Source organism: Callithrix jacchus, chromosome X (genome assembly GCF_049354715.1).
Source record: "Callithrix jacchus isolate 240 chromosome X, calJac240_pri, whole genome shotgun sequence".
Taxonomy (NCBI): domain Eukaryota; kingdom Metazoa; phylum Chordata; class Mammalia; order Primates; family Cebidae; genus Callithrix; species Callithrix jacchus.
The window spans coordinates 103,269,257-103,377,064 of NC_133524.1; the positions used below are offsets into that span (position 1 = coordinate 103,269,257).

Consider the following 107,808-nt stretch of genomic DNA (forward strand, 5'->3'; position numbering starts at 1 on the left):
GCATCATATAAGATGATGGTTACCATAAAGTCATGTACTTCAGGGGGAAGCAGAACAAGATGGTTAAAAAGAAAACTCCAGCAATTACATGCAAAACGGGAACAAAAACAACTATACACACAAAAACACCTTTATAAGAACCAAAAATCAGGCGAGTGATCACAGTACCTGGTTTTAACATTATATTAAGGAAGGAGGCACTGAAGAAGGTAGAAAAGACAGTCTTGAATTGTCTATGCCAACAGTCTCCCAGCAGCAGCCACATGGTGTGGACAGAGAATCTGTATGCAAGGGGGAGGGAGAATGCAGTGATTGTGGGACTTTGCTTCAGAACTCGGTACTGCCTTGTCACAGAAGAAAGTAACACAGAGCATAATTCAGCCAGTGCCTGCAGAGGGAGCATTTAGAACACCCCTAGCCAAGGGGAATCCTCCATCCCAGTGATAGGAACCTGAGTTCTAGCAAGCCCCACCATCACAGGCTGAAGTGCTTGGGGTCCTAAATAAATGAAAGGCAGTCTACGCCACAAGGACTGCTATTCCTGGGCAAGCAACAGTGCTGTACAGGGGTCACAGACAGTGAGGCACCAACCAAGGCAGCCAAGGGAGTGCTTGCATCACCCCTCCCCCAACCTTAGGCAGTGCACCTCACAGCTCCAAGAGATACTCCTTCTGGTTGAGGAGAGGAGAGGGGAGAGTAAAGAGGAATTTGTCTTGCAACTTGGATAGTAGCTCAAAGTAGGATAAGGCATTGGGCAGAGTGCTGAGGCTTCCATTCCAGGCTTCAGCTCCCAAATAACATTTCTAGATACACCCTGGCCAGAAGGTAACCTGCTACCAAGAAAGGAAGGACACCGTGCTAGCAAGATTTATTGCCTGCTGAATAAAGAGGCCTTGGGTCCTGAATAATCAGCTGTGGTAGCCAGACAATACTCACTGTTGACCATGGGTGAGAGTCAGAGACATACAGGCTTCAGGTATGACCCAGCATATTCCCAGCTGTGATGGCTACAGGGAGAGACTCTTCCTGATTGAGGCAAGGAGAGGGAAGAGTAAAGGGACTTTGGCTTGCAGCTTGGGCACCAGCTCAGCCACATTGGGGTAGAGTACCAAGCAGGATCCTGGCGTTTCTGATACCTGGCCTTTGCTCCTGGATAGCATTTCTGGACCTTCCCTGGGCCAGAGGGTATCCAGGTGCCCATATGGAAAGACCCAGACCTGGAAGCATTCACCACAGGCTGACATAAGAGCCCTTGGCCACTGAGTAAACATCAGCGGTAGCCAGGCAGTACTTGCCACACCCTGGGGTGGTGATAGCCACGGGGAAAGACTCCTCTGTTTGAGAAAAGTGGAGGAAAGGGTAAAAAAGATTTGGCCTTGCAACTTGGGTACCACATCAGCTTCAGTAGAATAGAGCACCGGGTATATTCCCAAGGTCCCAACACTAGTCCCTGGCTCCTGGATAGCATCACTGGACCCACCCAAGATTGAGTGAGGAACTTGTCACCCAGAAGGGAAGAACACATACCTGGTTGCATTTACCACTTGTTAATTGTAAAGCTCTAGAGCCTTAAGTAAACATAGGCAGTCACCAGGCAGTGTTCACCATGGTCCTTGTGCAAAACCCAGTGCTGTGTTGGCTTCGTATCTGACCCAGCACAGTTCCAATAGTGGTGGGAACAGGAGCACTTGTATCAACCCTCACTTAGCTCCAGGAAGTTCAGCACAGAGAAAAAGAGAGATTCTGTTTATTTGGGGGAAAGTAAGGGACGAGAACAAGAGTCTCTGCCTGGTAATCCAGGGAATTCCTCCAGACTTACCCAAGACCACCAAGGAGATAACTGTGTGTCTACAAGAGACACAGAATTACTGAGTTTGGAGTGCCCCCTAATGAAGAAATGGCTGCAGTGACAAAAGACTTACAGCACAATGCCTAAGACCCTTCAAAGACTTAGAAAGCTTCCTCAAGCAGGTTGGGTACAAACAAGCCCAGACAGTGAAGACTACAATAAGTACCTATCCCTTCAATGTCCAAAGTCCACAAACATCTAGGCTATCCAAGAAAACATGACCTCATCAAATGAATTAAACCAGTGACGAATCCTGAAGAGACAGAGATATGCGATATTTCAGATAGAGAACTGAAATAAGTGAGCTGTTTTGAGGAAGCACAACAAAATTCCAGGTAACAAGGAGAAGACTTTCAGAATCCTATCAGATAAATTTAACAAAGAAATTGAAATAATTTTTAAAAAGCAGAAATTCTGGAGCTGAAAAATGCAGTTGACATACTGAAGAATGCATCAGAGTTTCTTAACAATAACAAAAAAAAAGATAAAGCACAAGAAAGAATTAGTGAGCTTGAAGAAAGCCTATTTGAAACTATAAAAAGCAGATAAGAAAAACAAAGAATAAAAAAGAGTGAAACACTCCTACAGGATCTAGAAAATAGCATCAAAAGGGCAAACCTAAGAGTTATGGGTCTTAAAAAGGAAGTAGAGAAATTAGGGTAGAATGTTTATCCAAAGGAATAAGAACAGAGAACTTCTCAAACCTAGACAAAGATATGAACACTCAAGTACAAGAAAGTTATAGAATACCAAGGAGATTTAACCCAACGAAGACTACATCAAGGCATTAAGCAATAAATTTTCAAAAGTTGAGGATAAAGAAAGGATCCTAAAAGCAGCAAGAGAAAATAAACAACTAACATACCAAGAAGCTCCAATATGCCTGGCAGCAGACTTTTCAGTGGAAACCTTATAGGCTAGGAGAGAGCAGCATGACATATTTGAAGTACTGAAGGAAAGAAACTTTTATCCTAGAGTAGACTATCCAGCAAAAATATTCTTAAAACATGAAGGAGAAATAAAGACTTTCCCAGACAAATGGAAGCTGAGGGACTTCATCAACACCAGGCGTATCTTATAAAAAATGCCAAAGGGAGTTCTTAAATCTGAAAGAAAAGGATGTTAATGAGTCATAAGAAATCATCTGAAGAGACAATACTCACGGGTAATAGTAAGTACACAGAAAAAAACAAAATAATATTACACTGCAATTGTATGTAAACTACATATATCTTGAGTAGAAAGACTAAGAGATGAACCTATCAAAAATAAAAAATACAACTTTTCAAGACATAGATAGTATAATAAAATATAAATAGAAAAAAAAACAAAAGTTAAAATATGGGGTGTGAAGTTTTTATTCGTTTTCTCTTTGCTTGTTTGCTGGTTTATTTATGCAATCAGTGTTAAGTAGTTACCAGTTTAAGATAGTTATAGAATAATATCTGCAAGCCTTGTGGCAACCTCAAATCAAAGAACCTACAACAAATAACACAAAATAAATAATCAAGAAATCATAATACCAGAGAAAATCACCTTTACTAAAAGAAAGACAGTAATGAACGATATAAGGAAGAAAAGACCACAAACAACCAGAAAACAAATAACTAAGTGTCAAGAGTAAGTTCTTACTTATCAATAAGAAGATTGAATAAATGAACTAAACTCTCCAATCAAAAGATAGACAATGGCTGAATGGATGAAACAAAAAACAAGATCCAACTATCTTCTATCTATGAAAAACACATTTTACCTATAAAGACACTTATAGACTGAAAATAAAGGAATAGAAAAAGATATTTCATATGAATGAAAACCAAAAAGTAGCAGGAGTAGCTGTCCCTACATTAGACAAAATATATTTCAAGACAAAAATGATAGTAAGAGACAGAGATCATTACATAATGATGAAGGGATCAATTCAGCCAGAGGATACAACAATTGTAAACATATATGTACCCAATACTAGAACACCCAGATATATAAAAAGTAAATATTATTAGAACTAAAGAGAGATAAGAGAGATTTATTAGGATAAAATAATAGCTGGAGGCTTCAATATCCTGCATCCCTGCATCCAGCATTAGACAGATCTTCCAGACAGAAAATCAACAATGTAACATTGAACTTAATCTGCACTATAGACCAAATGGACATAATAGATATTTGCAGGACTTTTCAATCAATGGCTGTAGAATACACATTATTCTCCTCATCACATGGGTTGTTCTCAAGGATAGACCATATGTTAGTCCACAAAACAAGTTTTTAAAATTCATAAAAATGATGAAATTATATCAAGTATCTTCTCTTCTCAGAATGGAGTAAAACTAGATCTCAGTAACAAGAGGAATTATGGAAACTATAAAATCATATAGAAATTAAACAATATGCTCCTTAGTGACTAGTGGGGGTCAATGAAGAAGCTAAGAACAAAACTAAAAAATTTATTGAAACAAATTATAATGGAAATGCAACATATTAAAATGTATTATATATAGCAAATGTAGTGCTAAGGGGAAAGTTCATAGCAATAAGCACCTACATTTTAAAAGTAGAAAAACTTCAAAGAACCTAACAATACATCATAAAGCAGAGCTAGAAAAGCAACAGCAAAAAAATCCAAAATTAGTACAAGAAAAGTAATAAAGATCAGAGCAGAAATAAATAAAATTGAAATTTAAAGAAATACAAAACATCAATGAAACAAAAACTTGTTTCTTAAAAAACATATATAAAATTGACAAACCTTTAGCCAATCTAGCTAAGAAAAAAAAAGAGAGACAATCCAAATAAATAAAATCAGAGATGAAAAGGAGACAATTCAACTGATACTACAGAAATTTGAAGGATCATTCAAGGCTGCTATGAGCAACTATATGTCAATAAATTGGAGAACATAGAAGAAATGGATAAATTCCTAGATTCATATAATCTGCCAAGATTGAACCATAAAGAAATCCAAAACCTGAACAGGCCAATAACAAGTAACGAGATCTAAGCCATAATAAAAAGTCTCCCAGTAAAGAAAAATCGGAGACCCAATGGTTTCACCACTGAATTCTACCAAATATTTAAGAAGAACTAATATCAATTCCTCTCAAACTATTCCATAAAACAGAGAAGGGGAGAATATTTCCAAACTCCTTCTATAAGGCCAGTATTACCTTGATAGCAAAACCAGAAAAAGATACATCAAAAAAAAAAAATAAGAAAACTACAAACCAATATCCCTGATGAACATCAATGCAAAAATCCTCAACAAAATATTAGAAAACAAAATTCGAGAAAATATTTAAAAGTTCATTCATCATGACTAAGTGGGATTTTTCCCAAGGATGCAAGGATGATTGAACATACAAAAGTCAATTAATGTGATACATTGTATCAACAGAACAAGGGACAAAAACCATATGATAATTTCAATTGATGCTGAAAAAGCATTATGATAAAGTTCGACATCCCTTCATGTTAAAAACCCTCAAAGAACTGAGTATAGAAAGAACATACTTCAACACAATAAAAGCTATATGTAACAGACCCATTGCAAGTATCATGTTGAATGGGGAAAAACTGAAAGTATTTTCTCTAAGATCTGGAACATGACAAGGATGCCCACTTTCATCACTGTTAGTCAACATTGAACTTGGAATCCTACCTAGAACAATTAGACAAGAGAAAGAAAGAAAGGGCATTTACATTGGCAAGGAAAAAGTCAAATTATCCTTCTTTGCTGATATGATCTTATGGTAGGAAAACCTAAAGATTCCACCTAAAACTATTAGAACACATCAACAAATTCTGTAAAGCTGCAGGATACAAAATCAACATTAAAAATTAGTAGCATTTCTAAGTGCTGACAGCAAACAATCTGAAAAAGAAATCAAAAAATTAATTCCACTTACCAAAAGTAAAAACAAAACAAAATACAGAGGAGTAAACTTAAAGAAATAAAATGCCTCTAAAATGAAAACTATAAACCATTGACTCAAAAAATTGAAGAGGCCACCAAAAAAAAAGGAAAGGTAGTCCATGTTTATGGATTGGAAGAATCAATATTGTTAAAATGTCCATAATACCCAAAGATATCTACAGATTCAACACAATCCCTACTAAAATACCAATGACGTTCTTCACAAAGAGAAAAAGAAATTTTCTAATATCTATATAAAACCCGAAAAGATTCAGAATAGCCAAAGTGATCCTGAACAAAAAGAACAAAACCAGTAGTATCACATTGCCTGACTTCAAACTGTACTACACAGCTATAGTAACCAGAACAGCATGGTACTGGTATAAAAACACAGAGGCCAATGGAACAGAATAGAGAAATGAGAAATAAATCCATATATCTAAAGTGAATTCGTTTTTAACAAATATGCCAAGAACATACATTGGGGAATGGACCGTCTCTTCAATAAATGGTGATGGGAAAACTGGATATATACATATGCAGAGGAATAAAACTAGACCCTATATCTCATCATATTCAAAAATCAAAACAAAATGGATTAAAGAATTAAATCTAAGACTTTAAACTCAAACTACTACAAGAAAACATTGGGGAAACTCTCCAGGTCATTGGACGGGGCAAAGATTTCTTGAGTAATACTCTACAAGCATAGGCAACCAAATCAAAAATGGACAAATAGATCATATCAAGTTAAAAAGCTTCTGCACAGCAAAGGAAACAATCAACAATGTGAAGAGACAGTTCACAGAATGGGAGAAAATATTTGCAAAATATTCATCTGACAAGGGATTAATAACCAAAATATGTAAAGAACTCAAGCAACTTATAGGACAAAATCTAATAATTCAGTAAAAGATCTGAAAAGAGATTTCTCAAAGGAAGGCATACAAATGTCAAACAGATTAATGAAAATGTACACAACATAATTGATCATCAGAGAAATGCAAACCAAAACTACAATGATATATCATCTTACCCCAGTTAAAATGGCTTTTATCCAAAAGACAGGCAATAATTAATACTGGTGAGGATGTGGAGAAAAGAGAACCCTCATATAATCTTGGTGAGAATGAAAATTAGTACCACTACTATAGAGAACAGTTTGGAGGTTCCTCAAAAAACTAAAATAGAACTGCCATATGATCCAATCCCACTGTTAGGTCTATATACAAAAGAAAGGAACGCAATATATTGAAGATATACCTATGCCCCTATGTCTATTACAGCAGTATTCACAATAACCACAATTTGGAAGCAACGTAAGGGTCCCATCAACAGACAAATAACTAAAGAAAATATGGTATATATAGATAATAGAGTACTATCTGGCCATAAAAAAAATAAGATTCTGTCATTTGCAACAACATGAGTAGAACTGGAGATCATCATGTTAAGTGAAATAAGCCGGGCACAGAAAGATAAACTTTGCATGTTCTCACTTATTTGTAGAAGCTAAAAATTAATACAATTGAATTCATGGATATAGATAGAAAAAGGATGGTTACAAGGCTTGGAAGAATAGTGTGGAGGGGGTTAGCAGGGATGGTTGTTGGATACAAAAATATAGTTAGATAGAATGAATAAGATCTAGTATTTGATAGCACAACAGGGTGAGTACAGTTAACAATTTGTTGTACATTTACAGATAACCAGAAGAGTATACTTGGGTTGTTTATAACACAAAGTGAAGATAAATGCTTGAGGTGATGGATATCCATTTGCCCTGAGGTGATTATTACACGTTGCATGCCTGTATCCAAATATCTCATGTTCCCCATAAATATATGCACCTTCTAGGTACCCACATACAAAATAAATCTAAGTTGTGTACTTTAACCTGAAGTGCAATTTAACATAACAATTTGGAAATGTTCTCTTATTACACCAACACTGGCACAAGATGTTATGGGAAAGTTGTCATTGTTTAACATTTATTTTATTTGTATTTTTTAAATATATAGAGAGACAGGGCTTTGCCACTTTGCTCAGGCTGGTCTCAAACTCCTGAGCTCAAGCAATCCTCCAGCCTCAGCCTCCCAAAGTGCTGGGATTGTAGGCATGAGCCACCGCACCCAACAAAGTTTTCCTTTTTTCAGAACTTAATTATCTAACTTGTGCAAAGATATGTGAAGATTTGACACTAGTATCTTCAGATCATTTAACAGGGAGCCAGTGGTAAAGGCCTGGGTGTGCCTTCCTACCTTTCTCCTTGTCTGTGCATACAATTACATTTCTTTTTAAAGATACAGCGAAAGCTTGGTTTTATTACCAAAAGAAAGTCATAGTGTGCATATTATTCTGTAACTTGTTTTGCTTTTCATGGGTATAAAATCTTTAATAATATGTAATAAAATACCTTTGGGTCACTTGCTACAAATATTTCCCCAATGTATCACTGCCCATTTGTAATCGTTTAACATTGTTGAGTGGGCAAATGTTCCACTTTAACCTTTTCCACTGATAAGACAGTCTTTTCCTTTTCATAAGGTTTAATAAATACTCAGCTGTGTTGTCTGCTTTTTAAAAATTCTTAATTGTCTGTTTTAAAAAATTATTAACTTTTCAGAAAACATTAATATTTAATCCAACTGTAATTTATTTGGGTGGTGAGGAGGAAATGAGGAGCAACTAATTATTTTCCTCCTTTCACTAGCCAATTGTTTTATCACACTTTGTTGAATGGTGCCTTTTTGGGTTATTTTGTTTTGCCTTGTTTTGTTTTTTGAGACAGGCTGAACTGCAGTGGTGCAATCTCAGTTCACTGCTGCCTCGACCACCCAGGCTCAAGCAATACTCCTGCCTCATCCTCCTGAGTAGCTGGGGCCACAGATGCACACCACCACACCAGCTAATTTTTATTTTTTGTATTTTTGGTAGAGATGGGGTTTCACCATGTTGCCCACGGTGATCTCAAACTCCAGAGCTCAAGCAATGTGCCCACTTCTGCCTCCCAAAATGCTGAGATTATAGACATGAGCCACTGCGCCTGGCCTTTTTGTATTTTTTGTTGATAGGTCATAGTTGTACACATTTATGGGGTACATGTGATATTTTGATGATGCATAAAATGTGTATAAACCAAATCAGGATAATTGGGATATCCATCACCTCAAACATTTATCTTTTCTTTGTGTTGGGATCATTACGATTCTTCTCTTCTAGCTGTTTTGAAATATACTAGACACTATTGCTAACTATACTCACCCTTCTGTACTATCAAATACTGGAACTTCTGCCTTCTAGCTAACTGTATTCTTGTACCCATTAACCAACTTCTCTTCATCCTTCTCTCCTCCTTCCCTTCCCAGGCTCTGGTAACTACCTTGGAGTCATGGGAGGAGGAAAGAGGCAGGAGTGCTTTTCCTTATTGTATTTTTGTTCTGGATGTTTCCTGAATAGGTAAAATGTGTTAAGATTTTTTAAATGTTCAAACATTCAACCTATTAAATCCACTGAAAAAACACCTTAGGATATAATCTTAAATAAAGAAAAAGTTATTTTAACAAAATGATAATAGCAAAATATGATTTAAAATTTTGACCAAACAAGCAAAATGGAATGGCTAAGCAAACTGAAGTATTTCTATTAATGGAACATCATTTATACAAGAAAGAATTGTCTGCAAAGATTGTAGGATAAAATATAAAATGACTAAGCTACTAAATAAAAAATGAATTTAAAATACACAAATATGATTATATAACTAAGAAAAATCTCTACACAAAATAATGAAAATAAATTTTAAGACAAAAAAAAACAAAATTATTTTTTAAAATTTGACTTCTAACAGATTTAGGTAACTTCTCACTCATCTGCTTTTAAAGTTTTTCATGAGAATTTTTTTAAGGAGTAATTTAATTTAATTACTGGCAGAAAAGGATAAATTGAATATCTGAGATTTTATTAATCGTTTAAATGTTAAATACTGATGTTGAATTTATCACAAAAGACTGTCCATCAGCAATCTGTAAGCTAATGGTTTTGACAACATTTATAATAACGATAATAACATTTCTGTTTTTAGTCTGATAATTTTCTTTGGTGAATACAGGCTTTATTATGATCTTAAAAATACATCAGAATGATAGTGCTAGTAGCAAAACAATGAACTATTTGTGTTCACTCAAATTTACCATAAGCTAATTCACAAGACCTTTAATCTTTCCAGTTCAATTACATGAATTACTAGGTGATTACTATGTGTATGATGCTAGCTATACCAGGTACTATGGGAGGGTACACAGATGAGTAATTGGCAGCTATGATATGATAGCAAGGTTCATATTTGTATTATATATCTGTTGGGATTTATTCAGCAGTTTCTGCTGCTGATTCCCTGAACTCCTTCTCTCTGCTAGATGGCGTAAACTGTTAATTCTCACCTGCAGCGTCCACTCCAACACTGATATTTCCGATGTTTAAAAACCAACAAGAAGTAGGGAGAAGAAACAACTTCATTGATCACCTCCAATAACAATGTCTCCTATTTTTCTATTTTTGGTTGTCCTATCCCCTTGACTCTAGTAAACCTTCCTGATTCCAGACTACTTGACTTGGACCTTGGACTACCATTGTGCCTACCTTCCTTTTGACCTGTAGCTTTTTACTTTCCTGGCAGCCTGATGCCTGTTTGTCTAGTTTGCTGACTCTTGGCCCAGTCAGACTCCTGATATCTCTGTTTGTCTTGTTCGTTCATTTATTCTTTCACCAGCCCTTGGCACACACTGCAATCTCCCCATCCCAGCAATTTTCACAGACCTGTTGACCCTATAGCATATGTGTCCTAATGCTGCTAGTGTCCAGTGTATTACTGAATTAAAACAGAGTTTGAAATAAAGGAGGCAATGAAATAAACAAAGTTGCATATACATCTGGAAGAACTAAAAATTTTAAACTGTAAATGTTAAAAATTAAACTTTAAGCAGTCTTTTTTAGAGTAAAACACATGGGACACAAAAATTAATGGAATGCAGCAACTCACAGGTATCAATCAACAAATACCTGAGTGCCTGGCATGGGCAAGGCACTATACTTGAAAGGATTTCTAGCCACTGAAACCTGTTTGCCTTCCAATGAATAAACAAGGTAACAGAGGATATCCCTTAGGGAGCCTGCTAAGAAAAAAAAAAGAAATTAGAAGGAAAAAAAGCAGTAGAATTCGTTCTACTAACGCCATAGCAATTAAACTTACAGATCTTAACTTACTCCCAGCTGAACTGGTTGATAGCATATTTCAGCAGGGCTTGGAAAACCAGTTTAGTGTTTTAGATAAACTGAGAGGTGACTTTCAGCCTTGTCATGTGCGATTCCCCAGAGTCCAGTTCCTCATTCCAATCCACTCCATGTTTATGAAAATGCATTAGCTGCAAGGAGTAAGAGGAAAAAAAATGTACTGCAGGAAGTTATCCAATCCTAATAAGTTGACATGTAGAATAAAGTTGATGGTGTTATTTATTACAAAGGTAGTCCTGGTTAAGGGTTACATGTGTGTACAGTTGGAGGAGGGGCAGGCAAAGGGGAATGTAGATAACTAAAGTGAAATAGAGCTGATGTATTCAGAGCTTATGTTGCAGGAGGTGAGATCAGTTACCTACGTGCAACTGAAATTTCAAACTTCTCTTTAGCAGGGATGTGAGTGGACAATGGTGACTGATAGCTGGAAATATCAGCAGACATCTTAAATTTTATGTTCAAATGAATGAGCAATGAACCAGGAGAATAAGTCCAGGTTTTTTTGGCTCCTTGCAATTTTTACCTTTTTACATAAAATTACAGCATCTTTTTCAATGAACGCCTATGTGACTGTGACTTATTACAATGAAACCAGCAACTACACTGCAACAGAGACATGTGAATGTGGTGTTTATGGATTAGCTTCACCAGTGGCTAATGCTATGGGGGTGGTAGGCATCCCTAAGAACAATAACTACCAAGCCTGTGACCACAACACTAGGTTTACTACTACTAAGAAGCCCTGGATTGCGCTGATAGAAAGAGGTAATTGTACATTTTCAGAAAAAATTCAAACAGCAGGCAGAAGAAATGCTGATGCTGTTGTGATTTACAATGCTCCAGAGACTGGCAATCAGACAATACAGATGGCAAATTTTGGTAAGTAATAATTGATTCACGAAGAGGGTTAATGTCTGTGTTTATCTTAGAATGATATTTCCATCTAGAACTGCTCTAGGCTCTGGGCAACCATGTTGTAAAATAACTTGACTTTAAATTTTCTTGCCTAGCACTACTTGGAATTACTTTATTATTATTCAATATTTTAATTAATTTGTTCCAAAGACAGTAGCAATTCATGAAGTGATTCCTATTAGCTTTCATATTTTCTAGCAATACATGTTTCCTCAGTGGGTATTATATTATGAATTGCTTTTTAATAAACTGTGCCTTTACCGCTAAACATTTAAAAAAATAATTTCATTATTAATTTGCACCTTTCAGTTTGATTCATTTTCTCCCACAAGAGGGATTGTATATTTTCAAGTATGTGAAATTGCAAAACAGTTTCACTATAATTAAACAATAGCCTATTGTAAGGGTGTAAAATGTTACAGAAATGAAGATTTGACTGTACTGTATGCTTGTAAGATTTGTTCACTGAGGATAGGCATGTGTGTTTTTTCCAGACTAGATTTGGTCCAAGGACAAAATGAATAATTTCAATCAAGGCAAGAGCTGACAGTAGACGAATGCAATATTTTGATAATTGGTGTTATCACTGTCAAATTTGTCCTCTAAGAAAATTAATGCAAAGTAAATTAAGCAGATTTTAGAATTATGAAAAGGAGAAAATCAAACTTATGTTAAGAATAGTATGGTGCTTGGAACGTTCCAAGTTGTACACGTACAATATGGCAGTTTAGTACTAATATTTAAAAACCAAACTGCTTATCTCACAGAACATCAAAAAAACAGGTAAGATAATCTTCAATAGTACAAAATTATAGTATATGTAACAAAACTCTATATGCTACCTTTTGTGACACATCCTGGACATTGCAAGAGCTTAGACATTCACATTTTATGTTATTTTCTAGCAAAGAGCGTTTCATAAGCATTCCCTGCCTGTTCCCATGTTTTTAAGAGTAAATTTCATTTTGTAGAAAGAAAGTAATGCTATTTTCTGATAAAACTTAGGAATTTAATCTGTTCTAAGGAAACTACTTGCTATGCATTTAAACTTAGAGATCCTGAATACTCTAGGTTTCCTTTTGCATGCACACATTCTACTTATACATTCTCTTGCTATTTTTAAAATATAAATAGTATCAAACTAAATAATAGTCCTATTTTCAAAACTTTCTTTGCAACCTGCATTAGGGACTAATATATAGTAGAATCTAGGTACCCTGCCAGTAAATATGAAATATTTACCAAAGATCACCCACAGTAAATCTCTCCAAAAAAAAAAAAAACATGCATAGTCATTTGAATATGTGCCTCTGAACAGAGTTTTTAAAAGGAGGAAGTTGGACTTATTATTCAATATATGCCTCCAATATAGCCAAAGACATGTGATCAAAGATATTTTTAAAGAGAAAAAGCTACAGTATTGCACCTGTTTCAAAGCAAACAGGTTGAAAAAGATACTGTAATAGTTAACATTTATTTGCATTTACTATATGTCAGGCACTGTTATAGGGTGTTTATTTTATTTAATGAATGTTTTCTTTAACATATAATTATATCAACCACAAACAATTAAAACTAAATTTGGAGTTTTGCCATTTTAAGATCTGCCAACTAGTGTGCTATTGGATTTCTTCCTTCCTAGAAATTTCCCTTACATAAAAACTATTCAGTGATACAGTTGACAAACATAAGGAAGTAAGTGTGGATATGAAAACTAGTTGAGCAGACACTAGATCATTAAAGACTGCCATTATTTTATGCCAACATTTTGTTTGTTGTTACTGACTTTTCATTCGTGTTTTGTTTCATTTTGACACAGAGGGTGGGGGAAATCGTCCTATAATAAAGCTCACCACTTCACCTTCTGTCATCTCGTCTTGCATGACCTCTAAAAACCACCTTTTCAGAAAATCACACTGTAGCCCCCTCAGGCCCTTGTACCCTTCTTCTCTTCCCTGATTCCTCCTTCCTCTTCATTTCTTCAGTCCCATTTTCCTGTACTAGGCCTTACTAAGCACTTCCACAATGCTGGGTCTCTTTTCTTCTTTCCGATGTCAATGCTCTCCAGCCAAAGACCACTAACAACAGATTTGTAGTCTAAAAAGTTTGATGTATTACTTGTTGCAGCAATTGGAAGAACACACACCGTGGAAAACCGTGGGGCATCCTAGTAAGAGGGTGTTAACGAGGTCTTGCAGGATTTGGGCTTGCCTTAGTGTTTTGGGGGGAGAGTTGAAGGAAGGTGGCTGTTAACCAACCATTCTAGTTTGCTTGAGATTGAAAGTTTCTTGGGATGTGGGACTCTCGGTGTTAAACCAGAAAATTCTTGGTAAAACTATGACAAGTTGGTCACCCTAGCTGGCTTTGTTCTGAACTTGGAGGCTGCCAGTAAGTTGAGGTGATTCTGTGTTTACTTTTTTAAATAAATCTTTTTTATAAGTGGGGAAGACTAGCTCATGGCTAAAGCTGTATTTGGTAAAGAAGCAATCGTTACCTTTTTTAGCCAGAATAGAAAGATATTTGGTAGTTACCCTTATTAGGCAGAATAGAGAGATATTTGGTAATTTTTGTGGCTTTGGACACTGTCCATATGTCTGTGTTCAGACCTGACTATGGAGTAGTCTTTTTTGTTTGATTGTTTTGATCCATCATGGTCACAGATTGACCTTCTCTAATGTTGATGTTCTGTGAGGTGTTTTATATTAAACAAGAAAATGTCAAGGTTTAATTGAGAGTGCCAGGCTAGGTCGTAAATATCAGAGGCAGCTTGTCTCTTTCTCACTAACAATCTACGTCACCCACCCTCCACATTCTTTTACATTTCTGTGCCTTCCCATGCCCTATAAGTTGCCTTCAAGGGACCTGAGAAGCCTAAGGGGTGCTTCTGCACCCTTTACCTCACATGGTTTCAGGATTTAAATACAGAATGTCCTTACTCTTGGGTCCAATCTATTTACAACTTCCCTACTAACAGTGTTCTTTTTCTGAAGGGGATAATTTCAGTCTGAGAATAGCTTTCACTGAGGAAGAATAATGTATAGCCTAATACTTGGAGGTAAACTTTTAAGTCAGTTTCCCATTGAGCTGTGTCCAATAGCAGTTTCCCAATTTGCTCTTGGATTTCTCCTTTGGGTTATATTCTACATTGGTGAATATATGTGTATCCATCTATACACAAACATATATGTATGTATACATATATTTTCATATTCTAGCTTACCAAAAAGAATAATAGGATTTTGACTTGGCATTTTGATGAGGTGGGAAATAGAAGGATATGCTTCTCACCTTCTCAAGTAAGTATGTAACATCCTAACAGTCTTTTCCAAAAACTGTATACAAGGCCATTTGGTTCTATTCTAATGATACAGGAAAATTCAGGACTCCTGAGTTATCCAAGAAAAAGACCCAAAACATGTTAAGTACTTGCTTGCTGAGCAGACAGCTTAAGTTTAATTTGCTATTTTTAGGTAAAATGCCTTAAAAATGCTTAGATTTGGATGTAGTTTATGTCAGCAAGGTCAGTAATTTGGGAGGGATAAAATGGTTTTTACTTTTTGTCATTTCAGCCATGTCCAACGAAGTGTATTAGAGTGAGGTTTGCAGCATTCAGAATCCCCAAAACTCAACGATTCCAGAGTGGTGAAGCTCATGAAAAGGAATGGTTTAATTATAGCAGCAAACTCACAGGCTTTTTAAAAATGTTTTTCTAGAAGTAAAAGGGAAAATAAAATCATGGTATATAAATGAAGTCAGAAGATGACAAAAACTTCAGTAAGACTTTAACTCGGATATGTACACAAAGAAGAGCTTAATTCAAGAAAACTGATCGGTTCCATTTCAAATGAGCCTCAAATCTGTCTAGTTCTGTGCATCTCCAACACACCACTCATTCTATCTTAGACCTCTATAATAGCTTTCTAATTGATTTCCCTCCCTCTCTTCTCCTCTTCCAAACCCAATCCCCTACTGTAAGCCAAAGTGGTTTTCTGGAGAAAATAAATCCCACCCTGTTTAAAATCCTTCCGTGGCTTCCCATGACACTCAAAGGAAATCCAAACTTCTTTCCAAGACTTTATCCAGCTCTGAATCATCTGGGCTACTCCTGTGACTTCATTTCCTCTCACTCCCTCCTCTCCTACTCACTGAGCTCTTGCCACACTGGATTCCTTTCAGTGCCCCAATTCCACTAAACACTTCCCTGCAAGACAGCCTGAAAGTAACCCTTGATACCTCCCTGATCTTTAATTTCACATCTCATTAAACATAAAGTTCTCTTAATCCTACCTCCAATCATCTCTTAAGTCCATGCACTTTCTCACTTCTGCTGCCTCCATCCAAGCCTGGGCCAGTATCATCCTTCACCTGGATCACTGCAATAGCTTTTCAATTGTCCTCTCTGTTATTCTCGCCCCTCTGTAGCACATAGCAGCCAGAGTGATCCTGTGAAAAATGTTATTTCATCCCAATTAGAATAAAATCCATGTCCTGAACCCAGGCCTACAAGGTTTGATGCTAATCACATACAATCAGACCTTATGCTATGCCCTTCTCCACAGCATTACCATGCCTCAGCCACTTGGGTCTTCTCTCTATATCTTAACTAGGATAAATAAGTGCAAGCTTTTATACTTTCTGCCTCCGCTGCCTGAGTCAATTCTCCTTCAGTTTTTCACATAACAGCTGCCTTGAAAATATAACCATGTCTATCTACTACCACCAGTCTAGTGCAGGCTACTGCCAGCTCTCTCATTGACTACTGCAAATAGCCTCAAAACTGGGCTTGCTGCTTCTACCCAAACTACCTTGTATATACCCTAAACAGAAGCCAGAGTGATCTAAAAATATAGGTCGATCACATCAGTCCTCTTCTCAAGGCTCCCCAGTGACTTTCCATTGTTCTTCAAATAAAGTCTAAACTTATCAGGCCTAAAAGGACTTGCATGATCTGGCCTCTTCCTATCTCTCCAACCTAATAGTCTACTCTTTCCCTTTCCCTCATAATGCTTCAACCACTGTGATCTTTGGACATTTTCTCCAACATGTGAAGTTTTTTCCACATGGGATGCTTTTATTTTATTTTATTATTTTATTTTTTTAGACGGAGTTTCGCTCTTGTTACCCAGGCTGGAGTGCAATGGCGCGATCTCGTCTCACCGCAACCTCTGCCTCCTGGGTTCGGGCAATTCTCCTGCCTCAGCCTCTTGAGTAGCTGGGATTACAGGCATGCGCCACCATGCCCAGTTAATTTTTGTATTTTTAGTAGAAACGGGGTTTCACCATGTTGACCAGGATGGTCTCGATCTCTTGACCTCGTGATCCGCCCGCCTCGGCCTCCCAAAGTGCTGGGATTACAGGCTTGAGCCACCACGTCCGGCCCCCACATGGGATGCGTTTTACTTGCTTTGCTCTCTCTCACCACCATCATTATCATTCATAACAGGTATTCCATATTCCAGTTTAGATGTTTCTTCTAACGGGTCTCCCTTGACCTTATCCATATTATTTTCTATCAAAACCTGCTGCTCATGCTTGTTTAAATCTCTTTTAATGTATCTTGTCCTTTTTAAAATTTATTTATTTTTAAAATTTATTTTATTTTATTTTATTTATTTATTTACTTGTTTGTTTATTGAGACAGGCTCTTGCTCTGTCACCCAGGCTGGAGTGCAGTAGTATAAACACAGCTCAAATTGAAGTCTCAAATTCCCTGGGCCCAAGCAATCCTCCTGTCTCAGCCTCCCAATTAGCTGGGACCACAGGCATGTGCCACCACACCAGGCTATTTTATTTTATTTTATTAGAGATGGGGGTCTCACTGGGTTGCTCAGGATGGTCTCGAACTCCAGTGTCAAGCAATCCGTCTGCCTCGACATCCCAAACTGCTGAGATTACAGGCATGAGCGAACACACTTGGCCTAATTATTTATTTATTTATTATTTGTCTCTCCCACTAGATTGTAAGTTCCAGGAGGACAGAGACCACATCTGCCATGTTTGCCATTACATCCACTGTACTGAGCTTAGTGCATGGTCTTCACTGTTTGCTGAATGAATAAAAGTTTAAGAAACTACAAAGAAATTCTCTTTAAGTTATGAAAAGATGGACAGGTTTAAATGAAATTTGGTAAATTCAGCAAACTATTACATTTTAAATCGTTTTTATTTTTGCTGATACAAGTAATAAATGAGTAGTTCCTCCTATAAAAAATACTAACAATATAATCAGAGTCTCCCCTTGACTACCACCCCCAATTCCAGCACCCTTCCAAGACATAACTATTGCTGTTCATTCAGTATGGAACCTTTGAGACTTTTTCTATTCACTTTCGCATATATATATATACTGAAAACACATAGTCATTTTGGTTTTATTTTTACCATTAACAAAGTTATTCTGTAGCTTGCTTCAGCTACTCAACAATAGAAACTGGAGTTATGTTCATGTCAGTAAATTTAGATTTAAATCAAATTTGTTCTTTTAACTATTGCATACACACACAGAATTTATTTAACCACTCCCCTAGTAATGAACATTTGTGTTTTTTTCAGTGCTGCTCTTTTACAAACAATACTTCAATTAACATAATTATTGCTGATACATAAGAAAGTTGTTGATATTGATTATGTATCACTATTGTTGGCCTTGCATCTGACCACCTTATTGAACTCCTGTTAATTCATCCATTGATTCTCTTGAAATTTCAAGATAAGTGATCACTTTCTCTAGAAAGTTTTGCTTCTTCTTTTATGCTAATTATACCTCTTAATTTTCCCAGTGGTCTTATTCCATTATATAGGACTACAATAGTGGTAACAGTATACATTCTTAACTTTACTAAAAAGTTCTTAACTTTACTAAAAAGTGCTCCCACTGTTCTATCATTGAGTATGTTATTTGATAGAAGCTTCTGGGAGATACCCTTCATTAAGTTTCAGGACTTCAGTAAGGCTTTTGAATTTTGTTATTCTTATTGGTAAGCTAGAATATAAATATATATATATATATATGCATATATGTTTGTGTGTAGATAGATAGAGGTAATAGACACCATTGTAGGCTATGATCTAAAAGGAAAACCTAATCATTTTCTGTTAGCTTGGAAGAAATAATAAAGTGGTATACAGAAGTAATAGGTGATCTCCATAAATTAGGTCTAGAAAGAAGAAACAATGGATAAAAGGGACAATTTTTGTTTTTCTCTGCAATATAGTTTTATTAGTGCCCTGGATAAAAGAATCAAAAAGAGATTTCATTGCATTTACATATGATTCCAAGTTGAGTGTCAAGTTGTAAAACACAAACAAAAAGTAAAAGATCTTGACAAATCAGGAAAATTATTTATTAAGAACATAATGAAGTTCCATGGTGAATAGTAAAAAATAATAAATGTGGAAATATATAAAATAGAAGTATATGGGCAAAAAATATGGGTTTCTAAGCAAAATATTTGACAACTACATTGTACCACAAGTCAAATAGAGAATGACACAGTTATTTTTAAAACTAAGATGATCATGGGATGTATTTGTACGTATATAACATGTTAGGTCTGGAAAATAAGTCAGCTATACTTGGAATTCATGAATCTCTGCAAACATTATAAGCTTTTGTTTTACCTGGCTTACAACAACAAATGATTTTAGTACCTCTTGCATGCTTTTGCACAAATGCCCAAGTGCCCGCCTCTCCTAAATACAGGCACATACAAACACAATTGCATAAAAATGTATGTTTATAAGGAAATCAAGATATAGTACCTCTGGGGACCGGTTTCCGGATAAAAACAAAATGAGTGAATTTACTGTGATCCCTTTCAATTACATTTCATGTACCTTTTCTCCATTTAAAAATCAAAGAACATTTTGAAAGCATCTAAACAGGTGCTATTTGTTCATTAATATATCCTTGGCTTAACTCTTGGCCTCTTCCTCATAAATTTTTAATGTTTCATTTATTATATTATGATTTGCTGTTTGGACATAGATTTCCCTCGAAATTACTCGCAATTATTAGAAAAGAGTGTGTGTGTAAATACACACAGAACAATGCCTGAGCAAGATTGTATAAAGTAGGCTACTTGCTCTTGAGTACTCTCTCTCTGCCTTTCTCATTTCAGCAGTCCTCAGTTCCTGAGTGCCCTTACCCCAGCTTTCCTTCTTCCTTCATTTAAGAGTACATTCAATAGGCAGCAAGGACATCATATAAACAAATTATATCTGTTTCTGTCTAAACTTGCATGTTTTATGTCCTACTTATTTAGAAAACTCTTCAATATTCAGGTGTTTTTTTGATAAAGTTGGGGGAGGGATTTTAATTGTGGCACCTGGAAACAACACACCTTAAGAGAAAAACAAAACAGATTTCTTCCGGTGATATCAGGACCTTTGACAGAACTTTGGAAGAGTGAATTCCAGGAGATGATTTCAGAGTGTCCCTCGTTACATAATGCAAGCAACAACCTATTCCATCTATGCTCAGGACCTGCTTTGAGCACATAAATATTCAACAGTATAGTAATGTTAATTGTAATGTAAATATTTAACAATATAGTAATGTTAACTGTAACTTTTTAGAGTTTTCGATGTATATCATATTTTTATCTAAATTTTTAATGACATATATTATCAGCATGACCAAACTAATGGCTTTGATATGCAATGATAGTAACACAAAGTAGTTAAATAATTTCATCTCTAGCAATAATCAATACACTGACATCTCCTCTGTGAGGAGAACAAATAAAGAGAAATGAAAATTTGCTTAATAGTTCACTTGCTTTCCATTTATATTTTAAGTGGCTATCTCAGCATCATTTCTCATAATAAATTGGAGCTCTTTATTTCTTTCAGTAATGTACCTGTTAAAATATGTGTTTTTCCTTCCCCTTTATGAGGACAGTTTTTAATAGTAAGTACTCTGTTAGCTATGTGCCAGGCATTCTTCTAAGTGTAATCATCCCAACAACTCCTACGAGTATCTCCATTTTATATATAAGAAAACTGAGGCACAGAGAGATTGGTTAATTTTGCCATGATCATACACCTAGTGCATTTCAAAGTTGAGGTTTGAAACCTAATATCCTAATAAATAAGAGTCTGTGCTCTGAAGCACTATACAATAATACTTCTCTAGTGAGCATATACTATGGAAGACACTGTAAAGAAAAATGGTACAAAAATATTATCATTGCCCTCAAGGAGGGAAATGTAGTCGGGGGATAAATATTTATACAAGTCATAAAAGGCAGAATAGAAATGTTAAGCTTATTGGAACTGAAACAGTTAAGAAATTGTAAAGGTCACAGTGTTGGAACATAGAAGGTGATAGCAGAGAAGTTCAAAGACCACTACTGGGAATATGAAAGTGAGAGAGTTATAGGATAACCAATCAGAAAGTGGGATATTTCTGTTAGGATTTCAGAGGTTTAGCAATCAGGATGCTGATAATATCCAGAGTATGGCCATGGAATTGGGGTCAATAAAGTGAAATGGAGACGAAAATTCCTGAAGTTGAATCACGCTGAAGTCAGAATGTTGGATGATGTAAGGATTTGGGGGTGAAAAGGATGTCTGTGATCCAAATGATAATGTCTTCAATAAATGCAGGGAATTGACTGGGAGGTTGGTCCATGGGCAAGCAGGGAGGATAGTAATAGAGAGTGTTAAAACAAAATGCTTGGAGTCTCCAAGAAGCAGGTTTTTTATTCATAAGAGTGGGGGAGTAGTCTGGAAAGAATAATGTGAGAGTGAAGAGACTCCTATGCCTTGAAATATGTGGGGCACGAACAGATGAGCTACCTGTACTGAAAATATCTGAAGGAGAAGTCATGTCTTCATAATAAGATAGCTTTTGGTTGAGTCAGGAACCACAGGGAACCCACAGTGAAGAGAAGACGAGGAAAGTATACAAGTTAAATATGTGTCATGTAACCAGAGATCTAGAAGACACAATGGAAACTTTGGGGAGAGGAGAAGTAGAAGAAAGTAATGATCAGTAGAGAGGAGTACAGAAGTAAATAGTAAGCAAATGAGTTTCCATTTGGGGCACAAGCTAAGGATGAAATGAATATGAGACCAGGTGGCAATAATGTAAAGATTTGAAACGAAATTCTGGAGTAAATTTGTCTCAGGCAAGTATGGGACTTGGTTTATCAATGTAAAAGGCTAGCATTGTATATGAAATGTAAGAGCATACAAGGGAGCAGGCAGTCTTGAAGGAGCTGGGAAGGGCAGAGCTGAACAGATTAAGGATGAAAATGTGAATGAATTTAAATCAGAAGGGTTTGTTCCTAGAGCTATGATTGTAGATCACAGGGATGGAGAAGTATGTCAATGTTTGGGCAGGGAGGGAGGGTACACTGGAGAGTAACAGGTGCTAAATGAGCTGAATATAAAACTAACCTGCCCTAGGGTTCCAAATGGAACTGCTTTATAGTCTTAATCCATGTACAAGTTGGTACTTGACTTGAGTGTCACCTGGGTATCTGGAGGATGTTGCATAAAAATAGGAAATCATTATAAAGAACAAGCACATGAAAAATTCTTTGGGGCCATTTTAATAAATCAAATGACTGGAAAATGATCTCTTATGACTAATGTTAATTACTTATCTGCATTGATAAGATTAGGATTTTAGTAAAAACTGGTAGAAACTTAGTGAAGGCCTTAGGATGTCAAAATTGCAATCATTAAATACCTGGATACCCTGCATTCCAGAATTGAATTAAATCCAATCGACATTTATTTGTGTATATTTTTAGCTTTCAAACAGAAATGTAAATTGAGTTCTTTTCCTCAAAGCAGTCAATTCAGCAGCAGAAGAGAAGTGCAGAATCAGTCAAATGCTTGATATTATTTTAGTTCTAAATATGTCAGCATGGACCGAATAACCATTTTTCAGAAATAATTTTTCCACTGATTTTTTTTAGCCTCATATAGGATGCAGCCAACATCTAAATGCTCAGTAACTTATGTATAGCAACATTAGCTGCAGTTGGAGGCCATAGTGGTTACATCTGAGAAATGCAGCATCATTTCAACCATACAAACAGGCAAACACTCTTAGAAAATTCGTTTTGTAAAAAAGCTAGGATAAGCAAAATGACTATATTTACCAAAGGGATTTGTGAGGGTTTCTTGCAACAGAACTCAGAGATAGGTGGGTAAATCACATTTTGGTTAAAGGAAGGTATATAATTTGATTGTTTCACAAGAATGCATCTTTCTCACCTGAAAGCTGCCTTTCGTTACCTCAACAAGGGCAGCTTAAAGAAGGCCTAAAGAGAAATACTAGGGCTCTAACCTGCTGCATTACCACATGATACCTCAATGGCCTGGGAGACAAGGGGTGACGAGAAGCCCTAGGGTCTGAAGCCCTGGGGTGCTATTCATTCTTGTTTACTTGTCCATAGCCTTAGCCAAGGATAGCTTTGCAGTGTGGCTAGGAGGAAATCTGTTAGGGAGAGCAAGTTCTGGCTGACTTGGGTTTTCTAACTCAAGAATAAGAGAAGGCCAAAAAAATGTGATTTTTTTTCATCTAAAAAGCAAGGGTTTACTTACTTATTAATTCAAGAAGAATCTACTAAGAGTCAACTATTTGTCCTCTCAAGTTTTAAATTTCATAGTTCTATCTCTGAACCTTCAAGCATGCATGGCTTCTACCAAAAGCAGTGAGATGTAGTAGTGATTCAAGGCATGGGCTTTGTAGGAGGATAGAACTGGGTTTGAATCCCAGATCTGCTGTTTGTTTTCTAGATCTTGGACTAGTTACTTAACCACTCTGAATTTCAGTCTTCTGACATCAGTCATCTCATCTATAAAATGGGAATACTAGCACTACTACTTTAAATGGCAAAAGATGTACAGGATCTGATAAGAAATCAGAGTATGTGGTACTACCTTGTATAGGGTGGTCGTAAGGATTAAATTAGATAATGCATATAAAGAAGGCACTTTGCACAACGTCTGTTCTATAGTAGACAGTAAAAACTATGGCAGTAGCAAGATGATGCTCATGAAGTCATCCTTATTTTTGGTTCACTCTTCCTCTTCTTCACCTATCAACGTCTCTTTCTCATTTTAAACCATTGGACAAAAATGTGTGTCCTACAAGTCTTTTTTGGCTAACAGTTTATCCTGATCTTTCCTTTACCTGGCACATATTCAAAATTTACATACATAGTTTGGTTCATGCTAATTTTGCTTTTTTGTCTTTTTTATGTATTCTTATATATTCATTTGTATAATTCCTGAATTCCTAATTATCGTAGAATAATAGATTCATAGATTAAACACAAAAGAATATAACATCTCCATGTACTCCAGGAATCCCTAAAACCCTGTCCACTGGTCATTCATTTACTACTTGGGCACTTTCAGAGACAGAGACTTCATCATCTCGCAAGGCAGTTCAGTTCATTGCTGAACAGCTCAAGTTTTTAGAAACTTATTTTTCAAACTATGCCAGAATGTGCTTTCCTCTAACTTTCACAGATTTTTCCTTGTTGTGCCTTCCTGAACAATATAGGACATATTTGAAGTTGTCTTCTATTTATTTTATATCATCCAATCAATTCCCAATCAGTGGTATTGATTCGTTGGTTTTTTTTAACTAATGGTAGAATTTCAATGTTTTGACCACTAAAATAAGAACAAATAGATAATTTTTAAAATTTTTCTGTTCGGCGGGATGGGGATACTCCATCTGCTTTTTGAGGATGACTTTACTTTTATGTCTTGGAGAAGGATTTAGGGGCCAGTCATCTGTGCAATGTGGGTTTTTTGAGTCTCAGGAGTCCCCTGCCCACCAATATTCTCCTCCTTATTAATATGCTGTCTAAATTTTCATCCTTCACTAAAACAGCATTCCTTCGGGTTTTAAAAGCCATAGGGTCTTAGAGTTCTTTTAAAAAATCACATGGTCCCAGGAAAAATAACACCAACTGAAAAGTACTGATACCTTAGCAGGAATTAATTCATTGATGGCAATCTGAGTGTAAAATAGCAGATTTGATTGAGGTGTGATCTGGAAGCAGTACAAGACTAAAGAACATCCAGGGACTTTGTTTCATTCATACCGGGCCCTCATTGATGGATGAATAAATGAGAGTATGAAAATGATTGAATGAGGCTGGAAAAGTGAGTATCTATCCCCCTAAACAAATATTACCTACTTCGTAACTCTTTCTAGAGCCATTTAAGTGTGATAACACCAGAAAGATTGGGATTCCTTCGCTTAATGACACCATGCTGACTTTTAACAGAGTACTCTTTTAATCTCTGTCTGTTCTCCCTGCTGCTATTTGATGTCTCATCTTTAGCTGGCAGTTGGAGACATGACTTCTTTGTTAGGCTGCTTCTATATAAAGCTCTGGCAGTGGGAACTGCCTAGATTACCAACAGTGATTCACACAGCAACATAAAGTGCTTACACCCACACAGGGTCATGGAGTGAAGGAACCAGATACCAGTTCAGATCTTTTTTCACTGCACAATATTGTAGAAGTAGTTAACATTACTTTCCACTTATCTACATAAGCTATTGTAGATGTAGTGATCTCCATCATACTATGTGAATTTGAGTAGAGTATTAAAAACCTCATTAATTCTTACCAGTGTTTAAGTTTAAAATGTGGTGTTAGCACTTAGAGGAGTGAGGAGATTATTAAGTGCCTTCAGAGAATAGGAACTCTTTAAGTATTATATAGAACCAACTGTTTCCTGCAAACAATCTTTGCCTATTCAATAAAGCAGATCCAGCAATGCTTCTCTTCAGCATCATTTTAGTAGTGATTCATTTGTGTTGTTGAATTAGTTGAAAATAATAAAGCTGCATTTTGTATATTTTTAAAACTTTGAGAGGAAGGCCTACTTGACAGCAGGTTTCTTAACAATGAAAAGTTTATTAAAATACATAAAATGCCTGTTTTGAGACTATACAGTAAGGTAATCAAAGCTAATGAAATATAGAAATCTGCTTCAAAGATCAATGTAAGTGATTTTAATTAATAGTTCAGTTACTTCTATGCAAATTAATACTTCCTAAAGCACCAGAAAAATTGTGGGTTTTTTTTCACAGTGAAGAGCTTATATATAATATGAATTTCCTTTATCATGGATTAAGTACTAGTCATTCTCCAAAATAATGAAATATTATTATATTCTATAATTCCAGTTATAGAACTTACCAACTTCAAGGAAGTCTGATTAGTATAGTTTCACTCTATTTGTAAAATAATAGTGAGAGTAGGGTTCTATTTCCTTTATTCTGTATGCTCAGACTGTACTTCTGACAATGAAAAATGTTATATCTAAAAGAATATTCCTATTGCTCATTTGTGGATATTGTTCACATTGTTGGATATCCTATTAATGCTTCTCTGAAGAAATAGATGTTCACAGTCCATTAATCCTTGCTCTATAAATACCTAAAATGTTAGGAAAGTGATAAATATTGATAAAACTTGTCTCCTTCGAGCAATAATACATTATGAATCCTCTACTTAGGCTTCCATTTCACTGAATTGTGCCCTTTAACTGGAATTACATTTTTGTAATATGACGCTATGGTGATTTGGTTTTGTTTTATATTCATTTGGAACATTTTTCTGTTACAATTTCTTTTTTTTTTTATTCTTTGAGACACAGTTTCTTTGCTCTGGTTCCACAGGCTGGAATGCAATGGCACGATTTCGGCTCACCACAACCTCTGCCTCCCGGATTCAAGCTATTCTCCTGCCTCAGCATCCCGAGTAGCTGGGATTACAGGCATGCACCACCACACCTGGCTAATTTTGTATTTTTACTAGAGACAGGGTTTCTCTATGTTGATCAGGATGGTCTCAATCTCCCAACCTCAGGTAATCTGCCCTCCTTAGCCTCCCAAAAGTGCTGAGATTATAGGCATGAGCCACCACACCCAGCCTGCTATAACTTCTTATGAGAATGTTTTTATTTCCGTACAGTAAGATCTTAGAGATAGTTTATATTTTTTAGAAAGGCTTCCTCAATCACATATTCTATTTGTACTTTACGGAAAGCAAATAGTACTCAGAATAGAAGGGTAATTTAAGACTTTTACCTTCAGCCAAACAAAATGGCAAAAACAAACAAACACTCCAATGTCCTAAATTTACTTTCATATCAATTTTAATTACTGCGTGAATTGTATGCTGATTTCTGAGAGGCTAAACAGTAAAGTACCATATTCTACTGAAATAAGAAAATAATAGATAATCTCAATTCCTTTAATATGGTTGTTTTCCTGACTCTGAGTCTGTTTCACCCTAGTCTTTGATATACCACGAGCATTTGTTACGAACAAAAGGAAAGCAATGAAGACATACACAACAAAAGGCAAATTTCTAGTCCTCCAAGCACTACTTTTGCACCTGTTATTATAAATTCTGTTAAAATGGTGTAAACAATTATGGATAATATAATCAACTACAACTGATTGAGGATATTGACTTAAATGAGTCAGAAGAATTTTCAGTTAGATAAAATTAATACCTTTTGGAGTTTCAGGGGTATCAAAAGCTGATCTGGCTGGGCACTGTGACTCACACCTGTAATCCCACCACTTTGGGAGGTTGAGGCGGGCAGATCACTAGAGGTCAGGAGTATGAGACCAGCCTCGCCAACAAGGTGAAACTCTGTCTCTAATCAAATACAAAAATTAGCAGGGCATGGTAGCAGGGGCCTGTAATCCCAGCTTCTGGAGAGGCTGAGGCAGGAGAATTGCTTCAACCTAGGAGGCAGAGGTTGCAGTGAGCTGAGATCATGCTACTGTACTCCAGCCTGGGCAAGACTTCATCTAAAAAAAAAAAAAAAAAAAAAGACTGATCTGGGTGTTTAGGAAGAAATTCACAAATAAAATAGCCTGCTATATTCCAGCCAATTTTATTTTTTGTGTGTCTGTTGGCACTGGAAGATGTGGAAATAATAGTCTCTCTAGGTTAGGTCTAGTTTTGTGATTTGCCTCTTCCGAAGCCATAAGCAGGAATATGTGGTCATCTGAAATGTGACTTACGTGTGTACAATGTATGCAACTGAACTGTGGACAACCCCATTTGACAGTGAAGGAAATTGGTGGGAAAATATTTCCTGAATATTTGCTACTTTACCATGCAGAATGTTGAAAAATATTTTGATCCACAGCAAATATAGAAATAATTTTTGCGGTGGGCATTGAACAGTGAGAACACATGGACACAGGGAGAGGAGCATCACACACTGGGATCTGTCGGGGAAGGGGAAATAGGGGAGGGACAGCGGCAAGTGGGGAGGTGGGGAGAGATAGCATGGGGAGAAATGCCAGATATAGGTGATGGGGAGGAAGGCAGCAAATCACACTGTCATGTGTGTACCTATGCAACAATCTTGCATGTTCTTCACATGTACCCCAAAACCTAAAATGATATTTTTAAAAAAAGAATTTGAATTAAAGAAAAAGAAAAAAAAAGAAATAATTTTTGATGAAAAAAACCACTGAATCGAATTCCTCAGTCTCAAAGCACCCACTTAATTTATAGGAAGATATGCTTATTTACAGGGGCCGGCCTCTCTCCCCGCTTACCCACTGCCTAGCCCCGTGGGAGGGGAGGTTTGGAGTGAAAATGCACTTCGCAAACCCTGCAAAAATCTGGAATTAGTATCCACTCCTTCACAGATATCCTCTTGTGGCTGGTAGAATTATTTAGTTGGTTTACATATTTATGGAGCTATCACCTGACAGTAAGATCATTTTGTTTCATAAAACACAGGGGAATTCCTAAGCACATAACAAAGTTTTCATTTATTTGGGCCTAGACAGTATTTTAAATCTTCCTTTAAAACTAGGTAAGTGAGCCAGACTTATCCATACCAAAAAAACTTGTGAATTTGTATTTAGGATTTATTCATTGCATGTTATAGTTACAGTGGAATTCCTTTTCTCAACCCACTGTACAACTGGATGACACAGTGTTTTTTTGTTCCAATCTTACAAAAGAAAGGCCCAGTAGAGGGCATGTTGAACATCTTTATGACTAATTCAAAAACCTCAGTACTTGTCTCAAGCATATTTAAATGATAACCTGTTTTTATTTTGATTTTTTTCATATTTTTAAATTTTTATTTTACATTCTAGGATACATGTGAAGGACATGCCGGTTTGGGTAACTTGTTATATTGGCATCTGAAATCAAATTTCCAATGTCTTCTGACACCATATGGCAATTGTTTCAATTAAGAGAACACCAAGACACTCAGCCAAGGTCAGCCAAATTGATTTAAATAAAACAAAAATCAATCTAATTGATTATTTTAAAACTAACCATCTTGAAGACGTGAATAAATTCCCAGAATGAATAAGATCAGTAAGTTCATAGAATCCTTTTAGTGGCTACATGCTCATGGGAGTAAGGTGACATACAGAATACAAATATGATAAGTTTTGCCATTAATTTAATTAGCTGCATGTGGCTAGCCCACTGATAGTGTTTAAATCTCAGGTTAACTTTCTTTGATCACTCAGCATACTTCAGAGTCACGTCTTTATAGGTCTGAAGAGAATGCCTGCATAAAACATAAGATGAAAATGTGCTGAAAATGTGCTGAAGTTGGCATTTCAAAGCCAACTTTGAATGTCGTTTTTATTATCTACTCCTTTGTATTATCTACATCACTGTTTCCCATCTACTGGTATCTGTAACTGACCCAATTCCGTTTTAAAGAACAATAAGCAGCAACCCTGAAAAAACTATACCTTGCTTTAGGTGGAAAATGAAATTCAATTCAAAAAAGAAAAAAGTTAATTTTAACATCTGAAGAAGAAAGCCAGTAAAGCAAGGTTATTGTTATTGTTTTAAGAGTATAATTCTTAATTCTCCTAAGAGAAATATCATTAGAGCTTTGATAAATCACTAACACTTTCAGCATGAGCGCCTTCTATTCCTAAATATCTGACAAACTACAACGAATCAGAATGCTACATTTTGCAAGACACAAGTTCCCTTACATATTCTCCACATTTTTTCTGCCTACACATCTAAAATGTTACTCAACTCAGCTATTTTCCCCATTGTAGTATTTAAAATTTTGCTCTTCCCTCTTTCTATTTTAATAACCCATTGCCACAGTTAATATCAGACATGTTTACTAAAAGATATACTATTCGAACAAAGTGACTGAACATTCCACTTTTAACCAATTGTTTCGGTGTGATATAGATAAGCCTGATTCTTGACTATCTCCTAATTCTTCAAGTTATAAGTAGATTAAGTAGAGAATGTTACTTTCTTTTTCTTTTCTTTTCTTTTTTTTTCTTTTGAAATACAGTCTCGATCTGTGGCCCAGGCTGGAGTTCAGTGGCACTATCTAGGCTCACTGCAACCTCTGCCTCCTGGGTTCAAGTGATTCTCCTGCCTCAGCCTCCCGAGTAGCTGGAAGTGTAGGAACCCACCACCTTGTCCTTCTATTTTTTGTGTTTTATTAGAGATGGGTTTTCACCAGGTTGGACAGGCTGGTCTCGAACTCTGGAGTTCAGGTGGTCCCCCACCCCTGCTTTGGGCATCCAAATTGCTGGGATTACAGCTGTGAGCCACTGTCCCTGGCCTGATGAAGACAAGAAGAAGAAGAAAAGAAGAAGAGGAAGAAGAAGGAGGAGGAGGAGGAAGAGGAGGAGGAGAAGAAGAAGGGGAAGAGGAAGGGGAAGGGGAAGGGTAGGAGGAAGGAGAAGAAAATCTCAGCCAGGCTCAGTGGTTCACACCTGTAATCCCAGCACTTTGGGAAGTGGAGGCAGGTGAATTGCTTGCGCCCAGGAGTTGGGGACCAACATGGCCAAGAGGATGAAACCTCATCTCTACTAAAAATACAAAAATTAGCCAGACGTGGTGGCACAGGCTATAGTCCCAGCTACTCGGGAGACTGAGCGGGGAGAATTGCTTGAGCCTGCAAGATGGAGGTTGCAGTGAGCAGAGATCAGCCACTGCACTCCAGCCTGGGTGACAGAGCAAGACTTTGTCTCAAAAAATTCATTACTAGCAAATCTTATATTGAATGGTCTAGAGCAATGCTGTCCAGTAGAACATTTTACAGTGACACAAAATTCTATCTCTGTGGAATATGTAGCCACAAGCCACCTGTGGCTACTGAGTACTTGAAATATAGTTAATGCCACTGAAAAACTAAATTTTTAATATAAAAATGTAAATAACCACATGAGCCTATTGGCTACCATACTGAACAGTATAGCAGTATATGAACGTGAACATGGAGTTGTTGAATAACTCTCATAAGGTCTATAAACTCTTTGAAACTGTGCACAAAATTGTGTGTGTTCATTTATTTTGTACCTAGGTTGCATCACATTTTCAGAGGTAACTCTGACCTCAAAAAGGTTAAACACTACTGTAGCAAAAGTAGTTGCTCCTTTTTGAGCTTTATGTTTTGTGACAACAAATTTAAAGCTAGAAACACGGTGAATTTTCCAAATGCTTAAACAACAAAAAAATAATGATTTCCTAAAGTTGAATTCAAATAATGCATTATACAATTCTACAATCAACATGTATTCCTTTTTTAAAAAAAAAAACCTTTTATTTAAAAAATGTGGATTTACATGCAGTTGTTAGAAAAAGAAAAATCCTGTATACCCTTCATCCCTTTACCCAGTTTCTCCCAGTGGTATCAGCTTTAATAACGATAGTACATTATTACAACCAGGAAGTTGAAATTGATACAATCCACCCACCTTACTCAGATTTCACTAGTTTTACATGCAATTATATGCATGTTCTACACAATTTTATTGCATATATAGTTCGAATGACCACAGGTAAGATTCAGAACAGCTCCATTGTAACAGAGCTACCTCGTATTGTCCCTTTATAGCATAAAGGACCTCCATCCCATAATCCCTTATTAACTCTGGGCAACCACTAATCTGGTATTAGTATAATTTTATCATTTCAAAAAATGTTATTCAAATTGAATCTTATTTTATGTAAACTTTTTGGGATTGACTTTTTTCATTCAGTATAATTCTCGGAGGATTCATCCAGATTGTTGCATATATGAATAGCTCCTTTCTTTCTATGCTGAGTGATATTCCATGGTATGGATATACCAGTTTGTTTTACCATTCACTCACTGAAGGACATTTACGTTGTTTCCAAGTTTGGACAATTATGAATTAAGCTGCTATGAAAATTCGTGAACGGGTTTTTGTGAATGTAATTTTTCATTTTTCTGAGATAAAGGTCCATGACTGAAATTGGTGAGTTGAATGTTAGTTTTATAAGAAACTGCCAGACTGTTTTCCAGATTGGCCGTGCCATCTTACATTCCCATCAAAACATGTATGTATGATCCAGTTTCTCCACATCCTTGAAACATTTGGTGTAGACACATTTTTCTTTAAATTTTAGCCATTCTGGTAGGTATGCAGTGATATCACATTGTGGTTTTAATGCATTTCCCTAATAGCTAATGACATTTAACATCTTTTCATATGCTTATTTTCCATCTGTATATCCTCTTTGGTGAAATGTTTATTCATGTCTTTTATAATCAGAAACAAGCATCCAAAATAGGAAAAAGTTCTTTTTACATAGGAATTCAAGTAATCAGTGGATAATATGGTTTTATAAAAGAAAGAAATGTTGTTCAATTGGGATTTTTAAAATTGGCTATCTGGTAAGACAGATGCCCTAATATTAACTCTTACTTACCCCAGTGAAGATTTTTTTTGTAGAGGATTAGGAAAATAGGATCCAGGAAAAACACTTGCCTTCTGATACCTTGACTGTAGACAGAATTGAGAGAATACAACTGGAGATAAAAGAGAGCTTTTGGCAGGCATCAGATTCAATTGTTTCATGAATGCATTTTCTAGCCAAGTATCTGTAGTGCAGCTATTTTATGTCCTTTGTATGTTTTGGATATATTTAGATGTCGTTTGTTGCCTTGTTTTAGGAGTCCGAGCTGTGTACCCACCTGCACAGACAGCTGTCTGCTACAGTTTAGGCAGGGCAACAGAATTACCTGAAGGCTAACCTACTCTTCTCATAAAAGAGATTGAATAAAAAACCTGCAATGGCAGTTCACTGCCCAGTGAATCAAGACCAACTCTAAAATATGTTATTCAAGGTCAACAAAGCCCTAACCTACTTTTTCTGCTCAATATCTCACTACTCTTCCTCTTGTGCTCCAGCCAAATGAAAATACTGTTTCCCAAATCCACTGTGCTCTTTCCTGACTCTGAGCTTTTGTTCCTGCTGTATTCTTGACTGAAATACCTTTCCTCACCATTTGTGTCTATCAAAATCCCACCTATCCCTCAAGGCCCTGCCCAGATGTTACTTTCTCCATAAAACATCCCCGAATTCCTTGAGTCAGAGGCAAACATTCCTGCCTGTATTCTAGCACAGGACTTTGTACTCCCTCCCAGTACTTATCTCTCTGACCACACTTTTGTTTAAATGTCATGCCAATGCAATAACATGGATGAATCTCAACTGCATTTTGCTAAGTGAAAGAAGTCAGACACAAGAGGCTACATGTATATGACAATCCTGAAAAGGCAAAAACCACAGAGAAAGAAAACATGTGAGTAGTTACCAGGGATTAAAATTGGAAGGGGGCTTTGACTATAAAGGCATAGCATGAGGGAGATTTTGTGGTAATGAAACCGTTCTATATCTTGATTGTGGTGGTAGTGGTTAAATGACTGTACATATTTGTCAAAAATTATATAACCATATGCTAAAAAGGGTGAATTTAACTCTATGTAAATTATACCTTAACAAAAACATTAGGAAAAAAATCATACAAGTTAGGCAGCAAACTAGACAGCCTGCCCTCAAATTCTTGCCAACCATTTACTTGCTCTTCAAGTGATGTGCCAGAGTAAGATCTATGGCTACAAAGAAGATACATGGTCCCTTCTCTCAGGAGACTGCCTCTAATGAAAGAGATAGGTATGTAAGTAAATAAATGCAATATAATCTGAAAGGATGCAGTGATCAGATTGACTTAGATTGATGAGGGCCTAGAATTCCAAGTTAAGAAATACATATTTTATTTAATATGTAATGAAAAGTGACATAATCATAGCTAGATTTTAGAAAGTATAATCTGGCTGTAATATGAAGGATGATTTGGAATAGGAAGAGACTAAAACCAGTTAGAAGGCTGTTTACAATCATCTAAAAAAATTAATATCTCTGCTCTTCTCCACTAGTAGATAATCAAGATCAGACTGTGCTTTCAATTCAAACTTATATTACTGATCATCTAGATACATGCAAGTAAAAAAAAAAAAAAGGAAGATCCTCAAAACTTTTCTTGATACAGCTTACCCCCAGTAAACTGAGATCTTTAATGAAGCGGCCTTGTCACATTCATCTTTTTGTCTTCCCTGGCAAATTTGTAGGACTTTGTAGACAACAGAAGCTCTAAAAATGTCTATTCTAATTAATAGAGTGGATGAGCCAGGCATAGTGACTTACGCCTCTAATCACAGCACTTTGGGAGGCCAAAGCGGGTGGATCATGAGGTCAGATCGAGATCATCCTGGCCTACATGGTGAAACCTCGTCTCTAATAAAAGACTAAAATTAAAAAAAAAAAAAAACTAGCCAGAGGTGGTGGTGCATGCCTGTAGTCCCAGCTACTCAGGAGGCTGAGGCAGGGGAATTGCTTGAACCTGGGAGGCGAAGCTTGCAGTGAGCTGAGATCACGCCACTGCACTCCAGCCTGGCGACAAAGCGAGGCTTCATCTCAAAAAATAAAAAAATATATAGACAGAAGAATTTTCTTTTAAATCACTGAAATTCCAAAATAGAAAATTATAATTCCTGCATGCCCAATGATAATTACTGCTTACAATTGTATGTTACAATTCCTAGAGGGTAAGGTTGATAAAAATGTTTCTTCCTTAATTTGTATACTTAATGTAGAGATTAAGCGGGATTCAACTAGCACATTTTCCCCTAGCAATACTGTTTTATTGACAGGCTTCTATTCTTTGCTTATTCACTGCTACCTGTTACAACTTGCAATAAGTGATAAGCGCAAGCTTCTGTTGCAAACTGGACAATAGCAGGCAGTATAAATCTACTCTTTAGTAGAGTGCTCTTAAGCAATTCATTTTGGTCTCTGTCTTAGAACTTGGAAACCTCTGCCTAAAATGCCATACATGGGGCACACTGAAAGCAGTGACATGTGTTAGCCTCTTTACTGGAATGTGTGTACTCAAGAGTTTTTATTCTGTTTTAAATCTAACCAATAGAAGGCCCTAAAACCAGGAGGGAGCTGTGCCCTAAACACCATTTAGAGCCTAATTATGACTGGCAAGACCTTTCATCAGGTCTGTAAGTACCTCCATCATCACCTAAGAAAACTGAGACATTGCCAGCCTGAGCAACACAGGGAAACCACTTCTTTACTAAAAATACAAAATGTAGCAGGGCATGGTGGCGAGTGCCTGTGATCCCAGCGACTTGGAAGGCTTAGGCAGGAGAATTGCTTGAACCCGGGAGGTAGAGATTGTAGTAAGCAGAGATCTTGCCACTGCACTCCAGCCTGGGCAACAGAGTGAGACCTTGTCTCAAAAAAAAAAAAAAAAAGAAAGAAAACTAAGACATTTAATGAACTAATGGGTCATTGAAGATAAACTTAATAAGCCTCTTTTTCAAACAAACAAGAATTTCAGAGTTTCAATTTCTGCCCTCGTTTTCCACCTCCGAAAAACAAACATTGCTGAGCCACTTCATTGCATCTGATAAAAGACTTTCTGTGGCTCTGGAGTTGACAACATCCAGAATATTCAGCAGTCATAGATGTCTGTGTCTGAACTAGTGTACTATGAAGATAAAACATTTTGATGTCATCTACACAGAAAGTTACACAAAGATGGTTTAGAAAAACTGTACCTCCCCCTCCCCTCAGCTATTTGGAAGATTGCTGGCTAAGGGACACATGATTTTATAGATGCCAGGGTGTGCTCTGATTCAATGCATCTGGGCATTTTTTTTCCTTTTGATGTTCCCGTTAGTATTTTTCCCCATTAAAGTTCTTGTACTTTGATTTGTGGTGAAGTCAAAACTGAAGTCATTTTTGTAGCCACAAAATACCTTGTTGTGAAGGCCTGCTTGTTCTTTGCCTGTTTGCTGCTACCAACATAACCATAACACTAGTCTAATGCTGGTGTGACACAACTTAATTACTGTGTGAATTATGACTGGCAAGGCAGCCAATTTCAGTTGTCTCGACTATGTGCTAGCACCTGGGCACTTATTGCTGGACACTTGTTTACACCAAGTTATTGATCAAGTTTGAGTCCTGGGCAGCTGCCACTAATCCTAATGCATATAGTTGACAGCTGTGAATTTGTGACTTTACCCCTTGGAATACAAAGGTGGCCTTTCCCCACACTCATGAAGACTTCAACTTCCAAATGGTAAGTCTTAACTTAATAGCTGATTGTGATTACATAATACAATACAAGGACATTTATTCATAAATTGTTTTTTCAGGAGCCCCAGCCTTACTAGAAATTAGCAAATTAGGTTTCTATCAGAAAGGAATTCCATTTCCTGTAGATTAAAAAAAAATACTGCCATGGACATTTTTTTTGAAACAGAGTCTCGCTCTGTTGCCCCAGTTGGAGTGCAGTTGTGTGATCTCAGCTCATTGCAACCTCCACCTTCTGGATTCAAGTAATTCTCCTGCCTCAGTCTCTCACGTACCTGAGATTACAGGTATGCTCCACCATAGCCGGCTATTTTTTTTTTTTTTTAAGTAGAAACGTGGTTTTCCCATGTTGGCCAGGCTGGTCTCGAACTCCTGATCTCAGGTGATCCAGCCCCTTCGGCCTCCCAAAGGGCTGAGATTACAGGAGTGAGCCACTGTGCCTGTCCATGGGCATTTTTAAGAACTTAATTTCTCCCTAACATTCATTGGCTATTTATTCTGATGCTCTCCCTTCCCCCGCCCCTCCAGCGGGCCCTGGTGTGTGTTGTTCCCCTCCTTGTGTCCCTGTGTTCTCATTGTTCAGCCAACACTTACAAGTAGGAGCATGTGGTGTTTGGTTTTCTGTTTCTGTGTTAGTTTGCTGAGGATGGTGGCTTCCAGCTCCATCCCTGTCCCTGCAAAGGACATGATCTCATCCTTTTTTATGGCTGTTCTGTTTTTAAAAAAAAAAAATTGTTAAGACTTGTTTTGTGACATACCATATGGTTTATCCTAAAGAATGTTCTATGTGCTTTTGAGAAATACATGTACTCTGCAGCTGTCGGACAGAATGTTTCGTAAATGTCTGCAGTTGGGTCCACTTGGTCAACAGCACAATTTAACTCTGATTTTTGTTGTTATTCTTGTTGATTTTCTGTCTGGACAATCTGTCCATTGCGGAAGTGGGATGTCAAATTCCCCTACTATTACTGTATTGCAGTCAATCTCTCCTTTTAGGTTTATTAATATTTGTTTTATATATTTGTGTGCTCAGTGTTGGATGCATATGTATTTGGGATTGTTATATACTCTTGCTGTGCTGACCCCTTCATTACTATGTAGTGGTCTTCTTTGTCTTTTTTAGCATTCTTGATTAAAAGCCTTTTTTATCTGATGTAAGTGTAGCTCCTGCTGCTCTTTTTTGGTTTCCATTTGCATTAAATATCTTTTCCCAATCTTTTTTTTAAAAAAATAACAATTTCTCCCTAATTTATTAAACTGATTTTTATCCATACCTGCCTGCCAGGTCCACTACAGGCATGGATAAAAAGGTTCTTCTCTCATTTGTCCTAGGCAATGGCAAGATCATAGATATTTATTTTAGATATACTATCTGATTTGTTAGGCTTTCATATAATGGAATATTAAGTGGTTCAAAACATATCAGTTCAATTTTTTTATTAGTGGTATTGCTATTTTACTTGAGAAAGAAGAAACAGACTTCCTCAATGTCACATAACCAGTCAACAGCAGAGTTAAAAATAAGAACAGAGACAATAATGGGGGAATTCTGTGGATCTTTTCTACTGAGTGTCATAATGGATCTGATGAATGGATTGGAAATGAACCTCAAATACGTCGTCATATTTGTAGGGCACCATTTATGAAAACATTTTCCTCTCCCACTTTCCCCAAGTAATTGTTTTTCTTTCTTTAATAAGATATACAGAAATTCTCTTGTGGTCACACGTGTTATTTTTTCAGAATCTGCACCTTATTGGAAACCTGAAAAAGAAAGATAGGAGACTGCATGAGGCTGGATGAGTTTCCCAAGTAGGTTTGCCCAATATCACAGTGGAGAGTAAAGACCACTCATCCCCATAGTTCCTTTCAGCACCTCCCAGCTCAATTTGCCCCCGTGCCTTGGTCCCTTCCCCACTCTTTATTCGTTCTCAACAATCTGTGATTCTCAGTCCCTTCCCTAAACTCAAGATACCTAGTTTGATATCCCAATAGCAATCAAGTGCATACAATTTAGCTCAAGTTTTCTGCAATGTCCTCCACCAACACAATTGCTTTCTCATTTAGACGTATATATTTTTTATTTTTTGTAGAGACAGGGTCTCGCTATGTTGCTCAGACTTGTCTCAAACTCCTGGGCTCAAGCAACTCTCCTGCCTCAGCTTCTCAAAGTGCTGGGATTACAGGCATAAGCCACCACACACAGCCTCAGAATCTCTGTTATCTAAGATTTCTGGGGCTGCTTAGCAGGATTCCAGTGAAGGGGGTTCTTGGTATGCTAAAATATGTGGCTGACGAACGTCCATTTTTCCCACCTTGTAATAATGTCCTCCCTATGTATGTGTAGAGGTAGTACGGCAGAATGAAACAACATGGAATTTGGAGTCATACATACCCCTGGGTGAATTCCAACTCCACGACTTACCAACCATGTGACATTCATTAAGATTCTTCATTTTTCTGAGTCTCATTTTCCTCATCTGAAAAAAATGTGAATTATAATAGGATATTATTATCTGTTGTGAAAATCAAATGATATCATTAATATATGGAAGTTCCTGGCCCATAGAAGGCTCTCAGTGGTAGTTTAATTAAAGTTATGGATATGAAAAGATTGTTCTTAATGTTAGATATAGCATAATACCTACTGTTTGTAAAGCCTCCTCTCTGTAATTCTGTCCTTTCTTTGGGTGCATGAAAGCTTTGCTTAAAAAAACAAAAAAATCCCTCGGATGAATCCTACTTGATCATGATGAATAAGTTTTTTGATTTACTGTTGCAATCGGCTTGCCAATATTTTATTGAAGATTTTTGCATCTATGTTCATCATGGATATTGGCCTGAAGTTTTCTTTTCTCGTTGGGTCTCTGCTGGGTTTTGGTATCAGGATGATGTTGGTCTCATAAAATGATTTGGGAAGGATTCCCTCTTTTTGGATTGTTTGAAATAGTTTTAGAAGGAATGGTACCAGCTCCTCCTTGTGTGTCTGGTAGAATTTGGCTGTGAACCCGTCTGGACCTGGGCTTTTTTTGTGTGGTAGGCTCTTAATTGCTGCCTCAACTTCAGACCTTGTTATTGGTCTATTCATAGTTTCAGCTTCCTCCTGGTTTAGGCTTGGGAGGACACAGGAGTCCAGGAATTTATCCATTTCTTCCAGGTTTACTAGTTTATGCGCATAGAGTTGTTTGTAATATTCTCTGATGATGGTTTGAATTTCTGTGGAATCTGTGGTGATTTCCCCTTTATCATTTTTTATTGCATCGATTTGGTTGTTCTCTCTTTTCTTTTTAATCAATCTGGCTAGTGGTCTGTCTATTATTTCAACTGATGCAGAGAAGGCATTTGACAAAATTCAACAGCCCTTTATGCTAAAAACCCTCAATAAACTCGGTATCGATGGAACGTATCTCAAAGTAATAAAAGCTATTTATGACAAACCAACAGCCAATATCATACTGAATGGGCAAAAACTGGAAGCATTTCCTTTAAAATCTGGCACTAGACAAGGATGCCCTCTCTCACCACTCCTATTCAATATAGTACTGGAAGTTCTAGCCAGAGCAATCAGGCAAGAAAAAGAAATAAAGGGTATTCAAATAGGAAAGGTGGAAGCCAAATTGTCTCTATTTGCAGACGACAAGATAGTATACCTAGAAGACCCCATCGCCTCAGCCCAAAAACTCCTGAAACTGATAAGCAACTTCAGCAAAGTCTCAGGATATAAAATCAATGTGCAAAAATCACAAGCATTCCTCTACACCAATAACAGACTTAAAGCCAAATCAAGAGCGAACTGCCATTCGCAATTGCTACAAAAAGAATAAAATACCTTGGAATACAACTCACTGGCCCTCCCCTTTTCCCCCCAATAGACCCCACTGTTTAGTACTCCCCTTTCTGTGTCCATGTGTTCTCATTTTTCATCACCCACCTATGAGTGAGAATATGCGGTGTTTCATTTTCTGTTCTTGTGTCAGTTTGCTGAGGATGATGTTCTCCAGATTCATCCATGTCCCTACAAACGACACGAACTCATCATTTCTGATTGCTGCATAATATTCCATGGTGTATATGTGCCACATTTTTCCAATCCAGTCTATTATCAATGGGCATTTGGGTTGATTCCAGGTCTTTGCTATTGTAAACAGTGCTGCAATGAACATTCGTGTACATGTGTCCTTATAGTAGAACGATTTATAGTCTTTTGGATATATACCCAGTAATGGGATTGCTGGGTCAAATGGAACTGGTCATCAGAGAGATGCAAATAATCCCGTTTTCTAATGGCTGCATACTGACTTGAGCTGACTGAGGTTTAACCTGCATTTGCAAGCGAAGTTCTGTAATTTGGAAGTATGCTGTTGGCATCACGCTTTGGTTTTTCATTTTGTTTTGTTGGCTGCTTCTTCTCTCCACACACACACCATTTTCTTCTTGCTAGCCATAGAGCAGCTGCCTGGAGTGGAAATTTATCAGCATCCCTTGTCTACACATTCTCTATACCAATGTTATTGAGCTGTGTATCCACCATCACCTAGATGCCAGGATTTTTTTTCTCCCAAGTTGTGCTTTGCCATTTATTTCATGGTAAGAAGCCAGATGTGAGGTCCCATTTCTTGCAAACATATTAAAGGCGGAACACTACCGTCCATCTCTATACCTCTGTAGAGACTATGTGATGGGAAACTAAATCTGCCACCATGGTTCCCTACTGTTGCTCCTGCAGGGTGCTGCTCTGCTTATCAGTTCATCATTATATAGTGAGCTGCTCAGGTCAGCTTTCAGTTTGGTATTGCTGATACAAATATTTGGCAGGGTAGGCCTTTGTGGTAGGATTTAAAGAATTCAAAAAGGCTCCTGGCCCAAATATATCTCCCTCAATGGTCACAGTGCCTGAAATGCATACATGAGATACTTCACTTGAACTTTCTCTTTTTGGTGTAATGCAACATTCAAATGTGAATGGCACTCTCCAGAGGGAAAATAGTTAAGTTATTATCGGCTATTAATACTTAGAGGCAGAACTGCATTGGAATCCTTCTGTTCCTAGCTATATGCATTTTGGCAGCTTGCTGTAATTCTCTCTGGGCCAGTTTTCTCTTCTGTAAAAATGGGGTTAGTAACAGATACTTGTGGGATCAAATGAAATAATGCATGTAAAACATACAGTAAATGCTCAATGAACAGTAGGTGTTATTAGTCTTACAGAGAGTAGGACTACGAGGGAATATATTTGGGACTAGTAAATTTGGTTTGTCACGTATAAGGTGAAGTCTGGTACAGGGGTTTGCTTGGAGCAAAGGCCCTGGTGGAATAGTGATATAGCCAGAGAGTAGTGTGGTGATTCTGGGGGCCTGGGTTTGGAAGAGGAGGGTGGAAGGAAGAAGAAGGACTGAAGCAGGGTCACACTATACTTATGTTAACTTTCCAACAAGAAAAGTGTAGTCTCACTCAGGCTAGGATGTTTTGTGAAGTAGTGAGCTCTGACAATGGAAGTGTTCAAGCAGACGCTGGATGCTAGCTACCTGTCAGGAATACACTAGTCTACCCTAGGGCTCCTCAAATATATGTAAATGCAGATTCCCCTGGGGATCACGTTAAAAGGCAGGTTCCGAGTCAGTTGGTCTGGTTGGAACCTGTGATTCTGCATTTCTAACCAGCTTGCTGATGATGCTGATGCTCCTGATCAACGGACCTCAGTATTGGTAGCAAGGCTCTGTTGTAATTAGAAAATAACTCATAGTGAGATAGAGGAATATGGTTGGGGAAAGCCAGTGGGTTACCCAGGCAAGTCTCCATGGAGTGGAAGGACTTCGTTGCAGTCACGATCTACAATCTGGTTCTTAGCTTTGTAAACCTTGAAATTTGATTGGTAGTATAACCAGAGACTGGGCTCCTGGGGACTGACTCACACTTAACCAAATTCACAAGAGACCAATATATAAACCAGAATGCCAGTTGATTAATTTATAATGAGAAGTATAACTTCCAAGTGGACCAGATACTAGTGTTTGCTAATCAGCGCATTATCTCCCTGTAGACATATTTACATGACGAGCTAACTGATAATAAATAGGGTTGCTTGGTGAGGATGAACTCAGAGCAAGGGGAGTTCATAGGATGATTTTAATGACTACATTATCAAGCTATGACAGTCTGATGCCTCCATTCCACAATGGAGGTATCAGACTAGTTCTGCAGGTATTGGCCTCCTCACTAGTCTCTGTTTCACCAGTTTTGTCCTCATACAATCCAGATGTTCTCTTCAAGTTCAAATCTGATCATATCATTCATTTGCTCCATTCACTTCAATATAAAGTCACAAGTTTAAACTCATTATTACAAAATGTTTAAAATACTGTATACAGAAAAGTTGAAAAAAAAAGTACAATGAGCACCCATATGCCCACTATCTAGATTTTTCACTTGTTATCATTTTGTCATATTTGCTTCATGCATGTGTATATACATGTGCATGCATATGGAGTCCATACTCTTTAATAACATTTTCTAAACTCTTCGTGTTCTGGCACAACTTATTGACTACCTTCACTTCCCTTGTCTCCTCCTTTGCAACCTTGCATCCCAAGCATACCGAACTACTGAATGGTAGTTCCCTGAATGTTCTTTGGAGTTCTCATATAATATACTCTTGCTTATGCCTGAAAATCCTTACTCTTTTTGCTTGGATCACTCCATTTGTTCTTTAAGACTCAGCCACACCCATGTTGCTCTAGCGCCTTATACTTTTCTTAGTCGTAACATGTATTACACTGTACTGTTATTGATAGTTTATCTCTCTGACTGTCTCACTAGACCATGAGCTCATTGAGGGCAGGGACTATTTCTTTTGTTTCTTTACACCCCTCCCCGGCTTTGCACTTAATAGATGTTCGGTAATCAGAAACTCAACTGCCTAGCATAGCGTTCTACCTGGTTACATCACAGGCACCTCAAAATCAACATATCTAAAGTGAACTCATCTCTTCCGTCTACCCATTCTATACATTTAAAACCCTCCTCCTGTATTCCCTGATTGAATGCCATCTAGTCTTCCAAGACAAAAACCTCAGAGCAATTTCTACCTCCTCTTTTTCTTTCACCCCCAAACCAAGTTGATTGGGGATGAATCCTGTTGATTCTACCTTCAAAGAACATTCCCATTCTGCTCACTTTTCTGCATGTCCACTACCTGTGTATCCAAGCCACCTTCATCTCTGACCTATAGCACTGACAACCATCTTTTATATGGGCTCCCTGCTGCTATTCTTAGAACCTCCAATCTATTTTTCACAGAGAAGGCATAATGATCTCTAAACTTCAGATCTGATTCTATTACTCTCTGCTTAAATCCTGATTATATTACTCCTTGTTTTGGGATAAAGTCTTAACTCCCTAGCTTTACCCAAAGGACTCTCAAGAACTGACCCTGACGTGCCTCTCCAACCTGATTTGTTACTACCCTCCCTCTGTTACTTTAGTTTCCAACCATTTTGCATTTACTGGGCCTGTAGTAATTGTAGCTTCCTAACATTTTCTGTTTCATATTTCAATGCCTTTACTTGTGTTGTTTTCTGCCTAGAAAAGTTAACCCCCTCAAACTCAGCCCAGGTGTAACCTCCTCTGGGAAGCTTTTCCTTACTTCCCAGTCTTGGTTGGGTATTTCTCTGTTATCCACTACTGCCCTTTCACATCTCTATCATAGTGCTTACACTGTATATATATATATCACTCTCTACTGCACTTATCATTTTACTTGTCCTTCTCATCAAAGCTAATTTATGAGCTTCTTGTTAGGAAACTTGATGTACAATGTTAAGTCCATGGCTTATGGCAGATGTACAACAAATATTCAAGAAAATAATGAATGGATAAACATTAACAAATGTCTCTCTGAACTTCATTTTTGTAGATGTAAAATACCCCCTTTCTTTTGAACACATTATTTCTTCAAAGTACAATATAGTTGGCTGTCATTCAAGTAATATTGATTGAATTCTCAATGTTCTTTACCAGCAAAATCAGACAGTTTCCGGATTTGTACCATTTCTTAGAGGTGGTTGGTCCTAGCCATTTTTTCACCTAGGTAACTTTTATCTCAGAGATTATCATCTGTATTTGGGGGTACCGTGCTATTGGTCCCATATACCCACCTTGACCTCTAAAGTCACTTTTAATACCTAGAGTATATGTTTCACAAAATTGTCCATTTATTTATGTTCTAGGTGCTGTTTGGTATATGACGCTAATTTTCCTCTAGGTTTCTCTCAAGCTATAAGAGCATCAAGTACAGAATTGTTCCATGCTTAGTCTTAGGAGATAATGTTGATTAAGTAAATGCTGAGCTAGGGATTGAGGGGCATAACTGATCAGAAATTTAACAAATGTTGAGCTGCATAAAGTAGATTATATTTCTTTGAACTGAAAAAGTGGCTAAGACTGAACATCTTGAACATCATTTTCTCTGATATTACCTCTAATTAACAACTTTAAGATTATTTTAGAATTGTATCCGTGAGCCCGTTTAATAATCTTATTTCACATGTAATTTTTATATATTGCTAAGCATTGTTCTAAGTGCTTTACAGGTATTAACTCATTTAATCATCTGAACACTCCATAAGGTAGGTGCTATTATTATCCCCCTTTTACAGATGATGAGGAAACTGAGCCACAGAGAAGTTCCCCAAGGTCAAAAGTTATTCGTAACTATCAGACACCAGGTGTATGAATTCAGCTTAATTCAAGACTCATTTGTTAACCATCTAATAAATGTAATAGTTGACAGGGTAGACAAAAATTGTATACTTAAGCAAGGATAAATCATAATGTAATAGTGCCATGAGTGAATCATCTAGGCGAGTCAGGCTCCTTTCAGTTAGTGGTAAATGGAGAAAGATAATGTAGTTAAGGTCATGAACAGCACAGGAATATTTGCTTGGGTAAGTCAGGTTTGTGGAAAATACAGAAAAAAAGGCTTGGTTCTGAGGTGTGTGAAAACAGTTATTCTTTTGTGAGGACTAAGATTACTTTTAGAAGGGGCATCTGATGCAGTACATTAAACCTGGGGGAATGGTAAGGAATATACATGTATGAGGCTTCTTAGGATCAGGGAAAGAGAAAGGTGCCATATGAAGTCAGAAGGAACCGGTAGCAATGCGCTTTTCCTGCCTTTCTCTCCACCCTTCCCCCCTCCCTCCAGAGAATCTGTAAATAGCATGATTCTACCCAAATTCCTTCCCTACCCAAATTCCCTTGAGTACAACTCAGACCCTTTGGATCTGCGCTTTTTAGAAGTACTGTACTTTCACATTCTGGCACTGTAAGCCCGAAACGTCCTTTAGGCAAATGTTAGGAGTGTAAAATGTATTCTTACAATTCAAAACCGACTCGAATCCTACCAGAAAGCATTATATTTGCGGACTTTATCGTACCTCGCCTGTCCGTTTTTTATAAAACTCCGCGACACACCTGCCTACACAGCCTCAGATCCTATTCTAACATCGGTCCATCCTGTTACCCTTTTAAGAGGCGGATCCCGCAGTGTCCTTTCCTCCCTCCCAGCCACCTCTACCCCCCAGTCAGCTGGGCGGAGCTTCATGCTAAAGCCCCAGAGCCCGACGCGGCCGCAGCGGTAGCGGAGACAGCTGAAGCTCAGAGGAGCTGCGTCTGCGGCAACCTGTCTGCTGACGCTACGTGCCTCCTGGCTCCGACCTAGCTCGCAGCTCACAGTCTCACTCCGTTCCTTCCCTACCTGGCTCGTACCTGCTCAAGGCCAGGGTCCTGCCAAGCGCTAGGAGGGCGAGTGCCAGGGGCACTAGGGAGCTGCGGAGCGCACGCGCGCCATGGGGCCACCGCCTGGGGCCGGGGTCTCCTGCCGCGTTGGCTGTGGCTCTTCCCGATTGCTGGCGTGGTGCTTCCTGCTGGCCCTAAGTCCGCAGGCCCCCGGCTCCCGGGGGGCCGAAGCAGTGTGGACCGCCTACCTCAACGTGTCCTGGCGGGTTCCGCACACCGGAGTGAACCGTACGGTGTGGGAGCTGAGTGAGGAGGGCGTGTACGGCCAGGACTCGCCGCTGGAGCCTGTGGCTGGGGTCCTGGTACCGCCCGACGGACCCGGGGCGCTCAACGCCTGTAACCCGCACACGAATTTCACGGTGCCCACGGTTTGGGGAAGCACCGTGCAAGTCTCTTGGTTGGCCCTCATCCAACGCGGCGGGGGCTGCACCTTCGCAGACAAGATTCATCTGGCTTATGAGAGAGGGGCGTCTGGAGCCGTCATCTTTAACTTCCCGGGGACCCGCAATGAGGTCATCCCCATGTCTCACCCCGGTGAGTGCAGCTACTAGATTGCACCCTTCCAGACCTCTGCCGTGGCCAGTTTTTCTTATTTTCCTCATTGCCCTCCTCGACCTATCCCCTTGCTCCCAAGGAAAGTGGGTGATCTTTCTGTCCCCACAGAGTGGGGCAGGGTCCTCCCCAAGATTCACCAGGCGTGGGGGTTGGGCGGGAAAATATCCCTCATTTGCCTCTCTGGTGGAAAAGGGTAAGACAAACCGGGTGCAGAGGCTGGCAAATCAAGGACTGTTTGGGCTCTTTGCGTTCCTTTTTCCTGGTGTTTCACAAGGGTGTCTAGCCTTGGATTAAGTGGTGGTGGGCACGGGCTCTTAAATAACCGAGGAGAAGATCACCTAGAAATCTCTTCCTCACTCTGCTGTTTAGCAACCTCGGACTGACAGCAGATTTTCCCCTCCTCTCCCTATTTTTCTCTCCATGTTTCCTGGGTATCAAATACTAGATTGTGTTACTGTGCCTTCTTAACCTCATTGCAATTTTGGTGGAAACTTTGCTTAGTTCTTGGGTTCTTCTCTGACCAGTGGTCTCAAGTCCCAAATGACTGTTGATATCAATGCTTTTGTTTGCTTCTGAAAAATCTGATTTAGGTTATTGAGTTACAAAAGAGGTGACTAATGTTCTTGAAAAAGAGGTTTCTGTATGAGGATAGCAAAGGCCTAGACTTTGTAAGAAAAATAGTCCAGGTAGTTCTTAAATTCATGGAGCTGGTGTGGGGATACTATTTTTCCCCCTTCGGTTATCCTTCCATAAACCTCCCTATTTGTGATTAGGTATCCATGCCTTGTGTACATAGCTATCCTAGACCCTAGACAAACGGGGGAAGATGGAGAAAAAAGGAAGAGACACGTGTAATAGCAGTGTATCACAGTTTTTAAAAGCTGGGCCTCAAGTAAGAGCTTGGTTCAAATTCCTAATCTGTTGCTTCCTAGTCCTGTGACCTTGGGCAACTTATTTGAAGTCTTAGAGTCTGGGTTCTCAGTCAAATGAGAATAAATAATAAGAAAACTTCTACACAAGTTTGCCTTCAGGATGAAATAATGCCTTAAAGAGTTTTAGCACAGTAAAGCAAACCATCCAGTCTCTGTAAGGGTTAGCTGATAGCATTAGCCTTCTAGGAGTCACTGGAAAGGTGAAGCTGCTTATTTGACTGCTGGAGATTTTGTTTTTCTTAAAATCTTATGACTGACCCTGCCTAGAGACCACTTGTATTGAATGGCTGGATTGCCTAATGGAAAGAGCACTGAATTGGAACTCAGAAGATCTGAGTTCTTTTAGCCCCTTCTTTGCCTCGACCAACTTTGTAACCTTGTACAAGTTACTCACATGTCAAATGGTTGTATAGGCGGTGGAGGCCAAGTTAGCAGCGTGTACCAAAACAAAACAAAACTAGATGAACCCTAAGATCCCTTTCAGATCTAAAATGCTATGATTTTTAGATTTTATATTGATTAAAGAAGAAACTGTATCTCTGTTGGCCAATAATTCATTGATTAGAATGAATCAGTAGCTTTTAGAAGCTACTGAAAATCAAGACTGAAGACTTAACAAAGTTTATAGTCTTTATATTTCAGTTGACGGTATAATAGCAAGAGCTGACTTTGTCTTCTAATGAGATTCATTTGCCTTAATGATTTGTAATTGAAGAGTATTTAATTAGAAAGTTCTACTTAGACCATTTTCCTTTTACTTCTGTTAAGGGTATTTATCTGATAGTTTTAGAAGACAATAAAATTAACTTTTGCTGAGTTCCCACTATGTGCCAGGCATTCTACATGCATATTAATTAAACTTTATTGAGAGGCAATATGGTATACTAAGAGAAACACAGGCATTTTAGTCAAGATTGGGAATAAAATTCTGGATTTACCACACAATAGCTTTGTGTCCTTGGTCAGATTATTTAACTTTACTGAGCCTCTGATTCCCCATCTGTAAAATGGAGGTAGTATTTACGTTGCTGTGATTATTAAGGATAATATATGTATACTACCCAGCTGATAATAGTCACTGAATGTTATAATAGGTTAATGCTAACAGGATGGAAAAAATTAATGTACAAATGTACGATTGTGCAACTGTCGATTTGAAGGCATGAATATACTGGAAATCTAATTATGGCTGTTGTCTTTCAGGACACCATATAGGAATAAAGGCCTAAATATTGATCACTAAATTATACTACGTTCAGAAAAGAATTTTGATACTTTAAAAACAATATTATCTGAGATAATGGCTATAGCAAGTTTGCCATCAAGCTAGCTAGCCAAAACTAGCAAATTACTTGAGGTAAGGAATCACAGTTCTCCTTGAACTCCTGGAAAAACTAATTTTCAATATAGGGAGGAAATCACTTTGCATTTTATCCACATGTGTTATTGAATATTTGTTTGCAAAGCATTATATTGTTTGCTTTACTCATTCCTCAGAGTAAGCCTAGAGTTTCCTTTTAAACTCTGGTCGAAAACTTATCTTGGATCATAGTGTCAGAGAGATAGGACTGAGATTTAAGTATGGATTAATTAATTATATATTGCCACAAATTACAAAGGAACCATCAAATATGGAAAAGTCTTCCATATCTTCTGTGTTTACAAAATCTCCCTTCTCTTACTCTCATGAGGGGCTGCACTTGAATTGTTTGCCCTTTGTTAGAGTTCGTGCTAAGTGTCTACACTCTCACCTATCTGATTTAGAACAGTTGCTTTAAAATTTTTGTTTAGGAGAAAGAAACCCCACTATATGACAGCAATCAATTAGGAAAATTAGACTTTTATGTATACCAAAATTTTACAAAAGGTAATTGTAGCCTAGCATCAACTCATGCAGATTATTTCTGTAATTTATTTTGTTTGCAGAGTATTCAGAAAATTCTGATTCACACAGATAAATAATTGCAAATGACAGATGCTCATTAGCAGTTTGCCTTGTAGTCTCTGAATATATTTCAGTCAAATCAGTGCAGAAACCTTAAAGGAAATTAGGAGAAAATTTTTCTTCCAAAGTTTAATTACTATTCACATTTCTTATCTTAAAAATCAAAATCAGATAAGAAGCGGCCAAATTATAAAGTAACCTTTAAAACTATCTAAAATATAAGATTGTCACAATGAGACATGTTAAGCACGTTCTCACTATTGCACAACAAACGGTTCTGCTTTCACCAGGCAGGTGGGCCTGAACCTTGCCTGCTGTCCAGTTGAGCACAACCCACAGGTTGAAGAGGTGTGTATACTTGCTTGTACAAGTTTCCTTGAGACAACATTATAGGCATGAATTTATTGAAAAACCCGTGCAGAGCTACAACCTTCATAATTCATGAAATGTTTACGAGAACTTGAAACATATGCAAAGGGATGGCAGGAGAAACATTATTCCTGAGGGCAGTAAAAAGTGAATGAACTAAGCAGTGTAAGTTAATGATTTGGGGATCTCCAATGGGATACAGCTTGATATATAACACAGCGGCTTGTGTACATTGTTGAAAGACAGTGGAACAGATTAGTTAAGGGGTTGAGCTCTGCCACTTATTATTGTTTAAATCTTAGGCCAGTTATTTTACTTCTCTAAGTCTCAGTTTTCTCCTATGTAAGGTAGGCATAAGAAAAAACTTGCCTCCTAAGGTTACTGGGATTAAATGAGATAATGCAGATAAAGTGTTTAGCACAGTGTCTGACATGTAGGAAGCTACTATTATATTTTAATCACAGTTTAGATAGTTAAATATGTTTTAGAAAATTAAAGTTTAATCCAGTGTTTGTAGATCATAATTGGAAATGAACAGTCTAGAGTACTTCAAAGGCCACATTACCTGAAATTCTAATTTGATCCCTTTAGGTATGGAGGGTAGACTGAATTTTTACAAGAAAACGATATTTTGGTCTTCCTATGTTTATTCTACTTTTCTCAAATAACTGCTTCTCTCTCCTGCTGCCAATCTTCTGTTCACAGAGGACCTTGGAATAGTATGTTTTACTACTTAATCACCACTTCAATCTCTTCTCAACCCTTTAATATTTAAGTTTTATTCTATTTTTTCCAGGATGTTGACTTCGAAAACAAACTGTTTTTTTAGTAGAGGAGTTCAAAGAGATTGGCCAGTGATGATTAACCAATGTAAAATACCATTCCCAAAGCCATTTTCAGATGTAACCTCCTTGGTATCTCTTGGTATTTTGTTCATGCATCTGACACTTCTTCTCCCTTGCATCCCAGACTCCCAGTATTCCTCTTCCAGTAAATAGCTGCCACATCCTGTTGATTCTGGCACTTCAAACATTCTCACATATGTCTCCTTCTTCCTTGCTTTTATTACCCTGCTTTCAGTTCCTGTATCTTCTCATGGGAAAAAGTACTTAGCCTCTTGATTGGTCTCCTTGCTTCCAGTATTTTTTTTTCCTTGTATGCAGTTCTTCCTCCATGCCGTCAGAACACAGCTCACATATATGCTATTACTTATAAATTTTAGACTACGTTTCTCAGCATGACATATAAGACTCCTAGTAATCTGATCCAAAATTACATTCAAAGCTTTATATGCCTCTTCTTTCATGTTGGTCGCTAAACATTCTCTATTCTTTTCCACTAAAATTCCTTTGCTTCTGCTATTACCAACAGACCCCTTTTTTCTTAGCTGTGCTGGTCAAAAATGTATGCATCCTTCAAAATACAGCACAAATGCCTCCTCATCTTTAAAGCCTTTCTTAATTCTTTCTTTTCCTCTTCCCAGCACAGCCCACACCCAAAACAAAGTACAGTAACCTCATTTTGTTCAAATAGCACTTTCTCTTTCATAATACCTTCTGTATTTTGCTGGTAGTTATTTGTTTACATATTTTACCTTCTACTGGATTATAACAATTTTAATATTTTGTTAATCTTTGTAATCCCTATAGAAACGTTTGTACTATCCATGCTCTAGAAATGCTTGTTGAATTGCCTTAAACACCCAAGAACTCTAATGCTGGAAGGATCACAAGATTCACTAGAAAAATATCTAGTGCATTGGAATTCATCAAGCATTATCAAAGATCTGCTGTCTGATAGGTACTGTGCTTCTTGCCTGAGTATGCAAAATAATTAAGGTAAAGTCCCTGCCTTCTAAAGCAATGTGGAGTCTGGTAGAAGGAAGAAGGGCGTACAGGAATAGAGTGTACACATACTTCAAGATTGCTGGCTTTCTAACTTCTACAGTGATTAGGCCAGTTTTATGGATTTTTTAATGGCAAAATGCCCTAGGTAACAAGAAAGTAATGACAGATGAATTTTTATATTGAGCTTTCCCTGTGCTGTTTTTTTATCTTTTAAAAACTATTTACACCAGCATTCTATTAATGTCTCCGATTAAAATGATTCCATTGAAAATGTTGGTGAATATGAAAATTCATAAAGTAAAAACCCTTTTTTAAAAAAAGGGAAATAGAGTCAGTCCTCTGTATCTATGTCCACACCTATAGATCCAACCAACTGAGGATCAACAATATTTGGGGGAAAAGAAGTATCTGCACTGAACATGCACAGACCTCATTTTCTTATCATTATTCCCTAAATGATATAGTATAACAACTATTTGCACAACATTTATACTGTCTTAGGTATTATAAATAATCTAGAGATGACTTAAAGTATACAGAAAGATGTGCACAAGTTATATGCACATATTGAACCATTTTATATAAGGAACTTTAGCATCTGTGGATTTTGGTATTGTTGTGAGGTCCTGAGGTTTCAACCAATCCCCTAGGGCTCTGAGAGGTGACTGTATACCTTGATCAGTGAATTGTTTTCTAATCACATGAATAACTTTTCCCCCTCAGTCCCTGGAGGATATGTGTTATTACATACTGAATGCCACATTAGTCTCTGTTCATACTCTTAAATGGACAGAAGAGAGGAGAGTACTAAAGATATTTTCTAAGTAATTTTCTGATTATAAAATTAATATTATAAAATTAACTATTGTAGAAAACTTGAAAAATACGGAAAAATATAAAACTAAAATAAAATATCCATAATTCTACAACACATATGGCACTATGAATATTCCTTCTTATCTTGATTTCTGTACATGGGCATAACATTTTATTATACTTTTATAATAATTTTCATAAATATTAATGTAGTATTAATAAAATACAGAAAACATGAAAAAGATATATAATCTATAGATACAACTGTTTTAGCAGTTTTGGGTTTTTTTTAATTATTTTATTCATTTTTTTTTTTTTTTTTTGAGACAGAGGCTCACTTTGTTGCCCAGGCCAGAACACAGTGGCGTGATTAATAGAAATAGAAGATGGCCTTCTTGTAGTTGAAGGTTGTGGTTATTGACTGAGATTGAGTCTCTATTTCTTTAGCTACCAGAAAGGAAGTGCAAAAATGGTGATGTGGAGGGTTGTGAATTGGGGCATTTAAATAAAAAATATGTTCCACAGAGGTTTACATTAAAATATACTTACTAGCCATAAACGTGGTCTGGTCCAACCCATATGCATTGCCTATTGTGACTTTGATATTTCTGAGGATTTGATCACCATTTGTGCCTTAGTTCTTTTTCTCCCCCAATATTCCCATAGGTAATGTTTTTTTATCTTTTTCGTTTAATTTTGTATGTTTTTTTCACAATTGAGGTTTGCACCTGGTTTCCTCTGTTGCTCTTAAGTAGCTTTTCTATTATAATGATGGCTACTTAACTATAAACTATTGTTGGGGTTTTCCCCAAAGTTTATTTGATAAGGCACCATAGGTATTTCCTGGGGATAAATAATTTTTGCATGTGTAAGTGTATTGAAGTATAATATACATCCCAAAGAGGGACATAAATCATTGATTTATAGCTCAGCGATTTTTTCACAATTGAGTACACATGTGTAACCAGCTCAAGAAATAAAATAGTACCAAACTCCAGAAGAGCACCTCACACTCCAATAGAAAGAATTTTTAATGTAGCACAATTGTGAACTTCTTTTCCTGAGGGAATGACCTCTTGTAGCAAGTGGCAGGAGCCCAGTCACCCACAGAAATAGTCTCCTCTTCACTGCATTGGAGTTATTTTATGGTGGTGATCCTCAGCTGCATACCATAGGGAGTTATTACCAAGCACAGAGTACATGCACCTTTCAACGCAGTTACAAAGCAAGTTCAGAATTGCCACGCTTCACTGTACACCACCACCTTGGAGCCCTATGGGCAAAGTGAAACACAAGGGTTCTTTATTATCTTTTCCTGTTCTGTCATTTCCTTTTTCAGTTGTGTGTATGTCCTTCTGTGCACTGTGGCATGTAGTTACTGCATGAATTTACCCATAGGCTTAGTGCAATATTGATTTATTTCTAAAGGAAAGTTTGGTGATTCATGCTGAACCATGGGAAACTGGACTTGATAAAGGTTGTTAGGTCCAGAATCTACTCACGAACTGCTTGTTTTAATACCTGAATGAGCAAGTTAGGTACAAATCAACAATTTTGAGTTAACCCTATTCATTTTGACCTTTTTTGAAAGAAGATAGTCCTAGAACTCAATAGATGATATATTTTTCTCTTTAGATGTTAACTTGTCATTTCAGACAAAATGTTGAAATAACTTGGTTAAATGCTGCCTGCAACTAAAAGCATTTTAGCTTTTAAAAAGAAAATACACCATAATGTTAATATTGTTGGTGAAATTATGGGTGAAAGTATTTGTTATCTTCATTATTATTGTTCTATATTTTCTGATTTTCTTACTGTGAATGTTTTAGTTTTATCAGGAAAAACTAGTATTTTTAAGAACCCAAAATACACCAAATTCATTGACCGATCCTAAAGAAAGCAACAACAGGAACAAAGCATATGTGATCGTACAAATGATTTGCAGACTATTATGAGAATTTAAGAATTGCTTTGACCTTTTGAACATATCTATCTAACCCATATGATAGTTAGTGTTACCTTTTATTGTTAACAGTGGTTTCTTCATGTGCCTTGACCACTAAAAGAATTTTCAGGACTGACTTTTCCTATTTTAGTATGGAATCTTTCTCTTCTCTTTATCCATTGTTTCACTAGCTTTTTTTTAATCCCCCCAACACACACACACACACACACACACACACACACACACGCATAAAAAACAAACGTGCCATGCCTTTCTTTGTATTTTTGTTTCTTTCCCATAAGAAGCCTCCTCACCCTCATTAGCCCCCTTCAGTATCCATTCTATTCAATACTGTTAAGATTAGTGCTAATAGCTCAGTATGAAGAATTCAATATATTAGTAATTTTCATCCATGAGACACTGAGTTCATTTGATGGTGATAGCTTTTGTCATTCTAGAAAATAGGAGGAAATTTTATTAGAATAAGAGCATAAGGGAATCATGATATTCTTATTTTATACTTTATTAATGATAGAACATACAAGTTCATTCAAGTTACTTGTTTTTAAAATGAGCATTTCCCTTGAGATTTTATTCTGCTATACAAAACTCTACCAGTTGTTACTTTATACAAGAAACTGAGAAATTCAAAGGTTGCTTTGGTACCACTTATTTTCCTCTCAGAATGGGTTTTGGTCATACTTTTCTACCCTCTTCCTCTGTCTTTTATAACATGATTAATTTTACCTTAGGTAATCTTACACATACATACACACCCCTCTTCGAGCTTCTTCCTTTTCAAAATTTTGTACTTCCTTCTATGTGACTCCACTTATTCTGAAGTAGAAGTAAACATTATAACAAACAGTACTCTGAGAATCAAATGACTTTGCATGTGTCCATAACTCACTCCCATAAATTCTATAAAAACCACCCATTAACCATGTAATCCTCCTGATTAAATGTGTATTTCCTTCATGTACCAGTATTCAGATAAATTTTAAGTGCTTTTGTTTGTTTTATTTTAGATATTGAAATGATACTGTTTTCTGAAAAGTTTTATTACAAATATGGATTAAATACTAATTTATATTTGCTTTGCAATTTTTTGTCCTCAGTGCACTTTCATATGCAATAATCTTTAGGCCCATTTGAGACCCCAGTGTTTAGCAACATTACTATGGGAAAATATGTTTCCTCTACTTCCAAAGACCTGGTTTACAAATGAGCTTTTGAAACATAACCCTAGTGTTTCTGTTGTGGTTGTTCATAAGGATAGCCCCATCAAGTATGGGTTGTTATATTCTTCCCAACCATGCTGGTTTAGGGAATTTTCTCTACTAATTCAGTTTCTTTGTCATGTTGACCAAAGTTCTAACTCACCTTTTCCATGTACTTCACCATAAATACTATATTTTGTTTTCTTAATCTTTGAGGATTTCAGATGTTGGGTTATCGTAAGAGCATTTGTAATGTTCCTAAAAGTCTTAAGTTTGTATCTTAACTTGATTTGTGGCTTAGTTAGCCATCAATAGATTTTCAAGTACTGTTGTCCATTGGTATCCGTGGAGGATTGGTTCCCAGACCTCCCGCATATACTAAAATCCACAGATGCTCAATTCCTGATGTAAAATGGCATAGTATTTGTATATAACCTATACACTTCCTCCAGTATGCTTTAAATCATCTCTAAATTACATATAATACCTAATACAATGTAAATGCTATGTAAATAGTTGTTAAAAATGCATTGCTTAGTGAATAATGACAAGAAAAGAAAGTCTGTATGTGTTCAATGCAGGCACTTTTTTCCATATATTTTTGACACTTGCTTAGTTGACTCCATGGATGCAGAACTCGTGGATATGGAGAGCTAACTATACATCTCTTATCTTCGAGGATTTCAACAGTCACTTGGATGAAAGCTACAAAAAATGTGATTATATTGAGTGAGGTTTTCACTCACAGAACCATGGGCAATTTATATTGAACACAATTCCAAAATACTTTTATAGGTGTATTTCAGTCAAATTCTTGTTTTCTGCCATCACCAGTTCATTTTGGCAAAGGGGCAGGATGTGTAAGAAAGACTGAAACTGGCTGGTGTGAAATCACCAATTACCTCCCTTGGCACAAACCTCAACTGCCATTCTTTTCGCTGCTCCTCTCTGGCTGATGCTTTTTGGCTGAATTGGCTAACAAGACAAAAGAATTGACTTACTTTGAGTAATGTAATTAAAGGCCAACAGATCATCCTTTGATGGTAAGGACAGCTATGTGATTGCTCTGTTTTTATTTCAATCTATTGTACCAAGGTGAATATGTTCCATTAGAAATTGGGTGACAGCATATTACAAAGGAAGCAGGTGTCTCTGAGTCAGGCAGCTTGATTTGAATTCCAGCTCTACCAATTAATAAATGTCATTTTGGGCAAATTGTTAACCTAGACTTTATTATCTCATTCATCAAAAGGGGGGCAATAATACCTACTTATTTTATAACATTATGAATGAAATGTTTGGCAGGTAGTGAGTACTTAGTAAATGCTAGCTCTCTTGAAGCTTTTGCTAACAATTTCATTACTACTAAACATAATACTTCTTCATTGGTTATTATAGCTATTTACTACCACATTTTGAAATATGTAATTGTTTCATACGTAGAAGAAGAAAAAACTAACATCCATATTGTAATTTTTCTGGGCAGTTCCTGAAAAATGCAGGAAGAAATCACATAATCAAGAAACTGAAATGGCGATATTATCTTCCTTCTCCCTGGTATATTTCCATTTTAGACAAAAGCAAAACCTTAAAATCAAGGTATTAAGCTCTAACAATGGAAATGGCTATAACACTTTTGCTGGCACAGTGGTTAAGAAGAGAGGACTTAGGAATCAAATGGATTTGGTATGATTCACAACTCTATCATGTAAATTTTTGTGACCTTCACCAAATTAATCTAAGACTCATTTTCTTCTCCCACAGAATGGGGAATATAATTGTCTTTATGTCATAGGGTTACTGTGAATTATAAATTAAATAGTATATGTAAAGTGCCTAGTGCACATTCTGCTTTATTGAAGGATAGCTTAACTATCTGCTTACCCTCACCTATAGCCCAGCTTTGGAGATTGGCAGTGTGTATTAGCAGTGCAGGGCTTCTTAGAGCCTCTAATATGCAAACATATAAACCACCCTGTTTGACTTTGTTCAATACATTATTTTTTGAATTTATCTGTCAACCCCTTTCTGTCTTTCCAAATACTTCACATCTGAAATATGATTTGGGGTTCACAAATTGTCAGGCACTTGACAATTTCTCCCTCCCTTCTTATCTCTGTTTTTTTTGTTTGTTTGTTTTGTTTTGTTTTGATGGAGTCTTGCTCTGTCATCCAGGCCGGAGTACAGTGTTGCTATCTCAGCTCACTGCAACCTCCACCTCCTGGGTTTACGTGATTCCCCTGCCTCCTGATAGCTGGGATTACAGGCATGTGCTACCACGCCTGGCCAATTTTTGGATTTTAGCAGAGGGGAGATTTCACCATGTTGGCCAGGCTGGTCTTGAACTCCTGACTTCAAGTGATCCACCAGCCTTGGCCTTGCAAAGTGCTGGGATTATAAGCATGAGCCACAGTGCCAGGCCCTCATATTTTTAATGTGTCAAAGTTTTGTCAGTGTCAAAGACTAACAAATAAAGTTAAGCTCAGTATGATAGGAATAGAATATATTCGACTGTAATGACAAATATTCTTTTTTGCAATAATATGGTAGCTTTTATATCAAGTATATGTGGCTTTAAAGTGCAGTTCTACATGCCAGGTTTATTCTCTTTACTGACTTTCAGAAACAATTTATTGTAAAAAGATAAAGACATAAGTGAGACAGGTTCATGTTTGGTTTTATAATTGGTATGTGTGCCTTAGTGAAGAAGCTAGTTTTTGTAATACATCATTCAGGAGAAAATTTCATATACGCAAGTACTAGAATGTTCTTTTTTATAAAATTTTTGGTAACTATAGGATACCAAAAAGTCATGCAGAGGCATACCAAATTCTTCCCTTTTCTAGTTTGGATGTTAATGGAATAATAACTAATTGGACTACTGGAACTCTTGCACCCTTGGATTTTGTGGCTAGGTCAAAATGAATACCAAATCTCTCAACATAATACTCTTCCTAACTTTAGTAATAAATGCAATTTCCAACCCAATCCCCATATTAAAAACTCTACCTGAAGAGAGTGCATGTAAGAGGCAGCTCCAATTTCAACAAAACTTTCAATGCCCCTTAATGACCAGCATTGTACTAAATGTTGTAGTAGGAGAAGGGGAGTGAACAGGCAACATGTCAAAACAACAATGATTTTTTTTCTCCCAGGGACCTCACATTTTCAGCCTCTGTTGCTTTTTTTTTTGTTTTCCTGATAGTAATTCAGTCTGGCACTTAAATGTAAATTTAGGTAGGGCTTTCAGATCTACACAAAAGTTGCACTGACTAGAGTTTGGCAACATTTAAGTACAGAGTACATGTACCTTTATGCATTGTTGTACTGGTTCCACCTGGTCTGAAAGGTTCAGGATAAAGTGGTGAAGGTCATGTCCTAGCTTCCTTGTAAGTTTAGGCTATAACCTAGGTCTGTGCCCATATATTTGCCCTTAAATAAACAGTGGAATTCTTCTTTACAAGGCCTCACATTATAGGAAAATACAACAGACAAATATTTTTTACTTTTGATTTTTAGAGACAGGGTCTTGCCCTGTCATCCAGGCTGGAGTGCAGTGGTTCAATCATCGCTCACCGCAGCCTTGGACTCCTGGGCTCAAGCAATCATCCTGTCTTGACTCCCCAAAGCGCTAGGATTACAGACATGAACAACCACACCTGGCTAGAACCGACAAATAAAAGGACAAAAGCATCACCATAATCGTTAATGCTCATTTGTATAAGTTTTCTTTCCCTAAAACCTCAAAGTCTCCTATCTGTTCACTGATTTTTTAAACTGCTCAACAAATAATCTCAAAAATTTTAACTACTTGTATATATATCTTGTTAGTCATAGTTGTTTCATCTTTTCTCATCAAGTAGTCCTATTAGATTCTGAACTGCTCTGTATATTTCATAGTTTATAATCTTAAGGGATTGAAAATGTTGATGCTATAGGGTTTACTGACTAGCATTCCTCCAGAAAACATAAATAAATAGCAACCGCAAGTGTTGAATTTGGTTTCTAGAAACCTTACCATCCCAAAACAAAAATGATGACAATAGAAAACATTAGCATAAACATTTTAATATAATTACAGAATGCCATATATACTAATATCATAACATATATACTATAAATTCTGCCTAGCCTTGCAATAGCATATCTTATTTTTTTTCTCAGTATCAGCACAAATTTAAGGTTTTATAGAGACTCAACCTGTTCTAGATGCCTCAGTGCTTCTCTTTTTGGACCTCTGAACTTCCTCATAAGTGTCCTCCTAGTGAACCAGGATGACTATGTTTTGACTTGAACTTTGGACTAAAATGGCGTCTGTACTAGCATCTGGATAGAATTTTGAAACTGAGGTGTACCCGAGCCCCATGTTGGAAGGGGATTATTTGTCACTATTAGTGCAGCTCTGGAAGTGTGGTAATTTCAACAGAATCAGCCCTGTGGCAGTACGCATCACACTAAACCCAAGGTTATAGGGTAGAATTAGTATTTAATTTTTTATCTGTATATGTGATATGTCTTTGCTGTAGGCAGACACGTCTTGTCTGGGTATGCCATCTTTCTCTAGAAAGAGGAGGGGCACCTTAGACTGTTAACCACAGTTATCGTCAAAAGATGAATTTGTTTTCAGATTAAATCAAAATTCAAATTGTCACCAAATACAGTATACTTAAAATTGCATTCGTCTGAAATTTATGTGACATGTGTTATATGCGAGGCACTCTGCCAGATGCTGTAGATAAAGTGATGAAAGACTCAGTTCCCAACATGAAGAAGTTCATAGTTTATGAAGGACAAATAAACAAGATAACTTCAAAGGAAGTCTGTAGTAGATAATGTAAAAGCATGACATCTAATGCAGTCAGGTCAGAATCTTGAAATGGAGCTTTTTAAGGGCCTTTTGAAAAAGAATAATATAATTTCCTTTTAGAAACATTTCATTAGTAGCCATGAGGAGAATGAATTAGAAATCTAAGACTGGTGGCTTGAAGATCACTTAAGAGGTTGTTAATGGTGGTTTAAGTTAAAGATAATGTTGACAATGGAGATATATTACAACAGGAAAGGAATGGGACTATTTCTGATACAGCAAACCTTTAAACTTCTCTTTATGAAGTACATTACATACTGATAAAAACAAAATAATTCTATTGACAGAGTTTTTCTCTGCATGGTAAAGGGTTGGCATTGATCTGGACAGATGGACTGGTCTTCTATCTTGAAGCTCTTTGACCCTAATGTTGATAAAGCTATAAACAAACTCCAGTCCAGTATTTCTCAATGTATGGTCCACAGACCACGTGCAGCAGAATAACCCACAGAACTTGTTAAACCTGCAGATTCCCAAGCCCCACCCCAGACATCTGAATGAAGGAATGGGGCCCAGAGAGCTCAGTGTTTTAACAAGTTTCCTTGGTAATTCTCCTACATATTAACATTTGAGGATCATCGATCTAGCACAATGGTTCTGAAATTATGATCTGTGGACTGCTAGTCTCTGAGATTCTTTCAGGGGTCCATGAGATCAAAACTATTTTAATAATAATACTTACACATTATTTGTTTATTTACTGTGTTAATATTTACATGGATGATATGAAAGCAATGGTGGGTAAAACTGCTGGCACCTTAACATAAGTTAAGACTGTGGCACCCAAGTGTATTAATTGTATTCTCTACTTCCACGCACTTCAGGAAACAGAGAATGCTAGTTTTACTTAAGAATGCCCTTGATGAATCAAAAAGAATAATTAATTTTATTAATCTCTACCCTGCACTATATATATATAGTGTATATATATATATATGTATGTATATGCATGTGTGTATATGTATATATAGTTGTGTATGTATTTCCATGTCATGAAATGGGAAGTAGGCATAAAGTCCATCTGCAACATACCAAAGTATGATGGTTATCTGAAGGAAAAGCACTTGTATGACTGAGTCACTAACCACTTCAAACAACTCTTTAGCTTGAAGATATACTGACAACCAACAGTTATTCAGACTTAAGTCTATTTGGAAGATATTTTCTCACAAGTTAACTAGGTGAGCCTGTCATTTCAGGAAAACAAATGAGAGTATTTTTTGCCAATGATAAGATTTAAGCTTTTAAGGAAAAATCAGAATTTCAAAATACTTTTATCCACTGTGTAAGCATAACTTCCCAATCTTTAGACTTTTCTAATGAGATCAATGGCAATATTAACAAGTGACCTCTTTCTTACTGTTTTATCTTGAAATGAGTCATCATATAACTGCAAAACTTGGTGAATCTGCATAACTGAGTCTACATAACTGGGATCTACATAACACAGTGAGCCAATATTTTCCAAATGACCAATGCATGATATTACAAAACCACACATTAATAAAAGATCCATTCAATGTGTGAGATAGACCAATGGATTTTCATTTAACCAAGGAGAAAGAATTTATTGATATTGTTTCAAATTTTTCCTCCACATACTATTTAAGAAACTGCCATTTATTAAGTTTTGGTGTAGTATCATAGGAGAATATCTACAGTTATCTGAAAATGCTATTAGGACATCCTTCAGTTTTCCTGAAGATTCCAGAATTACCTGAATATAGATTTCTTTCTTGTGCTTTAACAAAATGACATATCACTCTAGGTCTAATGTAGAAGCAGCTATGAAGATTCGGCTATTTTCTATTAAGTCTGACATTAGAGGTTGGCACAAATGAAAAGCAATGCCACTCTTCCTTATTATATTTTTTGGGAAATATAGTTATTTTAATACAATTAGGTTATTTTAACATGAACTTACTTTTATTTTAAATAAGTGAATATATATTCATGTGTGTTTATATATTTGAAATGGAGTCTCACTCTGTCAACCAGGCTGGAGTAAAGTGGTGCAATCTCAGCTCACTGCTACCTACACCTCCCAAGTTCAAGCGATTCTCCTGCCTCAGCCTCCCAAGTAGCTGGGACTACAGGTGCATGCAACCATGCCCAGCTAATTTTTTGTATTTTTAGTAGAGATGGTGTTTCACCATGTTAGCCAGCATGGTCTCGATCTCCTGACCTAGTGATCCACCCAACTTGGCCTCCCAAAGTGCTGGGATTATAGGCATGAGCCACCGCGCCTGGCCGAATATTTTTAAAATTCCTCAGTGTTAATTTCTAATGTAGTAAATATCAATATAGATAATCTCCATAAACAAAGGTTATTTGGGGTTATCAATAACTGTAGAAAGTGTCAATGAGTCCTGAGACCAAAAATTGGAGAATTTCTGATCCAACCCTTAGGTTCTATGTGATACATTAAACATAACCACTAGAATAGTTCAAGCAGGACCAGGTGTTTTGTATAATATTTCTAAGAATTGTTTACCTGTGAGTGTGACGTGTCATCCACAAATTATTCATCCATGACCTTTTAGACAGTGTCATTTCTTATTCCCTCCTGTCTTTAATATACTGTTTCCTGAGGACACCATCTGCCAGAGAATTTTTGTGCTATATCCCTAATGTATTATTGCCTTCAAAAACTACAGAAAATTATCTAGAGGTGCAGGGCAGAAAGGCAACTTGCTGTATTCTACATTAGCTGTGTACATTAGCCTTTGTTGATTTAAAAAAAATGGTAATAAAAGTGATTTGGGTCACATTCCCTACCATCACACTTACCCCACAAAAGATGATTTGTAATAATCCAGAGTATTAAGAACCATCATTTTAGTCAATCGCTAATCTGTACTAACGCCCATTCTGCAACAGACTAGATTTTAACTAAAGTCTAGATAGGAGGTGTCTTATTTCATTTGTGTGGCTATAAAGAAATACCTGAAACCAGGTAATTTATAAAGAAAAGAAGTCTATTTGAGGGCCAAGTAAACCATATTGGAACCATAGCAGGAGGATAATCACTTTCTACAGGGGTATGCAGTGCTGATTTTGTCTGGTTCCTAGTGGACCACAGATATATTCCAGACATTTTAAAGAAATAATTTGTGTATTTGTTTATTTGATGAGGTACACTGATAGTAGTATATATATATTTTTAATTCCAAGAACTGCTATGACGGAATCAAGAATTCAAATTTGGTTCATATGTGACTGCGAACAATCAAAAGGGAACAAAATAAGTTGCCGCAAAACAGAACTTTGAAGAAAGAGAGGCTAGTTTGGCTTAAAAGTTTAGATATTTTTTTTCCTGTTTTGAAAAAGCACTACGTAGGATTATTGGTCTGATGAGCTTTCGCATCACTCTTTGAAATAGTTGTCCTTCCCCAGTTGCCTGAAGAGTTTGGGCTATAGGAGGAAAAGCCAAGTCTTTGAAAAGTTACTGTGGATAATGAATATTTAGAAGTCCACTTGAATGGGTTCTAGATTTTCTAATGGAGGAAATGTTTGTTTCGTTGGAACTCTTTACACCTAGATCTTGTTCATTCTGGATATCAGCAAATTTAGAAGTGCTGACCCTATTGTTTTATCAGGATGTTTGGACAGTATTGAATGTAGTTTTAGAAGAACTACTTTGGCCTTCAATTGCCCTTATTACTCTCATTGTGAATACCCTCTTTTTTCTAATATTTTAATATTAGAAAATGTTGGTTGAAAGAGATATTAGAACAGCTTCCTTCACCGTGTATTTTGTGTTTCAATGCCAAGGTGCTGTAAACATGTTATCACTATGCTTAGAATATTTAATATATTGTAAAAATGTTTTAGAATTTATTTTACATTTTGACACATTAATATTAAATGTGGGAAAAAATGGTCCAGAAGCACAGAACTTACTATGTAGTTGGTGCTTAATAAATATTTGTTTATCGAATTTGTGTTTACAAATAAGATTAGACAAAAGCCATAATATCATTATCTTTTTGAAAGAAATGAAAGAAGTTGGCCATCAGCAGGATTCTACGTCAGATTTATATACAATATGAACAATTACTTTCCCCAATAATGCCCCAATTAGCCATTCTTTATATTAACATTTTAAATGAATGATATTCAGTAACAATAAGCAAGAGTTGCTGCAGCTGATTTTATTACCTTTGTTCTCAAAGTAGGCACATGCCAACACCTTTTTTCACTGTTAAACATTTGAAATGGAATCTCTATTTCTTCTTCTACTTTATTGCTACCTATTTCTAATCTGTCCCTTCTCCTAAGATACCTTAGATAGCAGAATGAAAATGTGCTAAAACTCTAGCCACATCTTGTTATTATTAATGACTTTTAAGCTTGAGAATTTCTGATAGAATTGGAATCTGTAACCACTATATGCATTTGTGATATCAATATAAGTGTTCTTTAAGTTATAATGGACTCGGGAATTTGTATTTAAGTAATAAGGGTACAAATAAGCTACTCCTGATGACTAAATTGTAGAATACAAAATGATATAAATACACTGTAATTATAAAAATGATAGCTTTTTCTGCTATTCAACAGAAATGTTTTATTACATATTTATTAGATATAAGATTTATGAATAAAAATATTAGATATAAGATTTATAAATAAACCCTTGATTTATCTCTTTAAATCAGATAGGCATTTAACTAATAAATTTTATAGTTTGTGTTAATGATTTTTACCTAACAGTCCATGAAAGAAATGGGTGTGAATGGTCTCACAATTACCTTTGAAACAAAGTACAGATTTAGAAAGATTGAAATCTTGAAAAGACAGCTGTTCTGTGATTGGGGTTTAGACTATTAGTTTGTTGTCCAATTATCAGTTTTTCTCAACCAATACTTTTAGCAAATTAAGGACTTTTTGCTTTTCTTTGGGATGAGTGCTATGTTTGTTTAGAAAAATATGAAATAATTAATAATTGATTTGGAGCTTCTATAAGGACAGAAGAAGAAATGTCGTGATCTTCCTTTGCCAGACTTGATTACAGAACGTTAGAAACCTAGCACAGCCTGGCCTCCTTCATGCAGAAGATGCAACCCAGTATTCTGATCCCATTTGAGTTACTTTTGCTACAATATACTGTTTCCCTCTCCAAAGCCTAGTCTGTTTCAAGTTACCAGTTTTTAAATAAAGAGCACTATCAAGTTGAGAAATATCAAAATCAATACAAAACAATTTGTTATTTTACAGATTATTTGACATTGAAGGAAAGTAAGTTTTCCTTTTTATTCTACTTACATCAGTTTGAAATATGATTTGGGAATTATTTTTTTCTACTACTGGCCATGATAGTAGATATGTACAATTCATTTCAGTGGCTTAGATCATACTCTTAAGGACTGCATTTTATTACTCTCTATAGCCCCACAGCCTAGCATAGTGCCAGACATGTTTGTAGATATTCAGAAAAGCACTTAATGAATGAAATTAGGAGTACTGTCTGTCTTCTCTATAGCTGGTCCACAAGAAAGTTCATTGAACCATAGCTTTGATCTTATTAGTGCTATGTTTTAATCAGCTAAGCTATGCAACCCAGTTTTGGCATCTTAAGCCTGGTACTTTCCAAAGGAAATAGTTGTTACATGAAATTTTGAACAGAAAAGTGGAAAACTCTAGAATTTGTACAGGAATCTACATGTTAGCATATCAACATTGGTTTTAAAGATCAGCTGTAAATGTCTTGAGGAAATAGCCATAATTTTACAGACTGTGGTAAAACTGTTTCCATTTATATAATTTGGTGCTGTTTTACTATGAAAGAATAACAAAAGTGGCTGATAAGAAAAACTCAGCAAAATAAACAACATAGATTCAGTGATATGTTATCTGTTAATTGGACTTGTATTCTTGAGTGTCTGAACTCCTGTTTTCAAAGATCAATTTTTATGAGCACTTTAAAAAGTGTTTTGATATTGTAGCACTATTTACAATAGCTAAGATATGGAATCAATCATCAAAAGATGAATGGATAAACAAAATGTGGCATATATACACAGTGGAATACTATAGAGCCTTAAAAATAATGAAATTCTGTCATTTGCAGCAACATGGATGAAACTAGAGGATACTGTGTCAAATGAAATAAGCATGTTCTCACTCATATGGGAGCTAAAAAAGTGAATCTCATGAAGACAGAGAGTAGATTGGTGGTTATCAGAGGCCAGGAAGGGGAAGGGTGAAGAGAAGTTGTATAAGAGGTACAAAAATACAGTTAGACAGAAGGAATAAGTTCTAGTATCCAATAATACAGCAATGAATAACTAACAGCTAAAAGAGAATCATAATATTCTCAACACAAAGAAAAATAAATATTTGGGATGACAAGTATCTCGATTATCCTGATTTGATCATTACATATTATATACAGTTATCAAAATATCACATTTATCCCAACAAATATATACAACTATGATACACCAATTTTTAAAAAAGGAAGTGAATCTTTTTCCCAGGGAAAAGATTATACTTTAATTATATCTTTAAAACATGCCATCCTTCACATTTTCCAAATCTTGTTTAATGTGAGAAAAGCTTCTGGCCCTGTGTATGTTTTAAATGTTCCCTTCACTTTCTATTCCCTAACACCCTGAAAATCAGAGAGATTAAATATGTACAGTACATTCTGAACATGACCACATCTATATTGCTTATAATAAATGGCTAACTTTACATACTGAATGTTCTGAATGTTTTGTATCCTTTAAAAAGATAACTTACAAAGTCACTAATTTTAATTTGAGAGGTTTGGAATTTGCTGAAGCATTATAAAAGCCCCTTTCCAATATTTTAAAGATAGAGAAAAGCTTAAAGGAAAATGAGACTCAGCAAGGCCTGCTGTAGCAACAGAAACACACACCACCACCCAAAAAAGCACACACACTAAAAGGGTTTTTTTCCTGTTCCACAAAAGGAACTTTGATTGTTCTTTGTAGTTTCAGGGTACATATTTTGTGGTTTTCAACTGAGTAGCAAGTAGAGACACAATTTGGGAATGTGCTTGGAATTTTACTAGTTTTTAAGAGTAAGTATGAGGCCAGCCATGTTAGTTCACACCTGTAATCCCAGCTCTTTGGGAGACCAAAGTGGGAGGATAGCTTGAGGCCAGAAGTTTAAGATCAACCTGAGCAACATAATGAGACCCCTGTTTCTACAAAATAAAAATTTACCCAGGTGTGGTGGTGCACACCTGTATTCCCAACTACTCAGGAGGCTGAGACAGGCGTATCACTTGAACCAGGGTGGTGGAGACTACATTGAGCTGTGATCATGCCACTGCACTCCAGCCAGGGCAACAGAATAAGATCTCGTTTAAAAAAAAAAAAAAAAAACAGGAAATTAGGTGTGCTCAAGTGAAAAGAATAGCAAAGTAAAATTTTTACAAACTTTGAATTGTATTTACTTGTAGTTAAGCTTTTTAAAGACTAGGTAAGTTCAGTAGAAAGTTGGGAAAGTAGAATAAGCAGTTTAATTTGTAACTCACTGAAAGAGCTATTTTACTTAAGTTTCGAATCTGTAATGTCCAGTGGTGAGCTTGTTCAGTCAGTTGTACACATTTTGTCCCAATTCCACATTTATGTGGCTATGGTGGGAGTATTTCATGGAAATTGGCACACACTACAAATTAGGGCTTCCTCCAACCCTGAGAGTGATTGCTAAACATTTACTACTGCACCCATGAATATACCTATTTAATTTTCACTTTTACAGTTAAATAACAGCTTTAGGTTTCATTGAAGATAACTGGTGTAGAATGATGAAGAGCAGAGACATGAGAGCCAAACTATCTGGGTTCAAAGTGCCATTTCTGCACTTACTGGCTCATGTTATCCTAGGCAATTAGTCAATCTTATCATTAATGGGGATAGTAGCAATGCCTACCTTATAGGGTTAATGTGAGGATTCAATATGTTAAAGGCCTGGTTTATAGACAAATCTTATCTAGCAACCTCAGTTATCCAGAGGATAGCCAGGATTCAAGAAATAAACAAAAATGTCACTGAGCAATCAATATAAATGCCAGACAGAGAGTACTTAATCTGAAGTCCCCAAGCTTTCTCTAGAAGTTTATTTTACTCTTTCTGTAGAACCAATCTTGATTGTCTTTTCTGAGCCAAAGGTATATTAGAAGCATGACATCACAAAAAAAGAGGTGAGAGATGCTGCTAGAAGCAAAAACTGAAGTGAGAACTTTCCTCCCTCAAAAAAATTACACAATGTGAGAGCTCAAAAATAAGTCATACTGGTTGATCACTAAGTTCTGTTCCATTTCCAAAAATCTGTGACCTTAGTGAAAAATTACAACAGTTTAGAAACAAATAATTTTACTACTATATTAAATAATGGCATACAAGGATAATCCAGTGTCAATAACAAATCATAGTCTATATCTCCCAGTTAAGAAAATAGGACAGGGAGAAAGATGACCAAATAAAACCCACTGGTGATCATCCCCTCCCTAGTAATGCCAAATTGAACAACTACCCACACAAGAAAGCATCTTTATAAGAATCAAAAATCAGGTGAGCAATAATGGTACCTGGGTTTAACATCATATCAAGGAAAGAAAGAGGCACTGGAGAGGGTAAGAAAGACAGTCATGAATTCCTTACACCACCCCTTCTTCATCCCCTAGTGGTGCAGCATGGCACAGAGAGAGAATCTGTGTGTTTGGAGGAAGGAGAGCACAGTGATTGTGGGACAGTGCTACCCTGTCACAGTGGAAAGCAACATGGGCAGAATTGGGCCAACACCTATGGAGGGAGCATTTAGACCAGCCCTAGCCAGAGGAGAATCATACATCCCTCTGGCAAGTCTCACCACTGCCAGTTAAAGTGCCTTGGGGTCCTAGATAAATTTGAAAGGCAGTCTAGGCCAAAAGGATTGCAATTTTGGGGCAAGTCCTGGTGGTGCTATGCTGGGCTCAGAACCAGAGGACTTGAGGTGCAGGTGGCCAAGAAAGCGTTTGCATCGCCCTTCTCCCAACTCCAGGCAGTGCAGCTCACAGCTCTGTCAGGAGAGGAAAGAGTAAAGTGGACTTTGTGTTAAAACTTGGATACCAGCTTAGCCAGAGTTAAATAAAGCACTAAGCAGAGTCCTGAGGCCCACATTCCAGGCCCTACTTCCCGGATGACATTTCTAGACACACCTGGGCCAGAAGGAAACCCACTGCCTTGAAGGGAAGGACCCAGTCCTGTCAGAATTTATCACCTGTTGACCACAGAGCCCTTGAGCCTTGAATAAACATTGTTAGTAGCTAAGCAGTACTCACTATGGGCCTTGGGCAAGGCTTCAGGGAGAAACTCCTTTCCTCCACTTGAGGAAATGAGAGTGAAAAATAAAAAGGATATTGCCTTGCAATTTGGGTACCAGTTCAGCCACAGTCAAATAAAGCACTGAATAGATTCTTCAAGTTCCTGGCTCCAGGCCCTACCTCCCAGACAGCATTTCTAGACCCACCCTGGGCCAGAAGGGACAATACCACCCTGAAGGGAAAGATACAAGCCTGGCTGGATTCACCACCTGCTGATTAAGGAGCCCTTGGGCCTTGAACAGACAGCAATACTCACCATAGGCCTTGGGCAAAACCCAGAACTATGCTGGTTTCTGTTCTAACGCAGCTCATTCCCAGTGGTGGTGGCCACAGGGATGCTTGCATCACCTCTCCCCCAACTCCAGGCAGCACAGCATGGCAAGAGAGACTCCTTTTGTTTGAGGGAAGTAAGGGAGGAGAACAAGACATTCTGCCCGGTAACCCCGGGAATCCTCCTGGATTTTACCCAAGACCACCAAGGCAGTATCTCTCTTAGTGTGCAAGAGCCACAGCGTTACTGAGCTTGGGGTGCCCCTAATGCGGATATGGCTATAGTGTCCAAAGACTTAGATCACAACACTCAATGCAATTTGAATACTTAAAAAGTATTCTCAAGAAGCACAGGTATAAACAAGCCCAGACTGTGAAGATTATAATACCTAACTCTTAAGTGCACAAGCACCAACAAATATCTACAAGCATTCAGACTGTCCAGGAAAACATTTCCTCAGAAAATGAACTAAAAAAGGAACCAGTGACCAATCACAGAGTAACAGAGATATGTGAGCTTTTAGACAAAATTCAAAATAGCTGTTCTGAGGAAGCTCAGCGAAATTCACGTAACCCAGAGAAGGAATTCAGAATTCTATCAGATAAATTGAACAAAGAGATTGAAATACTTTTTAAAAAATCAAGCATAAATTCAGAAGCTGAAAAATGAAATTGATATACTGAAGAATGCATCAGAGTCTTTCAACAGCAGAACTGATCAAGCAGAAGAAAAAAATTATTGAGCTTGAAGAGGGGATATTTGAAAATGCACAGTCAGAGGTGACAAAAAAAGAATAAAATAGAATGAAGCACACCTACAACATCTAGAAAATAGTTTCAGAAGTACAGATCTAAGAGTTTGCCTTAAAGAGGAGGTAGAGAGATCGAGGTACAAAGCATATTCAAAGGAGTAATATTATAACACTGTAATTGTGATATGTGAACTACTCATACCTTGAGTAGGAAGACTAAGAGATGAAACTATCAAAAATAATAACTGCAAGTTTTGAAGACATGGACAGTACAATAAGATATGAATAGAAACAATAAAAAGATAAAAAGCCAAGGAGGGGATAAAGTTATAGTTTCAGTTAGTTTTCTCTTTGCTTGTTTGTTTGTTTGTTTTTGCAATCACTGTTGTCATCAGTTTGAAATAATGGAATATAAGATGTTATCTATAACATTCATGGTAGCCTCAAATCAACAAACCTACAGTAGATGCACCTGAAATAAAAACCAAGAAATTAAAACATACCACCAGAGAAAATCACCTTCACAAAAAAAGAGAGAGAGAGAGAGGAAAAAAAGAGGAAGATAAGATTACAAAACAACCAGAAAACAAATAATAAAATGGCAAGGGAGTAAGAACTTACTTAACAATAATAACATTGAATGTAAATAGAATAAACTTTTCAATCAAAAGACGTTGAAAAGCTGAATGCATTAAAAAGCCCCAACTAGCTGCTCTCTATAAGAAACACACTTTACTTCTAAAGACACACATAGACTGAATATTAAAAGATGGAAAAAGATATTCCATCCAAATAGAAAATAACAAAACTGAGCAGCTATACTTACATCACACAAAGTAGATCTCAAGACAAAAACTATGAAAAGAGACAAAGAAGGTCATTATATAATAGTAAGAGGGTCAATCCAGCAAGAAGGTAGAACAAGTATATATATGAACTCAACACTGGAGCACCCAGATATATACAGCAAATATTACCCTAACTAAAAAGAGGGATAGAGACCCTGAAACAATAATAGCTGGAGACTTCAATACCCCACTTTCAACGTTGGACAAATCATCTAGACAGAAAATTAACAAAGAAATATCACACTTAATGTTGTGGTATAGAACAAATTGACCTAATAGATGTTTACAGAACATTTTATCCAACAGCTGCAGAAGACACAATTGTCTCTTTGGCACATGGATCATTCTCAAGGATAAACCATATGTTAAGCCACAAAACAAATCTTTTTTTTCTTTTTTTGAAATAAGGTCTCACTCTGTTGCCCCAGCTGGAGTTTGGTGGCATGATCTTGGCTCACTGCAGCCTAAACCTACCAGGCTTGAAGGGATTCTTCCACCTCAGCATTCCAAATAGTTAGGACTTCCATGATTGGATCAGGAAGAAATCTAAAACCTGAAGAGATCAATAACAAGTAATGAGATGAAAGCCATGATAAAGAGTCCCCCAGTAAAGAAAAGCCTGGGACTCAATGACTTCACTGCTGATTTTTACTATACGTTTAAAGAAGAACTAATGCCAACCCTACTGAAACGATTCTGAAAAACAGAGCAGGAAGGAATACTTCCAGACTCATCCTGTGAAGCCAGTATTACCCTGAAACCAAAACCAAACAAAGACATATCAAAAAAAAGAAAGAAAGGAAAAAAAAAAGGAAACTACAGGCAAGTCTCTCTGATGAACATTAATGCAAAACCTCATCCAAATATTAACAAAACAAATTCAGCAACACATTAATGAGGTCATTGATCATGACTAAGTGGGATTTATCCTAGGCATGCAAGGATATTTCAACATACACAAATCAATCAATGTCCTACCCTATCAACAGAATGAAAGACAGAATGCATATAATTCCAATTGATGCTGAAAATCATTTCATAAAATTCAACATCCTCTCATGATTAAAAATCCTAAAAAAATCTCTGTATGCAAGGAACATACCTCATTGTGATAAAAGCTATATGTGACAGATCCACAGCTTAGTATCATATTGAATAGGATAAAACTGAAAGCCTTTCCTCTAATATCTGGAACAGGAGAGGGATACCAACTTTTACCACTTTATGCAACACAGTACTGGAGGTCCTAGCAAGAGAAATCAGACAAGAGAAAGAAGGGCAACAGAATTGGAAAGGAAAAAGTCAAATTATCCTTGTTTGCAGGTAATACAATCTTATAGTTGTAAAAATCTAAAGGATGCACCAAAAAAACTATTAGAACTGATAAATTCAGTAAAGCTGCAGGATACAAAATCAACATATATAAATCAGTAATATTGCTATATGCCAACAGCAAACAATCTGAAAAAGAAATCAAGAAAGTATTCCCATTTACAATAACTACAAATAAAATAAACTACCTAGGAAGAAACCTAACCAAAGAAAAGAGCTCTACAATGAGAACTGTAAAACAATGATGTAAGAAATTGAAGATGGCACCAAAAAAATGTAAAGATATTCTATGTTGATGAATTGGAAGTTTCGATTTTATTAAAATGTTCATACTACCCAATGCAATCTATAGATTCAGTGCAATACCTATTAAAATATCATACCAATACATCATTCACATAAATAGAAAAGAAATCTAGAATTTATATGAAACCACAGAAGACCCAGAAGAGCCAAAGCCATCCTAAGTAAAAAGAGCAAAATTGGAGGAAACATATTACCTGACTTTAAATTATACTACACAGTTATATAACCAAAGAAACATGGTACTGGCATAAATACAGACACATAGACCAAAGGAAAATAATAGAGAATTCAGAAATAAATCTATACATTCACAGTGAACTTATTTTCAACAAAGGTGCCAAGAACATACATTGGGGAAAAGATGGGCTCTGAAATTAATGCTGTTGGCAAAACTGTATATCCATATGCAGAAGAATGAAACTAGACCCTTATCTCCCACCGTATACAAAAATCAAATCAAAATGGAATAAAGGCTTAAATCTAAGACCTCAAACTATGAAACTGCTAAAGAAAACTTTGGGAAAACTCTCCAGAACAATGGACTGAGCACAGATTACTTGAGCAATACCCTACCACAAGCACAGGTAACCAAAGTAAAAATGAACAAAGGGGATCGATCACATCAAGCTAAAAAGCTTCTGCCAGCAAATAAAACAATCAGCAAAATGAAGAGACTACCCATAGAATGGGAGAAAATATTTGCAAACTATTCATCTGACAAGGGATTGATAACCACAATATGTAAGAAGCCAAAATCACTGAATAAGAAAATACCTAATAATCTGATTAAAAATGGACTAAAGGTTTGAATAGACATTTCTCGAGAAGATATACAAAAGGCATTTCTCAAGAGAAGACATACAAAAGGCAAACAGGTATATGAAAAGGTGCCCAATAGCACTGAACATCAGAGAAATGAAATAAAGATTACACTGAGATATTATCTCACCACACTTAAAATGGGTTTTAATCAGAGTCAGGCAATAATGAATGCTGGCAAGGATGTGGAGAAAAGGGGACCCTCATACATTCTTGGTGGGAATGTAACTTACTACAGCCACTTTGTAGAACAGTATGGAGGTTCTTCAAAAAACTAAAAGTAGAATTACCATATAATCCAGCAATCCCACTGCTAGGTATATACCCAAAAGAAAGGATATCAGGATATCAAAGAGATGTCTACACTCCTGTGTTTACTGCAGCAGTATTCCAAATAACCATTATTTGGAAGCAACCTAAGTGTCCACCAAGAGACAAATGGATAAGGAAAATGTGGTACTTACACACAAGGAAGTACTATTCAGCCACAAAGAAGAACAAGATCCTGTCATTTGCAGCAACATGGATGGAACTGGAGTATTATTAGGTTAAGTGAAATAAGCCAGGCACAGAAAGACAAACCTCGCATGTTTTCCACTCATTTGTGAGAGCTAAAATTTTAAACAATTTGAGATAGATATTAGAAGGATGGTTACCAGAGGCTGGGAAGGGTAGAGGAGGGTAGAGGGAAATTGGAGATTATTACTGGGCACAAAAATGTAGTTAGATAGAATGAATAAGACCTAGCATTTGATAGCACATAAAGGTGACTGCAGTCAACAACAAATTAATGTACATTTTTAAATAACTAAAAGCATAACTGGAATGTTTGTAACACAAAGAAATTAAAAATGCTTGAAGTGATGGATATCCCATTTACCCTGATGTGATTATTACAAAATGGATGTCTGTAACAAAATATCTCATGTAACCCAGAAATATATACACCTGACGTGCACCCATAAAAACTGAAAATTTTATAAAAAGAATTAAAAACAAATTTAGGACAATATAGATTACTTTTTAGAGTGTTCATTCAAAATCGTTACAACTAAGTTTTTGTGTAAAACCTTTTGTTACCTGTAAATTTTACTTTTATGGAACATCGAATTCCTAAGAATAGCAGATAAAGGCATTACTGTCATTAAGAAACTGTTAACTCAAACAATTCAATAGCAAAACAATAAATAATCTGATTTTAAAGTGGACCAAAGACCTGAATAGACAGTTCTTAAAAGAAGCATACAAATAGCCAACAGTTACATGAAAAAATATTCAACGTCACCACATCAGGAAAATGCAAATAAAAACTGCAGTGTGATGTCACTTCACTCCAGTTAGGATGGCTATATTAAAAAAAGACAAAAAACAAACAAATATTGGCAAGGATGTGTAGAAAAGGAAACTCTTATATACTGTTAGTAGGGATGGAAATTAGTACAGCCATTATGGATAACAGTATGGAAAGTCCTTTAAAAAATAAAAACACGCAAGGTGCAGTGGCTCACGCCTGTAATCCAAGCACTTTGGGAGGCCGAGGTGGGCGAATCACAAGGTTAGGAGTTCAAGACCAGCCTGACCAACACGATGAAACCACCTTTCTACTAATAATACAAAAATTAGCCAGGCATGGGGGCATGCACCTATAATCCCAGCGACTCAGGAGGCTGAGGCAGGAGAATTGCTTGAAGCCGAGATCATGCTACTGCACTCTAGACTGGGCAACTGAGTGAGACTCTATCTCAATAAAAAAACTAAACAAACAAATAAATAAAAATACAATTATCAGTATGTCCAAGAGATATCTGCCCTCCCATGTTTATTTCAGCAATATTTTCAACAGCAAAGATACAGAATCAACCTAAGTATTTATCAATGGATGAACGTATGTAAAAAAAACCATACATATATACAATGAAATACTATTCAGCCTTTAAAAAGCATCAAATCCTGTCATTTGCAGCAGTGTGGATGAACCTGGAGAAAATTAAGTCCCAAAAGCAATTGCAACAAAAGCAAAAACAAAAACAAAAGTTGACAAATACAAGCTAATTTAACTAAAAAGTTTTTGCTTAGCAAAAGAAACTATCAACAGAGTAAACAGACAACCTACAGAATGGGAAAAAATATTTGCACACTATGTATCCAGCAAAGGTCTGATATCCAAAATCTGTAATTTAAACAAATTGACAAGCAAAAATCCAGCAACCCCCTTAAAACTGGGCAAAGGACATGAACAGACATTTTTCAAAAGAAGACATACATGCAGCCAATAAATGAAACATATGAAAAATTGTTGAATATTACTAATCACTAGAGACATATCAATCAAAATCACAATGCAATACCATTTCTCACCAATCAGTATGGCTGTAGTAAAAAGTCAAAAAATAACAGATGTTAACAAGTTTTAGAGAAAATGGAACGCTTATACACTGCTCATGGGAATGTAAATTAGTTCGGCCATTGTGGAAAGCAGTTTGCTGATTTCTCGAAACACTCAAAGCAGAATTGTCATTTGACCCAGCAATCCCATTATTGGGTATATACCCAAAGGAATATAAATCATTCTACCATAAAGACACATGCACATATATGTTCACCACAGCACTATTTACAATAGCAAAGTCAGAGAATCCACCTAAATGCCCATCAATGGTAGACTGAATAAAGAAAATGTGGTGCAAATACACCATGAAATATTTCACAGCCATAAAAAAGAATGAGATCATGTCCTTTGCAGCCACATGGATGGAGGTGGAGGCCATTATCCTAAGTGAACAAACACAGGAACAGAAAACCAAATGCCACGTGTGCTCATGTATAAGTGGGAGCTAAACACTGAGTACATATGGACACAAAGAAGGGAAGGACAAACACCAGGGCCTACTTGAGGGTGGATGGAGGAAGAAGGGTGAGAATCAAAAAACTCCCTATCAGGCACTATGCTTATTACCTGGATGATGAAATAATCTGTACACAAACCCTGTGACACACAATTTGCCTATATAACAAACACATGTGCTCTTGAGCCTAAAATATAAGTTTTACAAATTTCAAAAGTTGTTTTCTTTGAAGTAAAGAATGGAATAGTGGTTACCAGAAGCTGGGGAGGGTATGGGGTAGGGAAGGATGGAGAGAGGTTGGTCAATGTGTAAAAAGTCACAATTAGGAAGAATATGGTTTGGTGTTTTTTTACACAGTAGGGTGACTATAGTAAATATCAATGTAGTATATATTTCAAGATAACTAGAAGAGAAGATTTTGAATGATGCCACCACAAATAAATGAAAAATGGTCAATGTGATGGATATGGTAATTGCTCCCATTCGATTATTATACTATATAGTATACTTATATTGACAATCACATTGTATCCTATAAATATATACAATTATGTGTCAATTACAAATTTTAAAACTAAGGGTTTAAAAAAAAAGACTCTGCCCAAAATTTTAAAAAGGCTCAATTTAGAGAGACATAACAATTGAGATGCAAAGCAAAAGGCAGTACTAGATAGAGGTTAGAAACCAAGTGACAGGGAATCAAAGACAGAGCATCTATTTTCTCACTTGGAGCTTGAAGAACCCATATAGAAGCACCATTTGAACTGGGACTTAAGTAATACATAGATAAGCAGAGGAGGAGGGGGTGACAGAGAAAATATCGGGGATTTTAGGCAGAAGGATCAGAGCGAACAAAGAGTTAAGAAAAGTGAATTACAATGGTCCCATGTGGCTATATCTGAGTACTCATGAGGTGGGGACATAGTGGAAATATATCAAACTGGCAAGATCAGTTCAGATCAGATCACACAAGGCTTTACATGTTAGGCCCACGAGTCAGACTGTAATGAGTAATTAGGAGCCACCAAAGACTCCTGGGCAGAGGAAGAGGCATGATTCAACCAAGTTATGGCAAATGTCAAACAGGAAGGTCAACTCTAATGAAACTTTAAGGGAGGGACTGGATATAGGATGACCAGCTAGCAGGTTACTGAAATAGTTTCAGTACTCTATTTCAAAGAAATTATGAGGGTCTATATTAAGACAGCAGGAATAGAAAGATCTGATAATGGAGACACCAAGAAAGTAGATAGAATCTGCATGACCGATTAGGTGAGCAGTGTAGATTCAAACATGATTCCGAGGTTACTAAACCAGGTGACTGGAAGGGTTGTTACATTGTTAACTGCGATTGAGAACAGGGGAAGGGGAACAGTTTACAGATACTTGCAAGCGTGTGGCAAGTATCAAAATGCTTAGAAATAGGTCTTTTATATGACTAGAAAGCTAATTCCAGTTTTTTAGTAGTTGGACTGTATATAGCATGTGTGAATATATATTGTGAGGACTGAAACACAGCATTGTTCCTAATATGTAGACAATGTACATTTCTTGCCTATCCTTGTTTTTTGTTTTGTTTTTTAACCTTCATCTGACAACAATGGCCAGTATGTTCCTGAGTATCCACCCCTGCCTCATACCCCATATGTTCTAAAAGAAAAAAATGAAATGACTGCTACATTATATAATTAGTCACAACTTTATTACCATGCATTTTCCTGAGAGGTGGCTGTTAGAGAAAAGACAAATAATTTCTTTGAATTTAGTGCCATAGCTAAACATTTAAAGCCTCCAGATAAATAGGAAAAAGGGCCAGTCTCTGGCAAAGTTACCTCCAGACCCATAAGGGATATTTGGGTCATATACTGATATTGGAAGAAGATACAACAGAGGGTCTCTACATTTCAGACTCCTTCACTCCCCATCGTTTTTGATAATTTCCTGGTGTAAAGAGAACAAGGTGAGTCATTAACCTCTATCAAACTGAATGATTACACGAGTCAGTAGAGTTATAAAAGGGCTTAACTAAATTGCTATCATGTAAAAATAGTGTCTTTTGGAACATTAAGGACCTGTAATAAAATCCTTTGAATGAAATTTTTAAATTAATAACTTGAAATAAAGAGAGAATCTTAGCATACTATGAGATTTTTTATTTTTGGCCTCATCTTTTGGAAACTTTGGCTACTGAGGACAATACATTTAAGGGATTACTTGAGTAATAATTTTACTATGTACATTGCCATTTAAGTTTTGTACTCTTAATTTGAAAATTAAAACTGTGAATACTATTTTAATATTTTCCTTAGAGATGGCTATTAGAGAAAAGACAAATAATTTCTGTGATTTCAGTGCCATAGCTAAAAATTTAAAGTCCCCAAATAAATAGAAAAAAAGGGCCACTCTCTGGCAAAATTACCTCCAGACCCATAAGGGATATTTGGGTCATATACTGATATTGGAAGAAGATACAACTGAGGGTGTCTACAATTCAGACATTCAATATTTTTGTATTTAAATTCAAATCTAAAGGTCCTTATAGAGTTGTATGTGTGTAGATGTATTTATTCCAGATTGGAGTTTGATCATTAACCTAGATTAGCACCTTAACTTAATGTCAGTGGGAGGTTTCTCTGGTTGGTTCTACCTTAACATTCAACAAGTGCTATTCTTTTGCTTAAGATTATTGGTCTTAGGTCATATAAACTAGAAGGAATATAAACCTTGATAAGCATTGGAATAGCATGAGCAATCTGACATTCTTACAACATTGGGAAGGATACCTTCCATACTTTATTTTTTTCCACAAAACTTACATTATTGGTAGTAGAGGGTAGACATTATAAATAATTAAACCTCTAGCAATAAGATTCGTCTGATTTTAGGCTTGCTTGTCTTTAACTGGTAGTGAATAGAAATGTACATTTCTATATGTTATCTTCATTGCTAACCTGATTAGGTCCATGTAAATTCTTAGAACACCTTGAGCAAGTTTGATATTGCTTTTGAGGATATAGAAAAATGGTACATCATGGGCATATGTTTAGGTTGCACATTTGAGTTTGTAAACATTGTTTGGCTCAAATTACTATCCCGATATGTAAATCATTATACATGTTAGTAGTGAGCTCATGAGATAATTTATCACTTCATAAATTGGGAAATATGTCTGTATTTCCCAAGTCTTAGGTTCCCTATAATGTAAGTCCTATTTTCTACAATTTGGGGGACTATTTGTCTTTAAGCAAGCCTTCATATAAGCTGCAAATTGGGTCTCAAAGGCAACGCTGTTGAAAAATAGATAGTTAATCTGAGGAGGGGAAGGGGTTTGTTGTAGCTTCCTTACTTAATTATGAGTTCCTTAAGATCACTAACCAAATCTCATACATGTTTCTATAGCCTACAACTTTTATATAGATAGTAGGTGCTCAAAAATGTTAATTGAAAGAATGAGTATCCTTCCTTTGTCTCATTGAGACCCATTTAAATTTGTATTAGCAATTGGGTTTGTATACTAAGAATGTTTCACCAAACCCCGTCTCTACTAAAAATACAAAAATTAGCTGGGCATGGTGGCACATGCCTGTAGTCCCAGCTACTCAGGAGGCTGAGGCAGGAGAGTTGCTTGAACCCAGGAGGTGGAGGTTGCAGTGAGCGGAGATCGCGCCATTGCACTCCAGCCTGGATAACAAGAGAATAACAAGAGAGAAACTCCGTCTCAAAAAAAAAAAAAAAAAAAAAAGAGAATGTTTCACCAAACTAAAACTGAATTTGTTTTCTTTCACAGGTGCAGGAGACATTGTTGCAATCATGATCGGCAATCTGAAAGGCACGAAAATTCTACAATCTATTCAAAGAGGCATACAAGTGACAATGGTCATAGAAGTAGGGAAAAAACATGGCCCTTGGGTGAATCACTATTCAATTTTTTTTGTTTCCGTGTCCTTTTTTATTATTACGGCTGCAACTGTGGGCTATTTTATCTTTTATTCTGCTCGAAGACTACGGAATGCAAGAGCTCAAAGCAGGAAGCAGGTTTGTAATGGTATTTTCTTCCAATATTAAAAAAAATCACTGTTCTAATTGTTTTGGGGTCATGCATTTTAATACATTTTAATTGCTAGACAATGATCTCTGCATATGTTTTATGAAATCTGGTCGTTTTTAAAAGTGCATCAGCTCTTCTCAAATGTTTTATTTTCTATGTTTGTCAAAGAACTTAATCCAGCCTGATTAAGTCTTCTAACACTCCGTTAGAGATCACAGCCAGGACTTAATCATATATGGGTATAAATATATATGTTCTTTTAAATAAACATTTTTCTAAATTACAAAAACATTCCACGCTTAATGTAGAAAATTAGGACATTAGAAACTAAATAGGAAAAAAAAGCCACCTAAAACCTGATATAGCAATATAACTATAGGCATTGCCGAAAGGTAACCACTATTATTTTATGTGTATGTGTGTATTTGCATGTAGGGGTGGGGCTGAGAAGAGAAACTGGGCTGAATGTTATGAGAAGACAGGTTAGAAGATCTAATTGTGCATGATATGCTGTTAGGCTCCAAACAGAGTCAAATATTAATAGTTCCTACCATATTATAACAGTGTATAAAAAGGTACAAGGTATAGAAATAACAGAGCAAAAGCACCAAAGCATTATTGAACAGTAAAGTACCTGTTGTTGGATGGCATTGATCCTGCCACCATTAAACTGTCCCCCTCAGCCCCCTGATACCCTTACATCTCTCCTTCCCCAGTTTAAATTCCATGGTCACTCACATGCATACATCTTCGGTTCCCTTGGCCCTTCTTTCTCTTTGTTATAGTTGCTGGCAAAACAAATCCAGCCCTGGTTAAATCTGAAGTATCAGAAAAGTGTTTCCAGCTGTACTGACTGATCTCACTTTAAATTCGTGACCATAAATTCAGAGTGGGTCCTTAATGCTACCAATGAATCACACTATGTTTTCTTGGCCATTTACTCTCCTACTGTTGACTAAACATATGTGTTCCTTTCCCTTTCTCCAGCACCTCCTCCAGCTTTGCTCTCAATTTGTATCTTATTTTACTGAGAAAATTGAAGCCATCAATAATAATTCTACGTATTCTCATCTATCTGCATCTGAGTCTATCCTATTCCTCTGCCTTGTCTTCTGTTATTATGGATGAACTGTTCCTTGGCAAAGGCTAACTCTTTCACTCATGTACAGGATTCTTTTTCCCTTTTGTATACTCAACGACGTCACTCCAGAAATTTTCTGCTCTCACTCTCCTACTTTAACAATTTCTCCCTCTCCTCTGGATCTTTTCCATCAACACGCAAACATAGTATTATTCCTCCCATTTTCAAAAGATTTTCTCTTGACCCCAGGCCAAAAACCCTGAAGTTGGTCTTTATTCCCTTGTTTTCTCTCACCTCCCATGTAAACTCTAACAGCAAATCTTGTTATTTCTACCTTCATTATATATCCATAATTTGATTATTTCTTATCACCTCCATTGCTTCCATGCAGTCAAAGCCACCATGATTTCTTACCTCCTCCTCCTTTCAGGTATTCTGAGTGTAACAGCAGTATGGTGTGACACTTCTTTAGAAAGCTCAGTAGGGATTTAATGTTTTCAGATGAAAATAAATTTTTGATATGTACTGAGAAGTTTCCCTCAAGGCAGTTAATTTCTGGCCACTTCATGTAATCTTTCTCCAATAAGTGAAAAGAACTCAATCTATTTGGGGGGCGGAGGGACCAGTTAGGATTTTTATATAGCAAGAAAGTTAATTGAATTTAGGAACAGATGAGAAATTAAAATGTTGTTATAAAAACTTCATAAAGATTAGATACCAGCATATGGTAATAAGTGATGGTTATCTCAATGTTTAAAGTTAATTGACTTCTATCCTTCTGCTTAGAGAAGCAGCTTATCACATTGGTGGCGGGTTCAGCCTGATACTGGCTACGGTCAAAAAGACGTTTAAAATTCCTGTGCCAGGCCACTCAGTATTTTCACACTGTGTTAATATTTGACATTTGTATATTGTGCTGTTTTTATCTGCAAGGCTGGAAGGAAATTGGCGTCCAGTGTGACAAACTACTCAAAGGTTATAATTACAATGACAAGAGTGTTTGGTTTGCATATGTTCATGGTGGGATATGTGTTTCTTTATTCTCAGAGCTATAATAAATTTATTAACATGGCATTAGACCCCATCAGAAAATAATAAGGCTTATAAAGAAATTTGCCTGGTGTTAAAGAGCTTCATTGGACATTTAGCTCTGTTCTCCTCACTTATTTCATTTTCATAGTTTATAATACATTTTATGAAAATTAACCTCTGTAGAAATTGTCAAGAATAGCATTAAAACTTCTCATCTATTGGAGAAGGCTTTTGAAGGGACTTTTAAAAATTACTTAATGGACTATATCTTTTTGTCCTTTTGGGACTAAAAGATTAAATATACGGCTGATAATCCTTTTAGCTTATAAATATTTGAGGGCGCTAGAAGGTCATTTATATATTTAATTTTAATGACTTAGTTTTAATTTTTAAAAGGTAGCACTTAACGCATATGCTGATTATAACTATCACTAAACATTTAACTGTTTTATTTCCATTTTACTGATAGAAATGTTGATGAAGTTGAGTTATGGAAATTTGCCTTTATTAGAATGTTAGGCAAATTTAATATATTCAAGAAGTTCTTCCTTCTGAAGGTTATGATACATGGTATATAATGTCAGGCAACTGATAACTGTGTAACCATAAATTCTGATGGCTGAATGCTCAGATGAGTCTTAGATGGAATAGCCTGATCTGTGGCAGTGTGATGTGTAAGAACACATATCATCCCTATATTGTACATACAAAGTTTTTAAACAGAACAAAAATGTATTAACGGATTATAAATGAAAATAACATATTAGACCTTATAAGCTAGATTTGTGTCCCTGCCAGGAACAACCCTAACTTGAGACAAGAAATATTATGGGAAACCTTATGGCATACACAGATTAAATTACATTTGGGAGTGATCCCTAAACACTTGACTGTAGCATGGGTTACCAAACATTTTGGGGTACAGTACATGTATCCTAACTGTATTCAAGCAGTTAATACTCAATAACAACAATGCATCTGCTGGATTAAACACTGACCAGTGAAACAAAAGAGACCTATAGGTAGGTGAAATAGGAGCTGACCTGGCTATAATGGGAAAAGCTGAATTTACGTTTAATGAAGAGTGACTTTCAGAAAAGGATTACTAACTGAAATAGACAGATTATAAGGAAATCATCTTCCAAGAGGAGGGAAAAGAATGGGAATCCGCTTGGAAAGGTCATAAAGCTTTGACAAAATGATCACACAGATCTAACACATAATGCTAGGGAATGCTAGGAATCAATATTGGGGAAGAAAATATGTTCTAACACAACAGAGTCTATTAACTATTTTACTTTAAAGTGAGCCCTAAGTAGCCATGGGGGTAATGGCTTTTCATTTTTAGCTGTGAAAGCTCAGGCAGAGAATCTTTGAGACACATGCAGATCCCCAAATTCATGGATTTTTTTGATAAAATTGCAACTTGCACTGCTGATTTCTGGCTGATCTTGACCAAAGGATGGACCAAAATAAGGCTAGTAGGAATAGAACTAATACTGAATGGTACCCATGTACTCTCAGGGTAGGGAAATGGCCTTGCTGTACAAAGTTAACCATAACCTATAACTTTATAATAATGTAAGTTGAGACAAATGATTGGTTTTGTCCCCAGGTAACATGGAACATAGAAATGACAGAATAATTGCCACTGGAGACAGCATTTGTTTCTCATCGTATCTGGTATACGGGCAAAGGCTAATTCTTCTAGGAAGGTTTAATAAATATTTCTGTGACATTTCCGGATTTTGTTGTAACCAAACCAAACTGTACCATAACCATATTCTGATATGGTATAATACTGGTATTGTTAGTAAAATTCAACTATCTTATATAAACAAATCACATGCTAATCAAATTTATTTGAGAAATTGAACTAAAACTCCTCACAGTGTGATACCAAGGTAGAGTGACTGGCATGAAGAAGAATTAGAATGATTTAGTGGATTACTATATTGCATACCTCTTTGCAAATTTATCACAAAGTTCAAGTGGTCATAGATCAAAGGAATAAATTGATAATTAAATTGGTATAACAATGTAAAGATGCTTGTGACGGTCTTATAAACTGGATGAATTGTTCCTTTGAGCCTGTTTCTACTCCTTGTTGGCTTCTGCAAGTATTAGATATACTTATGTTGTTCATATGGCACCTTATATGTAAATGCTGTGCTAACTGAACAGTATATACGGTTGACCTTTAACAACTTGGGTTTCAACCACATGAATCCACTTATACATGGATATTCTTCCACTTCTGCCACCCCTGAGGCAGTAAGGCCAATATATCTTTTTCCTCCTTCCCAGCCTAGTGAATGTGGAGGAAGAACGATGCAGACCTTTGTGATGATCCATGTCCACTTAGTGAAGAGAAAATATATTTTCTCTCACACCTGTCATAGCAGCACTTTGGGAGGCCAAGGCAGGTGGACCACTTGAGCCCAGGAGTTTGAGACCAGCCTGTGCAACATGGCAAAACCCTGTCCCTGCAAATAATAGAAAAATTAGCTGGGCACAGTGACTGTGCACCTGTAGTCCCAGCTACTTGAGAGTCTGAGGTGGGAGAATCACTTGGGAGGCAGAGGTTACAGGAGCCGAGATCATACCACTACACTCCAGCCTGGGTGACAGTGAGACCCTGTCTTTAAATATATATATTGTTTTCTTCCTTATGATTTTCTTAATAACATTTTCTTTTCTCTACTTTATTGTACAAACACAGTGTATGATTTATATAACATACAACATACATATTAATTACTGTTTAGGTTATCAGTAAGGCTTCCAGACAACAGTAGACTATTAGTAGTTAATTTTGGAGGGAGTCAAAAGCTATACATGGAGTCTTGGCTGCATTGTGGTCAGTGCCCATAACTGCCATGTTGTTCAAGGGTCAACTGTATACTATATACAGTATACTGTATATAAATACTATGCTAACTGTATAGTTACTATATAGAAACTGTACTGATTACCATACTAACTGAAATGATAACATATAAATACCATACTAATAGTTACTGTACTGAAAGTTTTATTATAAAAAGGCTTTGACCAACAGAATGGATTGTGAGGAAAAAGGTAACATAACAGATGTAGTTGCTTACTCCTTGCATGTCCCCAAGGGAACCATGATTGCCCCTGGCCAACCTTGGGGATGTGGCTTTCAAAGTGTTCTTTATGTTAGCAATTGATAATTTCGTTATATGCACCTGGAACAATGCACCATGTTGTGCCAGCCTGTCAGAGTTGCTTTTCACAACAATCAAGATTGCTGATACCCTAGTTTCATTGTTGGGGTCCTGAGTTTCAGGCAACATAACCAGTTGCTAGAAGGATGCACCTAGTAAGCAGTCCCTTCATTTAAGTCTTGGACCCTAACACTCAAATTGGCTCACTGGGCAGAGATATGCCATACATTTCTGTAGTTTGCTGCCAGAGAGAAAGAGCACTCCTGTGTATTCTCAGATGAGAAGGGACTAGGCTACATTAATATTTTAAAATCTGTCCTTCAACTTAAAGCATTACTAAAAATTATCTAAACTATTTCTGGTTACATTAAGTTTTCTCTACTCCACAGTACACGAAAATAGCTGGAATTAAGTACCTGCACACTGTACCACTATCAACATATATACATTTGTGGTTGATATGCTTACATGTATGTATCCATTTCTGCCTACATTTTAGAGTAGTTCAGGGTTTTTTACAGAAATCATGAGAATTTCCACTCTTGAATATGAAGAGCAGATTAAATCCTTGTCTAAATGGGACTTCGTTTTATAGTCTTTCTTCTGACTTTCTCACTAAACAAAAGAAAGCTTGTATAACGGTCTCAGGATTTTTATATATTCACTTACTCTAATTTTATATTTATATCACTAATTCTTTTTCCAGCTTTATTGAAGTATAATTGACAAATAAAATTTGTATATATTCAAGGTGTACAATGGGTTGATTTGATATACATATTAATTGTAAAATGATTAACATAAATTAATTAACACATCTATCCACACTACAGTGGGTGAGGATGCTTAAGATCTACCCTCTTAGCAAATTTCAAGAAAACTATGCTATATATTAGATCCTCAGGATCTATTCATCTAAAATTTTGAACTAGAAGCAGAAAACAGAGAAGTGGTTGCTGGGGTGGGGGTGTGTGTTGAGGAAATGGGGAGATGTTGGTCAAAGGATACAAACTTACAGTTATACCACAAATTCTAAAGGGTGTTAATCGCATTTCTTCAAAAAAATGCTATAATCTGAGCTCTAACCTATCTACTGAGTGAAATTCCCCCTTTCTTCACAGTTCTTCCTTGTAGTGTATTTCCTTACACTGCCCACAGTGATGTTCTTCATGGGTGTGGTCTGCACTCTTATTTATCCTCTCATCTGTAGTCCCATAGATTTATAGGAAGCTTTTTCATAGCCTGCACCTCCTCTTACCTGTAGGAGTACTTTCAGTCAAATATTACGGATAAGCTTGTGTTGAATAAAATGGATTTCTTTCAGTTTTCATATACTTACACAGCCACATGACTCAAACTTCTATTTTGTTCCTAGGAATATATCTGAGAAAAAGAATCCTCTTACTGTAATTCTTGATCTTAAATATCTGTGTTAAAACTCTAAGCCAATTTTTTATGAAAATCTTTATTTTTAAAATATGGTGACTTAAGTACAGAAAAATCAAATTTGCTTGTATCTCTCTCCTGTCAAGTAATTAGGTTTGACTACATACTTAATACTATTCATGTGGGTTTCAGTTAAGCTAAAAGCTGAATGCCCTGGAAACAAAAATGAGGCTGACAAATCACCAGACTGAAACTTGTATTTTACCTATTTGAATATAAATACACCAATGAACTGGGTAGAATATCTCTGCATTCACTATAATTTCAAAATTGAACATTGTAATAAAGAATGATAATTGGTTTGACACTTCATCTTCAACCCCAATAAATTCCCATTCAGAACCAAAAAAAAGACCCTTATAATCGAGATTCTTCAGTAAGTAGAGTGAATGCAGCTTTTGATTAGTCAGAATAGCCACATTAAGCTTCTGTTAAAAAAAATTGGCCAACAACCAGCTTTGAATCAGTCTTCCATTCTACTGCCAAATATTCTTAGACCAGGTATCTCTTAGGATTAAAGACAAGGAGGGGAAAGGTGAAAGGCAGTTGACATAATGTACTTGCTTTTTTAAATTCCCTAAATCACGGTAAGTAGCCAATTTGAGAAGAATTTTAAGATTGGATAATTGCTTGCTTTGAATGGGTTTTTTAATTTTTTTCATTTGTCTTCTTCACAAGGAATGTGAAGCCTTTTTAAAGGCTTCTTTGCATTACACAATGGAGGCAGTGTACAATAGTGGCGAGATCATGGGCTTTAAAGTCACATAGAACCTAAGCTTGAATTGAATTACAGCTCTGAAACTAACCAGCTGTCTGGACTTTAGTCAAGCTTCTGAACCTTACTTTTCTTGTCTATAAAACTTGGATATCAAAATAGCCATTTCACAATGTTGTTAATTATTAAACAAGATGGCACATGTAAAAAGCTTAGAACCTGACACATGGTAAAGGCTCAATTAATGTTTAAACCTTTCTTTTCTCAAACTTAATAGAGTAGAGGATTTTAATAATTGAAATAAGTGTCTCACATGAGAAAATCAAGAAAGTCTGTTTATATTTTCTAAATTCAGAAAATAGTTTTTGAGCAAACTCTAGCAACTAGGGAATTTTTTTCTAAGTGACTAAGGCCCAGACCTCCAGCTACTCACAATCTAATAGGACAGAAAGGAACATTGATAATACAATTACTGAACAAGATAAGAGGTGGAAGCAATGTATTATTGGAATTTATAAACTAAGGTAATTCTGATCAGGTAGCAAGGCATTAGAAAAGGGGAAAGTATCCAATGTAATTTGTATAATCAGATACATTCTTGAAATTCTGTTTAAGGAGTAAGATAAATTACAGTCCACATGGGGCATATTGTCTTTAAATGTCGAGGTATATTTGGGCAAAAGTTGACATAATGTTGTTCAAACATATGTATTGAATATAATCTACTCAGTCCTAATACTATTCTCATATTTCAGTTTTTTAGAGGGAGGCATGCATCTCAGAACTCTTGCTATCAGTGTCATAGTGAAATATCATGAGTACTATCTTGAATATCTTAAGGCAGTTTTGGGAGTGACTTGCTTTTAAGCTCTAAAAATACAGTTGGTGCTTTTTACTAAAATCACTTGTCTTGCATCCATATTTAAAGAAAGTATCTTTTCTTTATATAAGCCCAGAAGGAGCTATTGAAATATTTAAATTTTTCTTTTAAACACAGTTTTATTCTGAGGCTGCTTTGTTAACCATTAGTTTATGCTATGCTGCAAATATTTTAGAGATCCTTTATAATTAAGTCTCTTGCCTAGTGTCTTCTGGCGTTTTGGATTTGGCCCTATTTTTTTTGTGTGTGTTCTCCCCCCACCATCATTTTCTTGCATTGATCTTAATGCAAGTTCTACTGTTCTCCTGGGCATAGACTCAGACATTACATACAAAGTTTCCCTTTGACCCCACACTTCAAATTAATCAGCATTATAGTCTTGGCTATAATTAAGAAAGTTATATATTCGACATTAATTCCTAATAAATTGATAAGCGTTAACACTGGAGCTTAAGACATTTATATTGTATTGAAAGGAATATTTTGCAATTAGAAATCAGACTATATAGACTGAATAAAGTAAACACCCTAGAGAGTTATCACTTCCTTATGAGAGCTTTCCCCTAACTGTGTTATGCAGCTTGTTGCCTAAACCTAAATTAGAATTGCTTTCAGGACAAAGGACAAAATGATTGTGAAAGACATCATCAACTATGTTACATTTTTTCCCTTTTCTTCTTGCTGGCTCTATTTTTTCTCATTTGCATTTTTCTCCTCTCAATATCTAACTGACTCATGATTTTTGCGAAAAGAAAGTAGTGAAGTGTAGGTGTCTGGGCCGGGGCCAGGACCCTGTAGGTATACAGGTGGAAGGATTGCCACAGTTTGACAGACCCGAGAATCCAGGAGCTTGAAAAACGTCGAAAGACAGCAGAGTTATGCATGGTTATATTGTAATGGACTCTTAGAATATGAAGAGCAGAGTTCCAGTACCAGTTCTATTATTTAGATGCTGCATTCCCTTTTGGATAAGTTATTTCATGTTTTCAACCCTTCACTTGCACATCTCTAAAATGAGGATATTGCCTTCTTCTGGGGGTTGCTGTGAGGATTAAATGAGGTAATGGATAACAAAAAATTATTTTAAATTGTATAACAACTGTATATTGTAAGGAAGTGATAGTACTAGCTTGCTGTTCCAAGCTTCAGTCAAAACAGATAGCTGACTTGATGTAACTCTGGGTTTCAGTGGAGCTGACACTAGCTCTGATATTTCCAGCAAGACATTTGTCCTCTTTGAGCATCAGTTTTCTTCTCTGTCTGATTAGATGTCGGGCTTGGTAATCTAAAGATCCTAAGTGTGCCTTTGCTCACTGTCACTCTATTATTATCTTGCAAGTAACAAAATAGAAGGGAAGATATTTGTGCTGAAATTAAGTCTCATCATAGAATTCTTTTAATTCCCAATTATGTTCCAAAATGGGAGTTAAAGTGCCTTGATTAGCACCTCTTTTCCTTCTTAGGATCTAGGCCTTCCTATTCACTGTTTCTATTAAGCGTATTTGCGTGTCAGGTAATATTCTGAGAGGTTTCTGCTTTTCCTGTGAGAGCAAAGACATACTTTGGCTACTATTCTCCTTGGCATTAAGCTAAATACCTTTCACAAAATGATATCTTATATAGGAGACAGTTTTGGGCATTAAGGAGACTCTTTACATACTGATACTTACAGATTATTACATTCCAAAATATATTTGCTACAAGTATTTGTAGCATTTGTAGCAAATATATTTTGGCAAGTAAGTGTTATGCTTATTGATGAATGGTAGTTTACATTTTTATGTAATAAACATTTTCTTGAGTGTCTGCTATAAGCCAGACATTATACTAAATACTTACATTATCTCTAATTTTCATGTAACTTAAATGTCACTTGGGGCTGGGAGTACATAAGGGAAGGAAGTTGCTTACGTTCTCACAATGGTCTCTGGTTCTGCAGGTCTACTTTTTGCCAAATTTCTAAGTGTGTTCATTTTACAGTTCAAAATAGGAAGATCACTTATCATGCCATGCTGCACATGCTACCATTATATTCCACACATGTATTAGTTGGGTTTGCGTTGCTGTAAAGGAATACATGAGGCTGGATAGTTTATTAAAAAAAAAAGAGGTTGATTTGCCTCATGGTTCTGCAGGATATACAAGAAGCTTGGTGCCAACCTCTGCTTCTGGTGAAAACCTTAGGAAGCTACCTATCATGGCTGAAAGCAAGGGGGAGCACATGTGTCACATGGTAAGAGAGGAAGCAAGAGAGAAGGAGCAGGTTCCAGGCTCTTTTAAACAACCAGTGTGAACTAACTGAGAACACACTCATTACCACAAGGACAGTACTGAGCTCTTCATGAGAGATCTTACTCTGTAACCCAAATACCTTCCACCATGCCCCACCTCCAACATTGGGGATCAAACGTCAATGAGATTTGGAGGGAACAAATATTCACCATATCAACACAGTATCTAACGAGTGTGATACTTAGCCTCTACTTCAATTTATATGTATATTATTTTCCCTTGAGGCATTCATGTACGTAGTAGACGTTAGTGAAGGGGAATGAAGTATTTGCAGCATCACAAATAACTTCAAATTAACACCAAATACCTCACCAAATATTACCTGGGATGTCTTTCATGGATTCCTCTCTTTATAGTCTTTCCCTCTCCTGGTAGATTCTTCCCACACCCTGACTTCACTTCTGACTCAATTATCAATGACATTTTACTTCTTATTCCATAAATGAGCCTGTGGCTTTGCTTTTGCATATCCAGACACATCTAGCAATATGCTCAGTGAAACAATAAAAGGCAACCACTTTCAAAATCCATCTTCTTCATAAAGCAATCACAGGTATAAACAGCAATATTTTTCTTAATATCAAACAGTGTAAAAGTTGGTACCACACTCATTTTGTAGATAAGTAAACAAACTCAAAGATTTAAATGACTTGTGCGGGGTTATTCATTGAGTAATGACAAAGTCAGATATTGAACCATTTGAATCCGAATCCTATAGACTTCCACCAAACAAGATAATTCAAAAAGGAAATTGGAAAAGATGCATGTTAATGTCCTCTGAGCTTGCAAATAGGAAGATTGCTTTGAAAATCCATAGCATTTGAATCCACTGGGGATGGGAGAAATGTACATTTCCCATTATGGTCCCAAAGTATTGTTTAAGAAAATAGGGAAGCATAGTAAGTGAAAAGTCTCAATAACTTGGAAAATCCTGCCTGATATCAGGTAAATGGGACATTTATTATGGCTAATTAACTTTTATCTTTAAAAATTCATTTGTACGTTGGCTTTTACTTGATAAATATTTATTGACCCTCTCTATCTTTTTCATCATACTTCTTTAAAAAAATAGTTTTTCTAATGCCAGCTATTTTTTTTACAGAGGCAATTAAAGGCAGATGCTAAAAAAGCTATTGGAAGGCTTCAACTACGCACACTGAAACAAGGAGACAAGGTGCATTCATGACTTTTAAATGCTATTTGTTTTAAAGCAGTGGTACCAAACCATGGTTCAGGCTAAATGTTCTTCCAAAGTATTATTTTATTGGCATTTATGAACCTTATTGACTTTTTATATGTATTTGATTCTACAAGTAGACTGAATAATGTCCCCCCAAAGATATTTAAAATATCTATTCCCTTGAATCTGTGAGTATTACCTTATATGGCAAAAGGACTTTGCAGATATGACTAAGTTAAGGGACCTGAGATGGGAAGATTATCCTGGGTTATCCAGGTGGATTTTAAATATAATCACGGTGTCCTTATAAGAGGGAGGGACAGGGATATTTGACCACAGCACGGTAAGGGCTGTGACAATGGAAGCAAGAGGTTGGGTGATACAAGGAAGAGGCTATGAGCTAAGGCATTCAGACAGCCTCGAGAGGCTAAGGTAAGAAGAGGGATTCTCCCCTGAAGCCTCCAGAAGGAGCACAGTATTGACAATGCCTTGATTATAGAGTTCTGATTTTCAGAACAGTAAGAGAATAAACTTGTGTTGTTTAAGCCACTGAGTTATGATAATTTGTTACAGCAACTACAGGAAACTCATACAATGCTTTAGTGTTACTTTGCTTGAACATTCATTTTCAGATTTAGGACAGTTGAAAACTACCATTGATGGGTAAAACATGTATTTCAAAAAAATAGCTGTAGAACTCATGGAAATAATAAACCATTGTAAATCTTACCAAAGCCGTGAAACTGCAAAAGACTAATGAAAGAGAGAGCTCAAAGAAGATCTAAATAAATGGAAACATATACCATGTTCATGGGTCAGAAGACTCGCTGTTGTTAAACTATCGGTGACCCACCAAACTAATGTATGGATTTGATGCAGTTGCAGTAAAAATCCTAGTGGAAATCTTTTATAAAAATTGACAAGCTGATTCTAAGCTTAGATGAAAATGCAAAAGAACTAGAATAAGCAAGACAATTTTGATAAAGAACAACTTTGGATGAGTCACACTGCCTGCTTTGCAGAATTATTTTAAAGTCACAGCAGTCAAGATAGTGTCCTATTGGAAAAAGAATAGACTTATAGATCAATGGAACAGAAGAGAGAGTCCAGAAATAAACCCATAATACACAGTCGATTGATTTTCCATAAAAGTGCAAAAGCAATTCGATAAAGAAAGGATAGCCTTTTCAGCAGGATAGCCAGTTGTTGGCTATCCATATGCAGTGATTGGAAATCCTTAAGCAAAAAAAAAAAAAAAAAAAACAGACAGACAAAAAAGAACTTCAATCCATTCTTCATACCCTATGTAAATATTAACTCAATAGATCATAGACCTTAACATAAAACCTAGAACTATGAAATCTTTAGAAGAAAACTTTAAAGAAAAATGTTTTCATGACTTGGGTGACAAACATTTCTTAGATATAACTCTAAAAACAAGTTCATAAAAGAAAAAAATGATACATTTGGCTTTGTCAAAATTAAGAATTTCTGCTCTTTGAAAGACACTTTTAAAAGAAGGAAAAGGTAAGGGACAAACTGAGAGAAAATGTTTGCAAATCATATGTCTGTTAAAGGACTGTACCAAGAATATATTAAAAAAACTCTCAAAACTCAACAGTAAGAAAACAACCAAATAGAAAATTGGCAAGCAAAACAGACAATTCACCAAAAAAATATGAATGGCAAATAAGCACATAAAAGATGTTAAACATAATTAATCGTTAAAGAAATACAAATTAAAGCCACAATGAAATACCATTCATTAGAATGGCTAAAATGCATACAACTGAAAATACCAAGAGCTGGCCAAGATTTGGGGCAACTGGTACTCTCATTCGTTTGCTGGTGAGAATGCAAAATATACAGCCGATTTGAAAATGTTTGGCAGTTCCTTATGAAGTTAAAAATACACTTACCATAGCACCTAGCAATCTCACTACTAGATATTTACTCTATGGGGGGGGGTGACATCTACGTTCACATAAAAACCTGTACACAACTGTTACAGCAGCTTTATTCATAGTTGTCAAAAACTGGAAAAAAGCCAAAAGTTGTTCAACTGGTAAATGGATAAACTGTGGTACATACATATCATGGAATACTATTTAGTGATAGAAGGGTGAGGGGAACCCCACTGATAAATACAGCATTATGGATGAATCTCAAATACATTACGCTAAGTTTAAAAAGCCAAACTCAAAAGCCAGAAAATGCATGATTCCATTTATATGACATTCTGGAAAAGCCTAAACTATAAAAATCAATCAGTGGTTGCCAGGAGCTGGGGATGAGAGGAAAGATTAACTGCCAAGAGTCTGGAGGAATTTGTTGGGAGTAATAGCACTATTCTATATCTTAATTGTGATAAGGATTAAGTGACTTTATATTTTTCAAAATGTGTAGAACTGTACACTGATGCTGGTGAACTAGTGAATTTTACTGTATGTGAATTGCACTTTATTTTTTAAATGAACAAAGTTACAGAACTTGTACAAATGATATTTTATGAATTCTAAAGTCAGGAAAATAGTTTAAATCAGTGATACATGTTTTTCTTTGTTTTGTTCCTCTATTACTTCACTTTGTTCTTTTATCTTTTTAAAGTCTTGATAATTTTAAATCACCTTTGAAAACTTTACAGTTACATAATCATTCAGTGATATGATGCTCTTCCTTTTATAGGAATTTAGGCTGGTTAAGTACATGTATGTTCTGATCTTGTTCTGTAGTTTAATGCATCTTTTCTTATCCATCAAAGTAACAATAACTGTTTGCTTGTAGGAAATTGGCCCTGATGGAGATAGCTGTGCTGTCTGTATTGAATTGTATAAACCAAATGATTTGGTACGCATCTTAACCTGCAAGTAAGTTTGATTTTCTTTTATATCTTCAATAAAAATAACTGACCCACAAAAATGATTGTGATGGAAGAAAACTATTGTGAATATTTCCAAATAGTAAAGAAAATGTTTATTTTTTAATTTATTTTCATTTAAATATAGAAGAATGGTTTATTTTTATTTTTATTTATTTCTGAATACCAATAAAGTTGGTATAAGTCTAATTGTAATCTGGCTTAATTTGTTCTAAACTAATTCCATAGAAAACTGAGAATGTAGCCAGCACAATTCATATATATATACATATGTATATGTATATATAATATATAATGTACATGTATACACATAAACATACATAATTTACATATATGCATAATATATACACATATGGATATAAGGATAGTACTGGATTATTTAATTTTCAATTTATTCTAATCCATTAAGAATAAAATAAACTTATGAGCATCTATTTGGAAGTGTTCATTCCTTAGTTTTTTTAATTATCCCTCTCTTGAAGTTTGTTCTTAACCCTCCTTCTCTTAGTTACTTAATACAATAGTGGTGCTCTTGGAACATATCACATTGCCTAAAGCATCAGTACTGTGTCATTGTACTCAATGTATTGGACTATATTATTGAGCATGACTATACCATTTAACAGGGAATTACAACTGTTTAAGATTTGAAATAATAAAGTCTTACGTCAGGTGGCATTCTAGACATTTTCAAATGAGTATTAAAAAGTATTTTTGGGGAGCTAGAGTAATGAAGCTTTTACATTTTAAAGTACTGTATTATGGAATTTCCAAATTTTGTTTCTGTGACTCCTTCATTGTATGAATAGTGTGTTTAAAAGAAAAGGCATCCATTCAAAGACTATATAAAATTATCCGTTAATATATATTAGGCAACGTGTTGCTACTTCACAACTGATAACTATGTATTTTTTCCTTCATTAGCCATATTTTCCATAAGACATGTGTTGACCCATGGCTGTTAGAACACAGGACTTGCCCCATGTGCAAATGTGACATACTCAAAGCTTTGGGAATTGAGGTAAACATTAATATGTTATTTATATGAAGAATATATGCCTGGGCTTTGGGAAAAATAACATCCTTATTTTTTAGTTATGTCATATGCCATACTTACAGTTTATGCTTAAACTGGGCATATTTATATCCTTTAGACAATGAGGTACCATCTTGGGCCACCTCCATTTTCCTTCTTCCTCCCTCTTTTCAAATGGACTCATTATTTGGTCAGAATTTGAAATGATAACCATATAAACTACCAACTTGGCATCACTCTTTCTATTTTTGTAATCTTTTACTGTTGCACAGTGACCAAACTTGTAGTTAAATAAGCATGCATAATTTGAGAAGGCATAATGAATGCTAAATTATAAGTTTATAGTTGGTAAATTTTTAAAAAGGCCTATTTTCAAGATACAACATACAGTTAAGCTCAGTTCTTACTTGGGAAGATACATAGATGACAGTGATTCTCACTTTCCATAGGGGACAGCATGATGTTATTTTAGGGCCTAACTTGTACCTGGCATTATTTTATAAAGTGCTGGGATCACCCAAATGAACATATCAGATGAGAGTGCACTCTGCCTGTAGCATCTTTCACCCCATTTGTGGACCTAGTTACTCTGTTTCGACTGGGGCTAGCAAGAGACTTTTGTGATCATCAGAAGAGATCACAGGTCTTAAAGGTTAAGAAATAGTGCTCCAGTGAATGACCTATAAATAAACTTTGAAGTGATATGTCGAGGAAAAGCATGTACAGTGAGAGGCTTTTAATTTGTTCAAATGCTCTTTAAAGGTGGATGTTGAAGATGGTTCAGTGTCTTTACAAGTCCCTGTATCCAATGAAACATCCAATAGTGCCTCCTCCCATGAAGAGGATAATCGCAGTGAGACCGCATCATCTGGATATGCTTCAGTACAGGGAGCAGATGAACCGCCTCTGGAGGAACACGTGCAATCAACAAGTAAGCATCATACTAAGGGTTAATGAGTGCGCTACAAACAATCTATTGTGGATCATATGCCTGTATAGTACTCTTGCTTTTTAGCATTTGTTCCATTCAGCCATTATCATAGTCCAGGTTTTTTCCACTTAAAATAATGCCATGAAGGATACACCCCTGCCTTAACATATATATATATATATATATATATATTCAAATGTATTTGAAATAGATAAAATGCATCAGAGTGGGGCTTATTTACAAAAGAAAGATTTATTGGAAAGCTTCTCTCTGATTCATTTTAAATCTCGGCTTATTAACTACTTACAGAGAGTAAGGAGAAAATTTAAACTTTAGAAGCCATTGTTTATTGCAGATAAAGCAGAAATTAAGATAAAGGAGTTCTGAAATGATAAAATAGAATTCAATTTACAAATGCTTGATTTATACCCAGCTTCTCCAGAACCCATGTTTTGCAAATAGAATCCTAAGGATGGTATGTGCTGCCACCTATTGACTATTTATCGTGAAATGAAAAAATTGTTAGAAACTAAAATTGAATAGATCATTTTCAAAATTCATATGATTTAGTATTGCTACTTAGTAATTTTATGCCAAATGAGAAATTTGAGGGAGTTTCGTTTTTTCCTAAAAGGATACAACTCCTATAAAAATTATTTTCCCTTAACCTCAATCTTTTTCATGTTTTTTGTTGGTTTGAAAGTCTTCTCTCAATCCTCATTTTGAGATCATTTAGTTCTAGCATAAAAGTAAAACAAAAACTGATTGTCGAGATGACTTATGAAACTTTTAGCTTCCTGTGATATAAACCTTTGTCCTCTGTAGGCTTATCAGTTCCATAGATACCACGTCTGAAGATATCACAATAAATATAAACATGCAAAGGCAAACTTTGTATTTCTTGTATCTAATCTTTACACATTCCCTTGAATATAAACTAGTTGTATCTTAACAATCTGTTAATTATTCTACCTGTAATAATCATTTTCTGTTTGCCCCAGATGATCTTGTACTCTCATAATTGTGTGGTAATAGAATTCAGTAAAGATAAAAGAGAGTGTACAAGATAATGTATTGCTAGTCTTGTAAAAACCAAAATACCAATCTACTCTTTTTGTGTTCTATTCATCTGTGGGTAGGGGTGGGGTGGGGGAAAGAGGTAAGCACGACAGATTTTGCAGAGATTTAAAAAGCAAATGAAATAATGATCCATGTTTTTCCTCCTGTATTCTTAAACTGAATGATAGTAATATTCACCCAGCTGTCCCAAACCAGAAACTAGGGACATCCCAAATTCTTCCCACTTCCCCTTCCTATTGATTCAACATCTGTGTTCTCAACGCTGTCCGCTAATTTCCAACCTTAATTCCACAGTCATAGTTTGAGCCACTATCTTCTCTCTGCTTATTCCTTCCATTCTGATTCACCCAAGAAATTAGGGGAGCCCAGGATAATTCCTGTTTCTTCTTTAAGACTCACACCTCTTTGAGAAGCCTCTCTTGACTAGATGTGATGAACTCTACAATTGGTTTCCACAGAACTTCAATCATTGCACTTATAACACTGAATTTTATTAAAACTTTTAAGGTTCCTTTGAGTAATGACAGTGTCTTGTATTCACTGTTGTCTATCCAGGACCTAGCACATAGTTGATACTCAAATTTGTGTTGAATGAATGACCACTTAAACCAGATTTCATTTTGTCTCTGATTACATATTACTAATTTAAAAATCTTGTGTATTAGCCATTGATTTTTATGGTGATAGTTGATTTGCATAACTTTGCAAATACATATAGTTCATGTCTGTATGTCACATCATTGGGCTAAGTTCTATTAGAGCACTGGTTTTCAAACTTAAGTACTCATTGAGTCACCTGGAGGGCTGATTAAAACAGAGAGATCACCACCAGAGTTTCTGACTCAGTGGGTCTTGGGTGGGTCTTGGTTGGTGCCTAGGAATTTTCATTTCTAACTTCAAAGCTTTTAAAGGCCATAAGTACTCTTATTTTCTTTTCTGTTGGTTGCTTTACAACCTTTTACAACACTTTTAGCTACCGTTTGTAGGCTGGAGTTTGCTGGACCCTAGGTTAAAATCTATTTTAACCTTGTACTCTCCCTGTCCTAGCCCTAGAATCAGCCATTTCTTCAGGAGGCCTTTTACTGGAAAATGGTATTGCAAAACCAGGATCTGAGCACTAGGCATGTTTATTGTTATGTGGGTGTCATTGCTATTGGCCTTTTTAATGAACAAGACTAGAAAGTATATGCGTTTATTCTCACAAATATACACACATATATACATTATTTTCTCCATCATCTATCTGAAAAACAATGACCTTATACTAATACATCTGATTCTGATCTAATACCGCAGAGTTCATTCTAGCCTCCACCTTTATTTATGTGTAACTCCTTTCTCTGACAGTGAAAGGAGAAAGGCTCTTCTGATCCACAGTATATTTACTTATTTGTTCAATTAGAGAATATACGTAAAATAGTTTCAGTGTTGCTAACACATACCCCTGTGCAAAACAATTTCACTAACTAGCGTACAATTTTTTTTCTGTTTTTTTCCTTATAGGTTACAGTCAAAATACTGTATTCCAAAGTTATTTAAGTTTAGCTGTTTTCTTCCCCATTCTCTTCATGTGGTTATGTATTTCATTTATAATACAATTAAGTTCATTTATGACTGTTTTTATTCAATTTTGGGCATCCCTCCAACTTCCTGGTTGATGTTTTAAAAATCTATCTCTATTTATGTTTATGAAGAAGCATTGGTCATTTTTTAAGTGCCCAGGTGATTGAAATGTATAGCCAGATTTAACAGCTTATTATATTTACGGTAAGGAAGAAGTAGAAGCCATAATTTTTGCTCTTAGGAAGGCTATAATCTAGGTAGAAATAAGCACACATATGTGAATCAAAAAAGGATCAATTATAAATCAATGTAATAATGCCATATCTACTTTATGTGAGATTTAGCATAAATTATGTAATTACTAAAGGTACAGGGAATGAGTATGATAATCAGAGTATGATGAAATTAAATAAGGAAGACTTCTTGGAAATAAATGTTGAATTTTGTCTTAAAAGAACAGAGGGATAAAATCATCCTAAAATTGCTATTTCTTTTTAAAGATGAAAATCTACAGCTGGTTAACCATGAAGCAAATTCTGTGGCAGTGGATGTTGTCCCTCATGTTGACAACCCAACCTTTGAAGAAGATGAAACTCCTGATCAAGAGACTGCTGTTCGAGAAATTAAATCTTAAAATCTGTGTCAATAGAAAACTTGAACCATTAGTAATAACAGAACTGCCAATCAGGGCCTAGTTTACTATTAATGAACTGGATAAATTTAATAAAATAAGAGTGATACTGAAAGTGCTCAGATGACTAATATGCTATAGTTAAATGGCTTAAAATATTTAACCTATTAACTTTTTTCCACTAATTCATTATAATGTTTTTCATAGGCAAGTTTCCTCTCAATAGTGATAGCAACATTTTTAGACATTCAAAACTGTCTTCAAGAAGTCACATTTTTCATTTATAACAATTTTCTTATAAAAACATATTGCTTTTAAAATGTGGAGTAGCTGTGATCACTTTATTTTATGATAGTATCTTAATGAAAAATACTACTACTTTAGCTTGGGCTATATGTGTCAGGGTTTTTCTCCAGGTGCTTATATTGATCTGGAATTGTAATGTAAAAAAGCAATGCAAACTTAGGCTAGTGCTTCATGAAATGCCTATTTAAGCTACTTTAAGTTAATAGAACAAGTTTAAAGCAAAATATTCATTTTAACTTTTTGTTGTTTTCAAAATTAGGCTAAATGTGCTTCATGTGAGTGTCAACCATAGCTTCTCAGAGATTATGGGCTGAATTGATAGGTATATTAATGACACCAATTCGACACAAGATTAGACAAAAAGGTTCCTTACAAAAACACTGTGTAGCTATTTCTCAAACTTGTGGGATTTTTCAAAAGCACAGTATATGAATCATACTATTTGACAATGGTAATGACAGAGTAAGTAACACTAATATTGGTCATTGATCTTTGTGCATGAATTAGTCTACAGAAAAATATTCTGTAAAATTAGTTGTTGAAAATGATTTCCAAGCAATGTTACTTTGAAAATTGAGTTTATGTTTGACCTAAGTGGGCTAAAATTACATTATATAAACTAAAATTCTGTCCATGTAGCTATAAATTTTGTGAATGCATTTTATTGGTGTTTGAAAAAGAAGGTGGGGGGGGAGAATTCCAGGTGCCTTATATAAAGTTTGAAGCTTCATCCACCAAAGTTAAATATAGCTATTTAAAAATGCACTTTATTTGTACTCTTTGTGGCTTATCTTTTGTTTTAGAGTTTTGTTCAAATTCTAGCAGAATTTAGGCAAAAATAAAACAGATATGTATTTTTGTTTGCTGAATGGATGAAACCATTGCATTCTTGTACACTGATTCGAAATGCTGTAAATATGTCCCGATTTGTATTGATTCTCTTTCAATATAAAATGTAAATAAAATATTCCAATAAAAGCTTGTGTCTGGTGTTAGTTTAACTGTCTATATTGGGATGTTTCTTGTTTCACTATAAAGGAGTACCTGAGACTAGGTAATTTATAAAGAAAGCAGGATTAATTGGCTCATGGTTTTGTAGGCTGTATAGGAAACATGGGGCCAACACCTGTTCCACTTCTGGTAAGGGCCTCAGGAAGTTTACAATCATGACAGAAGGCTAAGTGGAAGCAAACACATCACATGGCAAAAGCAGGAGGAAGAGAGAGAGAAGCAAGAGGTCCCAGATTCTTAAACAAGCATATCTTGCATGAACTGAGTGAGAACTCACTTATTACCAAGAGGATGATGCTAAATCATTCATGAGGGATCAATCTCCATTATCCAATCACCCCCACCTGGCCTTACCTCCAACATTAAGAATCACATATCAACATGAGATTTGGAAGGGACAAATGTCCAAACCCTATCACTGTCATATGCTAACTTATCACATATAATATGCTTGGATCTGGGAGGGAATAAAATGGTTGGATGTAAATGGTCATTTATATATTTGATCAATAAACACTAAAACTTTAGCATGATATATTTACATATTACATAGAGAGGAATGGATGCCATTGTGGTATCATTCAACTTACCATGAATTATTGTTAAATGTCAGCAAGGTAAACAAGAGGTTGACCAGTAATAATATAATATTAAAATAGACCTTGATGCCAGTCCATCTTCATGCTTTAAAGTTTTTCTTCAGCCTTCTCTTTGGTAGTATGATTGTTAGGATGCTATTAATATATTAAGTGCATCTTTCTTTTGTCAAGCATGTTAAGGATACAAACATGCTTGGAACACCTCAGCACTAGGATTATCAAAACAGGTACATGTTTCTTATGTGGTGACATGCCGGGGACGGGGGTGGATGTGTAATGCCTATATTCTTCCCCTATATTCTTAGAGAGTTAACCTCTTTTCAAGTTTTGTGGGACTTCTTTTGGGGCATTTTTAATGTTTTTTTTTAATTTTTAACAGCTGTACTGAAGTATAATTTACATAATTTGCCCATTTTAAATATATAATTGGAATATGTTTAGCAAATATGTAGAGCTGTACAACTATACCACAATCCAGTTTTAAAATATTCCATCAATCCAAAATATTCTCCCATGCCCACTTGCAGTCAGTTTCCCCTCCCATTCCCAGCCTCACACCACCACCAATCTGCTTTCTGTCTCTATAGATTTGTCTATTTTGGATATTTCATATAAATGGAATCATAAATCATGTGGCCTTTTGTGACTGGCTTCTTCCCATTAGCATGTTTTCAAGGTTCCTCCACGTTGTAGCAGATATCAATATTTCGTTCCTTTTCCTTGCTGAGCAATATTCTATTGTATGAGTGGCTATCCATTCAACAGTTAATGAATCCTTGGACTATTCTAACTTTTGGGCCATTATGTATAATGCTGCTATGCACATTCACATGTAAGTCTGTGTAGATACATGTTTTAGGTTATCTTGGTTATAAACCAAGGAGAGAAATTCTGTACCACTTGTGAATTTTCTTCCTATTATCTTTTGACAGTCTCTAGCTTGAGCATCAGACTTTATGCTACACTCTCACATAGTAGTAAAAATATAAGCTGTTGTTTTTTAACAGTGGCAGTAATGTTTGTATGTCTATGGAGTCTCCAACTTAAGAAGGGCTTTCACAGTTTATTTGTAAGTTTAATGGAACCCAGGTTGTGTTATCTTATAAATAAGAATATATATGGTTCCCAGGTCAATCAGTAAAAATATATTTAGAGATACAATTGGGATGCTAGGAAGATTCCTTCCCCCACCTACATCTAGTTTCTGTTCACTTATGAAATATTTCATTTAAGTTCGATAATGTCTGGAGAAATGTTATCACCTTAGGCTATAACAAATTTGAGTTATTTACCTTGTTCGTTGCTTTTTGTTGAGAGTTAATTTTTTATATTTTTAAACATTGAACAATATAAAATTTAAACAAATATATTACACAAGACTTAAAATAAATTTGTTATTATGATGGACACTTGGATCTCCTGGGATAAATGTTCATTATCCTCTATTATCAGAGCTAAGGTGAAATGTTTCAGAAATCTTATTCACTAGTTCTCAACTTTTTTCTACATAAACAGTCTCATGAATGTGGAACACTAATAGGCATACCTAGACTTTTATGGTTAAGAGAGCAGCACAAATAAATAGGATTTAGTACGGAAGGTTAGTGGCAATTTGCCCTTCTAGTTATAATCCCAACAGATATCCCACGTCTAAACCACTGCCTTAGAAAACTAAATAGTCATGTCCTGTTATAAACTTTTTTTTTGAGACAGGGTCTTGCTCTGTCACCCAGGCTGGAGTCCAGTGGCAATCTCGGCTCACTGCAACCTCTGCTTCCAGGCTCAAGCAATCATCCTACCTCAGCCTAGGGAGTAGCCCGGACCACAAGCACATACCACCACACCAGCCTAATTTTTGTACTTTTTTGTAGAGATAGGCATGTTCTCCAGACTGGTCTCAAACTCCTGAGCTCAAGCAATCTGCCCCCTTTTCAGCCTCCAAAAATGCTGGGATTACAGGCATGAGCCACCGCACCGAGCCCCTGTTAAAAACTTTTTTAAAAAGCAATTCAGTGATCTAAAATTCATTAGCAGCCTGTTTTTTAGAAGATATCTATGTGGGTCTTAATAGAAACATGAGTATCCTCAATTCGTTGTAGAGTTTGATTTTCAAATAACTAATTTGCTTTAAATCAGTGCACCTAAAACTTTAATGCGTCTAGAAGTTACCTGGGGATCTTGCTAAAATGCACATTCCAATTCAGCAGGTGTAGAAGGAAGTATGAGATTCTGAATTTCTAGCAAGTTCCAGGGTAATGCAAACATTACTGGTCTGAGGTCCACACTTTCAGTAGCAAAGCTTTAAATGGCTCTCATCTAGCAGTAGTCTGCCTGTTTTGAATCATACTGCTTCTAAACTAGCTGCAGACTGTAAAAAAGTATAAGCTAAGCTAGTGACATTCCTTTCAAAAAAAGCCAGTAAAATCCAGCCTCAGTCTTTCCATAGCACAGGTTTTGGAATTGCTACTTAGGGTTTCCAAATATCTTTTCTTATAGATGTTTGAGGCTCTTAGAAGGCTGAGTCAGCTGGAAGACTGACCTTCAGAAAAATGAGGTATTACTTATCTCATCGTGGTATATTATTGGATCTGTTAATATGTGGCTTGGATAAATCAGAAAACAAGAATGGAAGCAGACAGATGAATTGGAAAGCTATATTATCATATGGGAGGAAAGTGTTGTGAGGCTGATCTAAAGCCATAATAGAAGGATGGAATGTACTTTTGAAAAAGAAGTAGAAGAGAGAGAGAGAGAGAGACTGATCGACCGACCAAGTTCTTACCTTCAGTGTCTTGGTAAACAGAGGTTCTTTGAACTAGGAAACCTAGCAGGAGAAACATTAACTAGGGAGAATATTGGAAAAATAAGTTTGGCTTTGAACATGTTGTATCTGAGGTAATTATGGACCATATGCATAGGAAGTATCGTGTCATGGTTTGTAATCAGACAAATCTAGGTTCAGATTCCAGCTTTGCCATTTATTTAGCTTTATGATCTTAAGCAAGTTATTTAACTTCTCTGAGCCTCCTTTCCTTCATCCATAAAGTAAGCATGTAAAAGTGTGCAAGCTTATTAATGAAAATTAAATGACATAACACATACACAGCACCAGCAATGCAGACAGTGTGCACTCCCAGTCCTCGTTCCCCAAGCAATTTATATTGACACAGAATAGAGTGAAATGCTCTGTTTTTTAAGATGCTTCTAGGAAAATACTTTCATTTGCAAGGGTGTGAAATAAATTATTTATGATCAAGCCAAAAAATATTAGATCACATAAGTAATTTAATTAGAAAAAAAAATGTTTACATAGTCGGTGAAATGCTTATTTACTAAAGCAGGAGCTCTCTAAATGCTCTGCTGTAAGCCAGAAGTGGGCCTGATCCTTTAACAGGGAGCATATGGGTATACCTGGATGAAGTTGCAGAGTAAACAGGTAGAAAAGCCATCCAGTTCTGCATCTCCTTTGCCAACTGTAATCTTTAATAGTATTGGAAAAGAATGTGGTTTTATGGAGAAGGAAGTAAAAAGGGGAAGGAAAGGTAAAAAGAAAGGAAGACATCTCTCAACATTTGCTACATTTACTGATCTTTCTCCAGGAAGAGAAGAAAAAATTATCTCCCTTAGTACACATTCAAATTGTGATGGGTTTTCCCAAAGACACATTGCAGTCTGAATTCTAAAAGGATTCTCTCTTTCCAAACTGTCCAGATACCTGCCTTGGGACTACTTACTGCCATTTAGTAGAAGAGAATCCCAGATTGCTCCTTTCCTCATTCACAAGAAAAACCCCTGCTTGGAGCACGCGCCTGCCTCACTCGAGACGGCTCACATCTTGGAAGGTTATCCAAAAGATGCTCCTCCAGGGCAGATTTCCTTGGCTTGGCATCTGCACGTGCCCCATCACATTTTTTTTAATCCACATGGCTTTGAGGCTTTATTATCGAAACAGCTCACCAAGAACCCCTTGCTTATACATTGCCTCCCGACTACTGCTTCTCTCTAACTTGTTTTCATTCTTAGTGCACTCTTTAATTCCGGTGGACTTAGTTATTGGAATACATAAAAAAAAATCTCTCAAATATTATTTCCTCACAGGGATGTCATGCAAATTACTGACCTCATTCGCCTTAATGTTCAAAGCGCTGGGCATCATTGCCAAGATACAAAGAGGTAAAGGTGGTCCTCAAAGGGATTATTTTTTCTTAAGAGCCTGAGAAAGAAAAAAAAATGCTCATACATTGTTTAGATTCCAAAATGGGATGTTGGACAAGAGATTTTCTATGGTTCATTACAGTAGTTTAATAAACAGATAGGGGCCACAGTGAAGGAAGGGAGGGGTGCACGGAGTGAAGAAAATGCGTGGCTTCTGGAGATTTTATATTCTTCCTATACAACCAAAAAGAGCTTAATCTAGGCATGAATTTTAGATTTAGAGAAGGAATCGATCACTGACTGCGTGACCTTGGATAAGTCACTTCCCTCCTCAGCGCTTTCCTTTATTAATGTGCAAAGCGAGACGAATATCTACGTCGCAATACTGCTGCGAAGATTACATGAGATCACCTGAGTTTATTCTGAGAGCTTATTAAATGCTAGTTGGTGCTACTGCTGCTTCCTGGAGTGAGCAGATATTTCTAAATTCCAGAAACTTTGTTTTCTACAGTTTAATGCCTT

General features: G+C 36.3%; 1 protein-coding gene across 2 annotated transcripts; it reads left to right on the forward strand.

Moving 5' to 3' along the window:
• Positions 1 to 11,286: 11,286 nt before the first annotated feature.
• RNF128 (ring finger protein 128) lies at positions 11,287 to 102,499 on the forward strand. 2 transcript variants are annotated; one of them, XM_008989720.5, is made up of 7 exons: positions 11,287 to 11,933; positions 81,019 to 81,266; positions 93,019 to 93,090; positions 95,881 to 95,963; positions 96,899 to 96,995; positions 97,773 to 97,941; positions 101,085 to 102,499. In XM_008989720.5, the coding sequence occupies exons 1-7, from the start codon at positions 11,528 to 11,530 to the stop codon at positions 101,216 to 101,218; spliced, it is 1,209 nt and encodes a 402-aa protein (XP_008987968.1). In that variant the 5' UTR covers positions 11,287 to 11,527; the 3' UTR covers positions 101,219 to 102,499. The 2 variants fall into 2 exon arrangements, with proteins under 2 accessions (XP_008987968.1, XP_002763191.1); XM_002763145.6 differs by lacking the exon at positions 11,287 to 11,933 and adding an exon at positions 46,061 to 46,756.
• The last annotated feature ends 5,309 nt before the right edge of the window (positions 102,500 to 107,808 follow it).

Coding starts and splice junctions, on each gene's coding strand:
- RNF128 (XM_002763145.6), top strand. CDS start 46,273: ATGGGGCCACCGCCTGGGGCCGGGGTCTCCTGCCGCGTTGGCTGTGGC. Junction 46,757..81,018: donor CATCCCCATGTCTCACCCCG/GTGAGTGCAGCT, acceptor TTTCTTTCACAG/GTGCAGGAGACATTGTTGCA. Junction 95,964..96,898: donor GTACGCATCTTAACCTGCAA/GTAAGTTTGATT, acceptor TTCCTTCATTAG/CCATATTTTCCATAAGACAT.